Genomic DNA, 144,179 nt, shown 5'->3' on the forward strand with positions numbered 1-144,179 from the left:
ATTTATTTATCAGCACAAATACAACACACACACACACACACACACATATATATATATGCTGGTTTTGTTGTATTTGGGTCTTTTCCCGTGTAAGATTGAGATTGTCTTGGCAACGTTTCAGCGAGATCTCGGGAAAAGACCCGAATACAACAAAACCAGCATACCTACACCCGTGAAAATCTACAAAAACATATATATATATATTCCTATAAAATATCATTTCAGAACTCAGTAGCAAGCTGAAATTTTACTTTCAATCCATCTTTTGCATGTTCGTTTTGAATCGCTCTGTTTATTCTTGCCATTTTAGTATTTAGATATATTACTCAAAAACTGCAAATAAAAAAAATGATGGGGGAGATGCCTTCCAATAAATTGATTACATTATCTATTGCACACAAGGAACTACTGATCATTCACAATAACCAAGAAATAGTAAGCTCTCTTGCTGTCAACCCTTCTATTACTTTCCACAAAGGGTATAATGTTGTTAACATGGACATCTGCATTTTATTTTAGGAGTATGACAAGTTGCTTCTGGAAGAGAAACTGGACTGACTTCCGTTCAGCTGAACATATTTTAAGCAAGCTTCAATAAACAGTACAATATGCACTACAGGAAATGCCATTTTTAGTTAATATTTCCTAAGAATTTTCTTTCTACACCCTGCCCCCCATTTGTAGAATAATCTTGATTTCCCCACGGTCTTTACAGAAAAACTTTAAGTCTGTTGCAAAGTCTGTCATTGTTACCAGAGTTCTATATTCCCAAAGATTATTAAGATTCCAATCAATTTTTTTTCTAGTAAGTCGCTAGAAACAGTTGCTGAGCATAGTTCTTTTTATAATTTCATTTGCTATTATAATTGTAGTCATTTTAGCCATCTGAAGGCAATATTAATGAGGCTCAGGATATATAAACATTTACATGTTAATTTATTTTCAATGTAAGAGTTTATGGGTTAAAGTTTAATATTTATGTCCCTATGTTTCAATTTATACAGCTAAAAGTTAAGAAGAAAGTTGGTTTAATGGATCACTCAAGCCCTTAGCTGACTCTATTTATATTAGTCCATGTAAGATAGATGAAAGATTCCCATTCACATGAACTTGTGGAGGATGCCCATGTAAAGAGGGCATTATGCTCTGAACAAATATATCATAGGGATATGCCTATTATGTACATTCTGTCAATTCACAGGGTCTTTATGTGGATATTTATTATCAGTGCTGCTTAGCAAATTAATAACATTCAGATGAACTATTTATGCCAGATGGAGTGAACACTATACATTTATAAAGGTAAAAGTAAAGGTAAATGTTCCCCTCGCACATATGTGCTAGTCGTTCCCTACTCTAGGGGGTGGTGCTCATCTCCATTTCAAAGCCAGAGCTATCTAAAGACATCTATGTGGTCATGTGGCCGGCATGACTAAATGGCAAAGGCGCACAGAACACTGTTACCTTCCCACCAAAGTGGTCCCTATTTTTCTACTTGCAGTTTTACATGCTTTCAAACTGCTTGATTGTCAGAAGCTGGGACAAGTAATGGGAGCTCACTCCGTTAGGCAGCACTAGGGATTCGAACCGCCAAACTGCTGACCTTTCTGATCGACAAGCTCACCATCTTAGCCAATCAGCCACTACGTCCCTATACATTTATAGTATACTCATTTCTTTAGAGTGGAAAAGTATACATATTATGCATTTGATTCCATTGCTATTAGTATCTATAGATAAGTATAAAAATACAGAATAGTTTTATTATGGCAAGACAGTGTTGGAAAAATGCCCCCAAAACTGAGAATTCACTTATTTTCTTTCTAGCTTCTTCCATTATCTACATGTTAGAAAGATATAGATCAGTTTGCTTATTAATTTTTGCACTGCTCTCTACATTATTTATTCTTACTTATTTTTCAGTCTTTTTCTTTATTTTTCTTCAATGAATAGCAGCAATTCAATTGTTTTACAAAAAATAGGTTGTACACTGAGGAATGTTGATCAGCAGAGTAACAAGTCATTACTTTTAAGAATGGGTACATTACACTGATACAAAAGAGCAATACCCCCATCCTTCTTTTTTGCTCACAGAAACCATCAAGATGCACATTGCAAATCTCAACACACCACCTAGTGGTAATAGCAATCTCATTTGTTATAACTAAAAATACTGAAAGGGAAGTAGAAAGTATCATATTCAGCACTGTCAGAACTTCTTGCTATCTGACCCACTAAAGCAAAACTGAGGCCAGGATGAACAGAACTGGGGATTTGTACCTCCATTGACATTATTGGAGTAGCTGCCAAATGCAGCCCATGTGATCTTTTGAAAATGCTGTGGTTACTTGCAGCCTGAGACTGATCATGAAATGATTGCATATTAACAATACCAAAACACAATTTACAGGTAGAAAAATATTCTGATCTAGTCCTTTTCAGGTCCTTGCTGTATGTTGGATCCTTGATGGTCTCCTGTTTTAAGTTTGTGGACTAAATGAGGTGTCCTGTAACAGATTCAGTCTGAATCCAGAGAAGGCAGAGGGGTGAGAGTTGGGAAAATTTTTCTCGATTGAATGAGATCTTATCTGCAATATTATAGTGTTATAGTCTCCATGAAGGAGCATGCATATTGCGGTAAGATGCTCCTTGAACATATACCATCCCTGGGTATTCTGGTCAGCACAGTGATAAGCACCTATATTTCTAGCAGCATAAGAGCTCTCTTCGAGCAGTGGTCTAACCTTGTAATCACTATCCATGCCAGCTACCTCTTAATGGGATTATTACAGTACATTCTATATGGGGATGCCCCTAAAGAAAAATAAATCCATAAGGACAGTGTTTATATGAGTAGGATTATTGTATGCCTGCATGATTAAGGCCATGCCATTGCCATATTTTATTTTATTTTATTTAGTTATCACATTTATAAACTGTCCATCTCCCTCAAATAAGACCTCTGGACACTATACAAATAAAATGTTAAAAAATAAAAGCTGAATATACAGTTTTATTTTTTTTAAAAAAGAGGCAATTATAGTTAAAATTGAACATGAAAAGTTGGTTAAAATTGGGGAGAGTACCTTCAGGGTATAGTGAGATGCAATGTTGCACTTCAAACCTTCCAACATTTTGCTGGAATGGCTGGATTACAAACGTACCAATGTGAGTTTTTTATTTTATTTCAAGAATCAGAATTGTGTTACAGACTGGCCTAAGGTTTTGCTGACACCACAGCATGAAAGTAGCTTTGGATGTTGTTTTCCCCACTATAGTAGCAATAATATTATTGTGTTGGTACAAAATATATATGGTTGGCTTTATACTCAGATCACAATTAGAATAATCGTTTTCTTTGCCACAAATATTGATATGAGTAATGGGGACAGAGTCGGCAAACTTTTTGCAACATTTGAGATACAATATTTTATATCCTAGCTATAAAACTTGAAAAAAATGAAGTTTGCCAGACTCAGAAATCATGCTGGGAGATCACTGGAAGATTGAGGTGAAGACTGTCACAATATCTATTATCTTTAATACTAGACCTAGTTGCTATGGGGACTAAAAATATATATGCAGATATCTGTAAACTTTCCATTTCAACTAGACCTTATTTTTCCAGTTATCTGAACACCTTGATTACAGTTCCTTTTCCTTTGCACTGGGCTTAATCATCCAATCAAGGTCAATTGGTTTTTCTTTGTGTTATAATGGTCACCTCATCTTTTACGTTATTTTTCCACATAGTCCTACTTTCTGGAATCGTTTTATACTTGGATTATGTCTGGAGCCAGATTTTTTGAAGTTAGAGGGCACCCTTGAAATGTTTCCTTTTTCAGAATCTTTAGGAAGCTGGAAGAATTTTCTTTCAAGCCATTATTTACTACAAATGTATTTTATGTTGTACTAATATTAAGAGGTGTTTTGTCTGTTTCATTAGGGAATGCTTAATATTCAAGAATACACACAGTAGTTTTCTTGTGTATTAAAACAAATATTGTTTTATAGTGTATATTTTTATTTACCTATACTGTGCTTATGTGTGCACAGAAAACAAAATTACTTTAATGGACTATTATTAGAAAATGAGGGAATTAATAAGGATAGTGAGTCCATTCCAGAGGATCGAATCATGTTTTTTGAGTATGTATGTGTGTGGTGTATAGAAGCCAAATGTAATACAAAATGTGTCTGTTATTTTTAGCCCATTTTCTTTTATTATTTTTCTCTCCTCTTGAAAAAAAAATGGAGCTTATCCTAACATCTTCAAACTTATAAACCATCCAAGATACCTTCTGTTACTCAGTCTGAGATAACATACTAAGTTGACTGTGTTGATTCTCTCTTCTGCAAGAAAATGAACAGTTTTCTGGTAAGGAACTCAAAAGTTCCATCCCTTTTCTGTTTCACAAATAAAATACATTGATGTATAGGTAAGATACCAGAGAATTGAATGATTTTTTTAAATGGAAGAAATACGCATACAGAAATTATCAAAAAACAAACGCTGCGCTGGATAGCAAAGAAAGTGCAGAGTTCCCAAATGTTCATCTGTAGTGAGTACAGATTCATCTTTCCTTAGAAACAGAAGAAGTTTTAGTTCTGGCCATGGGTACAGCAAAATGTCTGCATTCTCTAGCTGTGGATTTCCCATCTCTTTTATCTGAAGTCACTTGAGCGAGAAAAGCCCTCGGTTTCTATTCAGGGAGGCTGATTTCCTTTTCTAAGCCAAGGCCAACAAGGCGTTTCCAAGGGTGACAGCAAAAACCCCGATGCCTCTTCTAGATGGTGATGGTTTAAAAATAAATGAATTGCTCATCAATTAGGAGTTCAACCATTTTTCTAACTAATCTGACTTCAGATGGGCGTGGGGAATGACAAAATCACCGGAGAACTTGTGAAATACAATTGATCTCTCATTTGTCTTATGTTTTTGAAATCTTTCAAAATAGGAACTCCTAGAATATCCACCAGAGGGGGTATAGAGCAGGTTCTTACCAGTTCTCCAAACTACTCAAAATTTCCGCTACCGGTTCTCGAGAACTGGTCAGAACCTGCTGAATACTGCCTCTGGTAGCCTGTGATTTATAACTTTGTTGTTTGTATGTACACTGAGAGCATATGCACCGGAGACAAATTCTCCAGAGACAAATTCCTTGTGTGTTCACACCGGAGACAAATTCCTTGTGTGTTCAATCACACTTGGCCAATAAAAAATATTCTACATACTTGGTATCAGAGTTCTCCAATTTTGAGTTATTGAGTTATCACAATGGCTGCTGCCATTTGTTCAAGCAAAGCAGGGAACAAAGCCAGAAATGAGAATTAATCACTTTTCTGCCTTGCCTGTGCGAGTTGTGCACACTTATGTTGGCCTAGTGAAAACACTCTCAAAATATGCTCCCATTTGTGCAATTCTCACTGCAAATCCTAGGATTCTTATTCCCATTTTGCTTGGGCATGCACCTAATCAGGTTTAAAGAAAATGCAGTTCTTTTGTAAGTTGCCCACAACTTTGTCCAGGTGTTTGAGACCTCTTGATCTAATTCTTTATCTGTCGCTAATATTTTATTAGCAACTTCTGGAACAAATTAAAAGTACAAAGTATAAAGACTACATCAAATAAATCAAAACATTTATTTGGCTAGCATTCCTGAGAATGCAAGCTGCCCAGAGTTTGATTTAAGATGGGCTGCTACACAAATGTTTTAAATGGATGACTGACAAACTGAATGAATCCAGCAAAATATTACAGGATATCAAAGAATATCAGATTCTCTGTTAAGTCTTTATAATTTCTTATGTAGTAATTTTAGCTGAATAATTGCAATAACCTACCAATACACATCAAAAATTTAAATTTTCACCTTGCTGAAGTTACTCCTTCAGACAATTGTCTAAATTTAGTATTGCGTAGCATCTCTACTTCTCTGTGATTTTGAGTTAAAAACACAAACACGTTTGTTATCTACCTTTAGATATAATTAATTAGTCAATTTTGAAGGATCCCAAGCAAAGGAACTCTTAACTTCTGTAGATCTTGCAGAAATGCACAGCAGTTTCTCCATAAGACATTCTTTGTTATTGCTTTCTTTTCCAGAGATGATGCAAAGAATCCACATTTTGTATTGGTTTTTAATATGTTGTTAACTGCTCAGAGTTATGAGAATGAGCTAGGTAGCATAACAATTGTATAAACAAACAAACATTTACCAAATTAGCTCATCTGGTTTTAATTTTAACAAGTGTTTGAAGTGTCTAGCTATTCCTGAAATGTACAGCTTTTAAATTATTTAATAGACAATGAATGCTTTTGAAAGTCTATAATAAAAAGCTGAAACTTTAGATATGATATCAGCCCAGTGATCTGTGGGACTATTACATATCTCTGTATTTTTTCCATCTGTATAAATTCAAAACATTCAAGATTCAGCTATCAACCTATTTAGATATCTGATCTTGATTTTTAAATGTTCTTCAGCGAGTGCCTCTAGCAGATCTCAAATCTACCTCAGGTCCTATTTTTTTTTCATGAAACCAAGCTGGCTCTAACACTTAAAAATGAATAATATCTATTATATCTAGCCAGGGAAAAAGGAGATTTCCAAATATTCTGGATTTCTAAAATTCACCCAGTAATAAAATAATATAGAATAGAATAGAATAAAAGAATAGAATAGAACAGAACAGAACAGAATTCTTTATTGGCCAAGTGTGATTGGACACACAAGGAGTTTGTCTTTGATGCATATGCTCTCAGTGTACATAAAAAGACAAGATACATTAGTCACGAATCATAAAAAGACAACACAATGATAGCCATGGGTACAAATAAGCAATCAGGAAACAATCAATATCAATATAAATCGTAAGGATACAAGCCACAAAGTTACAGTCATGCAGTCGTAAGTGGGAGGAGATGGGTGATAGGAATGGTGAGAAGACTAATAGTAATGCAGCCTTAGTAGTTTGACAGTGGTGAGGGAATTATTTGTTTAGCAGAGCAATGGCGTTCAGGAAAAAACTGTTCTTGTGTCTTGTTATCTCGGTGTGCAGTGCTCCATAGCGTTGTTTTGAGGATAGGAGTTGAAACAATTTAATAAAGTGTTAATAATAAAATACTTTTAATGAAAATATAATGGCTTATACTTTGTCTTTGGTCTGGTTTCTAAATTTATCTTGCTATTCACATCTGGCATTAGACAAAACTTGGTATCATTCAGCTTTAGAAAGATGGTGACTGCTGTTTAAAACCTTAAGGTGAAACTGAAGAGAGACTTAGAGATTCATCAACTTCATAGTAAAGCTTCACTTTTTTATTTTGGGCTTAATAGGATCAGTCCACCATAGTTACTACTCTGTATACCTTGCGAGGCAAAGTGGGCATTTATGTAAAAAATCTTGAAAAACAGGGATCATCTTCCACAGGGGGTCTTTACCCCTATGACCAATCTGCTTAGGATCTCACCAAGAAGACCTGGTTTTCATTGTTAATTTTGGAGTGATGGTTTAATTTTTGAAAAGCTTAGCATACAGAGAATGAGCAACTTTCATTGAAATAAATGAGGGGGGAAGAGATATCAAATTAATTGTTATAGACTAGGGGTGTCAAACTCGCGGCCTGCAGGCCAGATTTGTCATGTGTTGGTCATGCCCAGCCCTGGTTTAGTGAAGGGGGAAAAAATTGTGATACGACACATGACGGCATGTCGTCACGAGTTTGACACCCGTTATGGTAATTCAGTGTAATTCTTCTGTCTGCTGCAACCAGGTGGAATAGCTGCTAAGAGATTGACAAGGAGGATGAGAACCCAATGATGATTATGCCCATGAAGTACAAATGAAGAACTGCAAGTTGGCAATACTAAGAAGCTAAGATGTACAACCTTAGCAATAACTAGACAACTTGTAATCACTTGGTCATCATTTCAGAGATATTTTCTTCTTGGATTCCTCAATGCGTTTTAACAATGGCAGAGCTTCTGATGCACTTGAAAAGTTGGGATATATTCAGAAATGTATATCTGTCTTGAAAATAGCCCATGTTGAACTGGATAGCCCAGTCAAACATCAGCACAGGACATATTGTATGACATATTGTATTATGTCATTAATTGTTTTATGATAATTATTATGTCATAAAATATTTTATAAAATTGGTTAAATTTCAATTCCATAGAAGTTGTGGGTCCCAGATTTTGGATCCATTGTGTAAATTAGTCCATTTGAAGGTACCCTGTTTAAAAATTGTTGGCCTATGATGTTCTGCTTCACTCAGTTAAAGGTTATGGGAACAAGAGTTTTAGTAGTATATAGATATTCATTGCTATCGATGGAAAATAGTGAAGACTCTATAGGCATTTGTATCAACAAAAGCAATTTTGAAATATTGGTTAATTTGGTCAGATTTTGCAAGTAAGAAAAGTGAAGAGATCTGATTTTGGAGCAAACCGACTTTCTCAAACTTCATATTGTTTGCTGTGAGGGTAAAATGAAGGGAAGACGTGGATCTTTGGAAGAAAAGTATTGTCTACATGTAATAGATATGTGATGAAACAGAGACAAAAGGGAAGAGATATTTTTTTCCCGTCAAATCTGCATCTTATTAAAAGCTCTTCTGGCAAAATAGAATTCCCCCCCCCCACCACAATTTATTGAATTATTAGATTATTTGTGAAAAAATATATAGTTTAATCTAATTAATAGTTTAATGCATTCAAATTAAGTTTCATTGGCATAAAGTTTGTATGTAGAGAAAAATAAATTCTGATTTTATCTACTTTTGTTTAAACTAAAAATTGCTTTATTGAATGAAAAGGAAATAAAGTATGCTTTGTAAATCAGAATCTATGTTATTAGGCTGCAACATAATTTAGCACCGACAGCTATTGATACCAAACATTTTATTTAAAAAACCGCCACCATTGGTGGTTTTAAAAATCCTTCCCCATCCTTTTAAAAGTACTTTTATCTTAGACTTTAAGACAGATATTTATGTATGCGGCTTATCTGCGTTTTTACTCAGCAGGAAAAAGAAACAAGACATTTCCCTTCACAAAAGCCGCACGGCGATTTATTCGCGTTACTGTGTACACGAATAATGGTAGAATCCTGTGGTAGAAATAAACGCACCTGCCGCCGGAGGGCGCCGCGAGCAAGAACCGCTCAAGCCACCTCAGGGTTGAATGTACTTGTACAGTAGCCGAGCTCTTGAACTATTTTGGAGCGCGAGGAAAAATCTGTCCTAAACGCGAAGGGTTTTTTTGGGGGGGCTGGGGCGGGCGGGGTGTTTTCTTCTTTCCATTGCACAAGAAGCCAGCCAGATTATCCTCCCGCATCTTCTCTAGTACGGTGAATTTGTAGTTTGGGAGCTTCCCGAAAAGGATTAAAAGATACGTCGCCTCTTATTTCTACCCCCCCCACGTCTGATTTCAAACACCCCCCTATCCGCGTGTCTCCCTTCAAATCACTGGAAAAGCCTCCAACCCTCACGCAGGAGATAATCATAGAATAGAATTCTTTATTGGCCAAGTGTGATTGGACGCACAAGTAATTTGTCTTTGGTGCATATGCTCTCGTGTGCATACAAGAAAAATAAAATAGAATACATTCATCAAGAACCATGGGATACAACACTTAGTGATAGTCATAGGTTACTAATAAGCGGTCAGTTATTTCCTTCCAATCTTCTGCTCAATGTTTATATATTGAATTTAGGCCGCCCCATCGTTTGAGTCATGGAATCTCTACATTCTCGCTCCGGGTATGCACATGCACGCTTCCAAGGCTCTCCTAGACCTCCGCCAGGCCGCAGAAGCGAAGCCAACCCAGCCTCTTCACGCGCACTCGTGTGCGACCGCGAACGTGTGCATGCGCCCCTTTCCGCGCGGGATGGGAGCTCCGCAGCATCGGCCTGCGGGGGCGTCTCGGCGAGGAAAGGCTCGGCGTCGCTGAAGCCGAGATTCCCCGAGCTGGGGCGCGGGCGCGTGCGCCCGACGGCGGGCCGCTGACTCTTGGCGAGGTCCGAGCGCGGAACAGGCGAAGGGGGTTTATTTTTCTCCCATTTCCCCCCACCCTCCCCGCCTCCTCCTGCTGCCCGAATGATGTCATGGAGAGGCAGCCGGCGGGGGGAGGCGCTGCAGGTTCATGTGTACATAATGAAAAGGCGTTTGACAATCTGCCAAAAAGCACAGGAGGGAGAAACCGAGCCTCCTGGATTTCGTAAACCGAGTCGTCATCATCTGCAACTACGGGAGAAAAGAGGAGGGGGAGCGGCGGCGCCAGAAGCAGCGGCGGCGGCGACTCGCGACTCGGCTGCTGCCTCCTCCATGTGAAACCCCAAGCCAAAAAAAGAAAAACCAAGGGGGGGGGGAAGAAAGGGGGTGGTGGTTTGGGGGGGCAAGTCCGTGGGAGAAAGCGCTGGTTTGGAGAGCAACAGTTCCCAGCGCCGCGTAAAAGACGACCCTCGCCTCCCCGAGTGCTGCATTGCTTTCCCCGTCTCTGGCGCGCTGGCTCTTCGGTGGGATTAGAAGCTTCTTCTTGGCAGCAGCCATGAATTCAGCCGAGCAAACCGTTACATGGCTGATCACCCTGGGGGTGCTGGAGTCGCCCAAAAAAAGCATCTCCGACCCGGAGGGATTTTTGCAGGCATCTCTGAAAGACGGGGTGGTTCTTTGCAGGCTGCTGGATCGCCTGCTACCGGGCACCATAGATAAAGTAAGTGTCTTTTAATATTCCTATATTTCCCATTAAATCTCTCCCTCTCCCCTCGTCCTCCCCCGCCTACGCCGGCCCGGCCCCATAAGAGAATCGGGTTTTACTTGGGCTTCACCGCCAGGGCGTCGCATAACGCAAGGATCGCACCCAAACTGCCCTTCCAAGCATGTGCGGGTCTTTGCAACCATTGCAGCCTAAAACCCCGCGCGGTGGGCTGCATAAGGCGAGGCTACCAGTCCCATTGCGACCCCCCCCCCGGGATTATCTGGGCAGAGATAGAGAGACTCGGGCAGATTAAAATAAAAACGAGCATGACACGCCTGGATTCAATCCGTCAGGCTCCTTCTGTTCTGGATATGTCGGAAACTGAGCCGAGCCCGGGACTCGCTTAGATCCACGCACTTTCCTTTGTCCAGGGTCTCTTACCCCCCCTCCCCAACACAGCCTTTCCCCACCCTTGGAAAGGCAGGAAGCTTGTGGCCTTTTCCGTGGGAAGGCTCTTGCGCGGACACATCCTTCCTGTCTAGCTGCAGAGGCTCCATTGTCAAGCTTGAAGGAGGGGATGGAAACTGAGGAGTGGGTGGGGAGGTGGGCCGAATTGGGAGCAGAGTTTGAAATACAGTAAGACAGCTACACTTTTAGCTCTTGGGGCCTTCGCGAAGAAGTACCCCAGGCTTCCTATCTTCAAATCGTACCAGAAAGGACAAAACGCATTAAGCCATCAGTCATCCTCTAGAATTATCATCTATGTATAATTGTGTGTGTGTGTGTGTGTGTGTCTGAAAGAAAAGATGAATCTCTAGAAGATTTAATTTTTTCATAAAATATTTATATTTAAAGACGTTTTTGTGTGTGCATTATGTATCTTCTTAACTATGAGTGAAATGGAAAAAAATGTTTTGCTTTGATAGACACAAAGGCATATTTAATTTTACTTTGAGAATATTTTCCATACATAAATACACACCACAATTTTGCACTGAGGCTGTAGGTGTGACTGGGCAGGGTTTTTATATTATAGTTACAATTTTATACAAATCTCTCTCTTTCACACACACACACACACACACACACACACACATTCTCTCTCTCTACACACACACACACACACACACACACACACACACTAAATGCACTTCAACATGCAATATAGGCTTCTATTTTTAGGGGAAAATGAGGAAAATCACCTGATTTCAATTCTGCCTTGACACTCCCATTCCTAGTGCTTGATTATGTTCTTCTTAGTGAGAAATGTCTTAAGGTGCCATTGCACCTTGATGAACTAGTTAGCAAGGCAGCTCCTGTGATTTATTGTGTTATTTTAAAGTCTAAGTTTAGTATCTTGATATTCAGATGGGGCATTGTGTGATGGAAAAAACCAAGGACATAGGGTTTTTTTTTTAAAAAAATCATTGGGCATGTAGAATGATTTTTAAAAATGCTTTCCTTCCTCAAATTCTTGTTTATTCAAGCATTTTCAACATTAGTTTGACATGTGAGGGTTCCATGTATTGTGCAAGAGGAGAAGGGTATGTTTATTCCACATGTATACAAATGTACTTAGATTAGTAGATTGGACTTTTTGTTTCTCTGTCTGCTAGGAACCAGATTGTAGGGAGGGAGGAAGGGGCAATAGTGCTACACATTGATTCTTCCCCCCTCAGTATGTACTGTACAATGCACTTTGACCTAGATATTGACTGAAGTTGCACTTTTATTCTAATTAAGGAGAGACTAAATGAGAATGGGTAACTGAGCATTTCCATATTTTGAGGAAATCACAATAGCTGAATTAACCAGGAGGGGCTGGGAAAAGTACATACACTGTTTATTCAAAAGATTATACTGTCAGAACTTTGGGTGCTCTTTTAAAGCAATCGGAATATTAGATGCATAGTAATGGCCACTAGAGGGTGGATTTGCTATGGAAGGTGGCTCCTAGTTACATCCTGAGATGTTATGAATTTGAATTTTGATTTTCTTTTTACTTTTTCACTCTGAACAATAGCTTTCATGAAGCCTGGGAGATAGAAAAGTCCCTTGCATTTTTAGATTCCTTTCTTTAGAGATGTACAGATCTTGCTTTAATAAAAACACTATTTCTCATAAAACTCTGAGTCCCCTTCAAGAATTTATAATGAAAATAAATTTATCAGTGGTCATCCTGAGGAAGTTCTGAATATGGTATATCACAGAATCACAGGATTGGAAGTCTTCTAATCCAAACCACTCTCTAGGGCAGAAATCTTCAGACCATATAGCAGAGTTGGAAGGGACCTTGGAGGTCTTCTAGTCCAACCCTCTGCCTAGGCAGGAAACTATACCGTTTCAGACAAATGACTATCCAACATCTTCTTAAAGACTTCCAGTGTTGGGGCATTCACAACTTCTGGAGGCAAGCTGTTCCACTAATTAATTGTTATAACTGTCAGGAAGTTTCTCCTCAGTTCTAAGTTGCTTCTCTCCTTGATTAGTTTCCACCCATTGCTTCTTGTTCTACCCTCTGGTGCCTTGGAGAATAGTTTGACTCCCTCTTCTTTGCGGCAACCCCTGAGATATTGGAACACTGCTATCATGTCTCCCCTAGTCCTTCTTTTAATTAAACTAGGCATACCCAGTTCCTGCAACCATTCTTCATATGTTTTAGTCTCCAGTCCCCTAATCATCTTTGTTGCTCTTCTCTGCATTCTTTCTAGAGTCTCCACATCTTTTTTACATCGTGGCGACCAAAACTGAATGCAGTATTTTGCACGTGTGGCTTTACCAAGGCATTATAAAGTGGTATTAACACTTCACGTGATCTTGATTCTATCCCTCTGTTCATGCAGCCTAGAACTGTGTTGGCTTTTTTGGCAGCTGCTGCACACTGCTGGCTCATATTTAAATGGTTGTCTACTAGGACTCCAAGATCCCTTTCACAGTTACTACTGTTGAGCAAGGTATCACCTATACTGTACCTGTGCATTTCGTTTTTGTTGCCTAAATGTAGAACCTTATTCTTTTCACCATTGAATTTCATTTTATTAGATAGTGCACAATGTTCACATTTATCAAGATCCTTCTGTATCTTAAGCCTGTCTTCTGGAGTGTTGGCTATTCCTGCCATCTTGGTGTCATCTGCAAATTTGATGAGCTCCCCATTTATTCCCTCATCCAAATCATTGATGAAGATGTTGAAGAGCACTGGGCCCAAAACAGAGCCTTGGGGTACTCCACTGCATACCTCCCTCCATGTAGATGCAGTTCCATTGAGGACTACATGTTGAGTGCGGTTGGTCAGCCAGTTACGAATCCATCTGGTGGTGATGCTGTCTAACCCACATTCTTCTACTTTAAGTAAACTATATTGACGGCATTCCTCTGGTCCACTAATTTTGTCACTTTGTCAAAGAATGCAATAAGATTAGTCTGGCATGATCTGTTTTTGACAAACCCATGTTGGCTTTTGGCTATTACTTTGTTTGCTGATGTTCACTAATTCGTTATGTCCCCCCCTTTCTACTTTTTATACTTAACTTTTTTTTGTCTTCAATTTGTCAGAGAGTTCTTTATGCAGCCATGCTGGGGTTCTTTGGGAGCTGTTATTTTTTTTTCTGTGCTTTTGTAATCTCATTTATCAAAATTTCCCAAGCTTCTTGAGTTGTTTTTCCCTTGAGGATTCTTATCCATGGAATTTTTCCCAAGCTCTCTCTATGTTTATTAAAATTAGCTCTCTTAAAGTCCAAGACTCTAGTTTCACTTTGTTCTAGTACTTGTGTTTGCATAATGTTGAATTCCAATATTGCATGGTCATTTGCCCCCAGGGTTCCTGTGGCTTCAACACCTTCTATCATTTCCTCTCTGTTAGTGAGAATTAAGTCCAATATGGCTGATCCCCTTGTTCCCTTCTCTACTTTTTGGGAAACAAAGTTGTCTGCTAGATTTGTTAGGAACCTGTTGGATCTTCCACTTGGTGCAGAGTTTGTTTCCCAGTTGATGTCAGGGTAGTTAAAATCCCCCAATACTATTGTGGTGTGCTTCCTACATATCTTAGTTAGCTGACTAGCAAAAAGTTCATCTACTTCCTCTGTTTGGTTGGGTGGCCTGTAGTATAGACCTAGGGCAATGTCACCCCCCCCCAACCTTTAATATTGACCCAAATGCATTCAAGATAGTTCTCATCATTGTTGTGCTCTATTTCTGTAGAGAGGTAATTATTTCTTATATATAGTGCAACTTCACCTCCTCTTTTATTTGGCCTATTTCTTTTAAATAATTTAAATCCTTCTAGCTGTATGTTCCATTTGTTGGTTTCATCCCACCAAGTTTCTGTAATGGCAACAATATTGTATCCGCCCTCTTTTACTTGAATTTCTAATTCACCCTGTTTATTCCTCATACTCTCTGCATTGGTGTATAGACATTTGAGTCCATTTTGATTGACCCTGTGTTTACTGTCTACATAACATGTGTTATGCCTGACTGCCCCTATTTTCTTGCCACTTGTGTGATTCATGCACATGGTATGGCACTCAGTATTAAATGCTTGGTTTTGCTTGACAGCGGGAGTGATAATCTTACCCGCACAAACATCTGTGTTACATGCACTGATAACCCTATGAATTTTAGATTGCTGGGGACACAAATGTTCTGTATCAATTAAGTTTAAATGTTTATCCAGAAAATCTGTGAATTTAATGCCAAGTAACTCAGTCCCTTTCTTGGATGGGTGCAACCCATCTCTTTTGTACAGTTTTTCATTGGACTAACTGCAGACATCATGACTCAGGTAGTCTGAGTAGTGCATAATAATCCCTAATTTTTTCTTTTTTGTCCATGTAAATTGATAGCTGTATGTGCTGTAAAGAGGTTTGAGATAAAGCCACAGTAAGCAAACATATATGGTATGTGGCTGCTATTCCATTACTCAACAAAGAGTAAGTTGAGTGCATGTTTCTGTTTGGAAGAAACTATCAGAATGACTTTGGCATTTTGGGTTAGGCGACAATCCAGATAGAACGGTAAAATGCACAAGTGCTTAGGAGAACTATGTGCTTAACAGAATGTTTCCTTAAAAGCTCCTTAATTCGAGCAAAAGATGAGCAGCTAAGAGAGAATAAAAAGCTCTACATGTAAAAACTCCTACTAAGCAGTTTGGTTCTCCATGAGTTATGAGAAACTGCCACCAATCTGCATATTCCCAAAAACATTTTATTGGGGCCAAAGGAAATGACATGATGTAATCACATCTGCTTTTCTCTTACAGAGTGCAAGAAACACTCAGAATGACTTCGGCATTTTGGGTTAGGTGACAATCCAGATAGAACGGTTAAATGCACAAGTACTTAGGAGATGTAGCAAAATAAATGTGTTGTGACAGAATCATGTAAGGCATGAATTGGAAGAAGCAGGATAGAAAGACTATTGATGCGTTTAAACATCAATGTTTGGGAAGACTCCTGAGTACAGGCAGTCCTCGACTTACAGCAGTTCATTTAGTGACTGTTTGAAATTACAGTGACGCTGAAAAAAATGGCTTATGACCAATTTTCACATTAAAGACAATTGCAGCAGCCTCGTGGTTGTGTGATTTACGTTCAGATGCCTAATAACTAACTCACATTTCTGATGGTTGCAGTGTCCCCAGTCATGTGATTCCCCCTTTGCAATCTTCTGACAAGCAAAATCAATGGGGAAACCAGATTAATTTAACAACCGTGATACTAATTTAAGAACTGCGGTGATTCACTTAACAAATGTGGTGAGAAAATCATAAAATGGGGCAAAACTCACTTAACAAATGTTTCACGTAGCAACTGAAAAGTTGGGCTTAATTATGGTCGTAAGTTGAGAACTGCCTCAATACCATTCATGGACAAGAAAGCAAATATATACGTTAGGTCCTCCCTTGAGGCGCAAATGACCAAGCACAAATGATCATATATTGGGCACATTTTGCAAAGACGTGGCTCTCTTGAGAAGTCAGTGCAGGGGTGGGTTCCTGCCAGTTCTAACCTCTTCTACAGAAGAGGTTCCACATGCCGTTTAGAACTGGTTCTAGCTCCCTCCCCCATCCGTCCGCACCACGCTTGCCCCGCCCACTGCTCACTGATTGGCTGGTTCACCAATCGCCCTGCCCGCCATTTAAGAGTCCTATCTAAACCTTAAAGTCTTAAAGCTGCCAAGTTTGAACACTCCTGGGTTTTTTTTCCTAAAGGGCTATGGATGTAAGGGTCTTGTAACTTGACAGCTTTAAGACTTGCACACTTCAGTGCCAGCGTTCCTGAACCAACATGACTGGAGGAGGAATTCTGGAGTTGAAGTCCACAAGTCTTAAAGCTGTCAAGTTTGAACACCCCTGCTTTTTTTCCTAAAGGGTTACGGGTGCAAGGATCTTGTAACTTGACAACTTTAAGACTTGCGTGCTTCAAATGCGAGAGTTTCTGAGCCAACATTTTGGTTGCTAAGCAAGAGCGTTGTTAAGTGAGTTTCACCACATTTCACAAGTTGGCCATGCCCACCCAGTCACATGACTGCCAAGATACTCCCACTCGGTCACATGGCTGACAAGCCCCTCCCACCTGGTCACATGGCTGGCAAGCTACTCCCACAAAGCAGGCCACACCTACGGAAGAGGCTCTAAAAAAATGTTGAAACCCACCACTGAGTCAGTGATACCGGGAAGAGTGGAAAAAAGGAAAAGAGGGTGTCCCACAGCAAAATAAATAAGCTTCACTACAGTTTAGCGGTAAGGAGTCCACTACTGATAATCAGAAAGATCAGGTTGGCGACAGATCATTGTGAAGGAGGGCAGTCTACGTTGTCATTAAAAGTTGATATTGTTTTGATGACACATAATCAGTTGGATGGGTCATCTAGTCTAACTCCTTGCTTAGTACTCCAAATGGTCCTTCAGTATCCTTTTGAACGCTCCCAGGAAGAGGGATCCAACCATTGTTCCTTTGCTAAATAGTTCTTACTTTCAGAAAGTTACTTCTAATCACTCTTCCCCAGTGCTATGTAATGCTAATTAGATAAGACAGGGCAGGGGTGGGCTTCAAAAATTGCAGCAATGGGTTTGCTGCCCCGTTGCTGGGTGGGCGTGGCCATGATGGGTGTGGTCTAGTTTTTTGCCCTCCCCAGGGTCTGGAGGCTTTCCTTGAGCCTCTGGGAGGGCAAAAGCTGGGAGGTCCTCCGGAGGCCAGAAAGAGGCCTGTTTCTGGACTTCTGGAACTTCCGGTAGGCCTGTTTTTCACCCTCCCCAGGCTCTGGAGGCTTCCCCCAGGCTCTGGAGGCCCTCCGGAGGCTGGAAACCGGCCTCCAGTGGGCCCATTTTTCACCCTCACCAAGCCTCCACGCGGGCCCTGCACTTACCTGGCATGATGAACGGGTCACATGGAGATTTCTGGGAGGGCGGGGCGGGATGGGAGGGACCAGCCAGGGTGGCATTTGGGGGTTTGCCAAACTGAGCAGAATCCTAGCTAGAGGATCGCCTGAACCTGTGTGAACCACCCCTGATACAGGGGTCCCCAAGCCCTTTCCATGGACTCGCACCATTCCGTGGCATGTCAGAAACCTGCCCATGCAAACAAGCAAAGCTCCATTTGCAGGAAGCTGGCAGCACATCCTCCGGTCCGCGGAAAAACCTCTCTCCACAGAATTGGTCCCTGGTGCCCAAAAGGTTGGGAACTGCTAAAATAATACATGAGGCAATGAGTTTAAAGTAACCATTTGTGTAGACTGGTTTTGCCAACATTATTTTAAGTATTTGAAAATATGTTCATAGTCCCTGTCTTGTTCTGCTCCAGTTCTGAGTCAGTCTAGAATGTCTAGCAGCCTGTTCACACATCATTTTTCTAAGTCATTTCCCACAAATTTATCCTAAAACAAATCCAATGCACTTTTACACTGTGTTAAATCATGGTTTCTTTAAATATGCATTATTAAAACTGTGCTTATGCACAAGTCACAAATGTGGGACATTGTATGAATCCAACAATAATAGTCTAAATGATGTTTAAGGTGAAACATATACAGTATATGCATATTAATCTAATAAATTAAAATGGTGTACTAGAAAAAGTATAAGTATAAGAACTGGGTATGCCTAGTTTAATTAAAAGAAGGACTAGGGGAGACATGATAGCAGTGTTCCAATATCTCAGGGGTTGCCACAAAGAAGAGGGAGTCAAACTATTTTCCAAGGCACCTGAGGGTAGAACAAGAAGCAATGGGTGGAAACTAATCAAGGAGAGAAGCAACTTAGAACTGAGGAGAAATTTCCTGACAGTTAGGACAATTAATCAGTGGAACAGCTTGCCTCCAGAAGTTGTGAATGCCTCAACACTGGAAGTCTTTAAGAAGATGTTGGATAGCCATCTGTCTGAAACGGTATAGGGTTTCCTGCCTAGGCAGGGGGTTGGACTAGAAGACCTCCAAGGTCCCTTCCAACTCTACTATTATATTGTATTGTATTGTAAGTTAGAACCTGAGGGACTGTGAGGTCTAGTCACAACTTGGGGATGAGGCCATTTGGGTTATTTTGGACCTGTCAGTCATGAAAGTAGGCAGAGACAAACTACTTACAAAAATCTTGCCAAAGATAATCTTTGCAAGATTATCCTGGCAGTCACCAGGAGTCCAAAATGGCATGAAGACACTAACCAAGTAACCAACCAAGCCATTTTCTCTTGCTGATTTTCTTTGGGTATTTACAGATTATATATTTATATAGAAAACAGAAAGCTATAGCCTGTTTTAAATAATTTTTCTATTAAATTGATTTTTTTTTCCTGGCATGGCTCCCATTCTTTTAAAAGCTTGATGCCATGCCAAAATGCAGCAAGTAGAATACTTTTATTTTTTATTTTTTACTGATTTTGCATTTGCCTGTCCTTATTGCACTTTGGCACACACCGGGAAAAAAAACATAGGAGCCTTACTGGAAAAAAAGGTGCTTGTTGTTATTTACATGATTACACATTTCAGAAGGACAAGCTGGTTATGTTGATACATGGCAACAATGCATACTCATCTAGTGAAAGTGACAGTACTTGTACCATGACATTGTCAGACAAATGACAAATTTCTGTCAATTGCATGATGAAGTCATGATATATGTCAGTGGTGGGTTCCGGATCCCACTGGCGTCCACCACATGAATGTGCGCAGCATGTGGGCGCACGTGCAGAGAACACGCATGCGTCCTTACCTCCTGCAATGCTCCACGACGCCTCCGTGACACTCCAGCTGCTCGGCAGAGCATTGCGCAGGCACCATATGTTCCATGTGCGTGCGCCGAAGAGCTCAAATACAGGTAAAGAGGGCGGGCGGGTGGGCCCTCTGGAGCACCGTACCGGAACGGTACCCAGTGCTCCTGATAGGCCCGTACCGGGGCGTACCACCTGCAACCCACCACTGATATACGTGATATCACTTCCACCCCTGCCCTCCTGCAGATGCCCATAGAATCATGTTATAGTAAATTAAGTCAAATATATGGATTTACAACAGGGGTGAAATTCAGCAGGTTCTGACAGGATCTGGAGAACCGGTAGCGGAAATTTTGAGTTGGTTTGGACAACCAGCAAATACCACCTCTGGCTGCCCCAGAGTGTGGGGGGAAGGGAGATTTCGCAATATCCTCATGGAACATATGGCACCTGCGCAATGCTCTGCCGAGCAGCTGGAGTGTCACGGAGGTGTCGTGGAGCATCGCAGGAGGTAAGGACGCATGCGTGTTCCCCCAGGAGTGGGGAGGGAATGGGGATTTTGCAGTGTCCTTCCCCTGCTATGCCCAAGCCACACCCACAGAACAGGTAGTAAAAAAAAATGATTTTCACCACTGATTTACACTGAATCACAGACTAACCAAAGAGGCTGGATCTGCAGATTATGATAGGTTAAAATATAATTGGCTGGTTTGGTGTCAGTTGATCATGCCTAAGTGAACCATCTAAACACAGGTTATTCAACCACAGACTAGCCAGCCACATTTCATCTTATCATGGCATATGGAAAGTCCCAGTTTTTTCTGAAAAAGGCAGTGTTTGTATTACAATACAATACAATAATACAATACAATAATACAATACAATAGTAGAGTTGGAAGGGACCTTGGAGGTCTTCTAGTCCAACCCCCTGCCTAGGCAGGAAACCCTATACCGTTTCAGACAAATAGCTATCCAACATCTTCTTAAAGACTTCCAGTGTTGGAGCATTCACAACTTCTGGAGGCAAGCTGTTCCACTGATTAATTGTTCTAACTGTCAGGAAATTTCTCCTCAGTTCTAAGCTGCTTCTCTCCTTGATTAGTTTCCACCCATTGCTTCTTGTTCTACCCTCAGGTGCCTTGTAGAATAGTTTGACTCCCTCTTCTTTGTGGCAACCCCTGAGATATTGGAACAATGCTATCATGTCTCCCCTAGTCCTTCTTTCTCTTAAGCTAAACATACCCAGTTCCTGCAACCGTTCTTCATATGTTTTAGTCTCCAGTCCCCTAATCATCTTTGTTGCTCTTCTCTGCACTCTTTCTAGAGTCTCCACAACTTTTTTACATCGTGGTGACCATTGTATTAACGCTATTTGTTTTAGAAATTGTAATGGTTAGATTCACCTTTGCTGAACCATAGCCCATGAATGGAGAGAACCATTTTTGAAGCCTCTGGGATCTTTCATGTGTAGACAATTCCATTTGTCTGGTTCCTACAGCTTTTTGAAATAGTAACTGAATGGCAGATTGCAGATTTTTTAATAAGTTATTTTGTAAAGTTGGCAGGTTGAGCACACCACCATCCCCCAAAATAGAAAATTTATATAACCTGCCTAAAATTTGTACTGGTATGAAAGTGGTGGGATTCAAACTTTTTAATACTGGTACTGTGGGTGTGGCTTGTGGACTTGGCAGGGGAAGGATACTGTAAAATCTCTGGGACTTGGGAGGCAGAGAGTAGATGGGGGTGGGGATAATCAGAGGTGGTATTTACCAGTTCTTCGAACTACTCAAAATTTCTGCTACCGCCTCTTCTGTATGCTTTCATAGTATCCCAGAGATTTTGAATTGAGGTGTCTTCTTTTTTATTTATTCTAAAAAATAGTTTTAATTTAATTTATAAAAATGATAGAAGGATTTTATAACAGTCAGACAGCCAAAGTTCTGATGAATGGAGAATTAGCAGAGAAGATTGAAATAGAAAAAGGAGTCAGACAGGGATGCCCCCTCTCTCCTTTGCTGTTTATATTAACTTTGGAAATTTTATTAAATGAAATTCGGAAGGACCAGGGAATAAAAGGTTTAAGACTCAAAAAAGGAAGAATATAAGGCCCAAGCCTATGCCGATGACTTAGTATTTGTACTAGAGGACCCATTAGAATCCAGCCTGAAATTAATTCAAAAATTAGAAGAATATGGCAAAGTGGCAGGACTAAAGATCAATAAAGACAAAACAAAAATGATAACCAAGAACATGACAAAAAAGCAAGAAGAGGAACTGGAAGTAGCAACCAGAATGCAAATAACTAAGAAAGTGAAATACTTGGGGATCTGGGTGTTGGCAAAATGTTCCACAATTAAAGACGATAATTATAATAAATTAGTGATACAAATAAAGAAAGATTTAAAAAATTGGAAAAATATTCAGCTATCACTCATGGGACCTATAGCGACAATTAAAACGAATATTTTACCAAGAATCTTATTCCTGTTGCAAGCCGCACCTATTAATCCAGGTAAAAAATTCTTTTAAGAATTAAACAAAATAACCGCTAGGTTCATTTGGCAGGGATGAAAAGTGAGGATTAAACTAAAGTCAATGCAAGACAGCAAGGAGAGGGGAGGTTTAGCATTACCAAATTGGGATCTATACGCATTAGCAGTAACAATAACATGGGTGAAGGATTGGATAGAGCTAAAGAATAAAAGAATTTTGACCTTAGAAGGCCATGATTTGCAAGCAGGCTGGCATACATTCCTATGGAATGATAAAAATAAAACACACAAATACTTTCAAAATCATGTAATTAGAAGAGCGTTATTGCAAAAATGGCTCAAAATTAAAAAAAATCCACTATGTGAAAATTCCGAATTGGCTATCATCGACAGAAAGGACGACCCATCCAAATTTTATAGATTTGAACAAAATGCTAAGATATAGAGACTTAATTGATAGACAGGGAAATTTAAAAACAATTGAAGAATTGGTAGAACAGAACATGAAAATTGACTGGCTAACTTACCTTCAAATAAAAACTAAATGCAATAAAGATACTAAATTATATGACATTGAAACAGAACCACACGAATTGGATAAAATTATTCAAACCTCAGATAGAAAGATGTTAGGGAGAATATATAAATTCCTCTTGAAGTATAAAATGGAAGAGTAAATTGTGAAAGAACAAATGATAAAAGGGGTGCAGAGCTTTGCCTATAATATTGAATTAGACAAATGGGAAAAATTTTGGGGAACAAACTTAAAAATGTCATTATTAGTTGCATACAAGGAAAACCAGTACAAAATGTTTTATAGATGGCACCTGGCACCAACAAGGTTAGCTAAAATCTCAACAAATACCTCCCCAAAATGTTGGAAATGCGTATCAATACACGGAACGTATTACCATTTATGGTGGGCCTGTGAGGAGGCTAATTTTTTTTGGAAAAAGATCAAAAATTGGCTGGAGGCAATAACGGGTTAAAATAGAATGGAAACCTGAAATTTTCTTATTAGGAATAATGTCTGCGAAATACAAAAAAGAAAACCAGTATTTAATGCTACATATAATTACGGTGGCAAGGATTGCCTTTGCCCAGAAATGGAAAAACAAATTAACTCCAAGCGAAGATGAAATAATAAGAAAGGTTATGGATTGTGCTGAAATGGACAAACTAACTAAAGAAATTCAGGGAAAAGAAGAATCAGAATTCTACCAGATATGGGATAAATTGTATAGGTGGATGGAGGAAAGAAACAAGAATCAATGAAGGAATATAACAAAACTCAAATATAATAGTTATGAGTAAAATAAGAGAGTTAAGAAAGGTGAAATCCAAATGAAATACAATAGAAGGGGAAATAATATAAGGTGAGCGGTACCGATTGATAATTGCTATTAGAAAGAACAGGAAGCTCCTGTTTGTATTGCATTGTGTAAATGTGTTGTACGTCTAAGTTTTGTGTGTGTGTATTTTACATGTTAATAAAATTGAAAAATTGGGGGGAAAAAATTCTGCTACTGGTTCTCCAGAACTGGTCAGAACCTGCTGAATACTACCTCTGCAATATCACCCAGATAGCTTTGTGCCTAAGATGGATCTAGAACATAGAGTCTCTGGATTTCTAGCCTGGTACTTTAGCTTCAGTCCAAACTGGTTTTCATGGCATATTAATTTGTTTTCAACTCCTAGTGCTGAGAAAGATCCAAGAGCTGGGTGGGTCATTGATGAGCCAGAAATGAATGCCTCAGTCTGGCCTCTTGGGTTTGCCCCAAGAAACAAACCTCTGCTTTCTGTATAAACAAAGTGAAAGAGAAACAACTTATTTTTGACTTGTGGAGATGACAAGTTTTCCCTTCCTATAGTCTCCTTGATGTTTGGATCCCTTTATTTAGCCCTTTTTATCCAGCTCCCGTGTTAGGCTACCCAGGAACTCGAAAGTGAGCCAAACCTGACCATCTCCTTCAATGATTAAATAGAGAAGCCTATGCAAGAATATGCACTAAAATACTGCTGTTTTGGCATTGATAGTTTATGCTTTAAGATAATGTTCTTAGATCGCAGAAAATTTATGACTGAGTTAATCCAAGATTTATTGCAAGGGTAAGCAAGCACCCAGAAGTGGTTTATGATGGTTAGGAGTTCAAGTTATTCTGTGATCAGATCTGCATCCCAATCTGGAATTGACTGTAATTACCTAAAAATAGAAGGAACAATTCATTAATACTTAAGAAAAGACCCATTTGGGGCATACTACTTTCCTAGTATGGTGGACTGTACCCGGTCAGGTGGCAAAAATTTAATCTGTGAGAATTCAGCCTCACCTTTTTTCCAGAAATGCTGTTATTATTCATCCTAGAATGTGTAACTCCTTCCCTATTTTCAATCAAGGGCAATCAATTTCTGCCAAACTTCTAAGGAAACTTTTATAACGTCATCCTGGAGAATATATAAATTAGGTTGCACTGTATGACTCTTTATGTATTTTGTTTACATTTGCTTGCCTTTAGAATATGGATTACCAAAATGGAATGATAGCATATCTAGTGATGGGAAGCATTTCAGAGAAAAAAAAATGGCATAATGGTGAAGAAGCAAATGAATAAAATTGATAACAAAGCAGCAACTATACTAGGAAATTGATCTCATGCCTCTGACCTGTAGATCACACTACTGTGTTGAAAGTAGCTACCAAAATATTGCAACTTTATTGACATAAAAGAAGCCCCCATGCAGGATCCTCTGTGACAGTTGATCAAAGACATCATAGGGCTGATTGTAGCCATATGGTCTTTTTCTCTGACAATAGTGACGATGTGCAGCCTCCTATGGAGATTTATGTATTCTGGCAGGAATACTCTGAATGGGGCAGCTGTGTTTGGTCTGTTCAGGGAATAACAGTGCACATAGTTATTGTCATTTACAATGTTATGAAAGCTGGTGAGACAAACATTTCCTAAATGTACATCAAATTAAATTGTATACCAGCTGTCCTTATGGTTCAGGGAATAGCAAAATGATAATTGCTTCTACAGTTCTACTGTAGCTTTTGGGGAAATCTCACCTGTTAGTTGACCTCTATCATAGATCATTTTAGAAGCACCGTCTAAATTTTCTTCTTCTGCTAAAACATAATATGACTTTGGCTTAGCACAATGTATAATTATCAACTGCAAAATGTCAGTCATGGTTTATGACTTAATCTTATCTATGAACTATTGTGGCTTTTTCAACAGTTTGGTGAAAAAGTATGGCTTAGGTAGGCAGTCAAAGGGTCCTGGGCATTTGCTCAATTCTGTTTTGTGACTTCCATGGCCTCAAGATTGCACTTCTGAAATTTGCTGGCAACTGGCTGTATAATAGTAATACTTTCCATCTCCTATTTTTATTAAGAAATGAACTAGGTATACAAAACCCCTGTGAATTATAAAAAAATAGAAAATAGAAAAACTGCAAGTAGAGCATCTCTTTCCATTCAACTGCTTTTGTTGTCTCCAGTGTGCTGAGCTTGTAATTAACCATGAAACCCTCATCATTGGGCTGCTTCCTGCCATCTTACATTCCATTCGGCTGCTTCTGCTTTGTATAATTGTAGACTTTGGCAGCATGATGCTGGTGAGATGCTCTAATGCCAACATTAAAAAAGAATAAATCAAATTACCCCAACCTTGTGAAATTGCATGAGATATCAGCATACATGCACTCCAGTGGTGGGTTTCCAATTTTTTGTTACTACTGATTTGCTTGTGCGCGTGCGCAGAAACGTCTGGGCAAAGCCTCCCACCGCGACTACCGGTTTGTCCGATCCGGGCTGAACTGGGAGCAACCCACTTCTGATGCACTCCATTTCATGAGAACTTAGGCAAGAACACTTGGAATTATGTAAGATCTTAGGTGATGATATGGTTGTATGTTTCAGCCAATGCCATTGTTGTATTTATTTTGGAGGATTGGCAAGCAGTGAAACTGTGTGATCACCCAATGCCTAAAATAGTTGTTGACTTCTGCTTCTCTATTGCCTGTTGTTTTTTAACCAAGATTTTTTAAAAGGTTTGAAAACAAGTAAGCCAGCCCTAGGAAGTGATAGTGCAGTGCCAGAATCAAACAAAATGGATGCAATTGTTCTATCATCAGTTTTTTGAATTATCTGGCATCAGAAAATTGAGTAAGTCTGTAGTACCACATTTGGGTTGAGGAGTTCTGAACATGCCTTTTATGTCTAGATGGTTTTTCCATGTTCTTCTTTCTCTGTTGAATGAACTCAACAAATTGCATGGTTGTCTCTACATGTAGGGAATTCTGGAGGTTAGTCAGATAAAGAAACATTCAGCTCTAATCAGGAATTTTCTCCTGTTATTCAATTATGAATCTCCACGTTCTTGACTTATATTTCTGTTTCGGTGTTCCATTCTTTTAAATGTATTATGTCTCAAAAAAAACCTATTTTGCCTTGAAACTTTCCTCAATGATTTTCTGAATTAATTGATACAAACAACCATCCATCCATCCATCCATCCATCCATCCATCCATCCATCCGTATATAAACTATATAGTCAGTTGTAGATCTGGAATCACAACATGGGAAACTAATCCTGGATATAAAAAATAAGAGGTTGGAAATAGATATACTACTGTTTGATAAGCAGGTTTTGAAATAATATATATTTTTTAAAATGACTATGGAGGAAAAGATTCAAATCAAAGTTGGTTTCATATGTTACACTTAGTCATAATGTAGTTTAATTTGGTTTGCGCCCACAAGTTGTATCTTAGCATGAACCTGGCAAGAATTTGTTCAGGTCCAAAGACATGAACGGTAAAGGCAAATCAACTAAAAAGTGGCAACTAATCTGAGATCATATTTTGTGAAAGTTGTGATTCAGATATTCAGCAAAATCTGTTTAAATTAGGTATGTCCAATGTCTGGCCCACTGGCTGCATGTGACCTTGAATAGCTAGCAATTTGACCCCACAAAATAATATATATAAAAATGAAGTTTATTATTTATATACATTACCTACATCATATATTTTGTATGCAGCCTAAGACTATTCCTCCTCATTCAGTATGAACCAGGCAAGCAAAAAGATTGGACAACCATGGTCTAAGCTCTAAACCATTTCATCATTAGGTGGGAGCCATGGCGCATGCATGTATGTGGAAACAGACAGAGACATTACCATTAGAAGGGAATGATTTAAATAACGGACGTCACATGTACTGCATTTACTCAAAAGACAGGCAACCATAATTTAAGAACTACCCTTCCCACAAAAAAAGTTTAGATAAAAAACAATTATTTGCTTCCAAATAATGTGGGAAAGGTAGCTTTATTTTCTGATAAATGATGTTCCTATTGATAGCTGGTCTGTTGACAAATGCATATTTGGAGGACAGTGCTTGTAAGCACCAGAAAATTATTTTCAGTCATTTTAAGTTGCTGGCATATATAAAAACCACTCTGAAGGGTCCTTGATGCTCTCCGAACTTAGTTGTTTTCTTGTAGACGTTTCATTACCCAAACTAGGTAACATCATCAGTGTTAGCAAGAAAACCACACAGAGAGAGCACCAAGAATCCCTCATTTCAACCCTGAGCCACAAATGTTCTCCTTTATTAAAAACCATTTTGTAATAAGTTACTCATCTTTTAGCTTGGCAGGCTATAATGTCTTGCTAACTGATTGCATTTTATCACAAATAAAGCGGACATGCATAGTGAAATGATTGTCTATGCATCTTCTTTTGCAATAAAGTATTTCTGTTCAATATGGGTACCAAAGAACAGTAATTGATTGCCAGCATTAATCATGAATGAATGCAAGCATGAGCCACCTGTTACTATTAAATGATGGCTATTAATTTCCACCCTTTTGTGTCTATAGTTTAAATAAACAATGAGAAGAATTTACCCCGTAAAAGAAAACAGTTCCAAATTTGCTCTTTTATTGTAAGGTTTCTTATGCAATCTCTTATTGGCACTTTCATGGAATTTATTCATCAATTCATTTTTGAAGCAGTTAAAAAAAGTTGATGATCACGTATACATTAAAATATTTCTACAGGGACAAAAATATGTGATCTTTTTGAACTTTTAAAATATTTTTCTTTATAAGTTCAGGTGAAGTTATTCATTAGAGTCAATTATCAATTGCTACAAGTACTGAGAAATTCTTTCAGAATCAAGACTGAAAAATCCAGACTGAGTTTTCCTATAAATCAAAGATAAATGAGCACTGAAAAACTGTCTAGATGTAAGGAATTCATTGTTACCATGGTCTTAGCAATAAGTAGCTATTAGCTATGGTACAGAGATAACTAAGATCTTCCTTACATTAGTGGTATAGACTTTCTATCACTCCTTACTATTACCTGTATTGACCATGGCTGACAACATTTGAAAACTCCACATAAAGATCTGAGACTTAATTTCTCTGAAAGCTTCTGTGGGATTCCAAGTTGCCTGGGGAGTTGTGCTGTAGGATGAGATGCCTATTCGTAGATCCAAAACTGTTTGACACATTTCTGATAAGAACTAGATAGTGATGTTTTTTCAGTCCTGTCATAATACAATGAAAATGAGTAATGCCCATCAAAACGTTGGCTACCTGGTCCCCAACCCCAGGTTATGGACAGGCACCAGGCTGGAGCACTCCAGAAATTGGCCATGCAAATGAGCAAACCCCCATCCGTGCATGCGCAGGATGCAGGCAGCGCAATAAACCATACCTCTGTCTGCGGAAAAACCTCTCTCCGTGGAATCGATCCCTGGCACCCAAAAGGTTGGGAGCGCCATTTAGCTACAACATTCTCTACTTTTCTATTAAAGGTGCACAATGCAAATGCTTCATCCGATATGACCATCATCCTATTTGTGATTGAAGAATCTGTTCTGCTTTCCCCCCCTAAAGAACAGGGTTCAGATGGTCGCACAAAGTCTTTTTACTGGTAGCTCCAGTTTTGTCAGTCAGCTTGAGAACCATTTGTGTTTTTTTCATGTCCTGAAATTGGATAAGAGTTTATTCTCTGTTAACTAAGGGGTTTCGATTCTGATACCTTATGATTTGTGACGAATGTATCTTTTCTTTTATGTACACTGACAGCATATGCACCAAAGACAAATTTCTTGTGTGTCCAATCACACTTGGCCAATAAAGAATTCTATTCTCTATTCTATTCTATACGTTTTGCTATTAGGTTTTATAATGTAGTTCAGTGATGGCGAACCTATGGCACGCGTGCCACAGGTGGCACGTGGAGCCATTTGTCAGGGCACGCAAGGCGCTGCCCTGTCAGCTGGCAGGCGCGCATGCGCGCGCTGGCCAACTGAGTTCACCCTTTTTAAAAGCCATTTTTCGCCCTCCCCAGGCTCCAGAGGCTTTATAAGGGGAGGGCGAAAAGAGCCTCCCCCGCCCCCCGGAGGAGTCAGGAAAGCCTCCGGACGGTCCCTGAAGCCTTTGGAGAGCTCAAAACGACCCTCCGAGCAAAACGACCCTCCGAGCAAACCAGAAGTCACTTCCGGTTTGCTCGGAGGATCGTTTTGAGCACTCCGAAAGCTTCAGGGACTGTCCGGAGGCTTCCCTGACGCCTCCGGAGGGCGTCCGGGGGGGTGGGGGAGGCTGTTTTCGCCCTCCCCAGGCTCCTATAAAGCCTCTGGAGCCTGGGGAGGGAGAAAAAAGCATGTAAAATGGGGGGTTTGTGCCTGTAGTGCGGGCATGCGCACTGGGGGGTCGCACATTGCACTATGGGTGTGGCACGCCCGCACATGACCCCCCTGCGCTCCCCCCACTTATGGCACGTGAGCCAAAAAAGGTTCGCCATCGCTGATGTAGTTCATGATTTAATGATTGCCAACTCTCTTGAACACATCTAGAAAAACATATTTTGAAAAAAAATATATCACAGAACTTTTGCTTCCAATGACCCAGTTATAATGGGTGCCTGTAATGTGCGCTTAGCCTTTTAAAAAAACCAGTTTTAATAATAAATGGAACTTTCTATAGACATTTCTCTACTCTTGAGTAATAGCATTTTCTGTTCATCTTTGAAGCAACAAAATTATGGCGGCATGACAAATGCCAATTCCTGCCCTGCTTTTATTGCTTCTATTTCCAATCATTGCCAGTCACTTAATTTCCCTTTAATAGATGGTGCTTTTGGATGCCTTTGACATAAGGGGATAATTTTTACTTTTAACCTTAGTTCCATTTGGGATGTCTTAAGCTATTTCATTCACAGGGATAAGATAGAATAGAATAACAGAATTCAGGGACCTTGGAGGTCTTCTAGTCCAACCCCCTGCTTAGGCAGGAAACCCTACACCGCTTCAGACAAATTGTTATCCAATAACTTCTTAAAAACATCCAGTGTTGGGGCATTCACAACTTCTGGAGGCAAATTGTTCCATTGATTAATTGTTCTGTCAGGAAACTTGTAAGTTGCTTCTCTCCTTGATTAGCTTCCACCCATTGCTTCTTGTGAAGGCAATGGTGGGAAGATGTTAAAAATGCAGAAACCTTTGAGGAAAGGGGAGCAGCTCAGGAGAGGAACAATGAACCACTTCCATTTGCAACCGTATTAGTTGCCCCCCGGCTGAAAAAAGAGATATGCGATCAAATTTGCCTCCCCCCCCCGGGGTGGGGTCGAAACTCGTTAGGCGCGCTTTTTTGGAGGAGTGGTGGGGGGGACCAAGCGGTCCTCAGGTTGGGAAGCATCTATTGGCTAGGGACAGGGAGGCAGCCAGCAGGGAAAATGACCCGGAGTGGGTGAACAGAGACTTCCCTCGTCCTCTTCACACGCCATTTCCTGCTTTCGTGTTTACTTCCCGGTTCACCTCTCCCGTCACGGGCGCAGCAAATCAAACGCCGCTTTCAAGGGAAGCCCAAGACGGGAGGCGCAGGGGAGTGAATGGGAACTACAGGGAAGAGTTGTCCCGGAAGGTAAGTCCCGGGGTGGCTTCTCTCGAGCGCTTTCCCGCAGTTGGAGCCCAAGCCCGATCTGACACGAGCTCTGCTTCTCCTCCTCCTCCTCTTGCAGGTTTATCCGGAGCCGCGCACCGAGAGCGAGTGCCTGAGCAACATCCGAGAGTTTCTTCGGGCATGCGGCGCCACCCTTCGCCTAGAGGTGAGGAAATGGGATGGGAGGCGACTGCATGTCTACCTGTGGAGCGTCGTGTGGGGGGGGGAGGGAGATGGGTGGGTGGGTAAAATCTCTGCAAAAGAATGAATCGGAGTGTCTGGGAACAAGAATCATCCCTGTGTCTTGTTTTGCACAGGTGAGGCTGTCAATAGCCCGGTGTAAATATCTTGATTTCTGTCTGCACGTCCGTAAAGCTGTTTGTTCACACGGATCAATTCTATATTTTATCTACGTTTAAAACCATAATTTATGCCATCCTGCTGTTGCATTGTTTGAACAGTGTTTTTGCAATCAAGTTTAAACGTATTCCCTACAAAGAACTGGGGAGGAAGGACAGGAAAGAGAGGACAGATCTGTGGTTATGGAGAACTCTGTGTTGCATTGGAATGCTTGTTTTGAGGCTTAGAATACTTACTCCCAGGCTGCTCCTGACTAGTATTAGCCTCACAGCAGAAAGCATCCTGCTGAAGAACGAATAAAGTACTTAGATTTGAGGAAAAAAGTTAACCTTCATCTTGTGTATTCACTTGCGTTTTTAAATAAGTCTCTACCACCCTACACTGAAGTCTCCATCTATTGTGAAACTCTAGCCTGTGCTGTTTGATTATGGTGTGGTATCTTATTCACCTGAGTTAATTTAGTAAACTTTTATTGGATAAGCCTGTTGTGTAAATATAACCAGTTTTGACCTTGTGAGTAATTTAGTGATAACTCTTTTCACGTTGCGGAAGTGAGAGCCAAGTTGGTATAGTTTAGGTGCTGCTAGGAATCAGAAGATTTATGAGTTCTAGACCTCCCTTAGGCATGAGAGCTGGTGACTTCGGGCCAGTGACGCTTTTGCAGCCCAACCCATTTCAAAAAGTTGCTATGGGGAAAATAGGAGGAAGGGTTATTATCTGTGTTCACTGTGCTGAGTTGACCAAATTAAATAAAGTGAGATATATGGTCATTTAGGGCATCCTCTATATTTATGGGTGTGTCTGGCTTTTCTGCTATTAAAGTAAAGGTTCCCCTTGCACATATGTGCCAGTTGTTACCAATTTTAAGGGGAGGTGCTCATCTCCATTTCAAAGCCGAAGAGCCAGTGCTATCCGAAGATGTATCTGTGGTCATGTAGCCAGCATGACTAAATGCTGAAGGTGCACGGAGCACTATTACCTTCCCACCAAAGTGGTCCCTATTTTTCTACTTGCATTTTTACCTGCTTTCAAACTGCTAGATTGGCAGAAGCTGGGACAAGTAACGGGAGCTCACTCCATTATGCAGCACTAGGGATTTGAACTGCTGAACTGCCGACCTTTTGATTGACAAGCTTAGCCACTGAGCCATCCTTTTTCTGCTATTAAACATGTTTTAATGCATTACTGTAGACGAAGTTCTCCATGACCAAAGTATCCAGTCATTGATAAAAGTGTTATTTCTATCATGTCCAAAATCCCTTTAGTAAGATTTTCACTTAGTTGCAGATTTTTTTTATTTGTAGTTTCATAGTACATTTGCTGCCTCATATGGCATACAAAGTTGCTCTTCATCTTAGAATCTGTCTTGGAAATCTCACACATGCAAATCTAGTGTGCTATATTCCTTTTTAACAAAAGTATGCAAATAATGCCTCCCCTTGCCCCTTATGAAGGAGGCAAGAAAAATAAATTAACTACATTTAGTTATCAACACCATTCACTATATGATTCCGTGATCTCTATTTCCCCATTGCTTTCTATTCTTGTTAACATCCATATCTGTACTCTGCTTTATATGTTGCCTTTTGTTCTGTAAACTTGTCACTTCTCTCTTTTGGAGGATCTTGTCATCTCCCTCTAACCACTATTTTCTTGGTCTTTTCTATCTTTTAAACTCATTTTTCCTTCCTTCATAGATATATTTTGCAATTTGTTCCTCATCCATTTTCTATGATCTAACTATATTATCAGTTCTTCATTCGTTTTTTTAATCTTCAGTAAATGTTCTAGTGTAAAGATGTGTATCTAAAGATACACTAATCTATAAAATTGTACAAATACATTTAATTTTTCATCATTTGTGCGTAACTTGAACTTATTCACTGTATTTTTACTTTTAAACCTTGATTTTCGAAACATCGATTTTTAGATCCATATTTCTCATTTTATTATACTGTGTATCTAATGTTTGGTATAAATCATAAGGATCCTTGGCTAGCAGCAGTAGAGCATCTTCATGAAAAGATAAGGTTTTTTTTTGAATATATATAATTTTTATGTCACCATAAGTGTTTATTGCATAAGAATCCATAAAATACATTATATAATCAAGGAGAACTCAAAGGTCGTTGTTCCATTCTCTACTCTGGATCATATATGTTTATTACATTTACTAAGCATTCCATTTATTTTCACTCATACATTTGTTTGGTTTTATTTTAGCACAGTGTGTGAACTCAACTATTGGGAGTTATTAGCAAAACTAACATTTTGGATCAACACAGGCAGTTGTTTATTTAGTAGCCAGTGATTTAAGAAATTGACTTAAAATTATCTATGTCAGGGATCATGCTCTATCTGGAGTGTCACTGTGCCTGTAGATGTTCTCTTTGGTGCCATAAGGCTATCTTCCATGTCTGACTGTTTACATTAAAAAGTATAATCAATCAAATGGAAGTTGATATTAAGAAAGCAAAGCATCATTTTTAAGCATCATATTTATTTCCAAGGCTGACCCTGGGAATTCTTAGAAAATAAGAATGGGTGGTTGCTTGTTTTACAAGTGAACTGACCTACCCAGTAAAAGTACAAAGATTTTATTTATGTATTTATTTATTTATTCACTTATTCATGTCCGAAGCATCACAATTAAAATAAGGCATACAATACGACACAACATTTAAAACATAAAAGACAGTATTAAAACATGTACAAGTTAAGCTAATCTTGTCTTGAAACTAGCAACATTAATTACATTCTGTTGCACTCCCACGAGATCCACAAAGGGTAGGTATACATATACTATATTGCCAAAAGTATTCGCTCACCCATCCACATAATCAGAAGCAGTTGTGAGCAAATACTTTTGGCAATATAGTGTATGTGTTGTTGTCTGCATGTCATCACAATCATAAAGGGAAGAAGCTTCCCTTTATGAAATAGTCCTATTTGTTCAGAGTGTCTCTGGGTGTTGTTGTGTCCATGCACAGTCTATTCAGTGATTTCCATACTTTCCAGCTTTTGCTAGACCCAGCTCCTCCATTGGTTCCATCCAGTGTTGGTTCTTTGTAGCTTTCCAGAGGTCCTCTCTACTTTTAAATTATTTGAAGCCTTCATTCAATCTAAGGAAGCCTTTCCTAGATTTTAATGTCTGATGAACTGGCTTTAGGCCATGGAGAGGGTGTTGTCTAGATATTGATGATTTAAGCCTCTCTATATATCTTGCTGCTTTTCTGTGACAGCAGATGGAAAAATGCCAGCTAGATGATAGATCTTATCTAAAGGGGCAGGTTTAAGGTATCCAGTAATAATTCTGCTAGCTTCATTCAGAGCAGCATCCCAGCATGTGCTGATTTATATCAGAGTGGGCAGGCATATTCCCCTGCTGAGTAGCAAAGAGCTAAAGCTGTTTTCTTAAAAACCCTTGATTTAGCACCCCAGGTAGAGCTCATTAATATCTGGAGGATGTGATTTCATCCACTGACCTTCAGTTTAGAGTTGGTACAGTGCTGCTTACCTGTTAGGGCCTTATCTAGAGTCGTCCCCTAAATATTTAGGACTGCAGCAATGCTCCAATAGCATCCTTTTCCATATAATTTGCAGCACCCTAGCAGCCTGCTTATTACAAAAATGGAAGGCATATACCTGAGTTTTTGCTGAATTTTGGCCTTAACTGGTTATCCCAATAGTATCAATCCAGCTCTACCAGTGCTCCAGTTAAACGATGTTCAACCTCATCAAATGTTTTCCCTATACAGCCATCGCTTGATCATCAGCATACATCAGAGGTGGTATTCAGCCAGTTCTGACACGTTCTGGTGAACCGATAGCGGAAAGTTTGAGTAGTTCGGAGAACTGACAAATACTACCTCTGACTGGCCCCACGCCCATCTATTCACTCTACCGAGTCCCAGCTGATCGGAGTCTCAGCTGATCAGATGGGTCTTCCTCTGTTGCCCTGCACAGGAGAATGGAGCTGGAAAGCAGGTTAGTGGGGTGGGAAGGGAATGGGGAGTTTACAGTATCCTTCCCCTGGAGTGGGGTGGAAATGGGGATTTTGCAGTATCCTTCTGCTGTCACGCCCACCAAGTCACGCCATGCCCACCAAGCCCCGTCCTGCCCCACCCACAGAACCGGTAGTAAAAGATGTTTGAATCCCACCACTGGCATACATATAGTTGTTAGTACCTTCATGGAGCAGCTGATCATTGGTTAAATATTAAAAAGGGTTGGAGCCAATACACTACCCTGTGATAAGCTGTTCCCTTTACTTCTTTCATCTACTTCCCCTTCCCTGGAACTCCACAATAAACAAGTGGTTCTGAAGCAGATTCCTGATGATATTTGTAAGTTTAAAATCTTTAGTCATAACATAAACTTTCTGCTTCAGTCTTCGAAGTATCCAAAGCATACTGCAAAGATAAAGTGGGATGCGAGGTAAATTGGTGTTTTGTGAGTGGTTGTATTGGTAGTCATTTTGTGAATGGGAAGGTCCCCCCTAATAATTCTGAAAGAGGGTTCACAACATGAACTCTTTATTCTGAATGTGATCCCCTGTTCAAAAAGGTTTTGGTACACATGTAATCTATTTCTATGAAAATCAATTAGATTTTTTTTTCATTTTCAAAGTGAGCCAAAATAATTGGAATTTGGGATGTGGAGAGATGTCAATAAAAGTATTAGTCCCTTGCTTGATTTAAAATCTAAAAACTTTCCTTGTTTAAATTATCAAGTAGGAATAGATTTATAAATTTGCCAGCTGGAAACTCTGGAATTATTTATTCAAAGCATGCCAGTGCTTCGCTTGGAAGAGCTCCCAGTGTAGCTTGCAAATCAAGAAAAAGTCTGTTCTGCCTTCCAAGCTTATACACTAAAAAAAAAATGACATCAAGGGAATAAGAATAGAGTAGAGAAAGGAGAACAAGAATATTTAGGTACAAGGCTAATGATCTCAGCGTTTCCTCTGCAATATTCTTGTGGAAAGTTGTAAGCTCACTGGTCAGAAAAAGGCAAAATTTCTCTTCTATAACTTGATGTAGGTGGTAAGATGATCCTAAAATGCAATCCTTTACAACCCAAGGACTGCATCCCCTAGACCTAGGGAATACATGTGCCATGAAATATAACCAACCAACCCAAAACCTTTCCTGTACTTATTGTAAATGATGGATAGGAATTCTTGTTTTTTAAAATCCCAGACATAGAAGTTTAGATCTACTCTGGACAGATGCTAGAATGTTAGATGCTGTAGTGTGGTCCATGCTAAAAAAAGCGACAAAGGAAAATTCAAGTCCAAAACAGAGGCAACTCCTTTATACCGGTAATAGCTATGTATGTAACTTTAGAGTTGGCAATGAATCTTGAAATTGAGGTTTCAGAAATAACGGGGAAGAAAAAAATAAAAGAAATGCACCAAATGTGCACTAATATGGTTTATCAACCACCATGCTTTGAATATAAATACTGTATTGCAACATAGTCTGCTGAAACTCCCAAATGTACTGAAATGCATGGATATTTTTATTATGGCATGTTATACCGTATTTTTCGGCGTATAAGACGCACCTTTTTCCCTCAAAAAAGAGAGTGAAAATCTGGGTGTGTCTTATACACTGAATACAGCATTTGTTTGCCTCCTGAAACCCTGACCCCTTCACCAAAATGGCTGTGCACAGTCTTTAGGAGGCTTCCAGAGTGTTCCTGGGAGCTGGGGAGAGGAAAAATGAGCGAAAAAAAGAGCCGTTCTTGCATGCCCTTTTGGGGGGATTAAAAACAGTCCCGTTTTCGTGAAAAATGGGCCGTTTTTGGGAGATCTGCAGAGTGCAAAAACTTTTTTTTTTAATTTGCCTCTTCAAAATCTTGGTGCATCTTTTACTCCGGTGTGTCTTATACTCCAAAAAAATACAGTACTTTTTTTTTTTTTTAGGAATTAATATTTCTACCTGTTTTATTTTTTTTTTGGTTTACTGCCAGAAGGATCAATAGATAACATTCCAGAGTCTTCACAGCTCTGCTTCCTGAGAAGCAACTGGAGAAAAATAGACAGAGTGTCATTTAATTTTCCTTTCATCTTTATGCTAAAGAGCATACCATGCGTATGTCTAAATGCAATTTCTGTGATGCAAAGAAAGGCGTTCCTTTCTTGGTGTGATCTTGAGTCCTTGGGTATTAGCTACTTCAATACTTGTCTCTGTTAATATGACTATTATCTTATATGAAGAAATTTTTGATATGTCATAAAATCACTTTCATATAATCAGTATAGTACATATACATACTTCGTTCTTCCCTTCCCTATCCTTTATCCTGTTTATTTTCCTGTTGAGTAACACATGCAAGGTGCAAAATGCAAATGACGATGATGATGATGATGATTCAGTTCGGGTGAGCCAATCAACTTGTTCCAATATGCCAGATAGTCTGAATCTGACAGGAAGCATAAGCCCCTTAACATCCTGTTGTTTTATGACTCCTTTTAATGCTGGTTTAGAAAGCTAGTACTGAGTGAGAATTTACAATGGATGTGAGTTTAAATCTATTTTTCCCTTGCTATTTTAGAGAAATTTCTTGTTTTTAAATAGTTTTGTTATTTAAAAATTTCATTTTAAATGGCTTTCAGGATTTAGGAGACCACTTTTTTTGCCTTAATCTTGCATCATATTAGTTTCTGAAACATAAAAACTAGATTTTTTAAAAAAAATTAATGGAAGTTTTCTTTTTTTAATAGACTTTAGGAAGAAATTTGCAGAATATTTTTTGTTGAGTATATTTACTTAGTAGAATCAAAACCTGTCAAACTTGAACCACTGTTGTGTGTCACTGATGTTAAATTTGGTATTTGTGATGTTTGTGGTTGATGTTAAACCTCTTATTAGAGGTATAGCAAAATTGGAGTATGCTTACAAGATGTAGAAGAGGGGCAGGATGTAAATAACATTTTATATACTTTGCTTTGCAAAAAAGTATTTATGAAAAGGTGTAATGGAGTAATAGTAATTAATATCCATACTATATGCCCTTTATATATAAATTTTAGAACTTTTATAAAAGAGTTTGCTGTGAAATGTTCTGAAAAGCTAGCAACATTTAAATTGGATGAGGCTACAAACCCGTAGAAAGGTAGATTTAATAACAACTATTAGTTTATTTATATTGGTACATTGTAATAACCTTTCTATTCTAATCCATTTTTTTAAATTTAGTGCATTTAGGTTACATGAAACTTTTTATATGTGTCTATTGGCAAGTTATCATTACAGCTAATAGGAATAAAAAAATAGAAGTTTTCATTTTTCTGATACTTATATTACATGTGCAATGTATTTTCAAAAACCAAATATTTCCCAATAATGGTTATAACTTAATTTTGCTTTTTTTAAAAACTGAAGCAAATACTATTAAATGCCATTTAAAATGTTTCCATTATGGAGATATTTCAAAATATGATGCTTATACTGTTCATTTACTTAAGGCCATCAATACTTTTATTTCATTTGTATTTTCATTTTTTCTAAAAAATAATAATACTGTGAGTTCAAAAGAATATTTTCTGGCTTCTACATAATCAATGAACATTCAAGTTATAAAACTAATTTTACATGGTTTTTATAATAGTTTGTGCATTCTTGTGAGGTGATTTACCTTTCAGTTTTTCTTGTGTGAAAAAGTGGAATTACTCTTTATTCAGCTCTCCATATGTACTGTGTTAATTTTATTTAAAGAAATAGGATATGTGACCCACTTAGAATTGACAAATATAGCTGAAGTATATAAGTTTCATGTAATATAAATCCATTTTTTAAAAAAGTGGCAACAAACCCTTGCTTTCTCTCACAGATGCATTTGTAATGTATGCTAAAATACATGTAAGAGAAATATCATAAACTTGTTCCTTGCTATGTAGTTGTTGTATTGCTGTACTGTTATACTTGAAAGTTTGAGTCACATCATGCTTTATATGTTTGCTTTTTAAAATCTGAGATAAAATGCAAAGAGGAAATAACATGGATTGAACATACAGTTTTGCAGTTCTACCCTGTACTTCACTATAAGCTAGTAACTCTTAGAGTTTTTCTCATTAAATACAATCCTGCTTGTAATCTTGCATGTGAAACAATGTTTTCTTATCCTTTCTTTAAGGATTTAGATGGAATATACTATCTTCCAAGGTGTATACGAATGATAGATCACTGGATTCAGACGTCATTCTAAACCCTGGTTTAAGCACCATCTGTTGAATGGGACACAGTTGGTTCCATTCACACATGAGATCATTATACAGATGATAATTGTCAATATGGCATACTTTTCTATTAATGGATCTTCATAAATGATGGACATCCCCTCCCTACAACGCTAAAATGATATTTTATTGTACTGAGGCTTATAAATTACAAAGGATGGATTATATAGACAACAGATAAAACGAAACTTGAAGAAGCCACATTATTTATGGATTTAAGTGTGACAACCTGTGATTTAGGGCTATCCCCAAGCTCTTCTAGCTATTGCTCTTGAAAATTGATGGCACAGTTTCTAGACCTCCGATGATGGAAAAAAGAAGTGGTACAAGTCTAAATAATTCAGTTTATCAGTATTTTCTTTGTTTAAATGAAGACAAACTTCAAATATTGGGGGAAATCAAGCATTTCTTACATGGACTTCCGGTTCCGGCGGCTGACGGCGACGGGCAAGTCCTTTGCCCGCTCCGGCTCCTCGGTGGGCTTCCCCACTTCTTGGGGGGCACAGGACGCCCCGGAGAGGCGTCCTGCCGGAGGAGCGGCTTTGCGGGGGATCCCGGCATCGGCGGCGACTGGTGGGGGCCCCCCCGCTTCGCTCTAGGCATCGGGGAGCAGTTTCGGAGGGCGCTTCGCGTCTTCGCAACAGGCTGATCGGAGAATGAAAAAATAGAAGGAAGCAGCGGCGGTGTGGTGAGGCGCTTCCCCCCTTCATTCCCTTTCTTGACTTGAAGGACCTTTCAGCATTTTAAAACTTTAACTTTCGGATTTCTTTGGAGGCGCGGCTGGAGGGAGGGGGATTCCCCCCCCCTTGGACAAGCGGCTTGGAACAATTCTGCTCTCAGCCCCAGGGGAAGGAGGAGGGGGGAGAGCCAACCAATGATGCCTCACCCTTGCAAAAGTGATTTTTCATTGAATCTAGCTCCATAACTTATTGATGACCTGAGGACTTTGGGAACTTTTAAAACTTTGTTATGCCTCTGAGCCCAAAGCTGGCAGGGCAAGATGGCACACTTCCGTTGTCTTCATGAACTGTGAAACCTGACTCCACCTTTAAAATTCAGGCTTCCGGTCTTTGTCTCCGTGTCACCCAGAAGAATCTCTTGTGGATTGTTATTCTTTGAACTCTCTGGAGGGAAAACTTTTCTCTATTGCCAGACTGACTAGAGAAATTCTCTTCTGCTTGGATCTTCTGCCTCCTGGACTCATCTGGCTGCTCTGCTTCTCCAGCTGTCCATTCTCCATACTGACTGATCTCTTTACTTTATAAACTATGTCTCCTAAAAGACCACCCCCTGGAAAACCTGGCTTTGCTACTTCTGCCCCGACATCTGCAACATCCAGTCCTGCCACACAATCAAAGATTACAGACCTGATGCAACCTAAGAGTACAGAGATGGATTTGCAACAAATGCTTCAGCAACTTATACAGGGCCAGGAAGAAATTAAGAAACAATTAAAGGAAATGAAAGAAGAAATTAAAGAGAAGCAAGTCCAAATCTATAAGAACTCACAGAGACTGGACCTTGTGGAGGGTGGGGTGGCGGAGGTGAGGGGGGGGTAGAAGCGGTGCAGAAGGGAAACAAAGAACTTGATACCCAGCAAATGAAAACAGAATTTGAGAGAATGTCCTTTTATCTTAGATTTCAAAATGTCATAGAAGCAGATGGGGAAAATATAAGGGACATTATGACAAATATTTTGGCTGAATATATACACAAAGAAAAACAACAGATGGAATGGGAGATAGATCTGGTTTACAGAGTGAACTCAGCTTATGCTAGAACATACAATGTACCCAGGGAGGTCCATATTAAATTTCTTAGAAAAAGCACAAGAGACGAAATTCTGGGTGTACAAAGGGGGCAGGCACTGACATACCACGATAGGGAAATAACCATCTTGAAGCAGATTCCCAAGAAAATTAGGGAAAAAAGGAAAAATTATTCGCAATTGGCGAATAAATTATACCAGAAGGGGGTGTGGTTTAGATGGTTGATGCCTGAAGGTATGCTGATATTCTGGGAGGAGACAAGAATTAGAATCAATACACCCATAGAGGCACAGGCCTTTATGGAAAAAAACAAAACACACCTAGAAAAAACAGAAGATCCTACAACGGATATGCAGGACACGGGAGGGGCCGGAGCTCTGCCAGCGGGGGGAGAAGGGGCAATACCAAGAAAGCTCAGATCACAAAAATGAATAAGAAAATCTCATTGTTATAAACTGACCGAAAGTAGTAATGGAATTATATGTGGATTATATACTACAATGTATAAACTGATTGAAAATATCAATAGAATTAATATGCTGATTATATATGACTATGTATTAATGTTTTATACTCAGATGTATTCTATGAGTTTGGAGGGAGGGGGCGCCTGCCACACTTTGCAACTGCCAAAATTTGTATACCTTTCCATTTACCTTTTCCCTTATAAATGTTAAAAAAACCAATAAAATTCTTTAAAAAAAAAGCATTTCTTACATGAATGTATGTGATTAGGATGTATCTTCACCTGCTTTTGCAATATTTTAATGCAGTCCTTCAGCTGGGAAAAGTTAACATTCTTGGTTTAAGAAGATCTGAATTACTCAATTGTCTGTTCTAGGTTCTGAGCACGATCTGTCCAGTATAAGTTTAATATTCTTGATTGCTACAGCTCTGCAAAGTCTCGCATAATTCATTGCTGGTTTACACTTGATACTATGGAGTGTTGAATCTGGGATTGACATGGTGTTTGAACCTAGTCTTGCTGGATTATAAATCATGTTTTATCTCTTTTAAGTATCAATCAGGCCTTTGCAGCTCCAAATTTAATTAAAACAAATAATGGATTTTGTATAAAAATAAACTATAAATGTTGGGGGTCATTACTATATATTAACAGGCTTTTCAAAAAAGTGTTGATTTCCCCCCCTAGATTCTAATAAGACCATGTGTTTTTTTTTAGACCTTTGATGCAAATGATCTCTACCAAGGACAGAACTTCAGTAAAGTGCTTAGTTCCTTGGTGGCACTAAATAAAGTAACAGCAGGTAAATATAAATCCATTTAATAGGTATATTTTTAGCAGTTTTCTAGAAGTTGGATTTTTTTCTGTTACTTAACATTAATGTAATCACCTTTACTCCTTTCTCTGTTAACTTGTATGATTCAAATTTGAGTGATTTCAGCTACATATCTCATAACTTTACTCCATATCATTTGCATTTCTACTTTTGGGATTACTTTCTTTCCACTTCCCATCTGACTGCAGCGACTATAAGCTGCAAAATGTAAAATCAGTTTTCCTTTGAGGCCAAGGCAACTCCTGTGATTTCATGGACACTTCTATATACTTTTCCTGGCAAAAATGCAAAAGTTATTTTTTTGATTCCAAGTCAAAATTGTAGTCCTGGAGCCTCCATTTAAAATACTAATGCAGTTTGATGCCAGTTAACTTTTTGAAATCAGCCAAAGTTATTTAGATGCTGCCGCATGTGCAGAATATCATTTTTTAAAAATAAAACAAATGCACTTATGCTGTGTGTTGTGGCCCGCCAGCTGGCAGCAGATTTGGACATTGAGTTCTGGAATCTGGGGAAGGCTCTGATGGATAGATCCAGGGCTGTTCAACATTTCCCAGCCACCGAAGAGGCTTTGGAGGCTGAGATAAATGGGGACGAAAAAATGCTGGGGCCTGTTCCAGATGTGCGTATGCACAGAGCTGTTAGGAGAGGAGAAGTGAGGACAAAGAGTCAAGTTGGGAAGCAAGGCACACATGAAAGTTGAATGGCCCCTCTCTGGCTGGCGAATAAATAGAAGGAAAGGAGAGTGGTGGTCGTAGGAGACAACAGTTTGGATTTCTGAAGATTTGGCTCATCATGTCTTGTGCCTCAGAGGCTTCTTGCCAGAACTTAATTTGTAGCTTTGTGGCTGGGAGCTCACAGCCTGGCAATTATGGCAAGGAAATGATAAGGTCTCTTACTGCAGTTCAGTCCTTGAAGGACTATTGCCTGGACTTTGTGTGTGAATGCCATTAATTCACAGGAGATAAAGAGAGGGTTTTCGTGCAAGTCTATTTCTTGTTTCTGCTAAGGCTGTGTAAGAACATCGTGTTCAGTTGACTAATGCTATTAACAAAGTTAATAGCTATTGTATATAGTACTTCAAATTCAAAGGTATATGGTGCTTCAAAGTACATGGCAGCATAAACATAGCATCTGTCTGCAACTCTTTAAAGTAGCCATGCCTTTTCTTGGAATCACGTAATGATGTTGTCTGCAGCTGCCATGCAATCTTGGGAAGAAGGACACCCTTGATTCCAAAGGCTACAGAGAGAGGTGCTTCATTTGTGACTCCTCTGTTTTGAAGCACCCATTTGCTTTCAGAGGAGTGCTGCTCATCCCTAGCAGAAATAGCTTCAGCACTGACTGAGCTTCTACTGCCTTCTCCTAGTTCTAGGTACCAGAGCTGTAGATAACTTTCTAAACTTTGGTCTCCAAAGGGAAGGCAGAGTCAGTTGGCAAATGGATTTAGAGTCTACATGATACATTTAAGCACTGCTTTATGTATACAAATCCCATTGGTTTCAGTAGCATGTGCTTTTCTGTACAATAAAGTGAGGCTGAAAAGTCAGCTGACTTAAATGAAGGAAGGATAGGTTGTACATTAAGAGCAGCTTTTTCCAATCTAGTACCTGATATGTTAAATGACTGAATATTGCTTAGTTGGCTTAGGTTTTGACTGAATGATGGGATTTATAGTGTGATTGATCTGGAAACTGTTGAATTGGGGTATTTTGATTTAGACTAATAAAAATATATAATGAATACTCTTCTGGAATATTGCTTCTCCTTGCCATTCCCAGATTTTGTTCTGTATCCATTTGAATAACACATATAGAAGCAGCGTTCCTTTTAAATCTAATCTGAGAAATTATATGGGTATATTTTGGTGCAGCTATTATAGAACCCAATGCCCTCCAGATATTAATACATTCCAGGATTCTCAGCCAATATACCAACACATCTGGAGGGAGTGCACCATTAAGGAAGATTGTTCTAAAAGAAGCACTATTGTATTGCATAGTTGGATATGCAGTCAATTTCTTCGGTAATCCTTTCAATTGTGAAAAGGCAATTGCAATGCAGATTAATTTGGGTATTTTAAAAGGAGAGAAATTGGGTTTAAAGAACTAGTTTATAGAGAAACCAATTTCTATTCACTTTTTAAACGAGGTTCAAGGTAATGTCCATCTGAACTTTCAAATCCAGTGGGGTCCAGGATTACCTCTGTGCAAAGTTTTTGCTTCCAGCACAAGGGTTTCAGACATAGCCTTTGGTTAGTTTATGACTATTTTTTTAAAGTTAGGAAGTAGTGGTTTTTTGCTTTGCTATTTTTGAGTTCTCTCCATTTGATAGAGCTCATCTCCCATCCTATAATCCTCCCTGGTGCATCTAAGTGCACTTTGGGTTGCATTGTATATTCATGAACGACATCCAATGTACAAATTTGAGGAATAAGTAAATTGAAATATACCTATACCTATGTAAATATGTTTCCTAAAAGTAAATACCACTGTGTTAATACCACTTTATAATGCCTTGGTAAGGCCCCACGTGGAATACTGCATTCAGTTTTGGTCGTCACGATGTAAAAAAGATGTGGAGACTCTAGAAAGAGTGTAGAGAAGAGCAACAAAGATGATTAGGGGACTGGAGAGTAAAACATATGAAGAACGGTTGCAGGAACTGGGTATGTTTAGCTTAAGAGAAAGAAGGACTAGGGGAGACATGATAGCATTGTTCCGATATCTCAGGGGTTGCCACAAAGAAGAGGGAGTCAAACTATTCTCCAAAGCACCTGAGGGTAGGACAAGAAGCAATGGGTGGAAATTAATCAAGGACAGAAGCAACCTAGAACTGAGGAGAAATTTCCTGACAGTTAGAACAATTAATCAGTGGAACAGAAGTTGCCTCCAGAAGTTGTGAATGCCCTAACACTGGAAGTCTTTAAGAAGATGTTGGATAGCTATTTGTCTGAAACGGTATAGGGTTTCCTGCCTAGGCAGGGGGTTGGATTAGAAGACCTCCAAGGTCCCTTCCAACTCTGCTATTGTATTATTATTATTATTATTATTATTATTATTATTATTATTATTATTATTATTATTATTATTATTATTATTATTATTATTATTATTATTATTATTATTATTATTATTATTATACGATTGTATCATAGCAGCCAGTTGTTTCGCCGGATTTGGCATTGATTACTAGTCGGGCCCCACCCAGGGGCCTAGGACATCGTAACGTATTTTCGTAATATACGTGCAGATCCAAGCAGTACAGCTTTTTTATTAATAATAATAATAATAATAATAAAAAAGCTGTACTGCTTGGATCTGCACGTATATTACGAAAATACGTTACAATGCCCTGGGTGGGGCCCGACTAGTAATCAATGCCAAATCCGGCGAAACAACTGGCCGCTATGATACAATCGTATAATAATAATAATAATAATAATAATAATAATAATAATAATAATAATAATAATAATAATAATAATAATAATAATAATAATAATAATAATATTGCATCAACAGAATTGTATCACAGCGGCCAGTTGTTTCACCGGATTTGGCATTAATTACTAGTCGGGCCCCACCGATGATGATGATGATGATGATTACTATTACTATTAAATGTAACATTATATATAAAGTATAGGTTAACATTTAAATGCTACATACATATATATATGTACCATTTCCCCCCCAGATATTGGTTTAGGAAGTGATTCTGTGTGTGCAAGGCCGTCATCTCACCGGATAAAGTCTTTTGATTCCTTGGGATCCCAGTCTTTACACAGTAGAACTTCAAAACTTTTCCAAGGCCAGTATAGAAGTCTGGTAAGCGTTAACACATTTTAATAGCTTTTTATTTTCCTTAATCAGAGCTGCAAAGTGAAAAGCTTGTCTCGGATTGATAGCTGATAGTTTGTTGCTCAACCAAGATTTTTACATTGTTTTTGCTTTTCTTGGTTGCTGTTTTTTTGAGACGCAACAAAAAGCAATATCTTCTTTCAGATGCTGCTGCATTGAGATAGATTACACTCAAGAGTCCAGTATATTAATTTATGCTGAAGTAATTTGAAATAAATGAGCTTCAGGGTATTTAACTGTATTGGAATATAGCCATTATGAGCTACTCATGTGCCTAAATCTGGATACTTAATGTGTTAAAAAAAAGTCTTAATTATACCAGTTTACCATTGGAATATTGGTTAGTTATGTTTCAATTTCAGCTAAAAATGAAGTTACTACAGTACAGCTCAACAACAGTTCTATATCCAAATTGGTACACATAAAACTACTTGATATACACAAACGAGCCAGAATTATGACAAAATGATAATATTATTCAAATAGAATAATAGAATAGAATCAGTTTTATTTGCTGTGGTGTTATAATTTTAGAACCTAAAATCCTTTCTAATGCAGTTTTATCAAAGCAGTAACTGATTAGGATTATATACAGTTGAAAGGTTGATTATATATATATTTTTAAAATTATAGAATTATATATGCATGTAGGTTGAAGAAGCAGATATGGTAGCTTTACCTTATAAATACATTGTTAAATTTTTATCTGGATATTTTGTTCTTTTGAAAAGTACCTAAAATGTTGTTATTTTACTGGTCTCATCATTTCTAGGATATGACAGATAACAGCAACTACCAACAAGTGGTAAGAGCTAAATTTAATTTTCAACAGACAAATGAAGATGAACTTTCTTTTGCAAAAGGAGATATTATCCATGTTACAAGAGTAGAAGAAGGAGGCTGGTGGGAAGGAACTCACAATGGGAAAACAGGATGGTTTCCCAGCAATTATGTGCGAGAAGTAAAATCCAGTGGTAAGTTTCAAGAGTTTGCCTTTCTCAATAACCTTAAATAAATTTGGTAGCTATCCAGGAGTATAAAATGTAAATTTACTTTAATTACTTATTAATTTATTTAAGTAAGTAAGTAAACTTTTATTTATAACCCGCGCCCTCTCCTAAACAGGACTCGGGGCGGTGTACAGACATATTAAAAACCGTATAGATACAAAATATAAATGTGCATAAATATATAAACATATAAACATATAAACGGAGGAGGTAGAATGTGCTGTACCAAATTAAAATTAAAATATAAATATAATTAAAATTTCCCTTAAAAATTACACAGTAAGATGTTTGCCAGGAGGTTAAAGATGGGACTATACATCAGTCAAGCCAGCTAATTGGAACAGGTGGGTCTTAAGCTTTTGTCGGAAGGAGCGGAGGTCGGTGGTAGTTCTAATATCGGGGGGGGGGGAGGTCATTCCAGAGGGTTGGGCCCATCACAGAGAAGGCTCTACTCCTAGGCGCCGCCCGCTGGCACTGCTTGGCAGATGGCACCTGGAGGAGTCCTTCCCTGTGAGAGCGGATTGGTCGTGAGGATGTGTGAGGTAAGATGCGATCCCGCAGGTAACTAGGTCCCATGCCAATAAATTTAAATTTATTAGCTGTCCAATTCCAGTGGTGAAATGAATTAATGTAATAATGCCAATACATTACAATATCCAAGATACTTGGGAAGAACTTGATACAAGTGAAGGCCAGCACCAGCTAAAGGATTGGCAGCTGTGATTTCACAAAGTTGTGTAAATAATAATAATCCCAGGTCTTTGGGAAGAACTTGATAGGTGGATAAAAATGCCAGATCCAGTCTGGTTGGCTTGTTGGCACAGCCAATATCTGGTTGGCTGTGCAATGAATCTTCATCATAATAAAATAAGCAAGAACTTGTTATGGAAATGGAAAGTAATAGAAAATGAAGAAACTAAACTGCTGAATTCAAACAAACAGGCACTTGCCACAGAACATCCCAAACTTGTTGATAGGAAAGATAAAAAAGTCTGGATAGTGGATTGGAGAGAGCAGAAGAGAAGAGAAAGAACTGGAGAAAATCACAAAATGCAAAGACCTTCAAATAGAAGTAGAATGTCTGTGGGAAAAGAAAGCAAAGGTACAAATGGTAACAGACACCTTGGGTGCAATCCCAGAATATCTGGAGCACCACTTGAACACCACCAGCATTGACAAAATCATCATTAGTCAATTGCAGTTGGCAGCTCTGCTTAGAATAGCTTACATCCTGCAATCGATACCTTTAACAATATCAGGTAACAACATCTGCCTTTTCCAGTTCTTTGGAAGAATTTGATAAGTGGATACAAATGCCAAATCTGCTCTAAATCTCTAGCTGACCTCTTGGTCCTTTTGCCCATCCAATTCTTTTAGATGGATTACAGCTGTTTAGAGTTTTCTAATGCTAAAGATAGTAGTGTATTCCATGTGGAATGAGAGACATTTCTTTTGACAAAAAAGTAATACATCTCTTTATAAAAAGACATAAAAGCTGGAAGAGTGACACTTGCAATAGGTTTTTTTAATCTAAGGAGGAAACATAATGCATTTTGTTAAAGCACTGTTTTTTGCAAATATAAAGGCAGTTGCAAGTCACTTACCATATTTTTTGGAGTATAAGACGCACCGGAGTATAAAACACACCATGATTTTGAAGGGATAAATAAAAAAAAAAAGGTTTTGCCCTCCACGGTCCCCAGGAGCACTCTGCGCTCTGGGTTTTTTTGGGGAGGGCAAAAATGTGACACATGGGGCTGCCTTCTTGAACAACCAGGCTTGTTCACAGCCCTCTTGGCAGCCTCGCTTCTTTAGTCTCAGGGCAAAAGCAGGTCCCAGGCTACAGGGGGACTCCTGACCTGGCGCTCCTGCATTCCGAAGTTTCCTTTCCATCTTGTACTTCTTCCACTAGCCAAGATCCCAATGATGCCAAAAGCTTTTCCTGGAGAGAAACTGAAGATCTAGCATCTTGGGGAAAAAACTTCAGATGAGGAGATTGTTACCCTTCCTTTCCTCCACCCCCCCTTCCCCCAATCCGCCGGGATTTGTCATGCAGCAAAGAGATATGGTAGCTGGGTGCAATAGCAGCAATAGCAATAAGCAGATACAGAAAGATTTGGGGTGGGTGGAGAACGCTAGATTGGGAAGTTAAAAACCTGAAATGGGGACAGTCAAGCTTGATTCAAAGACTTTGGCTCCTGAGAATCCGGAGAGATTGAGCGGGGGGGGGGGGGAGGTGGAGGAAGGGAAGAGGAACTATCCCCTTTTTTCAAAAGCTTTTCTCAGAACGCTAGATTGGGAAGTTAAAAACCTAGAATGGGACACAACCAGGCTTGATGCAAAGGCTTTGGCTCCTAAGATCGGTGCCCAAGAAGGGGCAGGTAAAGTGGGCGCTGCAGAGATCGTGGTATCAGCGTTTTGGATGGATAGATCTCAGGAGCCAAAGCCTTTGAATCAAGCTTGATTATAGCACATTTCAGGTTTTTATCTTCCCAATCTAGTGTTCTGAGAAAAGCTTTCGCAAAAAGGAGATCGTTCCTCTTCCCTTCCCTTCCTACACACACCCCTGTCCCCAATCTCTCCGGAGACTCAGGAGCCAAAGCCTTTAAATCAAGCCTGATTGTGTCCCATTCTAGGTTTTTAACTTCCCAATCTAGCGTTCTGAGAAAAGCTTTTGTAAAAAGGAGATTGTTCCCATCGCTGCCACCGCCTAAGCCCTGCCTGGAGCCCAGCCGAGCAGGATCCCTGAAAGCGAAACCTCTCTCTTTTTCAGCCATCACGATCTTTGCAGCGCCCGCTTTGCCTGCCCCTTTTTCAGACAACCCAGATGGCTACATTCAGAGTATAAGACGCACCCAGATTTTCACCCTCTTTTTTGGAGTAAAAGGGTGCATCTTATACTCCGAAAAATATGGTAATTGTTAGCAGGTATTTTCATCTTTAAAGTGGAAGTTATTTTGGTAGTGACTTTCATATATTTGTATTCCTTGTTATTTTTAATCACCAAATATTTGTGTGTTTTGTCATGTAAGGTTTTTAAAATTGTGTTTTGCTGAATTAACCTGATTTTTTTTAACCACAATGTCTTGACTAAATAAGATAAATCAAGAAAAAGTTTTATGCCTATATCCATGACTTCATTTCTCTTTCCTTTTTGCTGCTTCAATTAACCATAGCTTGCTACTATATGCCAAGTGAGGAACGTTTTTTTCTGGATGAAATATATTGAGAAACATGTTCAATAAAAATTTCCTGGCGTTTTTTCTACATCTTTCCCTTATTGGAAAAGGAAGGGTGAAATAGAGCTCATAGGCAAAAGGGCTTTGCTATATCTTGACTGGGCCCCACTGAACTTACATAATAATACTTTAACTTATATAAATTCAGTATGTAACTTAAAGTAAATCAATCTGAATATCGTCTTGAGTGCATTGTTTAAACATCAGGTTTTTAGATGTGAAAATATATTTTATTGCTGAAATAATCTTTGTTTCAGAAAAACCTGTCTCTCCCAAATCAGGAAGCTTGAAAAGTCCTCCAAAAGGGTTTGATACAACTGCTATTAGCAAAAGCTATTACAATGTGGTGAGTGACTTTATGTGAATCTTATTTAACAGTTGGCTTTTGTTTAGCCTTGTACATTGAAATCAGTGTATTTTTCCAAAGGAAAGAAATCTGCAGGGCCTATACATATTTAAAACAAGAAAATCAGTGGTACCTTAAAAATCAGCCATGCTTACCTTGTGACCAGCCAAGACCCAGGAGTTTCACCTCTCATTTGTTTTTACAATCCAGAAGACTTGGCATCCATTTCCACCTTCAGTTTGTGTATTCTACAGGTCATGTGTTTTAAGGATCAACCTTAAAAATTATACAGCCTATTTTTAAAAAGATTATAAGCCACCCAAGGTCTGTGAGTTGGGTGGTTATATATCTTGTTTCCCTGAAAATAAGACAGGCTCTTATTTTCTTTAACACCCCCCCCCCCCCCGAAATAAGCACTTGGCCTTATTTTCGGGGAGGTCTTATTATTTTTGAGGTGCTGGAGGCTCCTTAACCTTGGCCCACGCATCAGTTGATCCAAAGAGGGCTGAACGTTTTGTCTCTGTTTCTGGTATATTCTTGCCAGCCCTGTCATCACTGGGCCTGCCGCTCTTTTTGTAGCCGCCACTAAGGAGAAGGCCATTCCGCATGGATGGCAGGTGCATGTGGGTTGCGTGGGGCATACGCTCAAAAGCCCCATTGGGTTTATTATCCGGGGAGGTCTTATTTTCAGGGAAACAGGGTAAATTTATATAGTAAAAATTGTGTAATAAATACTGAAGGCTGATGCTGAATAATTTTTTGCATGGGTATTTTCACTGTTAGCCCTTATTTCCCTATGATCTTGTGCAGAAGATAGGTTTGATGTCTGTGCAGTAGCCTTGTCAGGAGTGTTTATAGAGGAGGGGTTGGATATATTACCTGCTTCACTTCAGAAAACACATTGTTTTCAGATAAGTTCTCATTGGAGTGCTGAATTTGCTGCCTTGTGTAAACTTCATTTGCTCCTCATTCTGAAGTTATCGCACGCCTGTTTTTTTAAGTTTGTTTTTCCTCTGCTTTCTGATTGTGTTTTCCATTTTCCATTTTTATTGCTTATTACTTATATTGTTACTTAGACTCTCTTTCATTGGAAAAATTGACAAGAATGGAGGTTTTTTTTTTCAACATCCAACCTCCAACTGAACTAATCTTAAAATGGAAAAAAAAAGATGAACAAGATGCTGGTAGGCATAAAGGGATAAAAACTTTGTATTTAATAGTTTAGTCACTCTGTCTTCTTCATCTGTGATGGTTAGGTTATATTACCTGTACTACATTTGTGATAGAAGAAAATAATCGTCTTCCTTGAACATCTGTTGAAGCATAGAAAATCTCACAACAGCTTTTAGAGTGAGACCGTGTGACAAAATAACAAATTAATGCTTTTTGCCATATGACATATGTGCATTAAAATCTATAACAGGTCTTTTTTTTTAAATTCAGGAGACCTGCTTAGCTGATATTTTCCAGAAACTAAAATTTATCCAGGCATTTTCTTTGATGTCTCTTGTGGAGCTAAAACAGTGAGTGCAGTGAACAGTGGCCCAGGAATTAAGACCGTAATTGATTAACGATTAATTATATAGCAATTATTTTTCTAGCTTTTTAAAAAAACCAGTATAATATTCTCTAGTTCAGTGATGGCAAACCTCTTTTGGGTCACGTGCCAAAAGCAGTGGGAGCGCAGGGGGTCGTCCGTAAGTGTGCCACACCCATAATGCAATGCGCATGACACCAGCATGCATGACCAGCGCTCCCACGCTTTTTTTGGCGTGCTTTTTTTGCCCTCCCCAGGCTCCAGAGGCTTTAGAGGAGCCTGGGGAGGGCAAAAACAGCCTCCCCTGGCTCCGTGGAGGCCCTCCGGAGGCTTCAGGAGCTTCCCTGAAGCCTCTGGAGCACGAACAACTGGCCCTACGAGCAAGCTGGAAATTCAGGAACGGACTTCCAGTTTGCTCGTAGGACCGTTTTTAGCCCTCCGGAGCCTTCAGGGACTTTCTGGAGGCTTCCCTGAAGGCTCTGGAGGGCAAAAAACAACCCTATGAGCAAACAGGAAGTCACTTCTGGTTTGTCCATAGGGCCGTTTTTCACGAAAAATGGCCTCAAAAGATGCGTGCCCTGACAAATGACAAAAGCATGGCACGTGTGGCATAGGTTCGCCATCACAGCTCTAGGCTTAATATTAAATAATCTTGCTATAGAGCTACAAAGTTAAATTTTATATTGGATTACTTCAGAATGTGAAATGTATGTATAAGGATTATTATGGATCATTGATTTAAATCATTCCATATTCTGTATAAACTAGATTTTTTAAAAAAGATTGCTCTGATCTGTGGATGGATACATACACTATATTGCAGCGATGGCGAACATTTTTTGGCTCGCGTGCCACGAGGGGGCGGAGCGCAGGGGGGTTGTGTGCGGGTGTGCTGCACCCATAATGCAATGCGTGACCCCCCAGTGCGCATGCGCGCACAACACGATCCCCCCCATTTTTACATGCTTTTTTCGTCCTCCCCAGGCTCCAGAGGCTTTATAGGAGCCTGGGGAGGGTGAAAAGAGCCCCCCCCCGGAGGCCCTCCGGAGGCTTCAGAGACTGTCTGGACGGTCCCTGAAGCCTTCGGAACGCTTAAACGACCCTCCGAGCGAACCGGAAGTCACTCCCGGTTTGCTCGGATGGTCGTTTTAAGCGTTCCAAAGGCATCAGGGAAGCCTCTGGACGGTCCCTGAAGCCTTCGGAATGCTTAAAACGATCCTCCGAGCAAACTGGAAGTGACTTCCGGTTTGCTCGGAGGGTCGTCTTAAGCGCTCCGAAGGCGTCAGGGAAGCCTCCGGATGGTCCCTGAAGCCTTCGGAACGCTTAAAACGGCCCTCCGAGCAAACTGGAAGTGACTTCCGGTTTGCTCGGAGGGTTGTTTTAAGCGCTCCGAAGGCGTCAGGGAAGCCTCCGGATGGTCCCTGAAGCCTTCGGAACGCTTAAAACGGCCCTCTGAGCAAACTGGAAGTGACTTCCGGTTTGCTCGGAGGGTCGTCTTAAGCGCTCCGAGGGCGTCAGGGAAGCCTCCGGACGGTCCCTGAAGCCATCGGAACGCTTAAAACGACCCTCCGAGCAAACCGGAAGTCACTTCCGGTTTGCTCGGAGGGTCGTTTTAAGCGTTCTGAAGGCTTCAGGGAAGCCTCCGGATGGTCCCTGGGGCCTCCGGAGGGCCTCCGGGGGGGGGAGGCTCTTTTTGCCCTCCCCAGGCTCCTATAAAGCCTCTGGAGCCTGGGGAGGGCGAAAAATGGCTTTTCAAAAGGTGAACTCAGCTGGCCACGCGTGCCATAGGTTTGCCATCACTGCTATATTGCCAAAAGTATTCGCTCACCCATCCACATAATCAGAAGCAGTTGTGAGCGAATACTTTTGGCAATATAGTGTTTTTGCAGTATGCATAGAAGTGGGAAAATCATGCACCTTCGTTTTCAGCAGTAGTTCCTAAATATGTAAAGTGACAATTTTCATCATTAGGGAATATATTTTATATTTCATGTTTTTGAGAAATAGATCTGGCTTTCGATATACTGTATCTAACAGTGGTAAACGCCTTTAAGAAATTCAGTTTTAAAACAATGACGAACAAGAGCTTTTCCTTTAGGGAGAATAGCTAGGCTTTGTGTGAATGAACTTTTGATGTACTTAATTTTTTTCTGGATTGCTCACAGGATTCTTTGGGCCTTTCATTTATATTCCACATTGTAAAATGTTACCATGTCTGTGAGAGCAATCCACATTTAGTACCTAATTTCATGAATTGGTGATGAAGTTTTCAGAATCAGGTTTGGAATATAATGGGGTCTTGTCTGAATGTGCAGAAAACAGGAAAGAGGAGAAAGGTGATTATTAAAGTGGGACATCAGAAATTATTAAGTGCAGCCATGTAAAATGTGATGTACTAATGTATTTGCAGTTTTACTGCTGCAGTTATAGTACTCCGTTTTCTCTCCATTGGTGATCAATATGGCATCTGTGTAAAAGAGAGTGTAAAAAATAATGTATTAATTTTTGAAAAAAATGTTTGTATGAATCCTAAAATTAAAAGACTTTAAGCAGTTTTTCATGACTGTGGGAAATGTAAGATGATTTAAAGAATCGAGCCCTTTTTTGAGAATTGATAAAAATGCACTTTTGCTTTGATTAAATTGTTATTGTCTGTTAATTCATCTTCAGTATTAAGTTGTTTTATTAATATAATCTTTGTTCAAATTAGAGAGGGTCACTGTATTTATTTTAACTTCAAAAATACTTTATTAACCCCTAAAAAGATAGTTGAATGGAAAACATATTTAAATCAAATGCATTTTTATGATTATTGTCTAAATAGCAATTTGATCTGTACAATTAGAACACACAATAGAGTGTATTGGTAGCATTTGATAATCTTCGTAGTATTTGAAAGCCTGGCTGGATAAGTTGCTTGGTGGATCCTTGTTTTAGACTCCCCTTCCCACAACTTAAGTCACTTATTACTTAATTTCTTCTTGGATTAGAAAACGGTTTGCTAATTTTCTGTTCTTTAGCCTCACTTCCTTTCAATAATCTGCTGATTGTATGCTATTGCATTTTAGTTTCCTAAATTTAAATAGTCTAATCTTTCTGATTTTTGCAATTTTCAAAAAAATTTTGTACTGTACTTTGAAACTGCTGTTTTCATAGTTTATAGGTTCTTTGTAACATCTGTCATTCGTAATGCTTAGTGCAGAATGGAGACATTTTAATCTTTGGGGCAGGAGTCAAGTTACCAACAAAAGAATGAACTCAGAAATAGTCTCCCTTCCTCCTCTCCTTTTCAAGTGAATAGGCCCATTCAAGGCCCCCAAACTGAGCTCAGCATCACTAATGAAAGAATCTACAAGTTCTCAGTTTTAAATAGTTTAGTCTGTGCCTTGTTTCATCAGGTTTTCATTCAGGCATGAATAACTGTTTTATATACCAAGCAGGCTATAAATTGGCTGCATTGTATAATATCTGAAGATTATAAGACTCCTGGGAGACTGATCCAGTTTGATTGATTTTATTGGATTGTTTATTTGGATTTCTTTAAATTGTGAAATATATCATTAAGGTGTTATAATAAAATTTTGATTTAATTCTGAAAAAGGTGTAAAACAGAGCACAGCAGTCGATTTGAAATTGTATTTGTATTTCTGCTGCATCAGATTATATACTGCTAAAACTTTAACCCGGAGGGCAGAAATTCAATTTGTAACCAACTTTAATATAAATAGATTATAGCAATATCATTCTAAAAGCAGAGAAAAAGCTGCAGAACGGGATCCTATTTTGTACTCTAAAGAGTCACTACATTTCCTTTTTGCACACTAATTAGAAATGTTTAGCGATCATTGACTTAAGTAATTAAAATGCATTTAGATGCAAGTTTTTTCCTATACAGAATCAAACAATAGATCCCTCTACAATGTATGGTTTGTATATGATTTGTCAATGAGTTCTCTAGGGTTTAAGATTGCCCAGGCCTATCCGAAGCTGAGCCTTTTGCTTACAAATCACGTTTTTCTTTTGAGTTATGACAAGCCCTCTAATTTTTGTCTCTTTTCTGTGCTCATTGCATACTCTTGAGAATTTGCACTTTTTAACATTATAGCCTTTTCTGAGGAATAAAACATTTTCAAAGAATTTTCATGTCTAACGCTTCTCGTTTTTTCCTTCATAATGGTAACAATTTTGATTTAAACTTTTATGTGTTGTAGGTGCTACAGAATATTCTGGAAACAGAAAATGAATATGCTAAGGAATTGCAGACAATGCTTTCTAGTTATCTACGACCCTTACAAACTAGTGAAAAGTAAGTGCACTTGGCCGTAAAAAATGTTAGAGATAGTTGGGAGATCCAGAGCCACTGTTGGATGCGGTTAGTACTGTAGTCCGAAACTTACAACCACAATTGAGACCAAAATTTCTAAGCAATACAGCCATAAAGCAAGACATCTATGTGACTGGACTGACTTAGCAATTTCAGCACTCCCCATTGCAATCATTAACTGAGAATTATGGGTCGTTTAGTGAGTGCTCACCCCAATGTAAGTGGGATTGCAGGATTGGTCCTTCATGGTTCAGAGTCACAGTAAGGCAAGGGACTGCCTCCCAACTTTTTCCACCCACTTATCTCCCCATCCCATAACTGTCCTGTGGCTGCCCTGAACACTGCCTAGTAATGTGGGAAGTAGCCCCAGAAGGCTTTCCTAGGTTTGCACATCTTTCCAAAGGCAGCACAATCATATTGTAGAAAACATTTACCAGGGAAGCAAGGTCCAGAAAGAGGACAGCAAAGGCAGAGAGGCATTCTATTTCGGCCATAGTGGCTGACACACAAGGTGAAAGGCTGGTGCAGGCAACTGGTAGAGAAGGCAGTTGGATGAACAAATGTTTCTGAGACAGCTGAGGATTCCCATGGGGTGGTAACAGCTCCAGAGCTGTGCAGTTATGTGGCTGCCTGCTACTCTGCAAGTCAGGGTGCAGGGAGGACAAGGGGGCATAGACGAGACAGAAATAGGTGTGGGGAGTTGCAGCGCCTCTGTGGTTGTAAGTTCAGAAGGCCTGTCCAGTGCCCAGATTTTGATCATGTGACCATGGGAATGTTGCAATGACCATAACTTTGGGCATGGGTCATAAGTCATAGGTTTTTTTCAGCAGTGATGCCACTTCCAAGTGTTGCTGAACTAATGGTTGTAAGGATTAACTGTATTTGTATTTGAGATCGTCAAGAAAGTAGCTTGGGAAATTCTAAACATAACCTGGAAGAAGTAATGGCAAATAATGTTCACTTTACTGCCAAGAAAATTTCATAGATATATTTGGAAGTCAAGTTTGGCTCCCAAAAAAGATTTTACTTAATAACCTTTTTAGTAGCAATTATGTTTTTTCAACAATCTCTGTACTCCTAGTAGCTTGATAGCGAATGAGAGCAATTTGTTAGAAAAGTGCCATTTAGAAAGGCACATAGAAACATAAGTTTCCATTCTTAAAATAATTGATTATCTATCGTTACTTTTTTTAGATGGCATTGCTTATACAGTATATTGAATTAGTTTGTTCATAAGAGTCAGTTGTCTTGGCTCCTTCTGTCTTGACTCTATCGAAGTCTGCTCTGGATACTACCTGCTTTCTAATTTCTTCAGGTATTGACACCTTCAACTGCAGTTCTATCTACACTGCTTACATGTTCCCATACGGATTATTTTGTGGTGGAAGAGAGCAGCCAATTTCCTAAATGAAAGGAGAAAGTTTCTTAGATAGAATATATGGTCAGTGCAAATTGTTCTATTGTATTACCTTGTTTCCCGGAAAATAAGACAGGGTCTTATTTTCTTTTGACCCCCGAAATAAGCACTTGGGCTTATTATTTTTGAGGTGCAGGAGGCGGTGAGAGTGGTCACCTCATGGCTGCTGCTGTGTTGCAGTATTATTGGGGAGCGCTTATTTTCGGGGGAGGACTTATTTTAGCACATGCGCTCAAAAGCCTGTTTGGACTTATTCAGGGACGTCTTATTTTCGGGGAAACAAGGTATGTTGTGCAAAAGTGTAGAAGGAATGGCAGAAGTTGGGGGCAGAGTGAAAAAGGAATTAGCCTAGATTCCCTGTGTAGCCACAAATGAACTAAGTCCACCCCCCCCCCTTGAATGCCCTTAACATTTATCTAACTCTAACCAGTTGCTGACCTTAGTTGAGAAGATTCTTCTGCATAGGCTTTTAGCATTAAATCAGTTTAATTGAACCAATCGTGTCTTGGTCTTGGATCTGCCAAAAACAAAACAAAAAAAAACAGAATTGACAAGTGAACAAGAGACAACTCCTTGATGCCAAGGCTAATTTGGAAGATTTTGCTTTTTTTAAATAAGTATTTTGTTTTAATGTCCTTATTTCCTTGGTTACAGATTAAATTCTGCAGATACTTCATATTTAATGGGAAACCTAGAAGAAATTAGTTCTTTTCAACAAATGCTTGTACAGTCTTTAGAAGAATGCACTAAGTAAGTAGTGTGTGGGGAGGATTGTTTTTTATTTTTTTATGTTGGGTATTTATTGTTTGTAAGCCGCCCTGAGTCACTAAGAGTGTGTGACTAATTGTGGCTTCCAGGTAATCTTCAAAGGCATCCCCTAAAATTAATTTCACTGCTAGGTGTAAAAATATATATGGTTCCTTATTATGAAATTTAGCATTAATTTCATTGAAAATATATAATCCTATTTCAGGAGCACATTAAAAAATTTTTGTTTAATCTTACTTCTTAATTATTTCAGTATTTTCTAAAAAAGCACCATTTTTTCACACATGCTCACCATAGATGATTTTTTTCCCCTTTTGTTGACAACTTTGCTAACGTTTTATTGGGTAGTTGTGAGATATTTGTTCTATTCTTATTGAAATGTATCAACTCTGCACTGTTATTCTACTGCAACTATTTTCATATGAATAGTTGCAGTGGGAATGATAATGTATGTCCCAAATATGCTGCCTCATGATATAATCTTAAAAATGAAACCTCCAGACCTGTTTTATGTAGGATTGTTATTAAGCATGACTGTTTTTTATAAACTTAAACAGTCTTTCCTGAAACCTTTTTTTACCCCAGCATTTCAAGAGTACCATTTCAAAGTGGATAAGTGGCTGCACATTATTTTCACAATTATTAGTGCAGGTGTACTTGTGGACAGATAGCTAGTGAGCCAGGTTCACATTTTGCTTTATTTTATTTTATTTATTTTATTTTTTAAAACATATACCATAGCCACTCATCTTGCAACCAACTCTTCATTTTTATTTATATACCTTTAAATTGGGATTGAGATGCTTTTGACATTGTAGATAAATCACAACAATGGTTGTGCTGAGGACTTTCAGCCAGTGCCGTGCAGTCAGGGGAGGCACAGCCTCACCACTGTCGTCATGAAAAGAAAAAAAAAATGTAAAAGGAAAAAGGCGAGAGCTGAGGTCAGGCTGAGCTAGTTGCTGCCTCACCGTGGATGACTCTGCTTAACTGTTTAAAAAAGCGCCTTCTACTATGATGCAGGAGAACTGCATGCCTCATCTAGTCTGACTTTAGGCATTTTATGATCACTCGAGCAGAGTTAAGCAAGGGTTAAAAGCCTAAAAATTCCTGACGTAGGTGAAGCACGCAGTTCTCCTGCCTCATAGTAGAGGGCGCTCGTTTGGGCAGGGCTCCTTCAGAGGACCCGAGGCAAGAGCAGAGTTGAAATCGTCTCTGAAACAACTGGAAAAGGTACTTGTGGGTCGGAGGGAGGGGGAGGAATTCAAACTTTAAAGTGTAGTTTGATTGCAGGCAGAGCCACGTTGCTTTTTCAAACCTATAATCAGTGAAGCTGGGCTGGATCCTTCCGGGGCTGGGGGAAAGTGTGTGTAGTCCAATCCAACTTCTGTGTGTGTGTGTGTGTGTGTGTGTATTTGAGAGAGGGGGGAGGGAGGGAGAGAGGGAGGAAGGAGGGGAAGGGAGAAGAAAAAGAAAGAAGGAATCTTCTTTCGCAAAGGAGAAAAACAAATGCTGTTGCTTTAAATCGGAACTGAGCATGCCTGGCTGTGGAATTCTGGGAGTTGAAGTCCACAAGTCTAAAAATTTTTGAAACCCACCACCGGGTCAGTGCCTCACCAGCCATAAACCTCACCGCACATCACTGCTTGAAGTCCTCATGGGCCTTTGTAGTACTGAATCTTTTACTCTGAAATGTTCTCTTCCTTGAAATCTGCTAACCATCTAGAATTACCTTTTTTCAGACGCTAATGGAGACCTAGCTTCACTTTAAGAGTGGGTTTATTTTACTTTCCCCCTTTTCATACTTTTTGAATGGATTGTTGTCTTGAACTGAATCAAATTATTACTCTACCAAATAGTAATCGGTGTAAAATGTAACATTAACGTTTACTGTATTTTAATTGTTGATTGAAAATAATATTTTATAAAGTGATATGTAGGTATGTTAAATAGTAATTTGTAGAACTACAGTATTTCATGCTACTTTGTTTCCTTCACTATCTTTCCATCGAAATAAGAATATTCATATGACTTTTGAGATCAGTGTCATCTGTGTCCTGATAAATTTGAAAGAATTTTAAATAATTTTAAAAAAGGTACATTGATGCTTTTTTATTTCAGGTTGCCTGAAACCCAGCAGAGGGTTGGGGGTTGCTTTCTAAATCTCATGCCACAAATGAAAAGCCTATACCTTATGTATTGTGCCAATCACCCATCAGCAGTAACTGTTCTTACAGAACACAGGTATGTGCACTTAGAAATGATACAAATAAGGAAGAGCTTATACATTTATGCTTTGCTTCTTTTTGAGAAATAATGTTGGCAACTAATATAAGCCTATTGCCTTGGTATTTTCATGTGGTTGTCGTGGAAATGCATTTGAAAAGTTTGAGTCATAAATAATAATGTTTTTGTGTTGGACTTGAACATAAATATAGATTCTTTAAAATATGTAGCTTGATATTCTCTTCAATAAAAGTTTGCTAATTTCAAATTAAAAAGATCTTTCCAGTCTAGTATATCCATATCAGTGGTGGGGTGCAACCCAGGGATGGTTTCCGGCTGCTGCTATTGCTGGAAGCAAAAAACATAGGCGCCGCGGAGAGAACAGGTTCGGGGGTGTGGCAGGCCAAGTTACTACCTGCTCGGCTGAACCGGTCTGAACCCACCTTTGATGCAACCAATTTAACAATTGGTTCGGTGGGTGCATGCTTTGTGCGTGCATGCACGCTTTGTGAGCGCGCGCCTAATGCATTCGCACACAGCGTTCAAAATACGGCAATTTGAAGCTCAGCTGCTTACCTTCTAAGACAGCCGCGGTAAGTAGAACAGCAGAGGCGGCGAAATCAGCTGTGCCTTGTGAATCAGCTGAGCCAGGAAGAAGGAAAAATAGGACAGGATAGCGCAGGGGCAGGTGGGCGGGGCCAACTGATCGTCACCACTACCTGTTCACCCGAACCAATCGGAACCGGCTGAATACCACCTGATCTATATATAGAATCATAGAAAATGAATAGTGTTGGTATTAAACTTTAAAATCTTGAATGGTTTAGGATTTAGTCAGTATATTCTTTGCATCAATATTAATTAGTTCATGCAAATCCTTTGAAAGAGGTTCTTCATAAGGCTGAATGCGTGAAAAGTGCCTCTCCTTGAATAGTTAAAACAGTTGCATCCTTCTCATGCAATTGCTTCAAAGGTTGTTCTTGATTATTGGCAATGTATGGGCAACTGAACATCCAGCTGCTTTGTATTTGTTCCTGTGGATTGTATTTTTCCCCAAAGGATTTGGATAGTTATAATGTAACCTAAAAGAACCTTTGCTTATGGATTCATCATAAGTGATAATTCGTCAAATGGATACGAGATAGTGGTCTCTTTCCTATTTTTTAACCGAGCATTAAAAGTTTTTTCCATTCTGTTTTAAAAGCTTAGGTTAGAAGTTTTGTTGTTTTAGGATAATTTATAAAACATTCTAGTTATGATCTACAAGAGATATTTCTTTTTGGAGACAATAAGCATTTTTAGAAGCCCAGTTTGTTAACTAGGTGGGAAAAGGTCTTCTCCAATGTTTTTGACAATGGATTTTTTTTTTCATTTAGAGTTTTTAAACTAGTATTCTCTCTATTTTAGCCTATTAAATTACTTAATGTTTCATTTGGTTTTTTCATCACTTCTGCCTATGTCTTTTAAAACATTTAAAGCAACATTTTGATGGTTTTTATGGATGGTAGAAATCTAATAAATACATGATAGAAAATCTGTTAGATATTATAGTAGAATGGCCGGTTGAAGTAATATTTTATTTGAATTTGGACATGCCTTTGTGTTTAATATTATTACTTTAATTTTTTAATGTTATATTTTGTATGTTCCCTTGGAAAAATATCATAGTTTGAGAGATAATTTATAAATAATTAAAACAAACGACTGTGAGGAACACTGGAGTTCAGAGGCTGAATGCCACAGAATACCAAATATTTGGAAGGGAATAGCAGAAGGATTATTGCCTTAAAGCCTTTTTGTGCACTTTCTGGAAGAATCTGGTTAGCCACTATCAGAGGCTGCATGGGAGCTTGTGGGACCTTTGGCATGATGTAACTGTTTTTATTCTTCTTGCTGTTACGTATTTTTAAAAAGTCTTTTCACGTTGGTGCATGAAGAGATTGCTCAGCAGCATGCTATTATTGCAAGTGATTGTTGGAAAAAGTGCTGGTATTTATGTATACCAAGGTAGTTTGGAAGTTTGTAGGGGGAAAAGTCTTTTTCTAAAGATTCCCTGCTAGTAATGTTCATGGTAGTAGCATTGTCATTGTTATCAAAAATGTGTGTCTGTCTAAAGTTATTTTAATGTGATTGTGCTGTGAATTTAAGAGTTAGTAGCAAGTAGCTGAACTTGCTTTAACAGCCATTAAATGAAGTTATTTCATGCTCAGTTTAGAATTTTGCCTGGTGGCCATTCTAGAGTTTAGAATAATACCAGAACATTGCCTTTTCTGGTACCTAAAATTGTTATAATTGATAAAGCACAATATAGGTTTGGCTGGGAAGAATTTCTGTCCAGATTTTCTAATGAAAGCAGTTCCATGCAGCCATCCTAACATGACATCCATGCATTATTTTTCACTTCAGGGATTCTCTTGTTTATATTGCAAGGGCTGTCATCAAACCAGCCAGTTTAATTGTCTGAGATGAATTGGTTGCCTATGAAAGTACTGTTAATAGAATACATTTTGAAGAAAAGATATACTTTGCACATGTCTTAGTGTATATTTTCAAACATTTTATGCTATGGTTTTATTGTAATACGTTTCCTGGGGAAACCTAGGTATGAAAGCTAGTATAGAAAACAATTAGCATTATTTTAATTGTTATTATGGCTTCTAGGAGTAAAATATTATTTGATAGCATTTAATTGATCAAAAATCAATACAGCTAAGAATAAGGTGTAAAACATACAATACAGCAGGTGTATTGCTTCAAAGTAACAATCCTATTTGTAAATAGGCACCATTGCTGTTTTCTTAAACTATAGTTGCCTAAACTTAGATAATACAGCTGGAGCTTAATTAGTCATGACTATTGCATTAGTCTCATTGCTTTTAATATCAAATTTCAAAATGGGGAGCTTGGAAAAATCACACTTATGAGAGATTAATTGGCGTGTGGGATCCCGATAAGCATCTGAGGCAGACAATCTATTGTCCCTCCCTCATGTGGTTTCCCAAGGGTTGCTAGCATAGGGGTGATGTCATACTTGAAGCAACAGCCTCAGAATAAGGCATTCAGTGTGGAACGGCAGTCAAGAGCTCAGATCCATTTAGTGAGTCAAAGATTTGCTGGAGAGTCTTGAGCATGCATTGTCTATGTGACATCTTTAGACCTTTCAGTTCTGAGAGCTCATGTTCTGTGTATTATAGGCAGGAACTGGAAGTGTAAGTTATGGCTTTGAGTGTTTTGCACTTGCTTATAATTATCTATATTTATTCTTGTTCTATTGCTTACTGACTGATTTCTGATGAAAGTACTTGGAGGTTTAAAACATTCTTTTTAATTTGTAGCATGACATTACATAATTGATTAGATTTAATTTGGAGAACAAGTTTAACTTATGGTTTAATTCATTGATTTCTTTAGCTCTTTTTTAAAATTACAGTTCTGTATACATGCATTCAGAAATAAGTCAAACTTAACATTCTTGTTAAGATGGAAAATGATTGGGGCTATTTAGATAGCAAAGATCTACTGTACCAGGTCAGTAATTCTATATTAGCCAGTAGTCATAATTTGCTTATTTATTCTATGTAGCTAACCTGCTTTGAGTAAATGATACGTAGTAGTTTATCTTTGTACCACAGGGATCTTTGTGCAACTAAAGAATTTGTTTTCTCTTATTTTTCTGTTTTAGTCCAGTATATTGTGAATTTGCTGGTTAATGCTTCTCACATAAAGAGTCTTTGTTAAAATAGCTATGATTTTGAACAATATACACATTAATTTTGTGAACAGTATAATCATCTAAGGAAAGAGATTTTCTAGTGTGATTAAATCTCTGTAGATTCTAAGATTCATATTTAATCCCAAAGTAAAAATTTTTCACAAGAAAGACAAATTGAAATAGTTATTAATATTTAAATCAAAATTGTGCTTTAAGTATTTCATGTTTTATGTAAAAATAAAATCACGGTTCTCTGCATAATAAAACTTTTTGTTAAAATAGTATGATATAAATCTTTCAGAATATATTTGTGATTTTTATTAGTGGTGTAGATCAGCTTATGTTTTGGAGTTACATTATATTATATTATATTTTTTCATAAAAAGTGGATTCAATTTCATTAGCTGAAGAGTCAAAATAATCACTGACAGAGAGGGATTTGTCTTGGTCGTGAAAATATTAGTAAGGCCTGTTCATCTTCTCTACCTCTTTTCTTCATGGAAATATTGACAGCTTTTTTTTAAAGCAGTGCCTTTCTATTTGTCTTTCAAAGTTGTATTAGGGAAGATCAGTGAGGCTCGGCAAGAAATCTAAACATAATCTAGGTCAGTGATAACTAACCTTTTTCGTACTTGCGTGCCGACCTGCATGCTGGAAACCCGCGCGGAAGCGCCAAAATCTGGAAGAGCAGCGTTCCATTGCACATGCACATGTTGTCACCCGGTTTCTGGCATGGGTGTGGGCCTGACAAACAGCTGGCCATTGTGCATGTGTGCAATGGAAACCCGGAGGTTCGGGTGCTGGTGCGTGCATGCATGTTGGAACGCTGCTGATTTGGGCACTCCGATGTGTGCGAAGGCCAGCTGGCTGGTGCGCGTGTGTGCATAGAAATGCGGAAGAGTAGCCAGTTTCCGGCACGCGTGCCATAGGTTCGCCACCATGGATCTAGGTAGACCTTAAAATTCTATTTGTCCCTGCAAAAAATTGGAAAAATGAAATAATACCAAAAGAAGAGGAAGTTATTCAAAAGATAACGGAGTGTGCTGAAATGAGCAAATTGACATTTGAAATCAAAGAACAAGAAGATGAGCAATTTTATAAGATATGGGACTTGTTTTATCAGTGGTTGGACAAAAAAGCCTGGAAATGAAAAATGTTTTATGTATGTTTTAATTGAAGGAGATAAGTAATAATACAATTATGTTGTTAAATAGATTAATAATGATGCAATGAAAGACCGACTTACATATGAATTGAATAATTTAGAATATTTTGTTTTAAAATGAAAGATAAGGATAATAATGAATCTGTGTACATTTAATGGACGATTGGTAATATTATGCATAACCCTAGGTAGTGATGTATATTACAAAGATATTTTATTGTTGATAAATAGTTTAATAAGGAAGTAATGAAAGATTGGTATATTTATGAAGTGAGCATTTAGAATACTTTATTTAAAAATGAAGGAACAATATTTTTGTTAGAATGTATGATGTACAAGGACAACAATGAGCATAAACACACTTGATGGATGATCAGTGGAACTATGCATAATTGAAAGTAGTGACGTATAAAAATAAATAGTTGAAAAATTCTTTTATATTGTAAAAATAATTAGAATGAGATAAGTGATTACATAAAGGGATATTGTTATTAAATAGATAATTTAAAATGCAAGGGAATTAGGTCTGCTGAAAGGAAAGAAATATTAACTGTAATTGAACATATGATGTAAAATGAAAGTGAGGTACCTATTCATATTAGATGAAAAATTTGTGACTGTATATGTAACTGAGAATATGGATGCACAAAGCTTGTAACCAAATGACATGCTGTACATAATGGATGAGAATTTTCTATGTTTTTTTTTAATGTTTAAAAGAATAAAAAAATTTTTTTAAAAAAAATTCTATTTGTCCCTCTTGTAAAGCCAAAAAAAGAAAAAAGGTACTTGAAAGTTTTCATAGGTTGCCTTTTTATAATAAAATGACTAGTGACAGTATCGAGTCTCTCTCTTAATGTTTGGTTATTTCCCCTGTGGACAGATGAGTTTTGGAAAACATTCAGGGATTATAAAGAAAAAGTAAAATAGATTTTTTTTTGCGTTGTTGTTTTTAAAAGTTGATCAGTCTTGGGATGTTAAAATGGAGGGTGCACAGAAGATGCAAAGCAGGCAGGGTTCAGGATTTTCCAGTTCTTGACCCTCCACTTCCATAGACAGCTTGGTCTCCTCCCCCCCCTCCCCATTTTCCCAGGTTGCATAAAAAAAGATTTGAAGGAGATTTAAGGCACTAGTATTGTGGGTGGCCTAGTTTTGCTCTAAATAAATGATGGCTGAGTCATAGCGATTGATTTTTTGGGGAAGTAGTCTCACGATATGCTCTGATTCTGTTGACTTGTCATTTGGAACAAGCCACAGCACGCTGCAATATTGTGCAGATCTACATATAGAAGATACTGTACTGGAATATTTTTGAAAATTTCTTACAGATATGGCTGGCTGCAATTCCCTGTTTCGAATGTTTATTTGTTTATTTTTTATTTTTTTGTGTATACAGTGAAGAGTTAGGAGAATTCATGGAGCTAAAAGGAGCCAACAGTCCTGGGATTCTTGTACTGACCACAGGCCTGAGCAAACCTTTTATGCGTCTAGATAAATATCCCACATTACTCAAAGAGCTTGAAAGACACATGGAGGTACAGTATATCCTCACAGCATTTACATTCCAGTTTAATAGTGATTCGACAAACATCTTAAAATAGCATTTCAAAGATGATTGATAACAACAAAGTACAGTACTTCTTTCTTATTCCTCTAAGATCATAGAAGTAATTGTTTCGGAATGCTAGATTATATGTTTAAGATTGACTGTATTTTGAAAGACAAAGTAATACATTCTGATCCTAAACTAATGCTTGTTTCAGTTGACTTGTGAAATCTATAACACAGGAATAAAGCCAGTTTTACTTTGCATCTATGATTCAGAACTATGAAACTGCATTGTAGAAATATGCAGTATAAATGCCACTGGGCTGTTTCTGAGTTTTTCCGTTTTCCTAAATTTTGTGGCTTTCTTTCATGCTTTTGCAAGATTAGCAAGAGATGATTGAACATGTTTGATGGTTGAATGTTAATCAGCTCCAGAGGGAATTGTGAAGCATATATTTTTCATATATTCCCATGCTAAAGCTCATTTAGTTTATTCGGCTGTGTGCCATTGCAGTTTTATTATACAATACATAGTCTGTTTATCTGCTAGATATTATTTACTATTGCTTCAAGGCTGAGTCTTCAGTACTAAACATAGAATTAAAAGCTTTAGTTTAATATTGTTGCACGTGTGTATAATCTTAGTTTTAAACTTAAATATTCAGTTTGAGAATTTTGGGTGCATTGTGCCATTAATCATATTTTTAATTGTTTCATATTGATTTACATATTATCCCTTGAAAAATTGACAGTGCCCAAATTTTATTTTCTGTTCTAAGAAGACTACAGTCTAAATAGTATTTTTATAGGAAAAAATAAACATTAATAAAATTGGTTCCTATCAAGAAAAAACTTCCTTGCAAAATTATTTGTTTCTTGCTGGCACGATCTTATTTAGAGATTAGTTGCTTAAATCAAAGTAGTTAAGAGGAAAGTTTCTTAAGTGTTTAATCCAGTATTAACGGAAATGACATTAATTCCAAAACAAGTTGAAAAGTCATTCCCTTTGAATTTTCTTTTAGGATTATCATCCTGACCAACCAGACATTCAGAAATCCATGACGGCTTTCAAAAATCTTTCTGTAAGTAACTTGTGGAACTCCAAAAATAGAACAGTAGCTTTTGAAGACCATTTTCTTTGGAGTGGTAACAAAGAAAAAAGATAACAAAGCATATTCCATGGTGAAATAGAACACGGACACTTCCATTATAGGCAGTCCTAAACTTATGACCACAATTGGGACTTTTGGTTGTTAAGCAAGGGGGTCATTAAGTGAGTTACACCCAATTTTACAGTCATTTATTACTACAGTTGTTAAACAAAATTGACTCATATTTTATAATGGTTGCTTCTGACAAGCAAAATCAATGGGGAAGCCAGATCCACTTAACAACTGTGTTACTAACTTAGCCACTGTGGTGATTTGCTTAATAACTGTGGCAAGAAAGGTCATACAACAGGGCAAAACTCACTTAACAACTGTCTCACTTAGCAACAGAAATTTTGGTCTCAATTATGGTCGTAAGTGGAGAACTACCTGTACTAAAACAACTATTCATAGTTATATGACACATTGTGATATTTTATTCTGGTTCTATAGGCACAGTGCCAAGAAGTACGGAAAAGAAAAGAACTTGAACTCCAGATATTAACTGAAGCCATCCGGTGCTGGGAAGGAGAAGACATTAAAACATTAGGAACTGTAATTTACATGTCACAAGTCATAATTCAGTGTGCTGGCAGTGAGGTATGGCAGGTTTTGCTTCTACTAGTATCAGAATTGTTTTCACTGTTTTTAATTCTTCTGAGCCATTCAGAATCATTTGGCAAGTGGGTGGCCTTAAAAATGCACTCAATCAGTCAATCTAGAGAGAAGAGCCAATACAACACATTTGCCCCTTCAAAATAGTTACTTGTAGACTTTTTGATTGTCTTCTTTAAAATTGTCTCACCTTTGTCTTATTTATGCCATTAAAACGATATTTTGAGTTTGAGTTTGAGTTTATTAAATTTATAAACCGCCCCCTCTCCCCGCAGGGACTCGGGGCGGTGTACAGACAGTACATATATAAAACAACAAAGCACAACACGAAAAACCCAGACAAACAACGTAAACATACAGTCTGTATATTAGCCCAAACTAATTAATAGTTAAAAACAATCTAAAACCAATTAAAACCCCAAAATTTAAAATTTAAAAAGCCATCCAGGAAGGTCAGTAATAAATGTTACTTATGATTACAATTGGGCCAGGCCGGCTAGTCGAATTTCACATTTACTAGAGGAATGAAGTCTTTTAGAAAGAAACATTTTATCATAATATTAATAGACGTTATTTTCTTTTATTAAAAAATCAGTACTACTCTGAGACGAGCGTTTTGCCTTTTCTTTCAAATAAGATTATATTCTCCATAGGGAGTTTGTCCTAAAAATCTCTTAGCCTCTTTTGTTCTAAAGATGTCTAATGTGGTGCTGGTTTAATAATGATGATTTGAGGAGTATTGTGATTGCCATCTCATTTGTTTATCTGCATTTTATTTAACCTTGCTTTAATCTGATTTTCATATGTTACTGGTTTTTCTTCTTTCTAATAAGGAAAAAAATGAAAGATACCTTCTTCTCTTTCCTAACATTTTGCTGATGTTGTCTGCCAGCCCAAGGATGAGTGGCTTTATCTACCAGGTAAGAGACGCTTCAGTACAATTTTAGTCTCTGGGATGGGATGAGATAAGATAATCTTTATTGTCACTTTTTTCTGTGAACACACTGGCAACACATAAAAAAATGAAATTCTAATTTTCTCTCGCCGTCTCTTCTCTCCATTATCTCTCTCTTCCGTCCCCCCTCTCATATATATATATACTGATATATTACTGATAAATAAATAAAGGGAGACTAGTATAGATCTATTTCGAGCTAATTAGCTCTCATCAGCTAGCCGTACCCTTACTGGGATTTGAACCTGGGCTGTATTATATCTTAGGCAGGAGTCTTAGCCACTAAGCCACAGGCTCGCCTCCTTATCAGTTGAGCCAGGGAAATAGGTATGTATTTGTGTTACAACCCCTGGTATGCCTAAATATGGGAGGAAGGTCACTACTTCCTCTTTCTGTCCTTCGGCTCATCACAGAAGACCATGCAGGCAGAAAACCATATTTTTATTTTTAATGTTGCCTTTTTATATTTGTGTTGTATTTGTACTGATAAATAAATAAAGGGAGACTAGTATAGATCTATTTCGAGCTAATTAGCTCTCATCAGCTAGCCATACCCTTACTGGGATTTGAACCTGGGCTGTATTATATCTTAGGCAGGAGTCTTAGCCACTAAGCCACAGGCTCGCCTCCTTATCAGTTGAGCCAGGGAAATAGGTATGTATTTGTGTTACAAACCCTGGTATGCCTAGTAGGCATACCAGGGGTTGTAACACAAATACATATATACACACACACACACCACACATACACACACACACACACACACACACCATAAACATACCGGTACATGCACACAAATATACATCCATATGCTATATGTGTGTGTATGTATGTATTAAATATATACATATATATAATCACATAGCAGGAAAAGAGTCTTCAGAGTTAACAAAGTTGATATTATATGGTACAAAGCTATTACAGAATCTAGTTGTTCTGCTTCAGATACCACAAAGCCTTTTCCCAAAAGGTAACAAAATAACAACCGGTCATGGAGAGTATGTGTAGTGTCCCTGACAATATTGTGGACCCTGGTCAAGCAGCAATTATATGCTATGTCCTGGATAGAAGGAAGTTAATTTCCAATAATCTTTTCTGCTGACCTCACCATTCTCTGTATAGGCTTCCTGTCCGAAACAGTAATACTTCCAAACTACAGTAATACAATATGACAGGATGCTTTCAATCATCCCTCTATGCAAAGTGGTAAGGACAGGGGAAGGAAGATGTGCTCTTCTCATACAATGCAGAAAATGCAGGTGCTGCTGTGCCCACTTCACCAATGTCTCACTGTTGAACTACCAAGCCAGTGGTGGGTTGCAGGCGGTATGCCCCGGTACGGACGTACCAGAGCCAGCCTGGAGCATCGGATATCGTTCCGGTACGTCTTCAGCGCTTCCGCGCACATCGTGCACATCTGCATGACGCTCCGCTGAGCAGCTGGAGCGTCACGGAGGCTCGCAGAAGTCCCAAGACACATGCGCCGTTCCACCGGCAAGCCTGTTCCAACCGGTTGGAATCCGTAACCCACCACTGAACCAAGCTAACCTGCTCATCAGCTGCGCACCTAAAAAAATTGTATTACTAACCACCCCCATAATTGAAATGTTAATACACAGATTCCTTTACTGAATCAACAATGAAAACTATATTTAAAACCAGGCAGTTTTTATTCTAGCAGTTCATCAAGCCCTCTACCTCCTCCCAGTAATCAGCCTCATTATCATCCTGAATAAGGCCCACTGTTGTTGAATCATCTGCATACTTCACAATATGGTTTGTAGCAAACATCTCACAACAGTCATGGGTCAGCAGGGTGAGCAACAGTAGACTTAGGACACAGCTCTGAGGACAACTTGTGCTCCAGAACAAAGTGTTAGAAATATTAGTCCCAACTCAAACATACTTTTTCAACCAGAGGTGGGAATACATTGGATGTTGCTTATTCTAACATCAAGAATGCAATCAAAACTATTCCCCCGCCCTTACCTTGGATCTTTCTGTGCTGCTTATCCCAATATATGAGCCTGTATTACTCAGAGAGAAACCAACCAGCTCCTATAATGCAAGATCAGCTGAGAAAGTTATGTTCCAAATGTTGCTTTACCTCTGTTAAGCCATTAATAATTTGAGAACTGCAGGCACAGTTATGCTTAAAATAGGATGGGGTGGTAGTGGATGAGGTGAAATTGGCCAAGGTAATGGTTATTTTCAATAGGTTACCAGTTGTGCCAATTAATTGGGATTCAGGACACTTAGTTTTCTCTCTATGCACTCTTTAGATCTGTCTTGATTTTTTCTCAGAACAGATTTCAACCATGTGTGGGGACAGTTCATGGGAATAAGGAGGGTGGAACAGGGAAGAGGAAGGGGCACTTAAACTGCATGTGAAGTTTGTTCTTGTGACTTAAGATTTACCTCAATGGACATAACTCAGATATAATTATATGTGGACCTAAACTATTATTTCAAACTGTAGAACCATTTGTATCATTTAACTAAGATCTTGCCATGGCATTTTTGCAAGCAAAGGCTTTTTAGGTAAATAAATTAATAATTAAGCAGCATGTCTAGGCATTCAGAACTTTCTTCGGTATCAGAATGTATATGCCTTAATTTCAATCATGATAAAGTTTCTTCCATATTTTATTGTTCAGTAATATTTGATGGATTAATTGAAATAATAATCGTGCATTTGCTTTTAGGGAAAGCTTCCATTAACAGGGATGACCATCACAAAACTAGAAGATAGTGAAAATCACAGAAACTCGTTTGAAATATCAGGTAATGTTTTTGTTCATTTTGGCTTTTTTGTGAATATGCAGCAAACGATGTTACCAGAATTGGCACTTGTTCATTTTCTAAACTAGTGCTCTCCATCTTGGTTTTCTTCAACGCCATAATCTCTAGCAAGCATGTCCACTGGTCTAACAGGCTGGTGTACAGGGGTATTGTAACTCCACAGTTTTTTTCAGGCAGAAGAAAGGATGTTCTAAACCTGTTGGAAGTCTGCTAAGTCAGCAGCAATATAGTCTAAGCTCACTCTCTAGTTTTGCATCGTCCCACTTAAAATTTATTTAGTTTAAATGCATGTTTATTTTCTCTTTAAATATGAACTTAAGATAGGGTTCATTGCAACTAAAAGGTATCCTAGAATGTAAATTAATCTAAAACTAATAAGAGCATATTATCGACAGCTAGAATAAACTCCACTTAATTTGTAGGCTTAAAGAAAGATACATTATAAAAACATTGAAGAAATTAGGGCATTGTAGGAAATGATCTTCTCTCAAATCATTAATGGCCTAACAGAGGCACAGTAGCATTTGGAACTTAACTTTCTTAGCTGATCTTGCATTATAGGAGTAAGTACCATTTGAGTTTTTTAGGACTTTAGAAGAAAACACTTTGGCCTGAATTTGGAAATATATTGGCAACCAGTGAGTTTTCTGCCGATTACCAAATTGAGCAACTACTATTTTTCTAAGATTTACTGATGAATATAGGAAATGGCCATCATCTTAAAGGTGAAGTAGTTGTCAATAAGGCAACCTCCAGCAAAGATGTTCCATGCATGAATTTACGCTTGCAACCTTCTCACAAATCTTAAAGCCAGATATTACACATATTCAGAGTTCTTGGAAAGCAGGAACATACATTTGGTATCGTGGTTGTCACAAATTCTTGTACTATAACGTGGAGAAGACACCTAATGTATTGCATAGGTATAGAAAAATTAAGATATATGGGTATTTGCTATACCTTATATGACAATTCAGCATTATATACTTTTTAAAAGGTAGTTATTTCTTTTACTTGTTTTGTTCAGCATTTTCTGTTTGGTTCCAGGCAATATGATAGAGCGGATATTGGTATCTTGTAATAATCAACAAGATTTGCATGAGTGGGTAGATCATCTCCAGAAACAAACCAAAGTAACAACTGTTGGGACTCCTGCAATTAAACCCCATTCTGTTCCTTCTCATACGGTAAGGACCTCTGTCTTTAGTCCACTACATATAAATTAAAGAGGCGCAACCTGTTATGAAGGAGCTACTGAAAAAAACATATTTATATTATAACTAGAACTGTAGCTTGACACAAGCTGATAATTAAATTGCAATGCTAAAACTACTTTTTAGCAGTAGCATTTTAAATTGAATTAAAAAATGGTGAAATGATTTGTGATTGTGATTTATTTATATAAGAAAGGATTGTGAAAATTGTAGCCAAACCTCTTGCTGCTTTGCTGATGTCTTCAGACAAAAGTCATCCAGGCTGAGAAAAAAATACGCAGTTATTTTCCTTATTGATGTTACCCTTTTGTGGACCTAGTAATACTCTCATGGAAAGTAGCTATATCTTTTGCTTGATCTATAAAGTTCCAGTAATATATACATTGGTTAAATACTGACAAATGTATTTGTATATTATCAAGTTAACTCATTGTTAATATTTGTATGCAGCAGAGTTGAAGGAAACAAATTCCAGTACATAAAGCATTGCATGTTCCTGCTGCATGTTTTATAGTACCAGTAATAACTAATTTAGCAGGGCAGATGGTGGCTTAGTGGTTAAGACTGGAAAGCTGGCAGCCCTAAGTGCCACATGATGGGGTGAGCTCCTGTCCTCGCCCAAGTTCCTGCCAACCAATAGTTCAAAAGCATGCAAATGGGGGTAGATAAATAGGTATCATTTCAGTGGGTAGATAACAGTGCTCCATGATGTCATGTTGGCCACATGACCACAGAAATGTCTTTGGACAGCACTGGCTCAAGGGCCTTGAAATGGAGATGAGCACCACCTCCTATAGTCAGCAGCAACTAGCAGAGTAAAATCCGCAGGGAGTCCTTTACCTTTTACTTACTAGTTTAGCGTAAATAAGGTAGAGTAATTGTTCATGAGAATAGTGCCAAAATCCATAATCCAATGATATTCATTGTATTCATTTTTGGGTCCTTTCTGACTTTGTTGTTCAAATGGACAGCTTCCATCTCATCCTGTAACACCATCTAGCAAGCATGCAGATAGCAAGCAAATGCCGATGACTCCTGTCTATCATACCCTTCCACACCCTTCACATCATGGGACACCTCACACCACTATAAACTGGGGACCACTGGAGCCGCCTAAAACTTCTAAGCCATGGAGTTTGAGCTGTTTACGACCTGCACCTCCATTAAGGCCTTCAGCAGCACTCTGTTATAAAGAGGTGAGAATGAATACCCCATGAAAGAACTTGCTTGTTTTTAATTCTATCCATGTACATTCTTTGGAACTTTACAAAACTTTTGAACTAGCCTTCATCCAACATCAATTCACATAATTAATAATTATGAAGAGATGGGTATGATTTTGATAGGAGAATTTTCATCCTGAATGCAATGCTTCTAAGAATAGTGTGTTATGCAGAGAATCATTGATGTTTTATGTTTTTAAAGTAAGAAATGTATAAGCAGTAATGAAGCCTATATGGTTACAATTATGTCCTAGCAGCAGTTAAAATTATTTAAAACTAAAGTTCTGAGTTTGATGTTATATCATATTCAGTGTTGTATCCACAAAGATACCTCAAGCTTCATTCAACCAAAATTCTTAAAAGCAATCAAATGGGTCTCTTAATGCTTTCATATGGTTAGAATTGGGCTGCATTTTCTTTGGAACTCATCTAAGACATCTTGGATTGTGGTCGAAGCAAACTCTTCAACTTTCTTTCTTGATCCATCTCACCATACCAGACTGGCTTGTCTCCTCCCTGAAATGATAAACTAATCATGGTCTTGCATAGTATGTCTTTCTTATTCTGGCAATAGCGCTCTCCATACTTAATAAAGTTTTAGCTGATTTTAAACAGTGGGTTTGGGACCAAGACATTCAAACTAATTAGAGATAGAATTTTCCATGCTCATTACAGTGAAACAGCCCCCTCTTCCTGGACTTTCACTAGATACTTTTTCAACATATTGTTGTTGTTGTTAGTTGCAAAGTCGTGTCCGACCCATCGTGACCCCACGGACAACATTCGTCCAGGCCTTCCTGCCCTTTATCATCCTGTGGAGTCTATTTAAGCTCATGCCTACAGCTTCAGTGACTCTATCCAGCCACCTCATTCTCTGTCGACTTCTTCTTTTGCCCTCAATCTTTCCCAGCATTAGGCTCTTCTCCAGTGAGTCCTTCCTTCTCATTAGGTGGCCAAAATATTTCAGTTTCATCTTCAGGATCTGGCCTTCTAAAGAGCAGTTAGGGTTGATCTCCTCAAGGACTGACATATTATTATGAATAATTTCATATTATTCATATTATGAATATTCATATAATATTATGGCGTATGAATATTTTGACATATTATATGACTACAAATGAAAATTAACTCCCTTGTTCTAATTGACATACTTCTCAGTAGGTGACAATGGGCAAATAAAACAGATGTGGCCTAAACTAATGGTTCCTGTCCACTACTGTAAGACAGTATTTTGTGACATACCCTTTTGAGGCAGTAACTTCAATCAAGTATTTTCTGTAGTTCTGAGTAAGACTTCACTTTTAATTGGCAATTTGTTACACTTTTCTTTGATCAAACTGTTCCAGTCGTGTTAGGTTTGATGGAGTCTTTCTCCCAACTCTGTGTTTCAGTTCTTCCATAGATGTTTTATTACAGGTCAGGAGTCAAAGCAGGCGCTTCAGAAAAGTCAGTTGTTTGCTGCTCTTCATCTACTTGCTGCTCTTCATCTTGGGTTCAGTTAGATGTATCTTTTGGATGACTATCCTGTTGCAGAACCCATGACTTGTGATTGAGACAAAGCATTCTAACACTAGGCATTATGTTTCACTCCAGAATGCCTCGATAATCTTCTGATTTCATTGTGTCCTGCACAGGTACCCAGTGCAGGAGGCAAGAGAGAAACCCCCTAACATTATAGAGCCGCCTCCCATGGCTCTATATGATGTTCTTTTTAAAAAAGTATTATTTTTTCTCCTGTAAACATAGAGTAGCTGTGATTTATCAAAAAGCTCTGGTTTTGTTTTTATTTGGCCAAAAGATATTCTCACAGAATTATTGTGACTTATGAATATGTATTTAAGTAAACTCAAGTCAAGTCTGCATCTTTTACCGTGAAGATCACTTCCAAGCAGACAGTAATGGATGGCGTGACTTGATATTGTTATACCTTGATTTTGAAAGTTAGCCAGGATTTGTTCAGAGGTTTTCCTTGTTTCTCTCCCATCAAAATTGTCATTCTGTATTTTCTGGGGTTAGTTTTCCTCTTGTGGCCAAGTCTAGCGAAATTGGCTACAGTCCTTTATTTTTTTATTCTTTATAAGAATATATTAAGTCATACATCACAAAGAAAATGTCAGCTGTGTAGACTATGAAATAAGGTTGGATACCACTTACTTATGTCAGCTTCAACTCACTGTATTGTTCGGAGTATAAGACGCACTGGAGCATGAGATGCACCAAGGTTTTGAAGAGGCAAATTGAAAAAAAAAGTTTTTGCACTTTGCAAATCTCCCCAAAATGGCCTGTTTTTTTGCGGAAATGGGTCTGTTTTTTTTTAAAGGGCATGTATAGCCCTTAGGAGGCTTGTAGAGTGCTTTGCCCCCCTCCCCAAAATGAGCAAAAAACGGCCCGTTTTTTGCGAAACCGGGCCTGTTTTTTTGTCCAAAAAAGGGCATGGATAGCCTTTAGGAGGCTTATAGACTGCTCCTGAGGGCTAGGGGGGCAAAATTGAGCAAAATAAATGGCCCATTTATTGCTCATTTCTGCCCTCCCCAGCCCCCAAGAGTTCTCTGAAAGCCTTCTAAAAGCTATGCACGGCCATTTTGGTAAAGGGGGTGGGGTTTCTGGAGGCAAAAAATGCTGTATTCAGTGACGCACCCAGATTTTCAGCCTCTTTTTTGAGGGAAAAAGGTGCATCTTATACTCCGAAAAATACGGTACTTCATGGCAAATTGGGATTGTTTAGGGAAACGTGGATGTGTACTAATGCTTTTTTAGCCTCATCTGCATCGGCCTTCCTTATAAAAAGTTTCATATGTTCTGAAGCAGAATCCATATTACATATATTGTTAAATGCCCATTGTACACACAAAGATAGACAGATTTCATAATACCAGTTGTCAGAAAATGTCTTCATTCTTAGGATCACCTTTGGGTATTGTTCGCCTTTATGCAATCAATTTCCATGTACCTCCAGGAAAGCTGCAAAATGTCTTTCAGGAGGTCATTTATTATCCTCCTCCCCAAACTGTTTTAGATTTCTTCTTAACTTAATCTTATTTTTTAAACAAATTTATATAGTTGGCAAACTCATACAATGACTCTTAGTAGTGTTTTACTGCTTCTGGCTCCTGTAATTTTTTTTTAAATTTGTAGTACTTGATATTCTTTATATGGTTGGTCTTGGACTGTAAATATATTTTCCCTTGGATAAACAGCTATTTTCAGCCTCTATTTAAGTGTTTCTTTATATATATATATATGTGGGATTTTTTTTTGCTAACCACTGAATAAACACTACAATTATCATCACCATCACCATCCTATCCATTGCCTATCCATTGCAGGATGAAGGCCTCTTTAAATCATTTAAGATTTGCTCTCTTTTCACAAGGCCCAGAAGACTTACAAAGAGCTGTGCAAAGCAGAACTATTTGGCTTAAAAATAAACCTGAAAAAGAGCCAGGTTATATTTAATAAATTTAAATAGGCGCCATTGATTTCCCCCCCACTTTTTGCCCAGTCTAGTCTGTGAAATACTTCTTCAAGGCAGGCCGAGAAAAGTATAAGTGATATTGTATCACTTTGTCATATATCTCATTCTATGTTGATTTCCACTTTAATATCATTAAAGGTGTGCGTGTGTGTAAATTTATAATAACAAGTCACTGTTTCATTGACATCTTAATATTTTGAATGTTTACATATAAATGTCAGTTATGTACAGTGTATACTTTTTTTAAAAAAAAAATCCAAACAGGATCTCAGCAAAAGCCCGAAAACCATGAAAAAACTGTTGCCTAAGCGAAAACCAGAACGGAAACCATCAGAAGAAGAATTTGCTCTGAGAAAAAGTAAGTATACTTTGGGTGAGAGAGAAAATTGCAGTTATTTTTTGTACAATATGCATCATGGTAATCTAACACATGAATTATTTGTTTTATTAAGTCCTGTAATCTGGCTGTATATCCCATTTCCTATCTGTATATTCCATTTCCTATGACATAACAAGATAGATCTTGTTATGTCCTATAATATGACTGCATATTCCAACAAGATAGATCTTGTTATGTCATAGGAAATGGGATATACAGATAGGAATTGGGATATGCAGTCATATTACAGGACTTAATAAAAGAAATAATTCAAATAGATTAGATAGATCTTGTTATGTCAAAAAAGCTTTATTTGCTATTATAGGTATATATGTATTTGATTTCATACAGAATATCTAAAATGAATAGTTTGATTTTATTTATTGTAATGTCAAATATTACAATACCTAATATTCCATTTATTGTCTTCTTTCTCCCTCAGTGTAGAATGCCCTTCCATGAAATTGTTGCTAACAAATGAAAAAGATTAATTCCCTTTTATAAATCTAGGCATAACATTCAAAAGATCTTTAGATGTTAAACTCCAATTAATTAGTATTGACAAGCAAAAAGTAAAATTTGATGTGCAAAATTTAAAATTACTTAATTCAGGATTAGTTGAATAAAACAGCTATACTTTTATAGCCAGAAAGGAGTTAATTCCCCTAAACAGGACTGCTTTAATCTAAAGGTTCTTAGGGGAAGCGGAGGGACAATGATCAATGATCTATGGAGAATCTCGATCATCCAGGTCATGGTTGTCTCAGAGGTGCTTTTTATCTGTATTCCTCAGAGTCACCTGAATCAGAGCAGTCCCATGAAGGTTCCACGCCCATTTACACTCTGATTCAGGTGACTCTGAGGATACAGATAAAGCCCCAAGTGGCTTCAGTTACTCTCAAGAGTACTAATGAGCAGATGGCTGCAAAGAATATAAATCCTTCTATTCCCTACCAATCATTTAAAATTGAAAAAGCTTCTTGGTGAGAAGTGAAACACTCCCCCAAGAAAGTCCAGTTGCCTTTTTGAAAAAGCACCTTGGGGGAAAGGTTCAGTATGTCAGCGTTCCAAATATTCCAGAATTAAATTGTCCAAGGCAAAGTTATCCTTAAAACTCCAATTTAATAAGACAGACATGTTGGCATTATGCTATGAAATTTCAACTCTATTTTACATCCTGTGGGTTCACCCAGTTGAAAGTTCATATCTTTCCCCACACCCCATAATCCATCACATGTTCCAATCATCATCTTCCACGCTGGCATCTACACCTCTCTGCTTCCGGTCAGGTGTCGAGGTGCGGAGACAAAAGATGACCTTGGCTTCTATAAAAGAATGACAACAATATATTCCACAATCCTACTCCTTTCTATTCCCCCCTCCCAACTACTACACTAATGAAACAGCATAAGAAATTAATAAAAAGTGTGGCAGGCCAAAGATCCTAAAAAGAACATAACTACAGGCCTGACACAGTAGTTGAAAACACCAATTAAAACTAAAGAGGGTTGCACAACTATAGAATCAGTTCTGTTCCCTCAGCTGTCAGTATCCAGCATAATTGTATTGTTAAATTAATATCTTTTGGGTGTTTCATAGGTACAGCAGCATTAGAAGAAGATGCTCAGATTCTAAAAGTCATTGAAGCTTATTGCACAAGTGCCAAAACACGTCAAACATTAAACTCAAGTAAGTTTTTTAAAAAATATGAATAGAGAAAGTATCTTAGCCATCTAGCAATTGCTTACTAAATTTTGTTTTTGTTGTTGTCAGTGGTTTGTATGGTCTGAAAAGTGAGGTGTAACTGATGAAAATAGTACATAAATAAATTCATTAGGAACTTGAGCAAATGGGCATTTGCACTGATCCTTTGATCTTTTAGAAGTGCTTTGCGATTCCCAGATTTAGCAGTAAGAAATGTACGTGTTGGCAACACTGCTATGTCTTACTGAATTTCTTCAATAATACATGCTAATGATTTAGTTTTAGATGTTCATTTTTAGTGCATTCACCATCTCCTTAAACCATTCAGTTGTACTTTACTGAAAGGTTATTAGGCTTTGTTGTTTACTTTTCTAATTAAAAAAAATGTTCTTGCAAACATTTTAATACCTAAGGCATAGTTTCTTTTTGGTTTAGAATTGGAGGCATTCTTTACTTGACAGTCAAAAAGGTAGGTACACATTTTCTTGATCAGCTCACAAACACCACCATTTTTATTGTGAGACAGCTGAATGAATGCCACTGTCAATATCATGCCTTTCCTTTTGTCCTATGAGCCAGATTTCAGACCATGTTCTTATGCAGTGACAGTGTTTCACAAGCATTTTCTTCTAATCTAGTGTTCTCCAGATTTTTTGAATGAATGTGCAGTATGGTTACTGACACTGCTTTGGAAATGGGAACTGAATCCAGAAAATTTGGAGGGCAACAGGTTGGGGAAGGCTTTTCTAGGACTTTATTTCACCTCTCTACTGCACCGTGGAATACATTAAGCAGTTTCTCCGGACTGAAAAAGAGGCCACTCCCACAGAAAATGAATAGAGCTCCTGATATTACATGGATAATGTTTCTGCTGAGAATATATGTCTTTTTTTTTTTTTTGCTATAAAGTGAGAATCATCACTCTGAACATTTCTGGTCTAATTTAATGCTTATGTATAATAATTATGTATTCATAATTTAATAGTAGTAAACATGGATGATAATGTCATCACAGAAGTTTCCAAACTCAACTCTAAATATGTGTTTACTATAGCAATATATAAGTAAAAGTAGTCTTCTTTGAATTAAAATCAAATTTTAAGACTTATCCATGTAATTTTCCTAATGTAAAAGTGGTTTCCTTTGCCTTCTTACAGGATTTTGCTTTTTTACTTTTAGTATCTTCCCTGGTTTTTCATCCAACTACTAACTGGATATGGCCTTGCTTAGTTTTTCAAAATTGGCCAGGGTTGCCTCTTAGCTAGACACATACAAGTTTTCAAATAGTATAGGTAGTGAATAAATCTTGCTTGACTGATTCAGTTGCTTATAATTTATTTAAACCAAATCTCTCTTATAAAGTTAATATTAAATGCTTGATATGGTTCAATATGGTTTACCTTTTAAATGTTGTTTTTTAAAGTTCTTCTTAAACTAAGAATGATAGGCCATTATTCTGGGAAATTTAAGCTTACTATGTATGAACTCTGAGTCAGTGTCTTCCTGCTGAACATTTCCGAAATACTTTTATTTTATTGTCTAATTTGAAAACTTGGCTTAGATTTTTTTTTCATTCTGTGCAAACTAGAATTTCTAAACTGTTAATCCCTAATGTACAATTATGATCTGTATAAAAAACAGCACAACAAAGTTCAAGGGTTAATTAACACGCTTAATTGCAGAAAGGCAACCTTCAGGTTACATAGTTTTGATAACATTTTGGAGGGTCAAGGAGCCCCCTCCCCCCACTTCCTGCTTGTTGTCTTACCATTACAGTTAGCAATGGTGAACCAACAATTTGGATCAGGCTCTGTCTGCATTGCAGTAGTGAATGTGTTCTTGTGGTTGTGTTTATACTGTATAAGAAAGGAGACATAACAGATATATCTCCACTTGTCTTCCAAGGATTCATCTCCCACCAGTGCAGCCTTTTATTCATTTATCTTTTTTTAGAAGTCCTAATCCTAAGCTTTGTACTAAACGAACAATTGTTGGTTGATTTATTTCTCTGCTTACAGCAGTGGCCAAAATTGTGGAAATGTTTTGGGAAAAGTGTATTTTTGAGGTTTGATGGCTAATAACACCACTTTTGGGGGAGTAGTACCATAACATTATATATCAATGGAAAGATAATTTAATCAACAATGTAATGCAACAAAGTTTGTTCAATTATCTGTATTCTATGAAAAGTTATAGCCAAATATAGCCAGAAATAAATCCCAGCTAATAGAAGCAATCATTCAATCTTGATTTCACATTATAGCAACTGCAGAACTAAAAGACTTGGATCACTCCATGGGAAGACTTTGTAAGGCCGTAATTCATGCTAAAGGTTACCCAACTAAGTATTACCTGACATGGTGATAATTTTTGTATATCTCATTTTTTCTACGTGTTTCACTTTTCTTCTTTATAACTGCTATTCTAATAGCAAATCCTTCATAAAAAGTTCTTGCATTACATTTTTGATTAAATTATCTTTTCATTGATATATACTTTTATGGTACTACTCCAAAAGAAAGTGATGTTATTAGCCATCAAACCTCAAAAATACTGTACACTTTTCCCAAAAGGTTTCCACAATTTTAGCCACTACTGTAAGCTCGTAGGAGTAGCTAGGTGAGAGTGACCAACCGTATTAATTAACACACGGCTCATTCATGGTAAGTCAGGGTTCCCCAAAATCTGGCTTACTGTGGTTGTTTCTATCCAAAATGGTAATGAGACATATGATAGAAAAATCTATTTATAGCAAAAATTGCTTTTATTATAGTTATTAATAGTATCTTTTCATTCTATATTTTTAAACATTTTATATATTGAGCAAAGCTGCTATTTTCAGTGACTCAGATACATGCTCAACTTTCACTGTGTCTTGGGGACCTAGGTTATTTTAATCTTAAACAAGGCTGCAGTGGTGGAGATCCTCTCTTGTAAGTAAAGCATTGCACCTAATCGGACAATCTGCCCGCATGCGTAACCTGTACCTAAGGAATACTCTTCTTGATTTGAATCAGTTTGCACAGTTTTGCCATTAATGATGAAAGTGGTTGGCAGTTAAACCTATTTTTTCTTCAGGATGGTCAGTTGGTCTGTACAGGAAGAAATCAATATAGACACTGATAGGGTTTTTTTTGTCCAATAAATCTCTCTAATGCTAATTTTGATTTTCGATTTTAGACAATATGCATTGTAGACAATAATTTTTGTGCTAATATTTGACAGTTAACTGTCACATTCTTTTTTGTTTTGTTTTTTAGAACATCACTTAAAGCTCTTTTGTGTATCCCAGGGGTGTCCAAACTTGAGAACTTTAAGACTTGTGGACTTCAACTCCCAGAATTCTGGGAGTTGAAGTCCACAAGTCTTAAAGTTCCCAGGTTTGGACACCCCTGGTGTATCCTGTGAATTGAATTTGACTTTTTAACAATAGGGTTAATTATTCTAGAACTACTTTTGCTTTACTGAGGTTTTTTTCCTAGAACCTTAATAAAATATTTTGTATTGTTACGGAACCATAGGCACGCATGATTAGTACTCATTGCTATAAAATTGTCACTGATTCTTTTATGTCTTCTTGTACGGGCCTTTTTATAATTTTCTTCTAAATCAGACATTATTATTTAATTTGATACTAGTCCTACAATTAACTGAAAGTTATTATGATTCTATAGATGACTGAACTGAGTGGGACAAGATGAATTGGTAATGCTTCAAATGGTACAACTGTGCTAAGTTGGTGCTTGTCATTTAAATATATATTTTATATACCAATAATGTATAAGGTGAGAGAAGTCTTATGTGAGCATATTCTTTTTAGTTCATGCAAGTGTGTCCTTACTGAGACACAGAACTAGTGCAAAATGCTTTTTGCTGTTTTCCCTTTTCTATGTATATTTTATAAAGTATACATAGTGCAAGAAATTTCATTGCATACATCCAAAAATCTACTGCTTTTCATTTGTGTTTCTCTGCAATGGAAAATGATAATAGTAATTTGTTGCACGGCTTCTTTTTTCAAGATTGCTGATTTTGTTTAAACTATTATTTTAAAATTCTACTCCCATAACAATTTAACAGAACTTCACAAAAGCAAGTGGAGTTGGCCTTGTGCTTTGGGGAGGTTGGCTGGTTTGTATATAATAGTTCCTAAACACTTAATTGTATTTTAAGAAATTGGGCATTGTAAATAAATTCATTATGAGTCCAGGAGATTAGATCATGTTTCAGTATCCTTTAGTGTCTCTTTACCTCCGTGTTCACATTCTGCCTGTTCCTCAAAGTGCAGATCTGGCAATTCTGCTAGTAGCATCACCCTTTTGTCATTTTGGAGGTGCTGCTGGGAAATGCAAATTCAACATGACAGGGCAAACCATAAGAGGTAGGACAGAAGATGATACTTTTAAATTTTCATATAGAGAAACATTATTTGGAAAATAAAATGGGAGAGAGGAGATTTGGAGAGAAGTAGTAGCAGATGGCTTTCCTTTCATCTGTTTCTTGTTTAACTCTCTGTTCTAGCTTGAGAACAAAGTTGTATGCAAAAGTTTAGGTAACCTGGTAAAACTGTACAATTTGATAAATCTCCGAGGGAACAGAAATTGATGCATGTAACTCTACTATAAGAAGTAAATGGCATTTTTCTGTGAAATTGAATGTATGGGTACTTGTTTTCTAATTCAGAATGAAAAAAAGTGAATATGGCAAATGCAAAACTTGCTACATTCTTACTGTAAGTTTTCAAATGTGTGTAGTCAGCTAGCACTCTCGTTGTTAATGCTTTAAGACTTTATTCTCACTGTTCCTTACATAACTCCTCCTAAGTTTTCTTAGGTCTCTTACATGGATTGCATGTTTGAGATTTTTACTAAAGACAAAGTATAGTATATAAATATTTATCTTCCTTTCCTGTGACTGCTTCTTGGTTGCTTTGATGTAGATAAATGCATAGATAGCCTTGAAGAAGACATACAGGAGCAGTTAAGGAAAAATAAGACAAAACTGAACTCTGGGAAGGGAGAAAATTTGGGAAGGAAATTTTGCTTGGTGTAAAAGAGGTAGAAAGAAATTCTGGCTGGATTTCAGGATTATGTCCTTTACAATAATAAGAAGCATCCAATAATTCATGCAATGCTTAATTCTTGAGCTGGCCTCCCTTTATGGACTGAAAGTATGTTTTGGTGCATTGTCTTGCTAAATTATCCAACCTATTTTTACCTATAAAACACTATACAGTGGTACCTTGGCACTCGATAATTTATTCTGAAAGATGCAATGAATACTAAAACCAACTGAGGAATACCAAAAAGTCATGTATCACATGACCCACAATTTCACCTAGAGGATAAGTGAGTCATGAAGGCACCTGACGTCAGCAGGTTCTTCCTTGTGCATTGACTAATGGGCAAAAGATGAGTGATGGGAGAAGATTTCTGTTTCAAAACATGTCGAATACCAAATTCAACAAGTTTTGAAGCAATCGAATGCTGAGGTGTCCCTGTGCATATTACATTAGGCTACCAGAAATATTTGGAAGCTTTATTTCTGCCAAAGGCAAGTTACAAAACATGTCTGGAAAGACATCCAAACTTCGGTATCTGTCATATTCACTGTTCTATTTTAAATATTAGACATACATTCAAATTTTCAGAGAGATGTCATTTTTAATTTTGTTCCATGGAGAGTTGTGTCAGCTTTAAGGAGTCATAGAATTGGAGGATGGTGCTTAAACCTCTGCATATAACTGTATTCTCTGGGCCTTTTCACAAGATAAGAATATTCTGCTTCTTTGAACACAATCCACACATAATCTTTCCTGACTTTCAACTTTTTGATGGGACAAGAGAAATACTTTTGCACGGGGAATATGCCGTTCACTGCAATTAAAACGATCATATGGAATATGATTGCACATGCCACTAGTATCTTATTTTTAAAGAGATGTTACATTTTTTTTTGGATTAAACTGCTTTGATTAGTTAATTGTATATTTAAGATTTTTATGTTAATTATCTATTTGAATCCTGTGCTATGGATCTCCACTACAGGAGAGCTTGCATAGTATCTTGTAGTGGGCAAGTGTAGCTCAACTCCTTATGATTACATGGACATAACTTATCCATCTATGCAATTGTTTCTGGCAGCAGTAGTGTTGTCCATTGCCTTCTTCTGAGAAGATTTTGAATATCTCAGAACCAAAAGCCTAGAGTCCTGGACTACCATGACAATATCCATCCAAAAATAAATAGTTAGTAGGGGCTACCCTATTACTTGTTTTATGAATTGTTTTCAGCTTTCCTATTCTTTCTTTCTTTCTCTCATGTAAATCTTCCCTGCACTTCTTGTTTTTGATGTATTTGACTTTGTAAGGAAATAGGGATAGCTAATATCCATATTTTTTTCTCCTGAAACAGGATGGTCTTTTTTCTTCATTATATGTGGATAATATGTGTCTTCACTGAAAGATAATGTCAGGATTTCAATTATAGGCCTGTAAGTCTACTATCATGTGAAAAGGCCTTTATATAATTTTGAAAGGATTGGAAAAGCAGTAAGAAAATGCAGCGCCATTAAGCTCAGTAGTAGCTTGTCCTAAATATCACAGTGAATTGGCTGGTTTTGTTTCACCCATGCCCAACTCCATCTTGGATGGTGAAATGGACATTTAGGGCAGTCTCAAATGGCCCTGTTCCCATATGCAGTCTATAGAAAGCTGGATTGAGAGCCTAAGGAGAATGAGGCAATTCTATGTGGTAAGCTACTTGGTGAGCATATTTCCCCATGTAGCTTACAGTTTTAACTACTGCAAACCTTTGTTGAAGAATTCATATTAGTGTCACTAAAAAACTGCAACTATATGGATAATGCCCAGGTACCTCTATTTTGGACACTGACTGTATATGCAAATTGGTCCTAGGTGTCTTATGTCTTTATTTTCACTAAATTAAGCTGATTAGTATTAGTTACTTGCATAAATAGTTTTCAGTTTCTCTTGGCATTTTTCAATTTGAAAATTGTTTCTCTCATATTGGCACATTCTCTTTAAATTAAAAGTTCCTGAACAAGTTAATGTTTTTCTCCTGTGCTTCTGGTCTGGAATATTTCTATAAAAATAAGTACTCATGACAGTAATTTCTGATAGGAATTTTGTGTAGGATGGCAAAATGCTAACAACTCCTAGTCACTAATTTCCTTTTTCATAAGGATATTTTTGTAGCCCCCTTAGGGAATTATACCAGATACAGATGTATAAAGAAAGCTATGATCAGAATTGGCTTATCAGGGGAAAATGTACTAAATATGGCTAGGTAGTATTTTTCCCCCCAATCTGCACGTTCTCCAAATGTATTACATTCCCAATGTCTCAAGTTGCAAGTTGGGGAAAGTTCATACAGGCATTCTTGAGCAGATTTTTTTCTTCTTCTGGAAATACCATCTAGCCCAACTTTAAGAATCGATTCAAAAGACTTTAAAAAAAAAATCCTAATGTAATAGGATTCCCCCACTTTAAAAAAAAACTTCATGCTACAGTCATGGTTTCTTAGAACATTAAAAGTAACATGAAAGCAAATGCACATTCTAAGCAAGAGAGCCCAATTCAGAGAGTTCCCCCCCCCTTTTTTTTTTGTCTTTAAATGTATATGCCAAATATATTTTGTAAATAAAACCCAACCAAAATAGGGATTTAAAAGGTTTGGTGCTTTTTTAACAATATTTTCTCTTTTCCTTTTCTTCCCATCACCTTTTGCTTTTATTTTCATCTGTTTTGGTTGTGGCTTATCCTGTATGTCGTCCTCTTCATCACACCTCTGCCTGTCTCCATCCTCCCTTTCATTTCACCCATACGTCCTTAGCATGGCAAGGCACTGACCTGATGCATAATCACGTCTTGGCTGATGATGACCAATCCAGTCTAGATTCCTTGGGTCGTCGCAGTAGCCTTTCTCGTTTGGAGCCTTCCGACTTCTCTGAAGACTCTGACTATGACAGTATATGGACAGCTCATAGTTACAGAATGGGCTCTACATCTCGTAAGAGCTGCTGCTCCTATATCTCTCACCAGAACTAATGCACTTCTGAGCTTTTCTTAACAAATGCTTGTTGTATCACAGCTTGCTTTTCTTAGATGTTTTCTTGAAGTTCTTTGTCTCTTTTAATGTGATATTTTAACAATCTTTTGGAGAAACTTCTGACTTCAGTCGCACCTTCTACATTTATGGTATCTTTTTATATTAAGATTCAAGTATTGGTATGTAGCTATGAATGGTTTACTCTTTTTAAGATTTCAGTATAGCTACAGCACTCCCCCCCCCCCCATTCTTGCAATATACTGTATGCTTGTATCTTGAAACAGTACTTGTGCCATTCACATGAAAATTATTAAGCCTTACAGTGTTTAGGTTCATGCATATTTTAAACAAAACAAATAACTTAAGAATAAACTAACCATAGCAGCTAAAAAAAAACCTCCCACCACAGAAACCAAAACTGCCAGAAATGAGAACGTCACATTTTGATGTTTGTGATAAATGTCTAAGTTATTTTTTTTAAACAACAAGCTAAGTATATTAATTAGTATATTACTAATTAATACTGCCTCATTCTACCTAAAATTTTGGAAGAATCAAAAACTGAACAAGTGAATTAAGCATGGAAAGCTTCAGGATTGCAAAGCACTGTTCTGAGAGCAAGTTGAGATTTGCTATGAGTTTTGCTAAGGTAAAGAAAGGATACATTCATAAGTGGTGCAGCCAGCTCAACATAAAACAATGCACTAGAATATTTGCAAGTTTCTCTGAGCTGCAATATTACATTGAACAGTAGCTGGCATGTTAAATACAGATTTTATGACATAAGCGTACAATAATAAATCATAGGTCACTTACTGTATTGTACTACAGGAGATAGGCCAATTTCTGTCTAAAGATAAGCAAGTTCCTTGAGAGGAGAAAGAAAGTTCCAACCATCCAGATTTTGGAAGTGCCAAAGTCATATGTTCCTACTGGCAATTTATGCCCATTCTGTTAAAATGGAACAGTAGGGGTATATTTTCGTAGTTTGCTTTGTCATTGAAATGTAAATAAAACTGTTATTAATTTCTCTATAAGCACACTTTTAAAAGCCATCTAAATTTCCATCAGTAGTACTCTTGCAAAGTTTTGCAATGTTTTTCTGTGTTTAGCACATTAACAAGAGGTCTTAATATTTCATAAGAGGTCTGCTGTATAAAATCATTGCCAGAATTTATTTTAGAAAAGGAAGCAGTCTAATAGTATCTCAATTGGTACAAAATATCTTCAAAACATTATTTTTTCAAGAATACTGAATTTATCAAATCACTTTTTCAGTTCAGCAATTTGTTGCCACTTAAACAGATTTAATTAAATAGACCAATTGTTGCTGTTGGTACACCCCAGAGTACCACAGATCACGAACCTATAAAATACGCACACAATTTGTACTGCTTGGAGATTGGATAGTACATTGGTTAACAAAAGCAGGTATTTGAGCTGCTACACAGAGAAAGTAAATGTAAAATTATTGGACTTTAATTCTACATAAAACATTTCATAAATACATGTTTTAAAATAAAAGCCTAAGGTAACATATTTACCTGCTAGCCATTAAATAATTGATGGGTTAGTGAGTTGGGAACCTAGGCACAAAATGCCATTTTGTGCTACATTGCTGACCTAAATAATTATCACTGCCCCCAAAATGGCTTAATAACTGAACTGAAACACTATGCAGCTAAGAGCAGATTAAGTTACTGTAACCCACAGAGATGAATCAACAATAGCAGTCCTTAGAGGCGCTGGCCTCTGTTCTGCAAAGCTCCAATTAATGTGGCATTAAATCATTATGAATCTTCCAGTAGCATTGGGATTAGGGTTCTATTAGGAAATGAGATTCTTAATCCTTTCCATTGGGCCTACTTTCCTTTTCAAACACAGTATCTTTCCATTACGAACACCTGAAAAGAAGCAATTTGAGTGTGAAAATGACTGGGCAAAGGAGTTAATGGCCTCCCTTGCTGTTTTCCTGCTCAGATGTATCCTTCCTTGCTGCTTTTCATACATACAAAAAGTTAGGAAATTATATGCATTTGCTGTGTAAAATCTAGTTTCTGCTGTGAAAACACAGTGATATGGGAATGTTTGTGTATGCCATGTGGGTGAATGCTTTGTAAGCTTCATTAAACACTTATATTTTCAAAGTTAATAAAAGTTTAATAAAGTTCAGTATTATTCATATTGTTTTTAATTAAAACAAATTAAAATGCAATATGAGTAAGGCTGAACTATAGGTCAGTACGGTCATTAATCAAAAGTGTTTTGGCTTTGAAAGTATTTTTTTTTACAATGGGTAAAATCTATTGTTTTTATGATGTATTACAAATTTGAATTACTGTGGCTGCTTCTAAAGCTTTGTATTCTTTTTCAGAATGTTTATTCAAAATGTTCAAATTCCGATCATTTCCCAGGATTAATTCACACTGTGAACTATGGGATGGGATCTTTACAATAGTTTTTTTTCAGTGTAACTATATTGTTAAAAGTTCCCTATTGGTGTTTTTGCTGTTGGAGAGCTGCTGGCTGTTTTGATGGATTTGAAGTTCTAATGCAACAGCATTAAAAAAAAAACTTTCTAGTATTAACATTGTTGTACTGTATTCAGCCCAAATTTTGAGTTGTTATTTTTATGGAACCTGTATGATAATATCGAGTACTTTATGTTATGGAATGTACAGTCAGTATTATAATGAATGAGTTAAGAATTAGAAAGTAAGTGTGAACCATTGTGGATCCTTTTCACATGGCTTAAATGGTATTGTCATTCAATTCGTATTTACTATGATGATTCTAATCTATATTAATTTTGTGTTTTCTATCATCTTGCCAAAACACAATATATTGTGTACATAGTGATATAAAAATATATGTATATATAAAGAGAGAGAGAGGGAGAGAGACTTTGCATTTTATTTGTGAATGGAAAAGTAAGTTATAGACTTTTGAAAGCAAATATAGATGTATATCTGAATGTGCATTGTATTGTACAGTTTGTATTTAACTGTGTGTAGTGGCTTATAACAGCAGAAGTGTTTTACTCTTTTTTTAAAGTATTTGTTATGTACATTTTAATACATTTTGTATTTACTAGTTTATGCTTTTATTGAAGTTATGCCAAAAAGAAGAAGAAAGAAATAAGAAAAAGCAGACTGGTGTAAAATATTGTTTTCTTAAAATAATCTTTTGAAGGTGACCAGAATGGAAACAAAAAATAAAATAATTAATTTAGGACCTGAGTATATCTGAATAGCTGCTTTCTGTATTTTGAGGAATTATTTCATATTGAAACAGATTTTTGTTAGATTTCAGACTTTTAGCTTACTGAAAAATAATTAATTTCTAATATTATAGAGGAGAATCTCATTGATTTCATTCAAATGCATTAGCAAAACAAGGTAAATATTCCCAATTCTGCCTCTCTCCTCTAGAACTGCAAAGTGAAAAACTTCCACTGTATTTTTTTTTAATCGTTTGGTCCAAATTATAAAACTAATTGTGGTTGATTTAACCATGTTAGTGAAGTCAAGCTGATTTTATTTGCTTCTTTCTTTCTTAACAGTTACAATGAATTACAACTTATCTATGTTCAGATGAAATTGTTGAGTTTGAAAAAGAAAAGTTGGGCATGCGACTAGAAAAAAGCTAGTCTTTTTTTGTAAGTCCAAACAAGTGCATTGAACATCTCATATGGAAGACTTGCACACATTTGACATGGGTCAGTTCTTAAAGTGGGAGACACTTGTATGGTATCCAGGGAATATATATTTTCTGACAGTTATTTCAGTAGTTTATTAAAGGGGGAAACAGAACTGCATTCACAGTACAGTTTCAAATGAAAGAGGGAAGATTTGTGTATATGGTAGTGCAACGTGGCATCTCTGAGAAATTGGATTGATGCATGTTCACAAATGGGCTCTTTAATAATTGTAAGATTATCAGCATGCTACCTAGATTTGTAAAGTAATACTAACTGTATCATTGTTCTTAAACATTTTATTTGTGTGAACCAGGGTAACTGCCCAAGATTCAGATATGCAGACATTCAGTTATGCTGAGGTGTTGGTAACCCCTCTATACTAATACAATTTGCCTTGTTTGTTTTTTATGTGAACATCATCAATTAGGGATTTATGGTCTGGGTACCATTTTGAAGTATTACTGTTTATTCCTAACATGAAAAGAATGTAACTTTGTCTGAGAAATTATTTTTTGAATTATCAAAGTATTAGGAGCTATTATTGTAAATATACAATATTAGCAATGTATATTGTTATGATGCTGCAATCATTTATATATTTAATTAGTAATTAATTATCAAATGACTGTTTATGAGTAAGCATGCATATGATCAGGCATTGAATTTTATTGACTTTTATTGAGTCTATGCCCAATTTTATTCTTAGTTACATGGATTTTGATAGTCATTTTCCCAAGAAAATGTTCATAGCTAAAAAAATTGAAGACTGTTGATTAGAAGTATAAGGTGAAACAGACACTGTAAGTAGAATGAAATGAATAGAAAATAAATGTTGTGCAAATAGATGTTTAAAATATTTTTTGTTAAGATGTAGATGCAGATCTCAAAATTTAATTTCTACAATTAGTTTTTGTAGTCACGTTAAATAAATAAGTTTATATATTGAACATTTGACATTAGAAGTGTCTGAGAATTAAATACCATGATTTTTGTCTTAATTTTTTTACTCATGTTAAAGGTGACTATTTCTAACAAACCTCTTCGCCTGTAGTTTGATACTGTTCTCAGTACACCCTCAATTTCCAGAAACATCTGAGGGTGGAAGATTTCAGGGAAGACAGGAAAGACTGTAATCAATGAAAGTAAGGGTTGGCCTGCCAGCAAACACAGGGAATTCATTATTTCATCAGGAACTTTTTAACAGGATTTGAAAGTTGATAGGTGGATTGTCAACTTATGTCATCAACTTATAAGAACAGGATGGTGCACATGGATAAATAAAAAAGTATGAGGTCTTAGTATAATTGTTTGGGAACTTCCGGAATAATTCCTTTACTAGTACATGTAATAATGTAAACTAGTAATAAATGATCCTGCTTTTCAATTAGCACTATATAGCCTTAATTCTCTTTGTAGCTACATGGGGTAGCTCATACAGCCTATTTGTTTATTTGATTTAGAAGTGCATCTCACCTTTTATTCAGAGGTTCAAGGCACAGCATACATAGTGTTTACATCCTACATGAAAAATGTGTTCCTCTCAGTTGCTTTATCATATATTTTGTTTACTTATTGAATTAATTAATCATCGGAGACAAAACAAAGGAAACAAGCCAGCTGCTTTATCTACAGATGTGCATTTGTTGCTCTTGTCTTTAGTTTGGATTGGGTAGGATTCTGTATTTTGTAATTAACTGCATGATAATGGTGCATTTAAGCTAGAGTGATTTTGATTATTTCCTTCCACTGAAAACTAAGTGCTCGACTCTTGGTTGATTGCATTTCAACTGTCAGAGGATTGTAGATGCAGAAATTATTTTAGGGGTCTTTTCTTACTTGGTTAATTATTTCAAAAATGCCCTTCCTCTCTTTTTTTCTGATGCCATAAGCTCTCATTTGATTTCTTTCCCACACTTACGGCACTTTAAGTGGGCATTAGCTGTTCTCATGTTAGAGTTTTTCTCATTTATCCTGAAATATTTTTAGTTGTAGATTGGACATACTTCATCAACCATTCTGTCTTAGGGGGTTGAATCAACCCAACATTTATTGACTGCTGTTGTTTGCTATGGACATGCCCCTCCCATGAAGTTTGTGAGTTGTGGGAGAAACCAAATGTTTAAATTGGACTAAATTCAAAAGTTCCTCAATTGTATGCTATGGGTGAGTGAGAGGCTATGCTGTGAGGCAGGAGGGAAATTCCCTCCATACCTCAGAACCACTCCATGTTCCTGTTAGCGGTTAATAGTCTAACAGATATTGGGACAGTTATAGTACAGTGGGAGGGTTTCCTATTGCTTCACCCTATAACCACCACTCCCAGTGTCTGTCACCTCATGAATTGTTTTTGGACACCCTCCTCCCCCTATGGAAAACAATTATACAAAACCTGAGTCTAATTAGTGAATATTTTTGTCCAGCTAATAATAGTTGATGAGAGAAAACAGCTGGGGAAATCCACCGGCCCCCTTTACTTAACATGTCCTGTAGATGGTCAGTTTGTATTGATTTTACACGAGTTGTTTAAAAACCTTACAAAATTATATAAATATTGTAATTAAGAAAATAATTATGTCAGGACAGAATCAGCAATGGGGCAGCAGTTTTTAAACTGATCTTTCTCTGTCAGTTCAAAGATGGATAAATGATACTTTTAATAAGCCCAAAACAAGAAAACTGGAGTAACTGAGATACTACACTTGATCTTAGTCAAAAGGCTGAGACACTATGGGCAACTGAGATCATTTTTAATTATTGAGTATGAAAGGCCCACCTTGAAACCCCTTCTGATTTTAATAACTTATTTTTTTTCTTGTATTCCATCTTTTTAAAAATAAAATTCAACCCACATATTTTAAGTGGAATAAATTACATAAAATAGAAAATACATATCCATTTCATGTGTGTTTATACCAAATATAAATATTTATACAAATTTTGGCAGAACATTCTGAACTATTAACACTGCTTTGGAAAAGCCTAACTGCAAGAATGGAGAGTTTTATACAACCACAAACAGTTTTCCATATTAAGTCATAACAAAGATTCTCAATTGCTCTTTGTTCAAATAAAAATAAACAAATAATCCATCGTAATTTATATTAGGGGCTTACTCTCATAGGAATGTCCTTTACTTTTACAAATTTAATTTTATATCACAGGCAGTCCCTAGTTAAGAACAGTTCCATTCCTTAACTCTGCCTTTAACTTGAATTTGTATTTAAGTCAGAGCTTAAATACAGATTGCCTAATTACTTAAAATGGTGGACAGCCTGGTCGTTCCTCTAGCTAGCCAGTGAAGTGCTGAACCTGTGTAATGCTTTCAGGAAAACAGGCTGTATATTAAAAACATGCAGCTTAAGTCAGATATTCTTAACTTGAAAGCATTGTGAAGTTTCAGCTTAAGTCAGATATTCTTAACTCAGGGCCTATCTGTATCTAAGTGAAGCCATGATGGTGCCTACTAGTATATTGATTTTTCTTAGAGGTATGCCAAAAGTGTTTCATCTTCCTTTTTTGGTGCTCAGTAGAAAATTAAACTTATGTACAAAAGACTAATCCTAAGAACAGTCTTAAACCCACTGGTGGTATTATTTTAGTTTAAGTGACTTTATGCTTCTAAGATAATTTTCTACATGATTGAAAATTGTTCCATTTCTCTTTCCCCCCATTTTCTCTCATTGTTCTCATGGTTTAATTGAAACTTGATGAAGTAAGATGACTTTGAATCTTTTGTGAACGTTAATTTTGATATATTTTAAAATGGATGTCTTCAAATGGATTCCGACTCTGCATATGTTACAATTTATCTGCTTGCCAACCTGAAACCAAGTTTGTGGACTTCTAATTCCATTTTGAGAGTATTCCTTTTTAAATGTATGATTGTTTTTCAAAGTTCCTTTTTTATGGGATGATACAGTACTTTAACAATACTAGACTGCTAGTTCAAATGTGAATAAAATGAATATGGTTGCTCTGTTTGAGTCCTGTGTCCTGTATTTTCCTTAACTTAGCCTGTTATTTTTATTGCGGACAATACTGTCATTAGTTGTGGGACAGCTGTGAACAATCACAGCAAAATCCTGAGAACTGTCACTGCTTCTTTTAAGAGTACTGACAGGGTTAGTTGAACAGGCCTGAATGCTCTGAAGGATCTTTTTTGGCTTGAATCCAAAGTGCTCTATCTCCCTAATTCAAGATTGGGTAACTTTCCATATAAGTCATTTTTCAAGGAATAATAAGCTGCAATAAAGGAAGTATTGCAATCGGTACTTCATCTTTGTAAATTTGGTTTAAACTATTTGTAAAAAAAATACGTTATTGTTGCATTCAAGTGATCTGGAAACCGTGTCCATTGATGTAGTGGAATCAATGAAAAAAAGTGACCAATTTCTAGAAACTCCCTTAGATGGTACTTTGATTCCTGTGGTCTCATCCTCTCTTCTACTCCTCCAAATAGATGTATCTAGGTTCTGGACCATATTGAGCTCATAAATATAGCTACATTTAGACAATCCAAGCCTGCATTATCTTATTTACAGATTTCAAATATGCATATATAATAGGCTAGTCCAGTGATGGCGAACCATTTACACACCAAGTGCTCAAACTGCGCGCACGTGCATGCCCAAACTAAAAGGTGCACATAAACACGGAGATGCGCAGACATGCGCGTATGCTCAGCAGAGACCCAAAGATCAGCTGGCTGGCAGGAGGCGTGGCATTCCAACACCGGCAGCGCGGCAAGAGGTAAGATCTTTTTCTTTTGTGAGCTTCTGTTTCGTTGTTTGCAGGGAAACAGAAGCTCATGAAAGAAACACTATGAAGATCTGACCTGGGGCAACTGCGTGCATGCCAGCAGAAAGGGCTCTGTGTGCCACCTCTGTCATGTGTGCCATAGGTTTGCCATCACGGGGCTAGTCCAATGATACTACTGCCAAAACGTTTTGCAAAACATGGTTAGAGGTTGAGCTTTAGTCTTATCTTGTATGCAAGCAGATTTTAAAAAGAAATGCGTAGAATAGGAAAAAATGTTAAATTCTACAAAATATGAGGGGGAAAACCTGCATGTTTTCATTTCTGTTTTTTGGATTGCTTAGAAGTGCATTACTTTAAGCAGAATATACAGGCACGTCCATCATCAGCTCCTGCATCTCCTATCTTAGCATTTTCCTCATAGAGATATGAATCCACATCAAAAACTTCAAGGACATACATCTAATTTTAGAGAGTTGTCTGGATCTGTTGGAAAAAGAAATAAATTGTTCTTTGAAAGCTCCAAAGTATCTATTTCTCAACAGCAATTATTAGATTCATGCTATGATCAAAAATATGGAAGACTGATTTGGTGAGATATACAGTAGCTTTTGTGATGCATTATTTGTCCTGTCCAATATTGTTACAATATTCAATTAAACTTCTTTTTCTAACAAAATAAAGCTAGCAGGCCTAAATTTTGAAGATTGACAGAAACAGTAGGGCAAACATTGGAAATAAATGGCTAGGGACACAGAAATCTACAGAGGAACAAGATATATGCTTCACTGGGGCTGTGATCAGATGTAGACAATAGACTTTACCCTTGGAGTTCTTCAAGCCATTACAGATGCTTGGCAGAATGCATTAATTATAACAGCCATTGCGTCTTATCAAATGTGTTTGCTTTTTATAACTGTCAGTTATCTATCTAAGGAGTGCTTTGTGATGTAAATGTTGGTACTTATTAATCCCACTTAATTTAAATTTTTAATAGATATGCTTATCCTGAACAACTCATGGCATGCTGTAATTACACTGAAGAGTTAATCTAAGGAAGTAAATTGGGACCCTGTGGGGAATCACAACAAATGAAAAGGAGTCCACAGATTTTTAATGTTTAATCCTGGTTACACTTGTGAAGGCAGGGTGGGAGTCCGAAGTGAAGTCTGTGCAAGTCTGAAGTAGGCAGCTCTACAAAGCCTGAGAACCCATAAGCATAAAAATGTAACAATTGAGAATAAATGTTCAATCTGAAATGCCAATGAATACATAGTTATTCACATCAATCTGTACCTCATTTTAGGGATTCAAATACGAAAGAATTTGAGAAATCCTGAGCTAGAATTCTTGCATTCTTTCTTTTCCATCATGAAAATCCAAGAGACTCTTTACATAGAGAAAATAGATTTCTAGATCATCCATACATAATCCAACATATATCTAACCAACTGGGCAAAGGTTGCCTGATCATTCTTTAAGAGGAATAAAGGAATCCTAAATACCAGCCGTTTATTTTTCAGGGCTTGTAGCAAAAATTCTTTTACTGGACAATATGTTACAGACTTCCTGAAACATTAAACCCATGTTTTGTTATATTGCTGGCATTATAAAGACACCTAATTGCAGGTAATAATGTCCCATCTAGTCAGATTTCCACCTTATCTAGATCCATTTTATTAATGTTTGTAATCAATTATTGTGATGTTATTTTCCTTAATCTGGCTAAGTTTTTTTTTTTACTATTTTTAAAATAAGCCATACTTTGACTGTCCCAGTATTATAGGCTTTTACTGTGGGTGTTTTATTTGCTGTCTTAACAATTTGTTCTTTTTTTTCCTTTGAGCTAATCAATTACTAATAAAGTGCTGCTATCTACAGACTTCTTGAAGTTTTTGGAATTTTTTATCTTTTGTCTTTTGCCTTTATTTCTGCAATAAGGTTGAAACTAAAGGTAACATTAAGAGGGATGTTTTTAAACCTGCAAGCGGAAAGTACTTGGGCAGGTGTGTTTATGTGATAATGAGGATTATAGCACGTAGGAATGTGAATTTATGCCGTATTGCAGAAGTAAATTGCCATTTTGAAAATTGCATTGTGTATTGGAGCTTAGTCACGTATTTATATTTATTGGATTTTTTGGCAAAAAATTCCCTGGTGAAATTTCCTTCTGTGTTAATGGAATCAAAACTTTAAATATATTTCTATATTGGGTAATATGTATTTGCAGCAGAAATGACATTTTCACATGGTTTCACACACTTCCAAGGAAGACTGGATTAAGTTACAGTGAATTAATTGAGGCTTGCATTAACAGAATGTCATTAACCTCTTTGAAAACTCGATCTTATATACATTATTAAACGTCTTCTCTTATTAATTTCAATGGATACAAATTACTATTTATTTAAAGGTTAACTAGGTTGTGGTACCACTTGTAAGATAATAAATCTCCACCCCTAGGCTTAATATTAAGTGAATTATGTGTGGCTCTCAGAATAAAGTTAATTTTTTTTTTCAGGAATTATCTTTTTTTTAAATTATTGGTATTTTTCTACTAATAGCTTTATATACTGTTTAGTTTTTCTTTCATAAACCAAGAATTGTGTCTCCATAACTTAATTTCAATCCATCTCTTTTGCTTTTTGCCATGTTTTTACATTTGAAATAATTTTTCCAAGTAGTTTGAGTAAATTAACATTAAAACATTGTTTATGCAGTTTGTCCTTCAGTTAACATCTGTCTCACTATAGATCACTATTTTTTTCAACCTACCTGTCCTCACTTTTAAGTTTTTACTTTGAATTTACTTGCATTGTGTTCGTACCATAGACGTTTTGTTTTAATTCTATATGCAGAATTAATATTTTAAAAATATTTCTGACTCAGTCTGTATTATAATGTATAAGAATGATCCTTTCCCAGCTATATAGTTGATAAGTTGGTGTCTTGTCCAATGATAAATAGAATGTTACTTTATGTCAGGTATAAAAAAAACTCCTATTCCGTTGCAGGAAAATATTGCTATCACAACGCTTATATAAATTAAAATCAGTTATGTAAGCTATCTTTACAGCTTATACAGGTTGTGTGATAGTAATATTTTTCTGCAGTGGAATAGCACCTCTGAATATGCTGGTTTTTGTTCTTAGTTGAGAATGTTATCAATAAAGTACTAGTCTTTTTACCATAGAATAAACAGTGGAAAGAGAAGCAGCAAATGTTTATGTTGGTTGGGGATTATGAACAGTGAGCATGTGTCTTTTATTATAAAAAAGCAGTCCTTTATTTCACACAGCTGTCTTTTAGATTTATTTTTTAAAATTTCACTTTTGTCCTTTATTTTGGTTAACTTCTAACATACAACATAATACTGATTGATATGTGACATTTATGTGCGAAATATGGAAATTGAATTGTCTTTGAAAAATGAGTTTAAATAAATTGATTTGGGATATTTTTATTAGAAAATGCATTTTTGTAAAAAGATTTCTTAGATTTGCTATTAAATTTTCCTTTCTTAAGAAAAATAAGTATAAACATTTGTTTTTATCCTTATGAACCTCCTTCAGATTTGCCCCCTTTTCAGGTTTATGCTTTATTTTTCCCAGGAAAATATAGTTACTGTACTTGTAAAGACATTTAAAGTTCAAGACATTTAGGCACTTGAAATCAACTCTAGTAATTTTTAATTTGAATTGTATTTGATAGCAGTGAAATACTAATTTGAATTTTATTTTTATATGTAACCAGGTTTAGAGCTATCAGCAACATCTCCAAACACTTTCTAAAATAATAATCTTCACTGAATGTATTTATTAATCACATAATAATTTCTTGATAAACAGAATATTTCATAATCATTTATTATTATTTGCTTATTGCTTATTATTTTACTAGCTTTATATCTAACAGTTACACAGCTAGTTTAACCCTGCAGTTTTTGCCTAATTTAATACTGGTTAAAAAACTTAAATTATAGTTTGTCAACCATTCTTATTGAAGCCAATGATAATAAACTTGCAATAGTGACTGCTTCTTATCTATAAAACAGAGAACACGTAAATAAAATATCAATTGCTCCTATGAACTTTAATTATAATATATGCCTAAAATATGCTTTGTCTTTTAATTCTATTATCTATTATTTATACTAGACTCCCGTAAAGAATCTGCTCCCCAAGTACTACTTCCAGAGGAAGAGAAAATTATTGTAGAAGAAACAAAAAGTAATGGTCAAACTGTGATAGAAGAAAAGTAAGATGATTTCTTTAAAACAAAATTTTAAACAGTTTATATATATATATATATATATATGTATATATATATTGTACAATGATACAGTAGAATTCACAATAATATTACAATAATATCACAATAATAAGGAAGTATGGAATATACAATCATGTGCCAAAAGTAAGTACACCACATAGAAATTCTTGACTTTTTCATCATATTTCAACATACGGATATTTAATCTTCATTTCAACAATATTGGTAAAAGGGATCTAATATAACATATCCTGCACCATTTACATTTTGTACTCCATTTGATTTTGTACTCCATTTGTTTAAATAAACATAGATTTCACATGTGGATAAAGTAAGTACACTCCTACATTTGTCTACCTTGCAAATCTAAAATTCTACTTTAGAATCCTGTTGAGGATGAGGTGCCAATGATTAGAATATTGTTTGAAAGGCTAGGGGACAAAGTTGTCTTACTGAAACCTGAGATATTTAATTTGATTTGCTCTTTGTTGATGAAGTATCATTATGCCTAGATTTGAAAGAACTCTCTCTGAGATTTTCAGAAAGAAGGTTATAGAGACCTATGGGTCTTGGAAGGGATTTAAAAATATTGGCACAATCTGGAAGATCATCTACAACTGGAGATTTCAAACAACTGCCAACTTGCACAGGTGTGGTCATCCCTATAAGTTCAACCCAAGAGCAGAACATAGGATGCATGAAAGAAATCTGTTAAGAACTCCAGAATTGTGTCATCTGGTTTACAGATGGCGCTCAACATTATTCATGTCAAAATACATGAGTCTACCATTTGAAAGATGCTGCATAAATTACTTTTACATGGGAAGTTTGCCAGGGGGAAACCTTTGCTGCCCAGAAATTTAGGAAACATTTTTAGTTTCTGGAACAATGTACTCTGGATAAAAGAGGCAAGCTAGAGTTGTTTGCTATAATACCAGAAGATATGCTTGTCAAAACTAAAAGTAGCTTTTCACCAGAAGAATCTACACCAACTGTAAGGCATATTGATGGAAATGTTAATGATTTGAGGCTACTTTGCTGCATTACGGCCTTGACAGCTAACTCTCACAGAATCCACTATGAATTTTTCCTTCTACCAAAGGGTGCTTGAGGATAAGATGAGACCATCTGTCAGAAGACTAACACTCAGCGGAAAGTGGACTTTACAACATGATAATGACAATAAACATTCTAGTAAATCTACCAAGGAATGACTAAAAAAGAGAGAAATTGAGTTCTGGAAGGCCCAGATTTAAATCCCATCAAAATGTCCTGGGATGATTTGAAATGGTTGGTACATGCAGGGAATCCCTCAAACATTGCATAGCTGAAAACGTCCTGCATGGGGGAGTAGGGAAAAATTCCTACCAATCGGTGTCAAAGGCTGGTAGATAGTTATAAGAAATGCCTACCTGGAGTGATTTCTGCTAAAAAAGGTATTATATTGAATACTGCATTCAGTTCTGGTCGCCACGATGTAAAAAAAGATGTGGAGACTCTAGAAAGAGTGCAGAGAAGAACAACAAAGATGATTAGGGGACTGGAGAGTAAAACATATGAAGAACGGTTGCAGGAACTGGGTATGTTTAGCTTAAGAGAAAGAAGGACTAGGGGAGACATGATAGCAGTGTTCCAATATCTCAGGGGTTGCCACAAAGAAGAGGGAGTCAAACTATTCTCCAAGGCACCTGAGGGTAGAACAAGAAGCAATGGGTGGAAACGAATCAAGGAGAGAAGCAACTTAGAACTGAGGAGAAACTTCCTGACAGTTAGAACAATTAATCAGTGGAACAGCTTGCCTCCAGAAGTTGTGAATCCCCCAACACTGGAAGTCTTTAAGAAGATGTTGGATAGCCATCTGTCTGAAACGGTATAGGGTTTCCTGCCTAGGCAGGGGGTTGGACTAGAAGACCTCCAAGGTCCCTTCCAACTCTACTATTGTATTGTATTGTATTGTATTATTGTATTGTATTGCCAAAGATGTTCTTATTTTTTCCACAGAAGGAAATGGCACATCTGATAAATTTTATTGAATAAATGATAACAATATCATTTTTATAGTTTTATTGTTAAATTACATAAACTTTATCTTTAAATGATATTTGAATGAAGGAGAAATATTAATATGTCCCCATATGTTAAAAACAAAAAAACTTTACATGGGTGTACTTACTTTTTTATGTGATTATATATATGAATAACCTATTGAAATTCATTACTTAATTGCCTAAAATGTGGATCATCAGTCCACTGTTGCCCATTTAGACCAATTCTAATAATCTTGGGTTCTCTAACTTTTCTTTTTGCATCTTTCTTCCTTTGTCCTTGTGCCAGCTGGGAATTGATCAGTGTTGTGGTAAGGTGGCATTCTTGAGTACCCTGGGATTTCTGTTTTTATTTGTACGTAGGATTGCAGGTGGTTGAGCGTGGTTAATTGTATTATTTTTATATAAATGTACATCAGAAGAACTGCTTTACTTTGCAACAAATAGAATTGCTCTTGAACAGCATTTGATAGCAAATCCGTCCCTAACAGTAACAGTAATTAGCTTCATAAGCTTATTTCCTCTCCCATGCCCACAAAAGTCTTATTTAAAGAAATACCAGAAAAGCCCAAATTTAATGCAAATAGGGCAGGTTCAATAGCTACTTCTGTTTCTTTTTCATCCCACATTATATAGTTTGTGGTGTAAAATCATCTGTATTGATACAATTTTATATATTTTTATGTATTTTATCTTAATTTTCTGTTTTAGAAGTCTTGTTGATACAGTATATGCATTGAAGGATGAAGTACAGGAATTAAGACAGGTTAGTAAAACATACTATAATACATTTTATAATTGAGAATAAGATGATAGAATATGGCAATTATGTCAAAAACAGGGTGACTATTTTTAGAATTGTGCTTCAGAATTGGCAGTGGAAGCAATATGTAATATTAGTTCTCTAATGAATAGAAATTAAGTAGCCTTCATGCATAATTGATTGTATAATCTAATCTAAGTCCGTGTTTTGCCGAAAATATGACGTACCCCGAAAGTAAATGCTAACTTGATTTTTACACATGTGCCCAATATAAGCCCTACCCCCAAAATAAGCCCAATTAAGATCCCGGCCACTCCAGAGTGCACTGGTAAAAATTAACCTAGGATGGCGGGTGGTGATGGTGCTGCTGCTACTCTGCTACTTACCTTTGGGAAGTTGCAGCTAGGCCTCGCGCACCCTGACGCCTGCCTTCCTGGCCCATTTCTTTTACAGCCAGCAAGGCTGGCAAGGCTTTTCTGAAGGTCTCTGCAGCCGATAACAGAGTTCTGGATCGATCTGGACCTCTGTTATCAGCTGCAAAGGCCTTCAGGAAAGTCTTGCTGGCCGCAGAAGTTCCTGAGGCTGGGGGCGACACTCGCAAGTGAGGTGAGTCATTGGACGACCTCCCAAAAATAAGACCTGGTGCTTTTTTTGTGGCAAAAATATAATACTGGTATTATTTTCAGGGAAACATGGGTATTATAAATCTTGGCATCTTTAAATCTTTAAGCGTGCGCTCTCTCCCTCCCTCTCTCTCTCCCCTCTCCCCTCTCGTTTATAAGTAAAAATATGAATATGAATTCAATATTTATAAAATGTGTATGATCACCCAACTGTGATTTTGGACAGTTTACAATAAACCAAGAATATAAACATATACAGTAGGTAGACAATTCTGTTAAAATGAAAGGAAACATTCAATTTGGTTATTAACTTCCTCCGGATGGAGACTCTCATCATCCTGACCCCAGTGCCCAAGGAAAGAGATGGGATTTTAATACCTTTCCAAAGGCCAACTGAAGTGTGCCCACTGGATTAAAAGAAGTGGGTTATATATGGTGGTTCATATTATGGAAAGGCAGTCCTGCAAATAACCTGGTCTAGTGTTATGTAGGAATTATTAGTGATAAACCAGCACTTTAAATTGCGTCTGGAAGTTTATTTGGAGCCAAAACGCTAGTATAATAATGAGTATAATAATGGTGTTACATGGGTGCACTGTTGCATTCTGCACCAGTTGTAGCTTCTGCAGAGAGAATCTTCCCAAGCACGATCCAGTTTAAGACTCTCATCTCCCTATCATTTCAGCCAGTAAGACCTGACTAACTGCAATAAAATCTCAGGAACAAACTCCTTGGGAATCCTATTAGGCAAATTACATATCTGGAACATATCAATTAGGTCCTTCCTCCTTGCAGTGAAAAGTACCCAGAGAAAACATCAGGGTCAACAGCGAGTGATTCCTCCATTACAAGGGACTGATAACAATATCCCTCAATTCCAGATGACATTGCTATTATCCCGAGATGAAACCCAGATCCGACAGGTCTTGTGTGGATTGAGCCCTCAGTAAACTGGATCAAGTTCATAGTTGCTCTGGGAGCCATGAATGTCTTGTCTGTCTCCAAGTCTGTACTTATGAAAAGCTGGATGATGTCCTGCAACAACTTAAGCCCAGTAAACTACACTGCCAATCTAGGTATCATATCAAGCAACAAAAGCAGGAAAGCTGCTATTCAGTAGGGAGGTTGATATAGTAGCTGCAGCCACTCCAGCTGATCTCTGAGGCTCAAGCTCATGTAGAATCTCACACCTATCATATCAGAATATTAGATCATGGATGAGATAGGGCTGTGATGGCTTACCTATGGCATGCGTGCCACAGGTGGCACGCGGAGCCATATCTGAGGGCACGCGAGGCGTTGCCCTATATCAGCTCCAGAGCGTGTGTGCACACTGACCAGTTGATTTTCAGGCTTCCGGAGGGTGGGGGAGGCTGTTTTCGCTCTCCCTAGGCTTCAGGAAAGCCTCTGGAACCTGTGGATGGCGAAAAACGGATGAACGAGCTCACCGGAAGTTCAGAAACAAACTTCCTTTGGCCCCGTTTATCTGTTTTTTGCCCGCCCCAAGCTTTTGGGCCCACTGGAAGTCAGGAAACAGGCCGTTTCTACCATCTGGAGAGCCTCTGGGGGGCGCAGGAGTCTCTTTTCGCCCTCCTCCAAAAAAGGGGGAGGCAGCGGGGTTGTGGTCACACATACACACACACACACTTAGGTGGGCACAATGGGGGGGCATTTAATTATGGGTGTGGGCACGCACGCACGTGCTTTTGGCACCCGAGGGGAAAAAGGTTCACCATCACTGAGATAGGGATGATCAGAGACTGGACTGAGCAACACAGCTACAAGGCTCAATGAAGGCTCTTAAGGCTCGATGAAGAGATCAGAGGATGAGTCAGCGAGTCAAAACGTGGTACGAATACAAGTCAGCAGGAAATATTTTTTGAGGTGGAAGAAATATATTCCCTTGAGCACGTTAGGTAAAAGGCAAAGATTGGCATGCAATCTGCACAGACTACATCAATTCCAGTTTAAGAAAAATTCACTGGTGAGAGCCCATCAGAGATGCAACGTACTGCTTCTGAGTTTCTTGAAAAGCTCTAATTTCAGTTAGTAATTGTGTTTATCCACAAGAAAGTTCTGGATAATTATTTTATAGATTAATAAAACCTTGAACACGAGAATTACTTTATCACTCTGACTCCCTACTCTCCTGTAAAATATGTTTCATAATGTTTCATCTTATTTCTCACTCTGCATCTATCAAGCATCAAGTGGAGCTCCTCCTAATAAGATAATTATTTTCCTAATCTGCATTTATAACATTTTTAGAGGATTTTACAAAATGAAAATATTATGCTGAGTTCAGAACAAAACAAACAAGATTTCTTTAAACCCCAAACTATTATTTCAAGAGAGCACAAATCTAGAGCACAAATCTAATGAAGAACGGTTGCAGGAACTAGGTATGTCTAGCTTAAGAGAAAGAAGGATTAGGGGAGACATGATAGCAGTGTTCCAATATCTCAGGGGTTGCCACAAAGAAGAGGGAGTCAAACTGTTCTCCAAGGCACCTGAGGGTAGAACAAGAAGCAATGGGTGGAAACTAATCAAGGAGAGAAGCAACTTAGAACTGAGGAGAAACTTCCTGACAGAACAATTAATCAGGGAACAGCTTGCCTCCAGAAGTTGTGAATGCCCCAACACTGGAAGTCTTTAAGAAGATGTTGGATAGCTATTTGTCTGAAACGGTATAGGGTTTCCTGCCTAGGCAGGAGGTTGGACTAGAAGACCTCCAAGGTCCCTTCCAACTCTACTATTGTATTGTATTGTATTGTATTGTATTGTATTATAGCAATATACTCTGAAGGTCTCCTCATTGTAGAAGCCAACTTCTTCATGGAAAACAATGTTTTTACTCATTTAAGGCAAATTGTCATAACGTATTTTGGGTTTGTTTGTTTGTTTTGGTCAGGATAATAAAAAGATGAAGAAATCGCTGGAAGAAGAGCAAAGGGCTCGCAAGGAGCTTGAAAAACTTGTCCGGAAAGTTCTAAAGAGTATGAACGATCCTTCTTGGGATGAAACAAATTTATAAAAATAAATATTATTTTTTTTCTTTCTATTGAAAGACTAGTTGTCAAATCTAACTGTGGAAACCTTCTGATATTTAGTCAGTGTTGCATATAGAGCACTACAAAACCAGGATTAAACTGGATTGAATTATGTTTCTCTATATATATAATTAAATTCAGTCCATTTAATAAGCTGTCTTTACGTAAGTGGAGATAGCATGGATCCTGAACTTGACCCTATCCTTACTTATTTCCATTTAAACTGCCTCATTTTGCAGCAAGTGCAACAGTTGGCTAAGAAATGCATCTCCCTCTTGTAAATATTTGTAATTTTGAATTTGTATGTGATCACTATATCAGGACTGATACAGTATTCTGTTGTCTTCCTGTAATGATTTCAGCTAAGCAGCAGTGGCTGATGATATGCTCCTAACATTTACTGAAAATTATGTATTGTTAGTTGAATTGTTTTGAATTTTTCATTCTCAGGCATCAAATAGGAAACATTTTTGGTAATTCCCAGCATATTTCCCAGTATTCAGTCTATTTTAATAATTTAATTACATTTATTTATGTCTGTTTAAACCTTCAGACACCATTTTAGTATGAATTTTAAAACTACCAACTGTCAATGCAGTAAGCTGTCAATTGGCATCATTTCCTATTAAAGGTAAATATTTTAAGAATCAAGACTTATATGTTTCTTTTTGGCATGTTAAAATGCAGAATAGTTAAGACAAATGTGCTTGCTGTTATTTTTAGTGCCTAGTTCTTAGATAATTTGTATATTAGAGTTTGCAATAGTTGTGCATATATTAAACAACTGGCGAATGTTTTAATGAATCACTCGGTACTGTTGTCAGAAGAGAAGTGCAAGTCCATGATGTGTTTGTTTTGTGAAATAAATGTATTATTTATTTATTTTAGCATGAACATAGCAAGTTTTAGGTTAACATATGTCTGTAGTGCTCCAAAGTAAAATCTGATTTTACTGTGCAAACATAATATTTTTTTTCCTTCTACGATCTAAACAAAATAATAGTCCTCTGACCTCTGACCTATATATAAAACACACTAAAAATGGCTTTCTGAAAAGCAATCACCTATGGTGCTGTAACTTTATGTTGGTTGTTTGAAATGTATATAGATACGGGAAAGTACATATGGATTCTTTTAAATTACATTTTGGTCATGTAATATTTTTTCAATGTTCCAAGCTAGTTTACACATAATTTTTCAAGGTATTTGGTATTTGAAATCAATATCTACCCATAGTACTTTAAGAATAACTTTCTGCTGAATTTAGGCACATATATACTAAGAATAATGCACAAACTGTATATGTGCTAAAAGCAGCTTTATTTTCAATTTTCTTCCTGCTTCTTGGATATTATAAAACTATGTTCTACTTACAGGTGTGATGGCCCTGGACAAAAAAAAAGGGGGGCGGGAAAATAGTCTCTCAGTATTGGATTTCACATTATGTGGAGAGAAACATGTTCTTCCCTCCCAGTCTTTTTTATATTTTTATTTTTTTACATTCCACATTTTTAGCTCAGAAAATTCCATTGTCAGCTACTAATCTGGAATCGCTAAAACCTTCAAACTTCAGCTAATGACGAAGAATAGGGAAAACATGCATCATATTTATATCGCAATGTAAATTTTCAATTGCTTCATGTAATGGGGGTAGAGTGGAGTGAGAATTCAGCATGGCCATAGTATTAGGACAGTTCTGCATTTGTCATAATTTATAATTGTCTAATTCTTGTATTCAGCAAAATAGTAAAGCGTGTCTCCTCCATTCATGAAGCAGTAAGATTTGAGCTGTGTATTATTTCTCAGTGATGACAACTTGAAATATCTACTAAAAAGTGTTGAGGCAGCTGTCGTGGCAGAGGCCATAGGTGGATTCTTATTTTATAGAATAGCTTTATTCAACGTTAATTAAGATGAATGATACAATTGTGTGGGAACTGTGCAGTATCCTTCAAAGAGGTCATGGAAATAGAAGGCCCCAGTAATAGCTGACCCAATTAATGAGATAATCAAAAAATTGCCAAACTAAAGTAAAATCAGTTAATCATCAAATACCCCTCTTCAATTTGTTTTATACAAATTGCATCATTTCCCCTTTTGATGCTATGTAGCATAAGAAATCAGTTTGAATAACAATTACAGGTAGTCCTTGTGTTATGATTGTAATTGTAATTTTGGTCATTCAGCATTGTGTTCATTAAGCAAGTCACTATGTGAATGAACCTGATTTTGCAATCATTTTTATCAGGATTTTAAGCGAACCATGCGCTTGTTAAGCAAATCATATAGCTGTTAAGTGAATCATGTGGCCATTAAGTGAATCCAGCTTCCCCAATTGACTTTGCTTGTTGGAAGCCAGCTAGGAAGATTGCAATGTGTAATTTCCTGACTGCAAGACACTCTAACTGCTGAAAATGCAAGCTGGTTGTTAAGCATCCCAATTGTTATCATGTGACCATAGGGGTAATGCAAAGGTCGTACCTTCGGGAATGCGTCATAAGTAACTTTTTTCCAATACATTCATAATTTTGAACCATCTTTAAATAAATGGCCATAAGTTGAATACTACCTGTGATTGTTTTAAAATTCTTTGCTCTGTCTTGAATAAATACAAAATCAGTCCCAAATTGCTTCAAGGCACCTAGATTTGGCATCTATACCAAGCAGACTTGTAAGAGTTTAATCCCATTTCTAAATTAATTACTTTTTATGGTCCTGTATTAATATTCATTATTATAGCTCTATTAATTATGTCCGGATGACATAAGGTAACAAGAAATAAGAGAATTAGCTTTAGATGCTGAGAAATTTTGTCTTAAGCTTCAATAGATTTGATTATGACAGTGATGACGACATTGAAGATGCAAGACAAAAATAAGAGTGTGGAGCAAAAATTATAAGTGGACCTATGAACTGTATATAAAATGAGGTAAAAGATGTTCTTTATATTAAACATCAGTGTTCCTCCAAAATGACATCTATAGAGGACAAACCAATTTGTTGGGTTGGGGGAATTGTCCTTCATTGTAGGGACAATCCTCAAGATGTAACTGGTCATTTAATGGATGACAGATCCATCCCAAAACTACTCAGGAAAGTATAACCGCTGCAGCACTCGCATGGATTTTCACCCTTATGACTAACCACAGGGATAACCCCCATCCTCGCCATCAGCCTTTGGCCTGCTTCCAATCTGGCCAATCCAGGTCATCCAACATCTAAGGTAGCCTAAAGTTGGACAGCATAAGCTACTGGTGCCTGGGGGGGGGGGGGGGTCTGTTGCAGCCTGTAGGCGAGGCCTACTTTCCATTACACCACCCAAGGGATTTGCAGGACTCAGCCTGTTCCTCAGCCAGCTCCAGGGCCCAACAGCACCCAACTGATCTTTCTGGTTTTTGCAGAAGCACCCAGCCGATTCAATGCAAGGCTCACTTTTCTTCCAACTCTGTAACTGTTACTATTCTGCAAGCATGTAGAATTCTGCAAGTCTGTGGGTGGGCTCCGTTTTTGTTTGTGGAGTCTCATTAAAACAGGCCTATAAGAATACTGCTGTCTGGCTTTAGGCTGCCTTGTGTGGCTAGACGGGGAGTAGGCCTCAGCTTAGAAGCATTTTCTTACGCTTTTAAGTAGCGTTGATCCAACAATGCAGCAAAAAAAAAAAAAATCATAGCTAAGGAATGACCCAGAATCACATGGTAGATCAATTAAATGTATTGGAGTATATGTAGCATTTGGTTATCAATTAGCTTGCTGATTACATGTTTTCATTTTAGAAAATGAAATGTTAAAAAGAGATAATGGAATTCTTGGTTTTCATAAGAAATGCCATCAGGAAAGCATTGGGAATTGTTAGTTTACTATATTGAGTTAGGTTACTGTACTGTAACATGAGGTTATTCGACACTCATCCTACCTGTTGGCAGTCCTATTAATTTCATTAGTTATCTGTCAGCTGATATACTCAGAGTAGCTTTCTAATTGCAGCACATTTCATTCTACATCTTTCTTAGAATAAACCAGACCCTCTTTCTGTTTTCCATTTTTCCCCTTGCGTCTGTCATCTCAATAATCAGTTTCCTTGGTGATCAGTTTAATGACAACACAAAACAGAACTGTGATGTCACAGTTACATTTTCTGTTCCTCACCATAATAGGACTAAGTAGACTGAGTTGATGAGCCAATGGTATGGCTATACTCCTTAAATTGACTTATTACTTGTAAATGGAAATATTGATTTTGCCAAGTGTTTCTGAAAGCAAACTAATGGCTACTCCACCTGCCTCTCTTTTTATTCACAGCTATATTACATATTTTTATAGATTGATCTCAATAACCTCATTAATGAAATGCATAGAAAAACAGGACCAGAATCAAATGTTTATTTTTCTAGTACCTTGCCTACTGTGGCTTCCTTCAGGTACATGCATTAAATTGTCCTATAATGCAACACAGTCACCATCAAGGGTTCTTCAGCTGGAAAAAAGAAGTAATTTTCTTCGCTATGGATTTGCAGGTAAGTTTGGAGCTGATGACTGTTGGTACTATATTAGCTGAATACTCATGGCGTTTTATAGTAGCAACGTGAACAATAATATATACCACAGTTTATGTATTAAATAGCAAGATGGTGCAAAGTGTTACAAAGAGATGCTTTGCAAAATATGTTGAGACAAACATAGCACTATCCTTGAAGGGTTCAAACAGCTGCAGTCTTTCAAGACTTGTGTGTATTTTCCTGTTATTATCAATTTGCTTTTAATATTGTTCGCTTCCCAGAGTTGTTATAGTCAGGTGACCTTACAAATTTGATAAATAAAGCAAAAATAAAAGCAATCCTGCAAAGGAAGCATATTAGTGCTTTTTTATGTTAACACACCCTCTTTCAAACATTTCACATAGCACTATGAAGAAATATGAAAATAGTATTTAATTGTGTGTATAAAATAGCAAAAATATTATGCAAGAACACTCATAAAATGCCATGCTGCCTTGCAATAAATGAAAGCTATATGGCCAAACCCATTTGCTTTATTTCTTTTATATACATACAGAATAAGAAATAAACTCATCTGGGTTCAACAAGGATATATTACTTACATTATGTGTCAAATGTTACATTGTTCATATGCTTGGTACCCCATTATTAACACCAGTCCCCTTAAATAAATTAGTCCATTTTTGTAGGAGTTCAAAAACTCTAAATGTAATTATTCTTCATGTATGTGAAGAGTGCTTGATTTATCTTTTTTTAAGGTTCCAAAAAATAATAAAACTTTTCTAAAGTAATTGTATGATTCAATGAGGAACTTGAAGGTACATAGAGATAGATTATTAACATTTATTTTGTTAATACGTTTAGATAGCCAAGAGGAATAAATGAAAAGCTAATTGCTGTATATGTTATTTTTTCTTGGAGATTCTGGGCTTGAGTATGTTTTACGTAAATGCCAGTATGGGGGGACTATCAAGATTGAGACTGACACTAGCATAATGGCTAGAGCAATACTAACACTTTCTTCCTATTGCTGTCTTATTTTGCATAATGTGTCAAAGAAGATGGGTAATCATGCATCAATTTACCTTGTTAGACTCACTTGCAAGTATTTTATGAAAAGCACTTGATAAGGATTATTTTGCCCTTCTTACCTATAGATATTTGGCAAGGTTACCTTTGGTAAGAATCTATCTGCCTTCATTGATTAGATTATGTTTATCTGAAATTTGTAATTTAAAATATATGTGTTAGTTTCTTGTTCATGTAGAGATTGTTGAATCTTCCTAGGAGCCTGAACCTGTTTTGATGAAACAGTATTTCATGTGTATGATTTGTTTGTTTTATATTGCTTTCATGAGTCGGGTATTCATTTGGATTTTGTTGTTTGCTCTTACGTTAAACAAAACCAAAGAATTAAAAATTTCTTTAAAAGTACGTCTTGGAATGCTACTAGGTACAACAAATTGGTCTGATTTAGTATAGCTCACTGAAAAGAAGCATTGTTTTCATCACTGTAGCTCACTACTTGGGGATTCTTCTTTTCCCCCCACCCAGAGGTGAAGGGAAAAATATTCAGCTAAAACTAGAAGAAGATGAAAAGACAAAGCTGTTAGACTGGAACGTCTTCCACCGCTGTATTTTTATTTTTTACAGGTAGTCCTCAACTTATGATCACAATTGAGCCCAAAATTTCCATTGCTAAGCAAGATAATTATTAAGTGAACTTAACAACTGTTGAGTGTTATTATTTAACAACTGTAACACCAGAGGTGATATTCTACTGGTTCTCACCAGTTCACCCGAACCAAACCGGTAGCGGAAATCGTGGGTGCCTCTATGGCATCTCATTTAGGCCCCTTTTTTTGCCAAAAGTGCATGTGCGTGTGTGCTCATATTTGAAAACCAGTAGGGAAGGTAAGTGAATACCACCCCTGCGTATCTCACACATGCACACACATGCGAGTGTGAAGTCTTCATGAGGTTTTGCAAGCCTTTAATATCATTCCCCAAGGCTCATCCCACTAAACACACAAAACTCAATCCAAGGCCTGAGCAACATCAAGTCTGAGGGCAAAGAATAAGTCTGTAAGTCCACAGTCCAAGCACAATACATGAAACCAAAGCCCATGTCCGAAATCCAAGATGCAAAGTCCAGTCTCGGGGTCAAGGCACAGGTCTGGAAGCAGGAGTCACAAAGGGAGAACACACGAACAACAGGAAACAGATGAGTTGTCTCCAGTGTTACTTTGCTTCATGTGCCAACCGCTGTAAGTCCATTAGGAGGAATGAGGCTGCCTCCTTGTGAGTAGCCTCACCAACCTGCGAGGTGGGATACACTCTAGTCTGAAACCTTTTGCCTTTTCATCTTCCTATCCATTCAGCTCTGGGATCTGGCGGCGGAGGCAGTTCCTCCTCCGCTCCGCTGACTGGCTGCAGCTGTGTTCTCTCCTTGCCCTGCACTTCTAATTGGGTCCATGAGCTCTCTGGCTGCAGCTGCATCTCCCCTTTCTTCTTCAGCCTGATGCTCATCTGGTTGTTTCCTGATGGTCTCTCCTACGTTCCTGGCCTCTCCCCTTCCTAGCTCCACTCACTCCCTGCTTGGAGACCTTGGTGTCTTCCTGACTCCCCCACGCCGTCCTCTAAAGTTCCCAGAATCTGCTCTTCCTTATCGTTGGAGCTGGCTTCAAGGAAAGCCATTACAGTTGTTAAGTGAATCTGGCTTCCCTATTGATTTTGCTTGTCAGATGATCACAAAAGGTAATCACCTGCTCCCCCCGTACCCCCCTGATACTGACACCATCATAAATATATGCAATTTGCCAAGCTTCTGAATTTTGATCAAATGACCATGGGGATGCTGCAATGATTGTAAATGTGAAAAAGGATCATAGGGCACTTTTTTCAGTGCCACTGCAACTTTGAATGGTCACTAAATAAATGATGGTAAGTCGAGAACTATATCAGTGGAAGGTTTGCATCTGGAGTTTTGGCAATTTGTAGTTACAAATGCAAGTTATTTCCCATTAGCATTATATTTACTTCTAACGTATTGTGTATATATTCTATAAAATTGTTATGATCTTGGTGGTTCTATGAATAATGCTTCCAAAATACTTTTTCATCATTTTTTAACATTGACCCCCTTTGAGTATTTAAGATCTGTGGACTAAATTCTTCAGATATTATAAACTGCCGAGGAGCGCTCTCTGGTGGTAATTACCTAAAAATCTGAATTACCATAAGATGAAGCTCTGAAAATAGGAAGAGCGCACAAATTCTTACAAGTTTAATAATAAGAAGGCTCTAAATGTTATGTTCCTCTTAAGAATTCTGGCCTTAAATTTTATGGGTACATAAAATATTTTAAAGCAGATACGATGTGAAATTTAAACTGTGTCCATTCCTCTCTGATTTCAAGTGAAAGTTTATTGTATTCTCTTTACCCTTATTGGCTAATTCTTTGGAACTTTTAGCAGTCACTGAACTTTTAGCAGTCACTGAATCAAAAGTATTGAAGATGCAGATCCTCACCGTCTCTTTTTCTCTCTGAAATTTATTCATCACCTCAATCCAATTGGATCCTAGGCAGGTTACACTATATATAATAAAATAAGAACAAAATACAATAACATTTAACAAATAGATAACTGAAATAATCTTATAATTTACCTTGCAAAATTGCAAGGTTAAAAAAATAATACTTAAATGTTCTTCATAAAAAGGTAAGCCAGGAATGTACGTATGTACTGTTTTGAAGCTAAGTGACCACTGCTGCAGACACCTTTGCAGCTGCCTCCAAATAGGGCTTTATCATACTTTAGCTTTGAAAGGAAAAATGGGCTTTAGTGTGCTTTAGTACAAGGGTCTCCAACCTTGGCAACCTTAAGAATTGTGAACTTCAACTCTCAGAGAATTCAAGGGGCAGGATGACTGCCAGTAACTAGGCCATCAATATCCTCTTTTGCCTACCAAGCAATGTATAAGTGCAGTGGAGGGGGGAATAAAAGGAGGGTTTGGGAGGAAGGGGAGGAGACAGAGGGAGTGCAAGAGAAGGAAGGAGGGGCTTGGCTGGGAGAAAAAGGGAGAGTAGGGAGAGGAGTTGAGACCAAGAGAAAAGGGGAGATAAGGGAATTTATTTTATTTATTTATTATTAGCGTTTATATACCGCCCCCTCTCCCGAAAGGGACTCGGGGCGGTGTACAGTCCGTACCAAAATATAACAGATTAAAACGTAGAAATAACTATATAAATACATGTATAAGAGGAGGGTAAAATATGCCAAACTGTACAGCTAATAAATAAATCAATACAAAAGTTTAAAATATCAAGTTAAATTTAAAACAATATCCCTCTAAAAACCAGTAAGAATGTGTATGCCAGGAGGTAGACGTTAAAGTTATGCCAAACCAGCCAGTCGGAACAGGTGTGTTTTCAGTTTCTGTCGGAAGGAGCGGAGGTCAGTAGTGGTTCTAATATCGGGGGGGAGGTCATTCCAGAGGGTTGGGCCCATCACAGAGAAGGCCCTACTCCTTGGAGTCGCCCGTTGGCATTGCCTCGTGGACGGCACCAGGAGAAGGCCCTCTGCATAGGATGGCAGAGGCTTCTGTGGGCCAAGCCTGAGGGAGAGAAGAGTGTGAGTGAAAGGAAGCAAGCAGAAGAAACAATGAAGGAGCAGAGGCTGTGGAAGGAGCCCAGCAGGCAGTTCAAGAGAGAGTGAAGAGGGAGAAAGAGAAAGAAGCTCCAACCAGCTACATGAATACCACCCCATCACATGACCTGCCTGCTGAGAGGAGGCTGGACCTTCCCCCCCCCCCATCATGTGACCCTGACAAGTAGAGGTGCATCAGAGACGGACCAGGGTGGACTGGCAGCCATACGAAGAGGGCCAGGAGAACCCAGACTCCAGCAACCCTTACGAGGGTTAGTGCTACAAAAGTAATGTGGTGGTTTAGTTATTTAAAACATTTATATGGCTGATCAACTATTGATTCGTGGCCTCTGAAACCCCAGTTTTTTTTAAAAAAAATCAACACAACAAAATATATACAAAACCACTATATTTACAAACACTAAAACAATGCAATTCAAGCAGCAGTAGCAACATTATCCAACTGGGGCTTTTAATAATTAAAAGCTGCCGGTAAAGATGTAGGTCTTTATACCTTTCCAAAGAAAAGCAGGATCAGGGCCAGCCATAAGTCAAAAAGAAGGTAGCTTCATAAGATAGGGACCACCTATCTTATGGTGGGACAGTGAATTGTTGGATACGGGCAACCTAAACTCAAACCTACCTTTAGCCATGGAATTTCTTGAGTTCATACACTTGGCTCTCAGTTCAGTGTTCCTGCTTCTTGTGTTCTTGATCGTATACAACTTAGTTGTAAAAAGTCAGAGGAGAGAGTGATATACTGTATATATGCTGTTTTGAATTCCTGAGCAAAATGTGGAATATTTTACATCTAGACAATCAGTAAACATTCGCACCACAGTTGTCTCGTAAAATGCATATGTTAATGGCTTTTCACTTACTAGCTATTGCTTCTCCTTCAATAGTTCTTTGAGAATCCTAAGCATTCATATTTACTGAGAGCTCATAGGTTTTATGGTTATTGAATATACCTTATAATAAAATGACACACCATAGTTTGGCTTGATAGATACGTACATACAACTTTGGGTATTTCTCTTTTTTGAAGTGTGTGAACTTCCTTTTTATGACGTGTGCCAGACAAATGTATCAAGGATTGAGTGCTCGGAGCTAGGATGCTGTTACCACAAAGAGACATGCTATATGAAAGCTGTACCAAGTAAGTAATTATCCCAGTAGTTCAGCAATATCCATTTGACAGAAACTACAGTGATGTCACATGTGTCATGACACTGCAAAAGACAACAAATCTTTGCTATTTGCATGTTGCATGATGTATATGGCATCACTTGTCTCCCTATGACACTCTTGCAACCTTTTAGTATGGTTGCTAATTTTGCAAGTGAATCTAATGCTGTTGTTGTTTCAAGTAGAAAATATCTGATATTAAGGGGAACAAAGGTAGACTTTCATCAGAAAGGAAAGAGACATTTATATTGTACAACATAAGCATATATTAAAGCCAGTTTGGTCTAATGGTTAAGCACTAGGCTAGAAACTGGAAATCCAGGAGTTCTACTCCCACCTTAGCTACGAAAGCCAAGCCTGGGTGACCTAGGGCCAGTCACTTTTTCTTATTCAAATTCACCTCACAGGGTCGTTGCTGTGAGGAAAACAGGAGGCGAAAGGTGTGTTGGATATGTTCACCACCTTGAGTTGTTTTAAAAGTAATTAAGACAAGAGTATAAATAAAAATACATAAGAATTATTTTTAAGTATCCTTTAAAACAACTGACATATTTTTATCTACAAACATAGGTCCTAAACACCATTGATACTGGGCATATATTAACATATGTGTAGTGTATAAAGGCTATTTTTCATGAGAGCTACAACAGAAGCCAGAGTTATGTAGAATTTAAAACTTGGGGGAAATTATTCTGAATTGGTATTCATAATTCTCTCTCAGAACAAGTCACTTTTATCTGAGTTATTTCTCTTGTTATAAAATGAAAAAGACATAAAATATGCAAAACAAAGCTAGAAAGGGTAAACAATGGATTTATCAATCTTCCCCATTTTTAAAAAAATGGGAAATGTCATCTCTCCTCCCCCTTTACTCTTGCTTTCAAAATGTACCTTGCTCTTCTCTCTCTGAGGAACCAGTGTTGCCTCAAAGCAAGTGGGTGTTAAAATATTTTCCTTTTCTGGAAGACTACTAGTGAGCAGGCAAACAACCATAATAGACTTTTGCAAATGAGAGCAAAACTTCATAAATACCCTGCAGGTGTGCCAATGCCTTAGCTTTTTCACATTGGGCAGAAAGGCATGAAGGAGAGTTTTACTGAAAAATAGATAACATTGTCCTTCAGAGCTCTGGTTGCCAGGCATAGAGTTAGAAAAAAGCTCAGTCTAGTAAAGCCCATTTTTACTTGGGCTGGGAGTTAATAGAGGTGAATGACATAATGGGTGGGCCAGAAATTCTCCATCATAATTTTTACAATCAGATTTTCTTTATACTTTATGAAGGCAGTTTTGATGAGCTTCCTACTCCATTTCTTTCTTCCTTTGTAAGCATTGGATGGACAGAAGGCAGTGTCTGATTCATGATAGACATTCTTCAATTTCATATAAGCAAACAGCCATTTAAACCAACAAGGTTCTGAATTATTTATTAGCCAAAACAGAAGGGATACAGAATATAACATTCTAAAGAATTGTATTTATTTGCTACCAAATAATAAGTTCTCTGGATAATATTTGAAACAAATATGTGGAACTATTTATTGATTTAAGGAATTAATTACTATGTTATTAAGGTAGCATCTCCATTTTCTCTAACGTCCCCAGAGGCTCTTCAAAATGGTTTAGAAATGTTGTAGAATAAATAGATTATTATTATTGGTTCTGGCAGATTAAAAGGCTGTGAACTTAATATAAAGGTGCATAATCAGCAGTTCAGGTGCAGCCAAGGAGTGGACTAGTGAAGCGACTTTTTAAATCACCTAAGAAGCACTCACACTCTATACATTGACTATTGAAATTTAATGACAGAAATTTGTAAAATACTTTTAAAACAAATGAAAATGGCTTTTGCCAAACGGAATTAAATCTATACAGCTTCTGTCTTAACTCTGTCCTGACAAAGTCTTACAGTGATTTGCAGAAATACACTATATTGCCAAAAGTATTCGCTCACCTGCCTTTACTTGCATATGAATTTACTGTAAGTGATATCCCATTCCTAATCCATAGGATTCAATATGACGTCGGTCCACCCTTTTCAGCTATAACAGCTTCAACACTTCTGGGAAGGCTGTCCACAAGGTTCAGGAGTGTGTTTATGGGAATTTTTGATCATTCTTCCAGAAGCGCATTTGTGAGGTCACACACTGATGTTGGACGAGTTTACGTGGCCTACCCCTTGATGGCTGAGTTGCTGTCGTTCCCAAACACTTCCACATTCTTATGATACAGCTGACAGTTGACTGTGGAATATTTAGGAGCAAGGAAATTTCACGACTGGATTTGTTGCACAGGTGACATCCTATCACAGTTCCACGCTGGACTTCACTGAGCTCCCGAGAGTGACCCATTCTTTCACCAATGTTTGTACAAACAGTCTGCATGCCTAGGTACTTGGTTTTATACACCTGTGGCCATGGAAGTGATTGGAACACCTGATTCTGATTATTTGGATGGGTGAGCGAATACTTTTGGCAATATAGTGTATTTCAGATGAGTTGTGATTCCTTATTTCCAAGAGCCAATGAGAAAGAGAGGAGGGGACCATCCCATCTCCTGCTAAATATTGTTTCTTGGAGGAGCCTCTAGAAAGTCTAGGTTTAGAAATGAAATAAAATAACCTTATTTTAATTAACCTTCATTTTTAGGAGGATTTTCTCTTAAAAAGCAAGCCTTTTGTTTCAATACTAGTAGAACCCAGGTTCTATGATCCGGTATGATAAAATACAAAATGTTGAGAACTGCTGATTTAGTGTCTGTACTTGTATGTCATTTACAATCAGAAGATTTGAATACCTGCTGGCAGAATTAGGAATATTATTCTCCCTTAGGCTTGTCTGGTTTTAAATTGGTACACCGCACCCTCCTTCAAATAGTGGGTGTCTTAAACTGCAACGTTTTGTGATGCAAGGACTAATATGCAAGTGTGCTGGTTTCTTTTTCTTTTTTGAAAAGTCATCTTCCACTCTTTTCAAAACAGTAAATAAAGGAAAGTATATTACAGTTGAGTGGAATACTCTGGCTTTTTAAAATTATTCCCCAGGTTGTCATATCCATCCTCAGTTGTGGAATGATGGATGATACTGTGCAAATTCCCTGAGTTATGTACTTGGGTTAAACATTGAGATGCAAGAACTTAATCATGGCATTTGTGTAATGACGTCACCATTCATAGATCATTATGTTAGCTTTATTATTTTGATGCAGGTAGTGCTACGGTCATTAAAAACTACTGATATTTTAGAAATAAGTGTTTGTATTAAATCTGCTGCTTATAATAAAAATTTTAAAATATATATTTATCTTGATTGAGGGCTGAATAATTTATTTTATTTTTCTTCCACTGTTTTAGGATATATGAAAGCATTTATTGCCTTAATAGTTATTATACCGGTAGTGTTCACTTTATTTATGCTGCAAAGGTAAGCTGATGATTTAAGTACGGTAGGCTTAATTGCTCAGAAGTTGACATTCGATGGATTACTGGCAGTATTCCTGGAAAAAAAATTAAGAAAATATTCTTAAGGATATAGTGCTCATGTTTATGTGTGCATAAGTAATTGATGGATTCTGATGGATGTAACTTTTTATAAGGAATGTTTTAAAATATTACAAGAAGTCAGTCTATGTTCTCTCCCATGATTCCAATGAATATGCAGAGACAGGCTTGGCTGTCTGCCACGACTAATTACATAGATAAAGCCACCCCTTGGCTAGGAGCCTAGAAAGCTATCTTCAAGAACCAAGATTAAATTTACGGAATGCTTTCTCAATGACTAGTAGAATGGACTGTTGTTTCCTGCAAAGATTCCCCTCCCGTCGCTTCACTTATAAACTCTTTGGGAGGGGCCACACCCTTAGCCAGCTGTCCTTACTTCCTTCTATGATGTCTTCTCCACAGCTGTTCCTTTCTCCTATCAATTCTACGCATACACACATCAGGGACAACCTCTCTCTGTTCCTCCTCACTGCTCCCTGACTCAGATGCCACCTGGTGGCCAACAGGCCTCTCAAGTTTCTGCTCTGACTCCAAACACCCTCCAGAGTCTTCTTCATTCTCCAGAGCAATCCCATAATGGTCTGAGCTGTCAGAGTCCACCAACAGCCCAGCCGGCCGCTGCTGGGCCACAACAGTCTAATATTTATACATTTATATTAAATTGCTATTTCATTATTTTACTTGTGAACATCTTTATTTAAGCATAAATGCTTGATTCCTGTAATGCACCAAACTAGGGAATGAGGCTGCACAAAGCCACAATGAGCAAGATAATGATGTAAAGTGCACAGACCTATGTAATGTATATTGGTTGGCTAAGGTTTTTTTTGTTTTGTAATCAAACGAGTGATGGAGACGTTACTTTATAAAACGATATTAAATTATTTCAGAGTTTGCACAAGCGCAGAACAGTACACTCAATTCAAATGCAAAAAGGTACTGAATCGGAACACACAGGTAGCACTTGTGCAACTTAAACTAATGTGTCTTTTCCTGGGATTGTGTTGCAGTTGCCACACAATGCTAGGAAGAGATACAGTTATTTCAAGGAGTTGCTGAGAGATATTTGAGTGTCCATATATGTATTACAAAAACATGTTTGCCTTTATATCCAAAGCAATGTATAGGTCAGTGATGGTGAACCTATGGCACGCGTGCCACAGGTGGCATGCGGAGCCATTTGTCAGGGCACGCGAGGCGCTGCCCTGTCAGCTGGCCAGCGCGCATGCGCGCGCTGGCCAGCTGAGTTCACCTTTTTAAAAACCATTTTTCACCCTCCCCAGGCTCCATATGAGCCTGGGGAGGGCGAAAAGAGCCTCCCCCGCCCCCCCAGAGGCCCTCCGGAGGCTTCAGGGACCATCTGGAGGCTTCCCTGATGCCTTCAGAGCGCTTAAAACGACCTTCCGAGCAAACCGGAAGTGACTTCCGGTTTGCTCGGAGGGTGGTTTTAAGCATTCGGAAGGCTTGAGGGAAGCCTCCGGACAGTCCCTGAAGCCTCCGGAGGGCCTCCGGGGGATGGAGGAGGCTCTTTTCGCCCTCCCCAGGCTCCTATAAAGCCTCTGGAGCCTGGGGAGGGCGAAAAAAGCATGTAAAAATGGGGGGAGCTCATTGTGCGCGCATGCACATTGGGGGGGGTCACGCATTGCATTATGGGTGCAGCACGCCCGCACACAACCCCCCTGCGCTCCCCCCACTTGTGGCACGCGAGCCAAAAAAGGTTCGCCATTGCTGGTATAGGTCGTCCTTGACTTATGACTTACAATTGAGCTCAAAACTTCCACTGTTAAGCAAGATAATTGTTAAGTGAATTTTGTTCCATTTTACAACCATTCTTGCCTCTGAGTGAATCACCATGTTAAGTTAATAACATGGCGGTTAAGTGAACCTGGCTTTCCCATTGATTTTGCTTGTCAGAAATTCACAAAAGGTGGATTACATGATACTGTAACCGGGATACTGCAACCATCATAAATATATGCCAATTGCTAAGCATCCCAATTTTGATCAGGTGACCGTGGGGATGCTCCCTCCCCCCTCCCCCCCAGCATTTGTAAGTGTGAAAAATGGTTATGTCACTTTTTTTCAATACTGTGGCAACTTTGAACAAATGGTTGTAAGTCCAGGACTATCTATGCAGTCCTAATTTATATTAGACTTTCCATGTGTTGCATCTCTCAGTATAGTGGGAAATTATATCACCAGTCGTTGGCTATCACATTTAAGGAAGGTTTTACAGCTCAGAAAAATATTGGTTTCAAGGCCACATGCAACTAAGGCTCCAGGTTGGCCACCCAAGTACATTATATAGCTTGATGGACCTTGTTTAATGTGCAAACTGATGCATCATTTTAAAATAATATTTTATGGCAGTGGAATAGCAATCAAAGACTCCAGGGCTATGTAGTATTGAGCATTTTGTTTTGTTCAATATTGATAAAAATTGGTGGACCAATTTCTCATCCTTTTGAGGAAAGAAAACCACGGAGACTGCATTGCTAGCCTCACAGTATGTTTTAACAAATTTAAAACATATTTTAGGACTCCCCTTCACAGAATATGAACAAAACAAGCCTCACCCATTAACATTACATTCCCATTTATTTTGATGTTTTGATTCCCTAGAACAGTTAAGTGTAGCCCTTGCATAGAGTAGGGTAGGGTAGGGTAGGGTAAAGTAGAATGGAATATGGAATAGAATAGAATAGAATAGAATAGAATAGAATAGCTTTATTGGCCAAGTGTGATTGGCCACACAAGGAATTTGTACCTGATAAATAAATTCTCAGTGTACATACTAACAACAAAGTATTATAAGATATCAATAGGAAAAGGTTATTGTAGTAATAGTACTAATAATAGTAAAGATGAAAAGAATGGTAATACAGCCCTACTACATGGGTAAATATCTTTACACATAAGGTTAAATATCTTAAGACACACATAAATTACACACACACACACACACAAATATCTTAAGACATACTGTTGCTTATCATGACTGATGATAAAAGTGGATAATTATTTTGTAGCTGAAATGTAAGTAACATTTGAATTGATTTTTAGGTTTTACAAAGATACAGGGTAATCTCACAATATTCCTGTATTCATGACAGTCCAAGCCCAAGACACAAATAGGTGATTCATGCCTATGCAGGCTGGTGTAAGTGATAAACTGATTTTCAGGAACTTGTCATGCTGATGAACTTTAGAAAAACCCTAGGTTTCCTACCCTATTTTGAAACCCACCAATTAAGCAAGATTCCATTGCAGAATACTGCTATGTTGCTATTTAATAATACTTAGTAATAAATAAAACTACTAATAAAGGTATGTACATACTTATACATCCATCATGTTATTTCTGTTTGGGATAAACAGTGTTATGCAAGGCATAGAAAAGAAAAGATTGTAAGCCAACAATATTAAGGCATGAAGTACAAGAAGGAAAAGGGAAACATGGTTAAAACTATAAATATCAAATAATTGAATGTAACTACAGTTGTTTAAGTGGGAAGAAAATTTTGTCAGCTCAGAAAAAGAAAAAGAAAGAAGATAAAGAAAGTATAGCTGATACAGATAGTACAAGTGAATCTGAAGAGGAGGAAGATGAAGAAGACTAGGTTGATGCTTTGAAATGTAAGCATATTATGTATCCTGCTAAACTGAAAGAGTATCATAATCTTACTCAGTAGAGATAACTGAGATAATTTAGTTTGTCCTGAAACACAAGCATATTCAGTGAGATGAAGAGCAACGAAGTATGAGATTTGTGTCCTGACATCAGAAGGCAAATGATGAGATTTATGTTCTGGTGTTAGACTTCACTATATAATGCAGGGGTGGCTGGGGAATTCTGGGAGTTGAAGTCCACAAGTCTTAAAGTTCCCAAGTTTGGACACCCCTGATATAATGGATCAATTTACCAGTCATTTAATAAAACACATTATCCTTTTGGGGTTATTATGGCTTGTTATGGACCCTACTGTAGCTTTCTGTTTGTTTTGTCAGGTGTTAGTTTTCGCTGATGTTGATAATTTAATATTTCTAGAATTTACTTATTATTAACTGTTACATTTTTTTACAAATGCTGTGCAAGAGAAAAATATCAGTATCTTAATATACAGACTATACTTATGGGGTCTGTCCATCTTTTGCCCCTTTTTCTGAGCCTTATGGTCTGCCATTTGCACAATAATTGTGTAATGAATGAAAATAAAATCCCATTGACCCTCCACTGTTTGGCCTCGCTTGGGCTATGCAGTATTATTTTCTATATTAGTGAACTTTACAGAAAGCACTCTGGTAGTTTTCAAAACAGCTGGAAATTTTGCAGTGGCTGTTACGTTGTAAGTTAATTGGAGTTTTCTGCAAGGCTCAACATGGGAACAAAGGCAGTAGGAGGGCTCAATTAGTTTGTGGTCCATTCATCATCTTTATAGCGGTGCTATTTCCCTATTGTTATTTTGCTTAAGCCAGAAGTTTTACTGGAGATGGAAGAGGCACACACTTGCAAAAAGGCAGCTGGTTGGAATTCTAGAAATAACATCCCTTGTTTTCCTGCTATTATTCCTTTCTTTAAAAATGCGTATCCTTTATAAAGAGTAAACCTGTTAATCAATAGATTGTTTGGGGAAATTGTGCCTATTTCCCCACTTGCTAATGAATGAATATATGCATGAAACGTTAAGATTTACTCATTTTGTGAGACAGTAAAGTCCCATAAAATTCTTAGTTCTCAATGACTGACTCATCAAGAGACGTAAAACTTGATTTAAATACAATTTGTACAGTCCAAATGAATATTCATCTGCTTCCATTCATTTCAATGGCAGATTATATCCCAAGTTACTTGACTGAGTATCCCTTAGATCACTGATGGCGAACCTTTTAGGCACCGAGTGTCCAAAATGCACATGAGCGCATGCCCAAACTGAAAGGTGCACATGCACATGGATGCAGAGATGCGTGGACATGCAAGGACACGCACAAACTCACACATGCATGTAGTTGTGCGAACGCAGGCATTCACAGACATGCGTGCATGTGCAACAGACTCGAAGACCAGCTGGCTGGTAAGAGGTGGGACATCCCAACATCAGCAGCATGGCAAGAGGTAAGATCTTTTTCTTTCGTTAGCTTCTGTTTTGTCATTTGCAGGGAAACAGAATCTCACGAAAGAAACACCATGGAGATCTGACCGGGGGGGGGGGATAGCATGCATGCCAGCAGAGAGGGCTCTGTGTGCCACCTCTGCATAGCGCATGTGCATAGATTCGCCATCACGGCCTTAGATTCTTCACCTCACAAATTGAATATATGAGACTGGCTGTATCCTGAAGAACAATATAAAAGGAAGAACATCTCACTAGCACTTTTTCTTCCCTCATTTTATTACAATATGTTAACATGCTCTGGAGCATTCAGGTGAAAAATACTTTTTAGAGGAGAGCGGGATTCCTTCCCAATCGCCATACTTTCTATGAATGCTGGTACCCTTTGTTTAGCAACACCTGGGTTTCCCCAGGATGCCAATTCCTGTATTATAGCGTCTACACTAGTCATCATAGCTATTCAGTTAGTGACACTAGCATTTTATTGCTCAGCAATGAAAGCTTAAGATTTGTGGCTCTGTGATAAAACACATACTTTCAGTGTGGAAGATCCCAACTTCAGCATATTCAGTTGGAAAAAGCACCTGTTTCTAACCCGGGAAAGATTGATTAGTATAGAAATAGTACTAGTCTAGACAAATAAATCAATGTGGTCATTAAGTAACTGACTCATAAGGCCACATATATAGGATCTGAGCTGAAATGTGTTTCCTAACATTCTGCTATGTTGTTTCTGCAGGTATATTTCAGAATATTGAAGAAAGGTGGTATTGAAGATGTAAGAAGAACTACTATGTTGCTACATAGGTTTTATTAACTGTTAAGCATCCATTTTATCCATTTAGTTTTCACTGAAAGTGCGGAATTGCAAAAAAAAGAATTTAGATTTTAATTAGTTATACTTGACTGGTTATTAGTTATTATTATGTTATCTACTGTGTCCATTTTGGAAGGGAGATCCCCTTGATATCTCCCCCCAAAAATGTCCTAGTCATCCAGCCACAATTGTTTTATATGCCTCATTTGATAAGATTAAATAGAAAGTGGACATCCTTTTGCAGTGCTATTGCTTTAGATTCCTCCCTACACTGATTATTTTGTTTTGGGAGAAGGGACCGTTGTCAGTGGGATGATCTTTTCTCCCCTCTTGTTGGAGATTGTGGAACCTTTTTATAAAACCTCGTCGTTTTGCTGTATGCATCAAAACTGAAGTCCATGAAAGAAAAGAATTGTGTGAAGGATGATTGGATCAACAGGTATATCATTCTCTGCACGAGAAACCACCTAAGTAAAAGCCTTGTGTAGGAACATGGCATAATCTTTCACAGGGCATCCATCTTATTCTTGAAAGATGAATCCTTCTCCAGAAAAGAATACAAAAATATATACTTGAAATATACACAATTTTATCTAATGTTCAAATCAAGATCAAAGATAAGGTAAAATATGAACAAAGAAAAAAAAAAACCAGTTCCCACATTGGTAGGTTTGTGGAATCTTACAGAACTTTATGCATACATGATTGGTCAACATTATTAGCATAATTCCTTCTCCCAACATATTCCACCTTTTGTTGCATTTTAACTCCATAGGGAACTACTAAAATCATCCTATGCTGTCAATTTCTCACAGCTGGTATTTCCTGTCAAATATTGTTAGGGAATTTAATTATTATAGTGTATATGGTAAAATCATTGCTAGGGCCACTATTATATGCAAGTACATTATTTTCAAGCACAATACTTCCCAGTTCATCATCAACGTTACCAAATGCCTCTTTGTCCATCTTTTTGAATAGCTCCTTTTCTTCCTTGAATCTCAAGCACACTTTTTTTCTTGTTTGGAGTTAAATTTGGAGTGTTGCTTTATCAAGCCCATTTGTTGTTACAGGCACTAGCTGATTGCAAATGTACATCAATTCTTCCCCCTCCGTCCTGTCTTTTAAAAGGGGCCAATCTCTATGGTAACCATATTACAGAAACAATCCTTTTGTTTGGTCTTCTCAAATCGTCCTTCAGAAAAAGGTCATTTGGCATCAGCATTTTCTGACTAAATCTTGAAATGTTAGTTGAACTCAAGCGATTCTTGCTCCTTGGCCCATCATTTGGATCATTAGATTCTTTTTCCATCTCTTTTACCATTCCAACGTACGTTATTCAAGAAGTTATAAAAACCGTGCAAGAATGTATCTTTCTCAGTTTCACAACTGCAATGGTTGGCAGGGTTTTGAAGATGAATTTTTTCTTCCAGGTCATACTTATTGAATATATTAAATTCACCCCCCCCCCCAATACTTTGTCTTATCTATTTGAACCTGCTCTTCTGTTCCATTCGTGCCAATATGAATTAGAAGCATTCTAAGGCAACTGATTAGGCATCTGAAATTGCTAAAAAAGATTCCCATTATACTGAAAAAATCAGTTTAATAAGACTAGCCAAAAAAAAAAAAAATCAAGAAAAGTCAGTCCAGCTTGAATTAATTCAGACATTGGGTTCTGATTATTCACTGGTTTCCATGCCTCCCATATTCTTCAATGGGTGAAATATTTTAGTTGCACTTTTAGATTTATAATGCCTGTTCTATATAATATTTTTACCCCAAAGCGCAAAATCTCCAACTGATTATTTCCTGAGTGCTTTCCTCCTTGTGATAATGGCTAAATCAGTTAAAGAACTATCTCCTCCTTCCACTGAAGTTAGAGAAATTATGGGGAGAATTACTGATGCCTACTACTGATGGGTACATTCCATTGATACAAAGTTTTGAGTTAGTGACATTCTGACTTCACTCCTCTTTGGCGAGGGGTTGAGTACAGCAAAAGACTAAGAGGATGTTCATTTAATTGGAATGCCTACTGAGATCTAAGGCAGCTGGGGCAAAGGATGGACCCTTTCTCTGCACAATGGCACTGGCTGAAGGGTGTATATAAGGTGGCCTTATTAAAGTGACAAGGCAATTTAATTCTTTTGTGCACAATGATTCTACTTCATTGATTTACAATGGGAAGGATATAATTTTGCTAGTGTTGGCAAAAAGCTCAAATGTCAGGCTTTTCAAATTGCCATACTTGCCTTGTTCAGGATGAATAATGAATAAGTCACCTTTTGTCTCCTGTTAAATATCCTTGAATAAATACAAAGAATATGGGAGACATAAATGATTGCCTGATTTTATGTTTAAAATAAAGATCAACATTGTGATAAATGGTTGAAAATGTTCCAGGTGAAGTAATATGACTCTGCTGATAACTATATTATCTATTATGGAAATGATCAGGTGTAGAGTGCAGGACAGTTTTATATGCCAAATTTCTCTAATGAGGAGAAAAGTCAATTTAGAACTACATGGAATTAGAACACTGAAGTTCTAAAATCCTTTTGATAGATTCCTGTGTTTAAATCTACAGTATATTTCTTGGTTCCTAATTATGCTTTGTAAGACACTGGGTAATTTCATTAAATTTCAATTGTGTCTGAATATTTGATGTAATGTATTCAAAGGAAAAAGTAGAGTTACTGAATAATGGAAAAAAATATGATTTCAGGCTCAGTTCCAGATCTGCTGATTTTTGCATAGAAATGCATGCTATTGAATTTTCATTCATGCAGTTGCCTATTCCGTGTCTCAGCAGGACTTAACAGGATAACAACAGAAAGGAAAAGCTATTCAAACAGATAGTGTCCTCTAATCTGCATTTTTTCTTCCATTGAAGGGACAGAAATTCAACATTAACACATGGAGATTTATGCAGAGCATACTTTGTGCACCATTGTCGCATAACTTCCTGATCAGTTGAAACAGCTAACTAAAGCTTTTGTATTTGTACTGTATTTGTCCAAGAATGTGCAAAAAAGCTACCTTCTCCCTGTCATTTAAAATGTCATTGTTCATGTTAAAAGTGGTTAAAAAGCTAATATTTTATGAACCTGATTATGAAAGCCACTTGTTATTCCCTTTAGGAATATTAACAACAAAAATAGCTTAGATTGAGCAAATCAGATCTGGATTTAATCAGACTTAGCACAGACCCACTGAAATGTGGGACTTTGTTTGTGTATTGGATTTATAAGTTTGCCAACTCCATTATAACTGGACAGTACACAATATAATTTCATTACAATATAATACAAATAAAATGATAATCAAAGCAAAATAAAAATGCAGTTATGCAGAAAATTATTTCCAACAAACCCATACAGAGGCTCCATCACCCATACAAATCCATACAGAGGCTCCATCCGGTCTAATCCAAGGAATGGAATCAGGTTTTAAAAAATTGCTTAAACAAGGCAGCGTGAGAGCCATATAAGACTCTGGGAGATTTTTCCAGAGGGCATATGCTTTGTCAAAGGTGGCCTACTTCCTGGGTTCCATCAAATGGCACTATTTAGAACCTGGTATGTGCCAACTCTGCTGGATCATGCAGTAGACATAGGAAATATATGTCCTTCAGATGACCAAGCCTTTGACCTCCTGCAGCTTGACTCAATTTGAAAACTTTTATTAGTCAATCTGGAGTATTTTGGGGTTTCATTTATACATTGCTGTGAAATATGATTCAGAAAATGAACAAGTTAAAAGCTGTATTTAAATAGATGCAAATTTGAGATGTAGTAGGTGTGTAACAATTTGAATTTCAAAAGGCAGAACATAATAAGCATTCCTATCATTTACTCTCTCCCTCTCATACACACACGTCTATTTCTATTTTGTCTGTCTATTTCTATCCATCCATCTACAGATAGTCTTGCGTTACAACCACAATTGAGCCCAACGTTTATCTTGTTAAGTGAAACATTTGTTAAGTGAGTTTGTCCCATTTTTACGACTAAGTGCCATATTTGTTAAGTGAATCACTGCAGTTGTTAAATTAGTAACCTGGTTGTTAAGTGAATCTAGCTTCCCCGTTGACTTTGCTGGTCAGAAGGTCACAAAAGGTGATGACATGACCATGGGACACTCCAACGGTCATAAATGTGAATCAGTTGTCAAACATCAAAATGTAAATCATGTGACCATGGGGATGCTGCAATGGTCATAAGTGAAAAAATGGTCATAAATCACTTTTTCAGTGCCATTGTAACTTTGAACGGTCACTAAATAAACTGTTGTAAGTTGAGGACTACCTGTATAATCTATCATCTATCTATCTATCTTCTTTTGGGGTGAAGAGCATTATACAAAATCAAGAAAAATAGTAAGACATTTTGAATGTCCAGAATCTCCAGAAGTTGTGAATGCCCCAACACTGGAAGTCTTTAAGAAGATGTTGGATAGCCATTTGTCTGAAATGGTATAGGGTTTCCTGCCTAGGCAGGGGGTTGGACTAGAAGACCTCCAAGGTCCCTTCCAACTCTACTATTGTATTATTGTATTATTGAATGAAAAAAGACAGCAAATAAGGAAGAAGAACGAATATGAATCTATTTTACACTAACACAATCCAGTGTACTTCTCTATATTTTCCCTCTTTGTCTCTTGTTCTTTAAACTTCTCGTTTCATTCTTCATCTCTCTTTTACAGTTTCAGTTCCAGCATCAATTATTTTCTTACTCTTCTTACCCTTCTTCCTGACCCATGTGCTTTCCCCTCATTCGTTTGTTTTGCAATTGAGTTTTCATTAATTCTCTTCTATGACCAAATCGTCTTAGTATATTTCTTCACTATTGGTCATATGCTCTAGTATTAAGTCTCCCTTAATTCATCACCATTCATTCTTGAACCTATCCTTGCTCTACAGCATACAGTACATTGCTTTTGTAAGCCATACCAAATTCTTACTTACATATAAAAAACTTTGCAGAAGAATGTTATTATTTGCAACCATTTTTACTTCTTGGGAGAAATGTTTATCCTTAGCAAGTAACTCCTTACACGCGATTGATTCCTTAAAATGTCTATCCATTTTCCTGTGTTTACTAAACATTCTACCAATGTACATAAATCCATCTATTTTCTTTAGATAATAACCATTTATTTATAACCAGAAACCTTTCGTTTAGTTTTCCTTGCTAAATAGAACTACTTTGGTCTACAATAATTTTCATATTTTTCTCTTCGTTGCATTATAGAATTAAACTAACATTTACTGGAAATTATTTGCATTCTCAGTGAATATTCAGTATGTTCACATAGCTGACATGACAAAATGATCAGTGAAAGGAATAAGGGAATATCTCTGAAGACATTTTAGACAACGATTGAAAAATCCTTGTCCGGACACACCTTAGTTCACATGGGGTAAAGGTAATAGAATCCCTGCAGATTTTACTCTGCTAGTTGCTGCAAATGGCGCTCATCTCTGTGTCAAGGCCACTGAACCAGCGCTGTCCAAAGACATTTCCACAGTCATGGCCAGTATGACATCATGGTACACATGGTAGAGAAGCAAATAACTGAAAAAGACTTGGATGAAAGATATGTCTTGAAGAAGTGAAGAGATTTTAAGATCTTTCAGTAGTTAACCATAATTTTGAACTGAACCTGAAAATGGGCTGGCCATCAGGGCAGCTGTTCTACATAGTAATGAAATCAAATCCATTAGTTTGTCTCACTGTGACTTGGAAATTCTATAATTTGAGTGTTACACAAGTCTTCAAAGGCAACACAGTACAACTTCCTTCTCAGACTGTTGCATTCCAGATATGTTGGACATATTCCCATTGTCTCCATAACATATTGGTTAAGGAATTTGGGCACGTCTGAATTTAGGCATCACATAGGGACGCAGTGGCTTAATGGCTAAGACACTGAGCTTGTCGATCAGAAAGGCCGGCAGTTTGGCGGTTCGAATCCATAGTGCCGCGTAATGGGGTGAGCTCATTATTTGTCCCAGCTTCTGCCAATCTAGCAGTTCGAAAGCATGTAAAAATGCAAGTAGAAAAATAGGAACCATCTTTGGTGGGAAGGTAATAGCATTCCATGCACCTTCGGCGTTTAGTCATGCCAGCCACATGACCACGGAGATGTTTTAGGACAGAGCTGGCTCTTCGGCTTTGAAACAGAGATGAGCACCGCCCCTTAGAGTCAGGAACGACTAGCACGTATGTGCGAGGGGAACTTTACCTTTAACACATCTGAAGGACTCTAGATTGAACAAGAATTCACTATAGTTATTCCATCATGAGGTTATTACATTAACTTGCACAATGAGCTTTCCAGTTTGTTGTCAGGCCTGCAGTCATCTTTTCTTTTGGATCTTTGTCCTGCCACACTTTCTATTATTCTACTATCTATTTTCTATTGTGGGAAAATGGGAGGAGGAACTGTACGAAGTTAGATGATATGTAGCCGTAACAAAATTCTTTCTAGAAAGCCAAGGTCATCCTTTGTCTTTGCACCTCTGCACCTGGCTAGAACCGGATAGGTGGAACTGCAAGCATGGCAGTGGAAGATTGGACCATGTGATGGACTTGTGGGTCTGGGGGCAAGATCTTGAACTTTCAACTGGGTTGGGAAAACCGGGAAGCTTTCAGATTCGGGTTTTCTCAGATGTGCCAACATGGCTCTCTTAATAAATTGGAACTTTGAAGAATGTTTTGCCTATGACTCTGATTTAGTTTTGGATGGTATTTGAAACCCATTTGTTACAAAAATGGTGAGCTGTTATTTTGGAAAGATGTGGGGAGGATTATGTGTTCCTCCCTCCCTCCTATTTTTCTATGTTGAACTTTTACACTTTTTGAGCGTACTAAGGATTATGGAAATTGAAGTCTAACTCATTTCCATTGCATTACAGTTATCCATTCAAACAGGCATTTTGGTTTGCTTACTATTGTTCATGAGAAACTAACATAACAATGGTTTTTTATGTTGGACTTGACATAAATTAGATTTTTAAATGTTTTAAATATAACGGAGTATATTTATGAATATTTAAAGTAGGAATTCATTCAATATATTTAAAAGGTGGTTGTAAATTAGCTACACAAGTAGGAATCTTATTATATGGAAAGCTAAACACCAACATAACATCATGTTTTAGTTAAAAGTAAGTAATTGCATAAGACTTCTAATCCCCTTCCCAAAATGATGCCACAGAAACTTCTCTAATTCACCTACATTCATTTTATTTCGTTTAGATTTTTTTTTATATTAAATGAAAAACTAACATGTTGCAAAATATCATACCAATCTCAATTACAACAAACATTGCTTGCCAGTGCCATGTCTTCATAGATATAAAATATTTATTTTATTAATAGATATAAAAATGAGGGGGTTGGGGGAGAATGAAGTTGAGAAATTGTAAGTTTGCCTATTTTGACAAGAAAAAAAGACATGCTTTCATGAGAGTCATGAAGTAGTTGCATGCATTTTTAAGTGTACTTTATTCATTTATTTATCTCCCCTATATTATTTCTACAAATAACTCAAGGCGGCAAACATACCCAACCCATCATCCTTCTATATACAGTCTGTCTAGACTTCCTCTTCAGATGGGTGCTGCACAGTAAGGGCTTCTTTTTTCTCTTACCAATGATCTGCTTATTTCACTGCCAATGCCGCTCCCTGGTTTTGAATGGGAGCACTGAGGAATGACCCAAGACAACTTTTGCATGATTGTGGAGTCCAATGGAAAGGGTGGGGTCTTGGAGATTCCAATTCCCGCTGGAAGTGATGGCGGTCACTGGCCATATGCATCTTCCTGTCTAGCAGCTTCGTTCTAAACATGCTTGAGTATTAACTTTCACTTTTTGAATTTATTGGTTTTTTTTGCTTTTTTGCTTTTAAAATTGATTAGCAGTTGAATGCTGATTTATTTCAACCTTATTTGCTTTTCCTCTTTTTTCCTTTTGATACATGTTGTTTTGGATAACCTCTGTTCCTTCCATATGGAAGCACACATTATCAGGTAGGGGCTTCTTAGAAGCTTCTCTGTCTCTTTCTTTAGGGGGAAAAAAGGACAGTTAGAGCAGCCTTCCTTGGGAATTGGAGGATTATGTAATTGCTGTGCTCTCATTTAGGAAGTCTGAGAAGATGACAAAGATCAGGTTTCAGATGTAAGACTGTTGTGCCCCTAGACTATCGTAATACTACGATATGTGGCAGGCCAAAGATCCTAAAAGGAACAGAATTACAGGCCTGACAGCTATATTATTACAGAAAAAGCAATAAAATAACAGAGGTGTTCATAATTTGCCAAGTTCTGCTCTAATCTGCAAAAAGTGGAACAACACTTTGCTTTATTTAGAAATATGAACTGGATATTAATCAGAAAGTATTTTAACTGAGTCTGCGTGCCTGGAAGAATTAGTTAAATGTGGGGATATAAAGTGGAGATTCATGCAGTGACGTGCAGTCAGGTGAGGCAAGTGAGGCACAGCCTCACCGTTCTCATCATGAAAAGAAAAAAAATGTAAAAGGAAAAAGCTGAGCTAGTTGCTGTCTCACCGTGGATGACTCTGCTTAACTGTTAAAAAAAGCCTCTAAAAAAGCGCCCTCTACTAGGGGGCAGGAGAACTGCATGCCTCCTCTAGTCTGACTTTAGGCGTTTTATGATCACTCAAGCAGAGTTAAGCAAGGGTTAAAAGCCTAAAAATTCCTGACATAGTTTAGGCAGCAGTTCTCCTGCCTCATAGTAGAGGGCGTTCATTTGGGCGGGGCTTCTTCAGAGGACCAGCGGCAAGAGCAGAGTTGAAGTCCTCTCTGAAGCAGCTGGAAAAGGTACGTGTGGGTCGGAGGGAGGAGGAGGAATTCAAACTTCATCCTCCTGGTGCTGTGTGGGGCTTTGGGCAAAGGCTGGAGGGAAGGACCCTGGCTCGCTTGTGCTCTCCCTCCCCAAGTATAGTTTGATCGCAAGCAGAGCCACGTTGTGGGGCTGGGGGAAGGTGTGTGTGCTACAGCATGGCTCTTTGCCTGGCTTCCTGCCTCCTCCTGTGGTCTCCTCACTGGTGCTCTCCCTCCCCAAGTGTAGTGACTTCCTCCCCAGGCCCCCATTCATTTCTCTCTCTCTCACACACACAGAGCTGGATAAAACTATATAAAAATCCAGCCCAGCTTCACTGATTACAACTCTGAAAAGGCAACATGGCTCTGCCTGCAATCAAACTACACTTGGGGAGGGAGAGCACAAGCGAACACTGAGGAGACCACAGGAGGGGGCAGGAAGCCAGGCAAAGAGCCATGCTGTAGCACACACACTTTCCCCCAGCCTCTTTTTTTGGATAGGCTCCCCTCTGGCTTCTCTGCCTCTCCTCTCACCCCAGTCTGCCAGCAGAAGGTGAGTGGGTGGGCTTTATTGCATTCCAGGCATTTCCCACCCAGACAGCAGGCTGCATTTGCAATGGTGGAGGTGTTTGGGGAAGGCAGCAGGGGAATGGAGGGGATGGTAGAGGAGCTGCTTTCAAGCCACTGGAAAAGATATCCAATCCAACTTGTGTGTGTGTGTGTGTGTGTGTGTGTGTGTGTGTGTGTTTGTTTGTTTGTTAGAGAATGAGTGAGAGAGGGAAGGGGGTAGGAGAGATAGTCCAATCCAACTTCTCTTTGTGTGGGTGTGTGTGGGTGTTTGAGAGAGGGGGAGGAAGGGAGAGAGGGAGGAAGGAGGGGAAGGGAGAAGAAAAAGAAGGAGAAAAACAAATGCTGTCGCTTTAAATCGGAACTGAGCCTGCCTGGTTGTGGAATTCTGGAAGTTGAAGTCCACAAGTCTAAAAATATTTAAAACCCACCACTGTGTCAGTGCCTCACCAGCCATAAACCTCACCGCACGTCACTGGATTCATGTCTACTATACCTAGATTTGACAGTGAAGGAGAATGCAAACTGCTGTTTCAATGGCATTCGTCCACATACAGACTTTTTTTTAAAAAAAATCCTTCTGTGGCAGTTATAGGAAGGCCATTAACATGGGCTAAATTTGATTTACCTTTGAATTTAGGAATAGTGAAAGATTTAGGTATCAATTTTATAAAAAATCTATTTGTAAATGTTTCTCAACACACAGGCCTGTTTTGGATACTATGCCACATTATGTTTAAGAAAGTAGAAATAAATTTTGCTTGGTTTCTTAGTGCCAGAATGAACAGGAAAAAAAGTAAGAACTTCCTGCTTTTTAACATACAATTCACAACAATGCATGAAGACGGCAAGCTTAATGCATTATTTCAGTTACTGATAGAGACAAAGGTTTAGTATTCTGTTCCCTGTAATATTTGCTTGTGCTTTCTGAGATGAGAAATATTGCATCTTTCATCAAGGTAATGTATCTTTTCAAAAAACTGTCAGAATCATTTTGATTGAATGACTGGAGAAATCAATAGTAGAATTGTATTAAAGAAAACGCTGCTTTGCTCACTTTTAAATGTCTCCAGTTCAATAACAGTGGACTTTATAAAGGGGGAAAATCCTTTTTAATGTTTTGATATATAATGCACATAGCATCATAGAAGAAAGTATGGGAAGTATGCCTCTTCTTTTGTATTTTTTCAAAAGTCTTGCACTGGCTTTCATTTTTGCTTCTTTTGAATACTTTGGTTCAGACAGAGGGCAAGAGAGATTATTTTTTCAGTAGCAGACTAAATTCTATAGCATGCCTTAAATGAAAATTGGAACCTATTCATATGTTGTTATCAATAAGTAGAGTTGCCTCCTTATATTTCTTTATAACAGGATAGGCAAATACACAAGGAAATACTGAGCCCAATAAAATTATTGGTGCTGCTTTTCTCATTCTTAAATAATAAATTACTATGCACAAGAAACTATGGGTGAACAGATTCTTCTAACTTTAGAAATGTTAGGGTCTCAGGAAAGAAGGAGATCAATACTATATAAGTAGAAAATAGTCTAAAGAAAACACACACAAACACCAGTTTTGGTCACCACGATATAAAAAACATGTCGAAACTCTAGAAAGAGTGTAGAGTTTAGAGAAGAGCAACAAAGATGATTAGGAGACTGGAAGTTAAAGACATGAAGAAAAGTTGCATATCTGGTTTAATGAAAAGAAGAACATGATAGCAGTATTGTCATATTTGAGGAGCTGCCACAAACTAGCTGTTCACCAAAGCACCTGAAGATAGGACAAGAAACAATGGATAGAAACTAATCAAGAAGAGAATTAACCTAGAAATAAAGAGAAATTTCCTGACAGTTAGAACAATTAATCAATGGTACAGCTTGCCTTTAAAAGTTGCTCCATCACTGAACATTTTAAAGAGAAGAATGCATGATCATTTATCTGAAATTATGCAACATCTCCTACTGGAACAAGGGATTGGATTAGAAGACCTTCCAAATCTGTTATTGTTATATCACTGTTAGTTGCTTCAAGGTTTTCTTGCATAACAATTTTCCAAAACATTAAGGGCAAAATGATCAAGTGGAATTACTTTGGATCTGTGACTAATATGTGCTGCACTATTTCTCAGTGGAGAACGTTTTTTCCTAAACTTGGCTGAGGAAGTTGAGGAGATGTAACTCTTTTTCTTTTCTTCTGTTCACTTGTGTCCAATTCTCTAAGACTGCTTCAGTTTTCTTGGCACGGTTTTTGAAGTGTGGTTTGCCATTCTTCATTTCTAGTGCTTTCATTTCTAAGAAAGTGACTGGCCGAAGATCACCCACCTGGTTTTGTGCCTAAGGCAGAACTAGAACTCAGTCTCCTGGTTTCTAGCCTGATGTTTAATGTCATGTAAGATGTCATTGTAACTTGTCCTGAATGTTTATGCTGATTAATAGGTGTTCTTCATACTGAACATTCATGAGGACACATAGCTTCTAGTATCCAAATTGGTGAAATAAAGAAAAACTTTTCATAAAATGGTGATAATCGCCTCCCAGTCAAAATGTATAGGGCCAGATTAAACTTCCTGCTCTCCAATTGTCATATATATGTTAACTCTTAGAATTCCAATTCAGTTTGTGCAAATATCAGGATGAGAATTGTGGAATTCGATCAACATATCTGGTAAGCATCAGGTTGGTGATAACTGAACTAAATGAATAATAGTCGAGCTCACAGTAAACACCGTATGTTGTATATTCAAATAGCTTAATTAATGAACAATCATTTCATATCCAGAGTTTAGCACAGGTAATCTTTAACTCATCACCATTTGTTTAACAGTAGACTGGAATTACAATAGCCGCAGAAAGCGTGTTTAGATTTCCAGCCATAAAGTACTTCTGACCATCACAAAATGTTGCATCACCACCCCCTTGATTGCATGATCGCAATCTAGGTATTTGACAACCTGTTAGCACTTACGTACAACAGTTGCCAAGTGGCATGAGATAATGTATGTAATCACCATTTGCAATCTCAGTGGGAAAGCTGGCAGGAAACACTGTAAGCTGCTATTGCCTGCCAAGAGGAGTCCCCTTATCACTGGGGATTGGCTGAAAGAGTTGATGCTGAGAGAAGTTGAACTCCTTTGGTGGGAAGCAGAAGATTTGAATAGTTCAGCTCCTGCACCCTGCCAAAAGAGTTTGAGCTTCCTCCCATGCATGGAGGGAGCTGAAATCCTTTCCTAGGCAGCTCTTTCAGCCAGCCTCCAGACTGAGGGGAGCTGAAATCCAAGCAAAGAATAGAGCTTGGTAAGGTAAGAAGTGCAGGGTGCCTTGAGCAGGTGAGAGAGGCTTTGGGGAGCCTAGTACAGGCTTCATGCGAGTGACTCTTTGTTCACTGGTTTAACATCCTGCTTGTATTTCAGCAGACAGGATTTTCTGTTTCTGAGTGGAGAGGTGTCATGGTAAAGAAAGAAGTGCAGAGTGCCACAGGCAGGTCTGTGGATCTGGAAAACCCAGTGCAGTCTGTGTGTGACTGTATCCACGGACCGATAATCTTGTTTGAATTTCATCAAGAAGGATTTTTAATTTTGGAGTGGAGCATTACACAATCTCTGCCACCGCCCTGAGACACCCCACACACCTTACCTGGGACTCCATCTGCTTAACAGCCCATGAAATCACTCATCAACCACAACTGGGAGTGCTGCGATTGTGGTAGATGAGGGAAGCTGTCACATGGGCATCACTCTTAAAGATCAATTCGTTCAATGACTAAGTGTCAGGCCTAAGCTCAGAAACAATTCAGTGAAATCCAGTTGAGTTCAACCCTTTATTGCTTTACACCTAATGGATAGAATCTTGCCAAACTAAAGCCACTGGTGGGATTCAGCCAGTTCACACCACTTTGGGAGAACCAGTTGTTAACTTTCTGAGCAGTTTATGAACTGGTTGTTAGAAGAAATCATTAGGGCATTGTTAAAATTATTTGAATCCCACCACTGACTAAAGCTATAACTTAGCATACTAGATTCATCCTGAGAGATTCTAAGACTGGCTATCCTGAACCTCCTCCAGTGGTGGGTTTCAAATCCCATTCCAACCGGTATGGTTGGAACAGGCCCGGGGGTGTCCTCATGGACGCACACAGCGCGTGCATGCATCTTAGCGCCTCCGCGATGCTCCAGCTGTTCCACAGAGCATCTCGCAGGCGCTGTATGCGCCATGCACATGCACGGAAGCGCAGAAGCCTTAAAACACAGGTAAAGAGCTCGGGCGGGCGGGCGGGTCCTCTGGAGCACCGTACCGGAACGGTATCCAGTGTTCCAGGCTGACTCCGGTATGCCCATACCGGGGCGTGCCACCTGCAACCCACCACTGACCTCCTCCCTGCCTTCCTCATTCAGTTTGGAACTGCAGACTTTTTCTATTGAAAAATTATCTGTTACCAAAACTCTCCCTCACTGCTTCTCCAGGTGCATATTCCATTACATCAAGATTCTTATCCCAATTATTTTTGTAAGTCAAGAACTATATGTAAAGCACTGTCTTTCAGTCCAATGTCAATTTCAGTTCAAAGTGTTAATCTTTAAAGCCCAAACCATAAAAAATATATAATTTCTGGAGTTTTATTTTCAAAAGATTATCCAATAATCCATTAAGATGGACAATTAATGGCAGGCTGATTCACTACTCTAGGTGAAGTTGTTTAAATACCTAGGCATTCACATTCAATTCTCCACATGCTAGAGCCATCAAATAAGAGAGTTAGCCATGGAAGTTCAGAAAGTATCTCTAGCAAATATAAAACTATTCAGTACCTTCAAAGTTCTTGTTATGCTACTATGTAGATCTCAGTTGCACATTAACAGAAAATTTTCTGTCCTTGAACAAATATAAACAATGTTCTTAAAATCAAATGCACATATCCCATAATTAACTTCTAATACCATTAGCAGATAATAATTAGATTGCAGATCATGCAAGGTCCAGGCAAGATTATGTTGCCTAAGATTTGGGGTGAAACAAAATTTCTGGATAATCTCACTGGTGCATTTCATTCTACATGATGTACATAAATCTGCACTGATGATGTTGCCTATGGTAATGAAATGTCTGCAAGAAAACAACCAAACTCAGAAAGCACCAAGGACATCACAATACATAAATCTGTACTGGAGAAAAAAAATCAGTTAAGATCTGAGTCAACGTGGACTGTTAACACCAGCTCTACTTATTTTAGGCCTAGAAAAAACCATGATAGAACTTAAGCAGAGAGTATGAGACTTAGACATTCAAGTGGAGAAAGCTAAACTTTCCCATTTTTAATATAGATGAATTGCTCTCTCCTTGGACACTTGCCAATTACTTGTATAATAGTTTATACATCCTCACATACAAGGGTCTTCCCTAGCTCATATGGATGCTCTTTTTACTAGAATGACAGCTGTTCAATATGACTACTTTCCATATGAAGATCAAGTATGCATTTGTTTGAATATAGGATTAGAGTCTTGTTTTGCAAATGTTTCTAAAATCCCCACTATACAGTACTTGCACAAATGACCAAATCTATTACATTCACTCTTAATCTGATAAACTCCATTCATGATAGGAAGATTGAGATATTCTTATTAAATGATCAATACGCAGCTGTTGTGAAGGCCAAAATGGATTTGAATGGCCCAAACAGTGCCACCACCTGGGGTGGGTGTTGGAGGTGTAAAAATGGGATGTGTCCAGCCTCTGACATCTCACCCACCCACTGTCATCCCCCCCCCAAATGGCTGAAACACTGCCACCATTGAACAGCCTGTGGTACCAGCAGTAATGGTGGGGTGTGGGTGTGGGTGAGAGAGAGAAAATGGAAAGCCCCCCAGCTGCTGCCATTCTGCTCTGTCCATCTGCTGAGTCGCCTGCCCACCCATCTGACTCTCCCTCTGGGTGCCCATAGTGAGTTGTCCCATGGTGAATTGGCTGTGTTGAATTGAGCTGCTCTGAGCTGGCAATGCTGAGTTGTC

At 37.6% G+C, this 144,179-nt stretch overlaps 1 protein-coding gene across 4 annotated transcripts; it reads left to right on the forward strand.

Annotated features, from left to right (window-relative positions):
• The first annotated feature begins 10,408 nt into the window (after positions 1 to 10,408).
• ARHGEF7 (Rho guanine nucleotide exchange factor 7) lies at positions 10,409 to 109,878 on the forward strand. 4 transcript variants are annotated; one of them, XM_081949486.1, is made up of 22 exons: positions 10,409 to 10,722; positions 31,452 to 31,538; positions 42,927 to 43,011; positions 46,744 to 46,874; positions 47,680 to 47,881; positions 51,414 to 51,502; positions 57,251 to 57,345; positions 59,435 to 59,530; positions 61,670 to 61,792; positions 68,048 to 68,186; positions 69,222 to 69,281; positions 69,801 to 69,947; positions 70,796 to 70,882; positions 73,623 to 73,701; positions 74,767 to 74,906; positions 75,905 to 76,129; positions 79,899 to 79,992; positions 81,613 to 81,702; positions 89,571 to 89,747; positions 102,399 to 102,498; positions 105,270 to 105,324; positions 108,856 to 109,878. In XM_081949486.1, the coding sequence occupies exons 1-22, from the start codon at positions 10,558 to 10,560 to the stop codon at positions 108,976 to 108,978; spliced, it is 2,589 nt and encodes an 862-aa protein (XP_081805612.1). In that variant the 5' UTR covers positions 10,409 to 10,557; the 3' UTR covers positions 108,979 to 109,878. The 4 variants fall into 4 exon arrangements, with proteins under 4 accessions (XP_081805612.1, XP_081805609.1, XP_081805610.1 ...); XM_081949483.1 differs by lacking the exon at positions 89,571 to 89,747; XM_081949485.1 differs by lacking the exons at positions 10,409 to 10,722; positions 89,571 to 89,747 and adding an exon at positions 31,199 to 31,354.
• Positions 109,879 to 144,179: the final 34,301 nt, after the last annotated feature.

The sequence above is a fragment of the Natrix helvetica genome (genome assembly GCF_964273705.1).
Source record: "Natrix helvetica genome assembly, chromosome: 3".
NCBI classification, from domain to species: Eukaryota; Metazoa; Chordata; class Lepidosauria; order Squamata; family Natricidae; genus Natrix; species Natrix helvetica.

Excerpts from the sequence above, each read along its gene's own strand:
- ARHGEF7 (XM_081949486.1), top strand. The coding sequence starts at position 10,558 with ATGAATTCAGCCGAGCAAACCGTTACATGGCTGATCACCCTGGGGGTG. Across the intron at positions 43,012-46,743 it reads ACTAAATAAAGTAACAGCAG|ATATTGGTTTAGGAAGTGAT; the intron begins GTAAATATAAAT and ends TTTCCCCCCCAG. Across the intron at positions 81,703-89,570 it reads ACGTCAAACATTAAACTCAA|CATGGCAAGGCACTGACCTG; the intron begins GTAAGTTTTTTA and ends ATACGTCCTTAG.